The sequence below is a fragment of the Ceratotherium simum genome, chromosome 3 (genome assembly GCF_057802395.1).
Source record: "Ceratotherium simum simum isolate JZ-2026a chromosome 3, ASM5780239v1, whole genome shotgun sequence".
In the NCBI taxonomy this organism is placed as follows: Eukaryota; Metazoa; Chordata; class Mammalia; order Perissodactyla; family Rhinocerotidae; genus Ceratotherium; species Ceratotherium simum.
This window is the reverse complement of record NC_141902.1, coordinates 5625190-5769368: the sequence shown is the minus strand read 5'-3', so window position 1 is coordinate 5769368 and position 144179 is coordinate 5625190. Positions and strand designations below refer to the sequence as shown.

Genomic DNA, 144179 nt, shown 5'->3' with positions numbered 1-144179 from the left:
GAAAATGTGTCTTGGCATGAAGGAACTGCAACCTGGAAGCAGCCTTGATGGCTGAGCCACCATGAGAAGCACAGCTGCCCTACAGACCACCTGACCTGCAGTGGACGCACAGCCCTGTGTGTTGTGGAACACAGCACAGCTGTGTTCCACAGCTATGGAAACTATGGGGCTGTTTGTTAGGCCTATCTTGACTAATACAGATACTGGCAGTTGGAACTGTCATCATTATGGCCGATTGCCACCAAATTGTGCTCCATGAAGTCCCCAGTGGACAAGCCCTACCACGCATGTACAGTCTTTTCGTTTCTCACTTTAAGACATAAATGGACAGCAAAAGATCACCAAAGATTTAAGTAAGTGTTCCTATGTTAAAGAGAGGGACCATGACAAACAAAAAATAGATCTCAGAAACAGAAACAAAGCAGTGAGTGAAGGAAAATTGAAAAAATAATGAATGTCGTTTATAACCTTAGGGGAATGTGAGGAGATATTTTATCCATGAAACAGAAACAGGTTGTTATTAAAAAAGAGACCAAGAAAAACCCTTTGGGAATAAAAATTAAAGTGCAACAACTGAAATTGAAGTTTAATAAAAGGTCTGGAAAAAAAGTTAGGAAAACCTTTCAGGAAGGAATGGAAAATGGGGGGAAAAAAAGGATCAAGTTAGAGAGAAAAGTGAAGGAACAAAGTATGGAAAGTGCTAAATCTTCTCATTGCAAAATAAAGTGTCAATAATAGTATCTAAACTTGCTTAAATAAGAACTATTTTTTTTTCTGAGGAAGATTCACCCTGAGCTAACATGTGTGCCAATCTTCCTCTATTTTGTATGTGGGTCACCGCCACAGCATGGCTGCTGATGAGTGGTGTAGGTCTGCACCAGGGAACGGAACCTGCCACCACTGAAGCAGAGTGTGCCAAACTTAACCACTAGGCCACAGGGCTGGCCCCCCCCCTTTTTTTTTTTGCTGAGGAAGATTCTCCCTGAGCTAACATCTGCTGCCAATCTTCCTCTTTTTGTATGTGAGACGCTGCCACAGCATCGCCACTGACAGAGGAGTGGTGTATGTCCACACCCAGGAACCAAACCCAGGCTGCAGAAGCAGAGCACACCAAATTTAACCACTAGGCCACCAGGCCCAGCCCAGAACTATTGATGTAAGTACACTTTTTAGAAATGAAGGGTAGTGAGATGAAATAATGAAATGTTTCAGAAGGGAAACCCAAGAGAGGAAGAAGCAGTGCAGAGGACTGCGAATTTTCATGAGCAGTTTTATTAGTGCTATTTAACTTTTAAAACCAGGAACACGCATTAATTGGGTAAAAATATTTTTTAAAAATTTCCTATTTCTCTTTCCCTCTTATTTTTCTTTTCCATGGCTTTCTCAGTCATGGCACTATTGACACTCTGGACCAGACAAGTCTTTGTTGTAGATGCTGTCCTGTGCATTGTAGGATGTTGAGCAGCATTGCTGGTCTCTACCTGCAAGATGCCAGTTACATCTCCTCTCTCCTCCCTGCAGTCATGACAACCAAAAACGTCTCCAGACATTGTCAAATATCCCCTGGGAGATGAACTCGACCTCCTATTGAGAACCACTGCTTTAAACCTACACAACACTAACATTAAAAACAAAGCAAAGACAGAGGCGCGTGAGCCCTCCAAATGTCGATCAACAGCATGTCAAAAACATTTAGAGTCCACGTTGAATTGCACAGCTTGTTAAGAGTCCATCGGCTTTGAAATGTAAGTTCTCAGCATCCATGCATTTAAATTTGTGATATGTTGTGTTGTGTGGGTAATGCTGTTTGCCTACAATTAAGATCCTAATACCCACTGTGTACCTTGCCTTTCATTTTAGCCACCGTGAATTGATTAGTAAGTCTAGCATGGGAGGCATTGAGAATCCTCTTGGCTCCCTGCCGGACCATGTGCACATTCTTCTTGTTCAGAAGTTGCTGAATAATAATCCACTGTTCCCGAGGAGAGACTTAACTATGGAGGGGAGGTAACTAGAAATAACAGAGCTGCGGATGCTGGTTATCGCAGTAGCAAGTTTGGCTTTGTGTGCTCGGGCAGTTTGGAGAAAGATCCTGCCGTTTTAACAGAACTCGTTTTGTGTTTGTATTAATCAATGCTCTTGTGGTCAAGCAGAAGTTTGACTGATACTTTCAGGCTGATGGAGTAAGTCTGCCAGCTGAGGATAGAATAATAACACAGAGAAGGGATAATAATAGACAACAGCAGTTCTACCGGCCACAGCCTTCAGTCAAGAGAGCTTGTCAGCCTTGGTTAAGGAGTCAGCAGACTGATTTCTTTTTAATTTGGACACATGACACCTAGGATTTCACTCCTTACTTTGCATGGTGTAATGACCTGGTCGAGGAAGCACGTATCAAGTGGTGTGTTCACATCACATGAAATTGAGTAGAAGGTTTTCTCAGTGTTTGGGGGCATGTTTTCTTGGTCCACTTGCAGAGACTCGCAGTTAAATGATTTTACTGCACAGCAAGGGAGAGAGAGCCCTTAAAAAGAAGTCTTCTTAATGATTAACTTATTGTTTTAGGTTTTTAACATCACACTGATGTAGAATTGCTTTGTGATTGATTTTATTTCCCTTCTCTCTTTCTCACACAGCATCTTTCTGTGTCTGAGCAACTGACCCATCTTTTTCCACGGAAATCCTGACGGATTCTGCCTTTCCCTTAGCAGCTAGATTGGGCTTGATTTGCTCCAGGCATTTAAGTTGAAAAACAGAGACATGTTCTTTCCCTTGCTGTCTTTTACTTTCCTGAGCCCATGGCATCTCTGGGGTGCTGCGCAGCAGATGGAGAAAGGATGCCTGCTGTCTCAGCTCAGGAGCAGCTTACCATAGCGATTCAAACTGGAGATCAAAGAAGTGCACGCGTTTGTAAGACAGACACATCAAGATTCGGCTTTTGAGAGTTGCCTATTTTTCATAAATCTACACAAAAGCATCCTAGCCAAAAGCAATATATGCATCCTTTTTCATTAAAGAAATAACAGAATACAACTTTCAGGGGCATACAGATTGTCCATTTTCATAAGCATAAATTTGTGCTCAGAGGTTGAACTGCAAACTCATTTGAGAGCTTAACAAAGTAAGGGTACACATGGTTAAATGAAAGCAAATAGTCAGAAACAGTATTTTTGAAACATATTATTCTTTCAGTTAACATGAAAGACTAAGGAGCAGAAATGACAATTTTGTCTGAATGTCAAATAAGCAAGCTTCTCAGGACTTTCAGAGTTTAGAAGCCAAGGTGACGAGAAAATTCTTTAGAGGATTTGAGAAATTCACAGACAAACAATTAATTGGTAACTATTCTTGCTGCTAGCTCTTCTGTAAGAAAAGCTGTAGGTAGCATTCTATATTGTCTTGGCTCTTCTGGACTGCCTTGTCATGTGAGAGGTGTAACTGTTGAATGGACTGAAGGAGATCGCCATATTTCTGTATGATCATCCTTGAAATAGAGATAACTAACTTATGAGAGTGGTTGAAAATGATGGAAACTTTGAAGGGAAGCCCACTTTTTGCAGTGGGGGAGTTAGTGGATAGAGCAGATATTCCTAAGCAATCTTGCACCAGTGGAAACGTACTGCTCCATCCTGATGTTCCAGGTTCCTGCATTCAATAGACATTCATGATGTTTCAGGCAGCACGGCTGGCACCAGGACACAAAGACTCAGATACACAGTCGTTGGCCTCAAGGAACTCACATTGTAGCAGAAAGACAAGTAAACGGATGTTTATGATGCTGCGCTAAGTGCTAGGATGGAGCCACACCTAACACAGGTTGGAGGAGGAGTTGAGGGTCAGATAAAAGGTTTAGGAGAAGAAGATGTGTCAGACACACCTTGAAGGACCAGACAGACATAGTCTGCTGAGGAAGAGGAAGCAGGCATTCTAGGAGTTTGGGTCCAGGATTTTCTCTATGTTGTAGGAATTGGAATTTGGATAGGGACTGAAGAAAAGTCATGAGAAAGTTTTTATTGGGTTTATGGGAGAGGGGTCTCATCTTTGAGGGGACTGCTCCAGATAGTTGGAATACATTTAAGTGTGACCTATGCTATTAGTTTACATCCTTCTCAGGACTCTCTCTCTTGAATTAAACACTAAGTTTTTTTGTTTATTTTATTTTATTTTTTTTAATAAAAGACAAAACAATTTCATGTATCATTTGAAGCCTATCGTGGCAGTGAGGCAAAGCTGTGTTGAAAGAATGACATGGGTAATTTATTTGATGAAACAATCAGAAATATTAATGATTATTAGCCACCATATAATCCATGTGTTGACTGCTGCTTGCTTGCCTATATGAAACTAGGATTAAATCATAGATAAAAACTGGATTCAGGCACAGTTTCTAGTTGCTTTTCAATCATAGGGCAGAGATTGAATCCAGGACTTGGGTTAAAATACAAAATACTCTGGGTTTTTTTGGATGGAATATCTTTGTGGGCTGAGCGGATTTCAAACAGTTCATGGAAGAATCACGTTGTAAGTAAACTGCCAGACAGCTCTGTGTAAAATGAACTTTTAGAAGATTTTACTCCTAACCTTTAACAGTCAAAAGAATGCTGAGAATTACATTTTCAAGTGACAGGATCAGAATGCGTTTTGACTAAAGCTAGTGTAAATTTTTAATACCAACATAAGAACATATGCATTATCAGGGTTTTCCCTCCATTATTAGTAGGGATTTACAAAACATCTTTGTCACAAAGCCTGGACAGATTATTTCTAGCAGACCATAACATAAAATGCCATTAGATGTTAAAGGCTTGCCAATTAAGGGTTTATCTTTGCAACAGACGCAGCAGACAAGTGATGAAAATGTGCCATTTCCATCTGCTATAATCTGCAGAACTGGCTAGCAGCAGATCAACCGTATGAACAAAAGTGCACGTCTTTATGTGCAAATTGTTCCCTCCAACCTGGCTTCCTTTGCAGCCACTTTTCGAGGTTTGGTTTTTTGCATGTTTACTAATTACAAGTCTAGAGATGTAGTAGGTCAGTTAGAGAAAGGCTCTTGCCCTCATTAGGAGGGAAAAATGTGTAAAATGGAAGGACTCTGGACAACAAACTCTGGACTTCAGAGTGCTTATTAGCTTAGAGAGAAAAGCTGGACTGAGACTTTAAAATAAAATGATAACTGAGAAACAGTGGCTTAGGTCAAAACCTCTAAGAAGCCTGAGACCAGCTGCACTGTTACTGTTCCACTAGTGTATAGATTTGCGTTCTTCTGGAAGTTGAATACTGCTGTCTACACTCATTCACCTTGACTCCGGCCTATGGGGCCATGGCCAAGGTCTAACAAGTGAGTGTTTCACGGGGAATCCCAGGGCCAGGAAAGGTGCGGTAACTCCTGTGGAAGCAGAAACCACTTTAATGCAGGGCTGTGGCTCCCTGGGGCTGCCTTTGTGTGACTTTTTAAAAGGAGTCCCCTCTGGGCAGGGCAGGGTTTTTGAGAGCAGAGTACAAGCCGGATTTCAGCCCTTACTCCAATCCCTTAGTCCTCTCCTCAACCAGGCGCCACTTGAGTGGCCTGTGTTCTGACGCAGGCTGTGAAGATAGGCCTCGTAGGAGCTGCAGAAAGCACTTGCCCTGGACTCTTAAATTCTAAGTGTAAGGCTCACGTCTGCCTGTTTCTCTATTTTATCCTGTGACTCCTACGAAACCCAGCTCAATAAATATTTGACCTATAACTGAGACTGATTAGCTCACAAATAGGTGAGCCTCTAGGTTAGAAGAATTATTATTTGGCTGTTTCTCCCAAATACATTTAAGGAATGGGGATGCTTCAGTCCTGATAAGGCAACTGGATTCTCTCTGTAGGTCTAGTTCTACAATTTTACTCATTGGCTGTTATGATAAAATATCCCTCATTGACGTGTGTGACTTGCTACCCAACTGCTTCCTTTATCCGAAGAGGCTATATTAAGTGCTTCAACCTGTTCTTAATCATAGTACAGCCAAACCACTATGGAGACATACGAATATTCATCAAAACTTCAAAGAGATGACAAAGTGAGGAAATGCAGAGGTGATGTGAGAAAGAAAGGGAGGCAAGGAGAGGCAGAAGTTGCCTGCAGAGGTGGCGAGCGAAGGTCACCGGCTCAGTAATGACACTTTTCCTTCTTATGTTCTTTGTCTTTCTATCCACAGGGGAATATCTTTTCAGAGCAGGCGTAGAGCTTTCTCCTTCTATTTTCAGCCAAGACATTCCCTGCTAGCTCAGTGCCTGGGTCATCAGAACAGACACTTGTCTGAAGAAACGGGCTCTCCTGTTTGGACAGATTACATTAACTGCAAACATATGCTACCTGTGAAGACTTTCCTAGATGTAGCCTAAAGCATCTTTCTTCTGAACATTTCTTACTTTGAATTCAAACTGGGTTCTGATTCTGTGCCAAAAATATCTCGCAATTCCCTTATTACCAGAAACCAGAGGTAGTGTGCTTAGTTTAGAACCACATGTGTCCTTTCTCCTGCGTCTGGTTATCACTGTACTCAGTGTTTTGACTGCATGGGTGAATCAAATACACAGGGAATTTCACACGCAGCTTCCTCCTCCTCCTCCACCACTGATTCAGAAACTACTCATTTTGCCGTGGAGACAGAGTTGAAACACCAGCAAATTTTTCAATTTCTTTCCTGATCCACCTTTATTTCTAAGAAATTTTTAACTGTTGACTTCTACATTTATGGTCCTCTGGTAGTTATTTTTGTCCATGTGGAAACAGGACAGGAGTTGAAATTTAGTAAATTTCATCATGTGAAATGTTTTTTTGTAAGAGCCTGAGTTGGAATCTTTCAGAATTTTATGTGGTGGGGGGAGAGAGGGGTAAGGTGAGGAAAGGAAGGCCAGAAATGCTTTTAAAGCTGCTTTAGACTTTGTAGGATCTTCATGAAAATGTCATTTATTCAGCTTAATCTAGGAACAGAGAGTATGTACTGCAAACAACAGGTTATGTAGAAAGCTGGTTTATTTTTCTTAGCCAAATATTTTCTCATTCTTGAATGTGACCTTAATCATAGAAGAGTTACAAATTAACGGCTCAGCCTGTCGTCATCTTCATCTCTTGGTGTGGGGCTATAGAGAAGTGATGCTGAGGGTCCTTGCGTGAAAGAAATTGTGCCCAGAAACACTTGAGGGGGTGAGAGGCATATAGGCCAGGAACCCTATTTACTAGACCAGTGAAGGAAGGCTTAAGTCCCATTTTGCTAATCAACAATTTCTTTTCCCAGCAGAGGGAATTCTAACAAATTGTATTTAGTCAAATAAATAAAAATGGCTTGGGGTGAGGCTATTAAGTCCCCAGCTATAACATTTGAGATTTAATAATGACTCTTGGCTCTTTCCTATAGGAAAGTACCGTGCCGACCAGCGTACATCAGCACGGATGCTTACGCTCATTAGCTTCAGGGCTGTCAAAATTGTGACTTGTAAATTTTCACCCTTCACCCTGGTGTGAAAGGCTATGCACTCATGGTTACAGAGAGCATAGGAAAGCGTTTACTTTTCAGAAAGTTTAAGTGATTGGAATATCGGACTCAATATTTTTCTTTTGAACTATATCTGTTTTTCTGAATGTGTGACTAGGTACAGAAAATAAAGTATAGGAGAAGTATGAATGAGCTTTACCTGAGGCAAAAATGGTAAAGCTAAGTATTAGTTAGCTTAGAAAAAGAACAATTAGAAACTGGGGGAAAAAAATTAAAAGCAAGGGCAAAGGAAGACTGGATCATAATTATTTATTTATTTATTTTTGCTGGGAAAGATTCACCTTGAGCTAACATCTGTTGGCAATCTTCTCCTCTCTTTTTCTTTTTCCTCCCCAAAGCTCCAGTACATAGTTGTATATTCTAGTCGTAAGTCCTAGCTCTTCTATGTGAGCCCCTGCCACAGCACAGCTATTCACAGATGAGTGTCGTGGTTCCGTGCCTGGGAATCCAACGCAGGCCGCCAAAGTGGAGCTCGCTGAACTTTAACCAGTAGGCCGACAGGGCTGGCTCTTTCATTATTTTTAATTAAAACATGATTACAAAATTAACTTGGTTCTCATACATTAGAGAGCCACCTACAGTTATGGAAGGTCAGTTTAAAAATATATAAAATATTACTTTTCCTTTACTGTGAGGACTCTCCTTTCAGAGCAGGATGAACAATAAATATCATTAAGATATTTCTGAGACTTTGCCTTAGCTTTGTGTGTATAGTACAAAGATATTAGCAAAATCGTGTTCTTCTTTTGATGCTTTCTCCATCTAGGAGAGGATTTGTAATTATGTCCTCTGCAATTCAATAATTATGTTTGAAGAATTTTTTTCCCTGAAGCAAGAAGTATGACTTTGCATGAAAAATACACCTAAGATAATAATCATAAACTCCTGACAACAAAATAATAGAACACACCAATCCAGGATGCGTTGGGAATAGGACAGGAAAGGGATTACATGTGGGAACACGCCGGGGTGCTGAGCATTACATAAAGCTAATAAAATAATAGCAAATATGAGCCGGCAGTGCATGGTCCAATAACTGCAGGGCTGGAAAGCCGTGTGAAACACAGCCCGATGATGAAAACTTCATTAGGAGACAAGCTTTGTTGATTACAAATTAAATGTTATCCCATTCTGCAAACTTAAGTTTAGGACCTGGGCCAAGACCCACAGCAATTTTCTTTGAACCTTGTTCTCACTCCACTGGGCCAACCTGCTTTCTATGCTGAAAATGTTCCAGAGGGAAGTTAGGTATTGTGGCATTACATGGAAAGGATACTGGGCTGGAAATGTAAAAGCTTGGATTTTGGTTTCAAATGTCTCACTAATTAGGTCTGTCAAACTGGACATATAAAAACTTCATTGGGTATCAGTTTCCTCATCAGTAAAGTGATAGGTGCCCTTCCAGCAATAAAATTCTATAATGATTGCCTACAGTTCCCCAAACTCTTGTGGGAAGGGGAGGGGGCACATCGGAGGCATCTGATGAAAACTTTGCTTCGGGGTCTAGTCCTGTGAACATGTCCCCCGCCTGCCACCTTCTGTATCTGTGATAATGTGAGTGTCAAAGAGGAGATTCCGACTGATATGTTTGGACACTGAAGGAGACACAGAGTAATTTTAGTAATTTTAGGAATGAAATGAAATTGAAGAATATAAATTGTACGAAGTTAAAAGAAGTCAGAGGAAACTTATGGTGAGAGAGATTCTAAGACTTGAACGTGATGAAAATCAGACACGGTGCTATTTCCAGGCTGCCAAGCTGCTGTGTGTTGTTGAAAACAGCTCTGTTTCTCTGGTTGAAACGTGGAGAATATGGGTGCTCTCTGCTAGAGTCCCCTCATTGCTCAGATTTCCGTTGACAGACCCAACCCTTAGGGTTTTACTCAGTGCGACCACTAGGTGGCACTAACGGCGCACTCTCTACGTAAAGCTGCTCTACTTGCAACAGGCAGGTCTTTGCTGTTGCTGAATTTGCTAAGGGGCCGCAGCAGGAGATCCTAGTTCTAGAACCTCCTGGCTATACCGTGAGTAAATGATTTAATACTGAATAGCCAATGTTCTTAGAGCAGATGACTTTTACTTGGAGTCTTCCTAGAGAATGTGACTTAAGATGTATTGAGCTCACCTCCCCTGTAACTGTAAAAATAACAACATAACTTGAAGTCCAGACCGGTGTGTAAGCAGGTTGCTTTTTTGTGTGCTTTCAGATAGATGAGTACTGTGATGTCCCTTCCTTGCCTGTAATATCTCCACAGGAGAAGAGAATTTCTTTTTTTTTTTTTTTGTGAGGAAGATCAGCCCTGAGCTAACATCCGTGCTAATCCTCCTCTTCTTGCTGAGGAAGACCGGCTCTGAGCTAACATCTATTGCCAATCCTCCTCCTTTTTTTCTCTCCCCAAAGCCCCAGTAGATAGTTGTGTGTCATAGTTGCGCATCCTTCTAGTTGCTGTATGTGGGACATGGCCTCAGCATGGCTGGAGAAGCGGTGTGTCGGTGCACGCCCGGGATCCGAACCCAGGCTGCCTGTAGCAGAGCGCGCACACTTAACTGCTAAGCCACGGGGCGGCCTGAGAAGAGAATTTCTCAGGTTAATCCCTCGGGGGAAGGTTTTCTTGATAGACTACTGAGCTTTAATTTTACTTGAGGTATAAGAACTTGATGGAAAGCCTTTTAAAATATTATGGCTTGCATAATATTTGAAATATTCTTCCATGTTTTTTCTCATTGTGTTCATTGTTTCTCTTCTCCTCAGTCAAGCGAGCAGTCACTTTTGGGCTCATTGCGTCGGAGGAGGGATGTAGCACGACAAGAAACAGACATGTGTCATGAATGTCTCTGAACTTTGTGTTTCAAAATCCTAAATCTTCTTGGGAAGAGCATTTACGGGGATAGAACAAGTGCTCGACCAGAAGCTGGGGAGACAGCAAGTCTAGAATGGATCCCAGACTAGAAAGAGCTTTCCTCAGGATAGGAAGAAAAGAAAGGGGCGGAGGGACCAGGGGCCTGCTGGCAGCCAGTGCCATAGGGCAGCTGCAAGACTCTGGAGAGGAAGATGGGAACCCTGCAGCATCATGTAAGATTTCTCTCTGTGTTGTGGAATGGAAATGGCAGGGAGCCATAAAAATGGATGGGGCTATGTCATCAGAGATAATGGATGTTACAGGGACAGCCTGCTTGTGTGGACTGGACCACTCCATATTCGTCACCACACCTGCAATCCCTAGTATCTTGGCACGTCGTATAACTTTGGAAAAGGGTAAGAGTAACTTTATTTTCTGTTAGTCCATAGCGTGAGGGCTGGGGATAAAAAGGTATTGTAGAAAAATAGTGTGTATTTCTTATACATCTTAACATGCGGCCTGGGTTTCATCCCTTCTCTGCTGGAAAGTCTTTTCTCTGTCCACCCATCAGCAGTATCCTGGAATTCTCCTGGTCCTTCCCAGTCTGGCTTAGACACCACAACCTCCCTTAAATGCCTCTGCTCAGTGGGGTTGGAAGTGATCTTCTCTTCGGCATTTTGCTGCATGTAAGTTCCCTCACAGGATGCTTTCCCACCTGGTCTTGAGTTGTGACTATTCGAGATCATGGCATCATAACAGCGATCATGGTGTATGCGTGGCTGAAACTGCTGTGGCATCTAGTATAGTGTGTACTCAGTCAGTATTTGCCAAATACATCAGGGCCTGAGCACAGCAGTAGAGCTGTATTAACAGTAGTTTGAAGTAAAGCAGCAGATTCGCGTGGAGCTACACTGGGCCAAAATCTCACGCATCTAAAGATTCTTCAGTGGATTGTTAGGACCTGGGAGGCTTTCTTTTTCTGTCTTTTCTTGGATGTTATAAACAAATATAAAGACCACTGGAATTCAGGTCAGGGATATTTGCCAGGATGTCACGCTCTGCTATGGTTAAGAAATTATAGCTGCATGGGAATCTGTATGGTACTTGAAAGATACGTGATTTTCTTTTCTTTTAAGAAAATCTTTATCGGCTTTGTAAATAACGTGGGATTATTGGAAAGAATTAATATAGAAAAGTACAGCAAGAAATGTAAAAATCACCTGATATCATATCACAAGGAGATAGCTACTGTTAACATTTATGGATCCTCCCAGATATCTCTCTATTTATATGTTGAATAAATTGGCATAAATAAGACCCTGTCATAAATGGTTTTACCACTCATCAATGTATGGTTTGTTATGTCAATAAATATGAATTTTTCATAGTTTCCAATGGCTGCATAGTCTTCCATCATATATATTTACCCTGATTTATTTCAACTGTGCCCTTTTCATGGGCCACACACTAACTAGATTACATTGGTGGATCCCAACAGTTAGCTGATAAAGCCTTACTGCAAGTGCACACATACAGGCAAACTCAAATAGAGACGTGAGCATATAAGCTTTAGGGATACAGACGAAATATTCCAAAGTCTATTTAAAAATACATATTGATTTATTTACACATAAATTTGAAATACTTATTTTAAAACATTCTTTTTCCTAATTTTATAAAACTATTTTATTCAGGGGGCTGGCCCCATGGCTCAGCGATTAAGTGCGTGTGCTCCACTGCAGCCGCCCGGGGTTCGGATCCCTGGTGTGCACCATGGCACCGCTTGTCAAGCAATGCTGTGGCAGCGTCCCATATAAAGTGGAGGAAGATGGGCAGGATGTTAGCCCAGGGCCAGTCTTCCTCAGCAAAAAGAGGAGGATTGATATGGATGTTAGCTCAGGGCTGATCTTCCTCACCAAAAAAAAAAAACTATTTTATTCAAACTCTTCATGCAACTTTGATATCAGCGCCATTGTTGTTTCTAGAGATCTGTTTTGAGTCATTGATCATAGCTTTCCTGCACACATGATCTTCTTTTCTTTAAACCAAAGTTGTTTAATTTATAACACTTTTTGAATCAATGTACACGGTAGTCACTGGAAATTTTATCCCAACTTAAAGGACCCATTTACTCATTTTGATCTCTACATGCAACCACTCACTGTATTGCTTTTTTTTAAAAAAATTGTATTTTAAATTTGAAATATCTCACACGTGTTGATCAGAGCAGAAGAATGTATTATATTTAGAAAGTAATAATGACAACAATAATAATGACCAAGCAGATACTATATTTTTCTTGGTAGAGAGTATGTACTTTGTAGCCTTTTTTTGGGGAACATAACTCCTTTCAGTGTCTAATGAATGCTACAGACCTAAGCAAAGACTTGATTTGTTTTCCCTAATTGTTTATTATGAAAAATTTCAAAGGCACTGAAAAGTTGAAAGAATAGTACAACAAACCTCCATCTAGCTTCTACGATTGTAGCATTTGCTATATATTTTTGCCTTCCTTCCTTTTTTCCATCTCCCCCCCTCTCTATCTCCCTCTTTTCCTCTCTCCCTCCCTTTCTGTTTACCTCCCTCCCAACCTCGCTCTTTTTCTTCCTTCCTTCCTTCTGTAGGGGAGGAATAATCTGCCTTTTACCCTCCTGGGTTCTGTGGCTGGTCTAAGGATTAAACCGACATAAAACAGATTAACAGGAGAAAAGCACACAAATTTTATCTAATAAAGTTTTACGTGTTCGTGGGAATCCTCACAGGAAAATGAAGACCCCCACAAAGTGGTTAGACCTAAGTGCTTACGTATTAGCTTGAGCAAAGAGTGGCATAGTGGAAAAGTAACTAAAATATATGAGGACACTAAGGAAGATAAGAATTATTTTAGCAAGGTCTGTTTGTATAGATTTCTCTCTCTCCTCCCTGTCTCTGTTGAAAAGAATGTTTCTTTCCTCTTGGTATAAGGTGGGCATCTTTTATATGGGAATTTCATCTCCTGCTTTCAGGAAGAAAAGGGGAGGCCAGATCTCTTCTTGCACCTGCTGTTTTTCGAGTGCTTTTAGCTCAAATAATCAGTATGCCAAAGCTGCATGTTTTGTGCAGGCATGTCCTAACTCCTTCACTTCCTTCCGTCCTCTTTCCTCTCTCTCTCTGTCTTTTTCTCACTACACACGTGCGCGCACACACACACACACACAGACACACAAGAGATAGATAATTTTTTTCTGTACCATCTGAAAGTAAGTTGTAGACCTCATGACACCTTATCCCTACATATTTTAGCATTTATCTCTTGAAAATAGGGTGATTGCTTACATAACCAAATACCATGATCACGTCTAATAAAATTAACAATAATTCAATAATTTCATATAATATCCAGACTATATTGTAAATTTTCTTATTGTCTCAAGAATTTTATTTTATAGGTATTTCCCCCCAAACTGTCTCTCTCATCTCTTATAATCTACTACAATTGTTCTAAAAGTGTAGTCTGTGGACTCTTGGAGCTCTCTCAGAACTTTTTGGAGGTCCGTGAGGTTAAAATTATTTTCATAATTGTACTAAGATGTCATTTTCCTTTGTCACTCTGTTGACATTTTCAGAGATGGTGGTGCATAAATTTGCTGTGCTTAGCTCCCATCAAGGCAGTGGCACCAAACTGTTCCAGTAAGTCACTGTATTTTTCACTACTGGGCACTAGCAGGAAAAAAAAAAAGCCAGTTTTACTTCACTGATGAAACAGTTAATTTTATGAAATATTGACCTTTGTGTACACACATTTAAAAAATTCCACGTGACTAAATAGAAAATACTCAGAAAGAAGTTCTGCATACCAAAGTACAATGGTTGTCTTGAGGAAAACTATTCTGCAATTGTTTGAACTGTGAGCTGAACTAGCCATTTTTTTTTCATTTTACTTGAAAGACAACTGATAGAAACTACGGCTATTTGGGTATATGGCAGACATTTTCTCAAATATGGGCAAAATGAACCTGTGTCTTCAAGGAGAATAACTGACAAGATTTGTTGCCAAGGATAAAATTGAGATCTTAGGAAAAGGTTGTAATTTTGGATAACTTTTATCTGCCACCGTGAGGTTGACGACTTTCCAGTACTCAAAGACTTTTATGATGAGATTGGTGGTGATATTAACAAATGTGAGTTCTTGATATTGTATAATAAAATATATCAACATTTAGAAGATCTGTATAACTCAGTGAATCAGAATTTTAAAAAATTGAGATATAATTGAAATATAACATTGTTATTAGTTTTAGGTGTACAACATAATGATTTGATATATGTATATATTGCAAAATGATTACCACAATAAATTTAGTTAATATTTATCACCACATATATGTACAATTTTTTTTCTTGTGATGAGAACTTTTAAGATTTACTCTCTTAGCAACTTACAGATATACAATACAGTGTTATTAATTGTAGTTGCCATGCTGTACATTACATCCCCATGACTTATTTGTTTTATATCTAGAAGTTTGTACCTTTTGACCCCCTTCACCCATTTTGTCCACACCCTCACCCCCCACCTCTGGCAACCATCAATCTGTTCTCTATATTTATGAGTCTGTTTTTTTTTTTTTTAGATTCCACATACAAATGAGTTCATACAGTATTTGTCTTCTCCATCTGTCTTATTTCACTTAGCATAATTCCCTCAAGGTCCATCCATTTGTTACAAATGGCAGGATTTCCTTTGTTTTTATGACTGAATAATATATGTATATATCACATTTTCTTTATCCATTTTGTCCATTGATCCATCGATGGACACTTAGGTTGTTTTCATGTCTTGGCTATTGTAAATAAGGCTGCAATGAACATGGGGGTGCAGATATCTTTTTGAGATAGTGATTTCATCTCTCTGGGATAAATACCCAGCAGTGGAATTGCTGGATCATATGGTAGTTCTATTTTTAATTTTTTGAGGAACCTCCATACTGTGTTCTATAGTGGCTGCACAAATTTATGTTCGCACCAACAGTGCACTAGGGTTCCCTTTTTTCCACATCTTCACCAACACTTGTTATTTCTTGTCTTTTTGATAATACCATCCTAACAGGTATGAGGTGATATCTTATCGTGGTTTGGATTTGCCTTTCCCTGACGATTAGTGATGTTGAGCACTTTTTCATGTACCTGTTGGCCATCTATATGTCTTCTTTGGAAAAATGTCTATTCAGATAGTCTGCCCATTTTTTAACCAGATTGTTTGTTTTTTTGCTATTGAGTTGTATGAGTCTTTTATATATTTTGAATGTTAATCCTTTATCAGATAGATGGTTTGCAAATATTTTCTCCCATTTGGTAGGTTGCCTTTTCATTTTGTTGATGGTTTCCTTTGCTGTGCAGAAGCTTTTTAGTTTGATGTGTTCCCCTTGTTTATTTTTGCTTTTGTTGCCTTTGCTTTTGGTGTCAAATCCAAAAAAATCATCACTAAGATCAATGTCAAGGAGCTTACTGCCTATGTTTTCTTCTAGGAGTTTTATGGTTTCAGGTCTTATGTTCAAATCTTTAATCCATTTTGAGTTAGTTTTTGTGTATGGTGTAAGATAGTGGTCCAGTTTCATTCTTTTGCATGGGGCTGTCTAGTTTTCCCAGCACCGTTTGTTGAATAGACTGTCCTTTTCCCATTTTATATTCTTGGCTCCTTTGTTATAAATTAATTGACTGTATATGCATGGGTTTATTTCTGGGTTCTCTATTCTGTTCCATTGATCTATGTATCTATTTTTATGCCAATACCATACAGTTTTGATGACTGTAGTTTTGCAATATAGTTTGAAATCAGGAAGTGAACCACTATTTTCTAAATGACCAATGTGTGACTTTACAATATCAAAGTGCAAGATAGACCAATAGATTTTCATGTAACAGAAAAGTTTATTGATATGGTTTCAGATTCCATATTGCAATTAATCTTTAAGAAACTTCCATTTGTTGAGTTTGGTGTGCCTACATATCTGTGTAAGGCTGCGTTTTATTAATTTACTTTAACTAAAAGAACATTTTATATCAGGTTGAATACAGAAGCAAGTATGAGAATCCAGCTTATTTTATTAAGCCAGACATTAAAGAGGTTTTCAAAAACGTAAAACAATGCCATTGCTATGACCTAATTTTTTTTTGTTTTGAAAAATAGAGTTATTTTTCATAAAAAATGTGTTATTATTTTGGACTTGTATGGGTTAATTATTATTTTAAAATGACCCAATAAACAAGTAATTAAAAATATCTCAGTTTTAGTTTCTAAATTACATATTAATAGATATAATCCACATAAACAAAAGCTCTTTGGGGCTCTCAGTAATTACTAAGAGTACAAAAGGATCCCAAGACCAAACAGCTTGAGAAGAGCTGAGACTGAGAGGGATGGAATTTAGCTGGGTGATCAGGAGGACTGTCTGTGGAAGGGATATTTGAGTTGAGAGTTGAATGATGAGAAGAAAGCAGACAAGTAAAGAGTTAGAAGAGCATTCCAAGCCAGCATGGTGGTGGGGAGTGGCCAGTGGAAAAGCTCTGAGACAAGAGAGAGTTTTGAGTCCCCAGGAGGGAGAAGTCAGAGGGAGGTCAGGCCAGAGAGGTGGGTAGAGATCAAGTCATTAGGGTCTCAAAGACTGTGAATTTTATTCTGTATATAATGGGATTCCATTTGGGAGTTATAAGTAAGGTTGTGGTCACTTTTCCTGCTGTATGAAGAATAGACTGTAGAGGCTGAGAGTAGAGGAAAGAATTGAGTGTTAGAAGGCAGTTGCTGTAGGCTAGGAGAGAGATAAAGGGGACATGCACTGTGTTTCAGCAGTGAAGATGCAAAGAAATGGTGTCTTAGTCCGTTTGGGCTGCTATAACAGAATGCCATAGACGGGGTGGTTTCTAACCAACACAAATTTATTTCTTGCACTTCTGGAGGCTGGGAAGTCCAAGATCAAGATGCCAGCAGATTTGATGTCTGGTGAGGGCCTACTTCCTGGCTCATAGACGGCCATCTTCTCTCTGCGTCCTCACACGGTAAAGGGGTGAAGGAGCTCCCTGGGGTCTCTCTCTTTCATCAGGGCACTAATCCCACTCATGAGGGCTCTACCTTCCTGGCTCAATCACTTCCCAAAGGTCCCCTCTCTAAATACCATCACTAAGGGTTTAGGTTTCAACCCATGAATTTTGGGAGGACGCAAACATTCAGTCTATAACAAGTGGCAAGACTTAGATGATAGTTTTTGAAGGTAGAAATGACTGATAAATTAAATGTGGGATGTGAGGGAAAGTGATGAACTAGAGTTTGATTGAGCAGCTGGGTGGGTGGTAGAGACATAGACTGAAGCCTGGAAGACTGGGAGAGGTACAGTTTAGGCGAGCTATGAAAGGGGGACTCGACTTCTGTTTTGTATGAGTAAGTACAAGTCTTATAAGTACTATTTTCCACATTTTAAAAATGAGGATGTACTGGTTCAGAGAGGTTATGAAACTAGTCAGAAGTCACCCGTGTGTGAGTGGTGGAGGCAGGATTTGACCCCAGGCAGTCCAATTCCAGAGCCTGCTGTTTCAGCCACAAAGACGAAGAAAGACACTTGAGTTTTGGGATGGTGAACCACTAGAGTGATCCTTTAAAATATAAATCAGATGGGGCCGCCCTCTCCCATCTCATTTCCCTTTTCCGTGCTTTCCACTGGCACAGAGAAGAAAATCCAGACTCCTGCCTGCCTTTCCAACCTCACGTCACAACCTTCAGCCTCTTGTGACGCTCCACAGGCTGGCCTCCCTTCTGCCCCTGGCACGTGCCACGTCTCTTCCTGTGGGAGGGCCTTGGCGTGTGCCGTTCCCTCTGCCTGAAACACTCCATCCCCTGCAGTGTGCCTGGCTCGTTCTCACCCTGTAGCTCTCAGGTCAAAGTCAGTTCTTCAGAGAGAACTTCCCTGATGACTTCTCAGGGAGCCTCTCTCAGGCACATGCTACCTCAGTATCTTGTTTATTTCCTCAGAGACTTTTGTAACATGAAATTATCTTGTTTACTTATTTCTCTACTTTTATACCGTATGGTTTTCACTACCAGACTCTCCATGAGAGCAGCTTCACTCTTCTTTTTTCCCCTTGCACCTTCAGGCCCAAGATAGTGCCTGGAGCAGAATGCGCATCCAACAAAGTTCGAGTGTTGAATGAGTAAATGAAGTACTTAACAACTGGTGAGTAAATCAACAGAGACATTTATAGGGTATCAAAGAAATAGAAGGAGTGATTAACTCTATTAATCTTGCAGGAGCAGCCCTACTGGAGTGAGGGGTTGCCTAAGAAGTCTTCCAGTCCAATATTTTCTGCCCTACACAAACTGCTTAAAATTCTTTATTTTGATTTGGGACTCTTCCTGAATAATCACAATAAAAAGACTGATTACCTAGTATTAGTAACCATTTGCTCCCCCCCCACACCACCCCCTGACCCCATTTGCTTTTAAAAGGCAAGTGCCTCTGGGAGCGTAAACACAGACCAAACTATTAGTCACGTTGTAGTGGGGTCGGTTCAAACAGCTTCTTTTCTAAAAACATGAGCCCTCAGTAGAACACAGGATGCAGGAGTTAGCTCTGGAGCACAGTCCCTGGACGTCCCGTGGACGGACGGCCCGGGCACCAGGCAGCCAGTGTGAAGGGAAGTGGAGAGGGCAGTGAAGGGCAAAGACAAGGACATGAGAAGACCCAAGGGCGAAGTCCCTCCTTTCTCAGTTTTGGCCAGGACTGAACTTGGTAGTTGAATGACGTTTCAACCGTTTGGATTGGCTCCAACTTAGTTCACGAAACGTCAAAGTCAGGTATTTAAACCACCCCACATGTACTCAACTGTGAGGACATTTTACTCTCAGAGGTTTAACTGATGCAACCTTTGCAGGAGGATCTTATGAATTATTGAAATGGTGGAACGGGGAGCAAGCAGTTACCTAATTTGCCCTTGATGATGAATGGCAGGGATTTAGAGATTAATCTCCTTTTTTGAGACTTAGTTTCTGTTAAATGAAGATGTAGACACTATCATTTGAGTTGGACTAGAGTGGAAAATATCTCTCCAAAGTTTATTAGCTTTCCAGCTGTGAATGTAATAAACAGCTTTTCACAAATTAATGTTTGTTTTCATTCTTATGGTTTTAGCAGTTGTTTTCTAGGCTCGGCGACAGAAGTGAAGGTGTTGATTTGGGAATAAATTACCTCTGTCGTCTGTGGTTTAAGGCATTAATATGTAGACAACGTTTTCTATGAAGTGGCAAAAAAATCATGAATTTTTGGGGGGCAGATTTTACTTATAACAACATTACTTAAACTGTTTTTATGGTTACCTAGGAGGAGAAAACTTTATTCCTAAAATTCAGAGCATTGTTTTTTTGAGTTTCTTCTTTTTCTTGTTCTCTTCTCTTTGAACTTACCGTGCAGTAATACGATATAAAGCATTTTCCTTAGTATGGACTGAAGGTGAATTTTTTCTATCTTCAGAATTTTGAAAAATCTTCATTGGCTTAATGGAATTATTATAAAATCCGAATAGTTGTTTTAAGTTATAATAATGATCTTAAAATTTTAAGGTATAGCTCTAAATTCTGTTTTACTACTGGGTGATCTAAACCCAGATCCTCCTTCCTCTCTTCTTTATTCTGGCATCTCCAGAGCAAGAATAGGTAATAGATGTTCCATGAATATGCGATGACTAGATGTGGCTGAATCAACACTGGTTAGTGATACTTAAGTACAGTTGTCTTGGTCGTATGCACTTTAACAGAATTATCACAGAGAAATCGAAATCAATCCCTTATGTCCTTTTGATTAGCTTCTTTCGCTAATGAGTCTGGAGGATGTTAATTATTAGTGTAATGTCCAAAAATTAAGCAACACAAAGTACCAATGAAGAAATAGAAAGCAAGGGTTAAGTGTTTTTTTTTTTTTTTGTGAGGAGATCAGCCCCATGCTAACATCTGCCAATCCTCTTTTCTTTTTTTTCCCCGCTGAGGAAGACTGGCCCTGGGCTAACATCCGTGCCCATCTTCCTCCACTTTATATGGGACGCCGCCACAGCACGGCTTGCCAAGCAGTGCGTCGGTGCGCGCCCAGGATCCGAACCGGCTACTGGCGAACCCCGGGCCGCAGCAGCAGAGCTCGTGCACTTAACCGCGTGCTCCACTGGGCCGGCCCCAAGGGTTAAGTTTTATCGTTAACAGTAAGCCGTATATTCCTAAAGAACTGCTTATGACGTAATCGTCATGAGTGGTTGGGATTTCCAGCTTTATTGAGGTATAATTGACATATAACATTGTGTAGGTTTAAGGTATACAATGTGTTGATTTGATACACTTATATATTGCAAAATGATTACCATCATAGTATTAGCTAACACCTCTGTTACATCACATAATTACTGTTTCTTTTTTGTGGTGAGAACATTTAAGATCTACTTTATTAGCAATTTTCAAGTATATAATACAGTATTATTAACTATAGTCACCATGCTGTACATTAGATCCCCAGAACTTATTCATCTTATAACTGGAAGTTTGTACTCTTTGACCAATATTTCCTTGTTTCCCCACCCCCCAGCCCTTGATAACCACCATTCTATTCTCTGTTTCTATGAGTTTGGTTTTTTTAGATTCCACATGTAAGTGATAACATGCAGTATTTGTCTTTAATGCCCTCAAGCTCCATGCATATTGTCACAAATGGCAGGATTTCCTTCTTTCTCATGGCTGAGTGGTTTGGATTTTCATTACTAAGATAATAACCAGTATAAAAGCAGTTACTATTCTAGCAGTAGCAGGGTTTGGTGTATCGACAATTTATCATTGCCACATTCTCTACATTTGTATTCCTACCACACAGCCATACACTCGACACCATGTTTCTCCATCTCTTTTTTGATTCTTGAACCAGGAAGCATGAAAGTAGAATGACTATTTCTAAATATAAAAGGAGTATTATGATTTCAACTTTATTATGAGCAAGTGAGCCAATGTGTTGAAACCAGCGGCAGTAAATCAGGACCTTATGAGCTTATGAGCTTAGATCCTGGTCTCCCTTACTAGCCGGAGGGGACTTGGAAATGTTTTATATTGTGCTTTTATAGTATTATTGACAGTGATAGACTCAGTCTATATGCTAAGCCAGTGTATCCCTCTCTTTTGTGGTTGACACCTAGAGATGTTTCTAAAGTCTGTTCCCGAGATATTGCAATATTTTCATTGGAGGTTAGCTGAACAGTAATAAATCATTGAGTCCCTCAAGCCAAATATATTTCTTTGGCTATATTCTATACAAGGGCCGTGGGTAATATTTCATCCTGCTTTGTAGTCCTTTGTGGTTTCTCTATAGTTGTACTTCTAAAAGCCCAAATCATTTGGAGTCTTAGATCTTCAGAGACACATCATGTACCTTAATATTTCCTTTGATTTGGAAGCAGAGAAATTTTTAAATGGAAGTTATTGAACAAGAGGACTATGGGACAGATAGACGTTGTCTTCGAAAAGATAATAACGAACTTTGATCTCGAGAATAATGTACTAAGTGGGATAATAAAGCTTTGAGTTTAGAGCATTGCCTTGTTAAAAGTAGCTTTACTGCATTTTTGTGCTTTTCTTAAAAAATAAAAGATAGCTTATGTAACTAAAATACATAAGCCTGAAATACATAAGGCTGAACATATTCATCATGGCTTAATGTGAGTTATGAGAAAGTGTTCTACATTTTGGCATGATATGGACCTGCGTATAATTTTTTTTCTGCATCTTTTCCCTCTGAGCAGGAAATTCTATGATTTATAATTCTTTGAATCACAAGTCTGGAGATTCTGTTTATGCTTTTGAATATAACAATATTAGAGTGCCAATGTGGTCTAATGATTAAGAAGCAGGTAAGAGAGTGGGGAGAATTGAGCTGCAAGCCTTGAATGTATGGTTTTATTTTCTTTCTTAAAATACTCCCCACTCCCAACTTTTGTCTTCTGATTATAAAATTGATAAGTGCTCAATGAAGAGAACTTGGAAACTGTAGAAAGAAAGAAAAAAGAAAGAAAAAAGAGAAAGACAAAAACAATCACCCCTCAGAGATAACCACTCTTAGTTAACGGTTTGAAATTTCTTTTCAGTTTAAAAGTTCCATATTTTAAAAATATAATTTGTAAATACATTGTGAAAGTATTTTAAATCATTTTCTTCATGTAAGACCCTTAGAAATAGAATTACTGAGTCAGAAGTAATTAACATTGTAGAGATTCTTAATAAATATTTGCATTGTTCTCATAACTTTGGTTTTATTGGATAAGGATCAATTTCGTTCTCTGGTAAATTTTTAATGACATTTTTATCATATTTGGCATCATTGTTACCTTTAAATAATTTAAAATTTACCCCAGGAACTCAATATTCTTGTGCTTAAATATGCAACTTAATTACCTAAGTCAATTTACGTATGGTAAAGGAGAGTCTCCAAGGCATGTGGGCGGATTTCTTTGAAGTCCTGACACCAGGCTGCCTCACCTCCTTGGACATTTGTGGGTGTCTCCATTCTGAAGAGTCAAACTCCTGAAAGTCTTTGAAGGGGTTTGGATATATTAAAGGAATACTGATATGTCTTATGTAGAATTGAATGGCCTCTAAAAACATCATATTTAGAATTTGACCTCATTGCTTTTATTCTACCTCAACATGAACCTCAGAAGTACCCATTTCCTCATTAGGTCAACTTGGGAGAATGTCCTAGAGAGCTTAATAAATCTTGATGAATTTGGTTAAGCAGTTCTTTGTAAAAGATTACATTTCATTAATGTGGTTAAAAGTAGTAAAAAATATAGTAAATTTGAATATAAATGATGTGTGTACAAAATAGTTCTTAAAAAACAACCAAAACCAAACCAAATGAAAACCTTAATAAGCCCAAACCTGGGAGTGAGCATCTGAACTTAAGGCATAACTTGTCAGCATGTGACAGACACTTTCTTTGGGCCATGTATTACTTTGGGTCATCGTTTAAGTGGACATGGTTGTAAATCATTAGTAGAGTAGCAACTCAATTTAGGGCATTGTTTTCTATTTTTTGCTTGTCTCTACATTCAGTTAATTTGGGTAAAACTACATTGTCTATGTTCATTTATATTAGTAATATCAATTTTGAAAGAAAGAGGGATACTGAAGACCTTCATGTTATTTAATTTTCGGAATGCCAGACCCCATTCCCAAAACTAAGAGCTAACTTATTCCAACAAACATCAACCAGGAATGTTTCAATAATTCATTGTGTTCAATGTCAATGACAATAGCTTGACTAAGAGTTAAAATAATCAATTAAAAAGTTACTTTGCAGAGGGCCTTAAAATATTAAAATAAACTTTTTTTTGAAGTAAGAATATTTATTGTGGACCATTTAAAAATACAGATCATAGGAAAAAAGAGTACAATCTCACCTACAACACTATCATGTAGTATAATTCTTATTTATACTTTCAGATATTCAATACTACTCATAAGTGGAGTCATAATATATGTACTATTGTTGAACTTCCCATATATCATCAGATAACCTGTTGACATAGCAAAGCTAAGTTTATTAGAAGTCATTGCAGTAGGAAAGTCACTACCTTGACACGAGACTAGGCAGTGGCTCAAAATGGGGAAATTAGAGAAAGGTGTTTGTAGAGTTTCAGGCCTGGGATGAGTGGTATTATATTTTGTCATTTAGCATTTATAACTGTTAGAATCAGATACTTTGTATTAAGTTTTAATTGATTACATCATGTTCACCACCCAAAGACTAATTCCCATCCATCACCACACACATGTGCCTAATCACCCCTTTTGCCCACCTCCCTGCCCCCTTCCCCTCTGGTAACCACCAATCCAATTTCTGTCTCTATGTGTTTGTTTGTTGTTGTTTTTGTCTTCTATTTATGAGTGAAATCATATAGTATTTGACTTTCTCCCTCTGACTTATTTCTCTTAGCATAGTACCCTCAAGGTCCATCCATATTTTCACAAATGGCAAGATTTCATTCTTTTGTATGGCTGAGTAGTATTCCATTGTGTATATATACCACATCTTCTTTATCCATTTGTCCCTTGATGGGCACCTAGGTAGCTTCCAAGTCTTGGCTATTGTGAATAATGCTGCAGTGAACACAGGGGTGCATATATCTTTATGCATTCATGTTTTCATGTTCTTTGGATAAATGCCCAGAAGTAGAATACCTAGATCATATGCTAGTTCTATTCTTAATTTTTTGAGGAATCTCCATACTATTTTCCATAGTGGCTGCACCAGTTTACGCTCCCACCAGCAGTGTATGAGAGTTCCCTTTGTCCACATCCTCTCCAACACCTGTTATTTCTTGTCTTGTTAATTATAGCCATTCTGACGGGTGTGAGGTGATATCTCATTTTAGTTTTGATTTGCATTTCCCTGATAATTAGTGATGTTGAACATCTTTTCATGTGCCTGTTGCCCGTCTGTATATCTTCTTTTTTTTTTAAATTTTTTGTTTATTGCAGTAACATTGGTTTATAACATTGTAAAAATTTCAGGTGTACATCATTATACTTCTATTTCTGCATAGACTACATCATGTTCACCACCCAAATACTAATTACAACACATCACCACACACATGTACCGAATTATCCCTTTCACCCTCCTCCCTCCCCCCTTCCCCTCTGGTAACCACCAATCCAATCTCTGTCCCTATGTGTTTGTTTATTGTTGTTATTATCTACTACTTAATGAAGGAAATCATATGGTATTTGACCTTCTCCCTCTGACTTATTTCACTTTGCATTATACCCTCAATGTCCATCCATGTTGTCACAAATGGCTGGATTTCATTGTTTCCTATGGCTGAGTAGTATTCCATTGTGTATATATACCACATCTTCTTTATTCATTCGTCCCTTGTTGGGCACTTAGGTTGCTTCCAAGTCTTGGCTATTGTGAATAACGCTGCAATGAACACAGGGGTGCATGTACCTTTACAAGTTCGTGTTTTCAAGTTCTTTGGATAAATACCCAGCAGTGGAATAGCTGGATCATATGGTAGTTCTATCCTTGATTTTTTGAGGAATCTCCATACTGTTTTCCATAGTGGCTGCACCAGTTTGCACTCCCACCAGCAGTGTATGAGAGTTCCCTTCTCTCCACATCCTCTCCAACACGTGTTGTTTCTGGTCTTGTTAATTATAGCCATTCTGATGGGCGTGAGGTGATATCTCATTGTAGTTTTGATTGGCATTTCCCTGATAGTGATTTGAACATCTTTCATGTGTCTGTTGGCCATCTGTATATCTTCTTTGGAGAAATGTCTGTTCAGATCTTTTGCCCATTTTTTAATTGGGTTGTTAGTTTTTTTGTTGTTGAGATGTGTGAGTTCTTTGTATATTTTGGATATTAAGCCCTTATCAGATATCTGGTTTGCAAATATCTTCTCCCAATTGTTAGGTTGTCTTTTCATTTTGTTAATGGTTTATTTTGCAGTGCAGAAGCTTTTTAATTTGATGTAGTCCCATCTGTTTATTTTTTCTATTGTTTCCCTTGCTCAGTCATACATGGTACTTGAAAATATGCTGCTAAGACCAATATTAAGAGTGTACTGCCTATGTTTTTTCTAAAAGTTTCATGGTCTCAGGTCTTACCTTTAAGTATTTAATCCATTTTGAGTTAATTTTTGTGTATGGTATAACATAATGGTCTCCTTTCATTCTTTTGCATGTGGCTGTCCAGTTTTCCCAACACCATTTATTGAGGAGACTTTCCTTTCTCCACTGTATGTTCTTGGTTCCCTTGTCAGAAATTAGCTGTCCATAGATGTGTGGGTTTATTTCTGGGCTCTTGATTCTGTTCCATTGATCTGTGTGTCTGTTTTTGTGCCAGTACCATGCTGTTTTGGTTACTATAGCTTTGTAGTATATTTTGAAGTCAGGGATTGTGATACCTCCAGCTTTGTTCTTTTTTCTCAGTGTTCCTTTGGCTATTCGGGGTCTTTTGTTGTTTCATATAAATTTTAGGATTCTTTGTTCTATTTCTGTGAATAATGTTGTTGGAACTTTGATAGGGGTTGCATTGAATCTGTAGATTGCTTTAGGAAGTCTGGACATTTTAGCTGTGTTAATTCTTCCAATCAAAGAGCACAGAATATCTTTCCATTTCTTTGTGTCTTCTTCAATTTCTTTCGACAGTGTTTTATAGTTTTCAGTGTACAGGTCTTTCACCTCTTTGGTTAAATTTATTCCTAGGTATTTTATTCTTTTTGATGCAGTTGTAAATGGGATTTTATTCTTAATTTCTTTTTCTTCTACTTCATTGTTAGTGTATAGAAATGCAACTGAATTTTGTATGTTGATTTTGTATCCTGCAACTTTGCCATATTCATTCATTATTTCTAAAAGTTGTTTGGTGGATTCTTTAGAGTTTTCTGTATATAAAATCATGTTCATCTGCAAATATGGCTTCTTTCTTTCCATTTTGGATCCCTTTTATTAATTTTTCTTGCCTGATTGCTCTAATATTTTTTAAATTAAACATTTTATTTTGAGATAATTATAGATTCATATGCAATTGTAAGCAATAATACAGAGAGATCCCGTGTACACTTTACTCTGATTTTCCCAATGATAATAGCTTGTAAAACTAAAGTGTGATGGAGGAGAGGAGGATCGAGGTCAATCTTAAAGATTGTACAAAACTGTGCAATTTCACATTGACACACCCACTGATCTTGTTCTCATCTCCCAGCTCTGCTTATATTCGTGTGTATGCGCATGTGTATTTAGTTCTATGCAACTTTACCATAGGTATAGTTTGTGTATCCATCACTACAGATAAGACAGAGAGTGGTTCCATCACCGCAGATCCCTCATTGTCCTTTTACCCCTACACCCATCTCCCCACCCCCAGCCCCCACCCCTTCCATCCTTAACCTCTGGCAATTACTACTCTGTTCTCCATCTCTGTAATTTTGTCATTTCAAAAGTATTATATAAATGAAATCATACAGTATGTAACCTTTGGGATTTCTTTTTTTTTTGTACTCAGCATAATTCTCTAGACATTTATCCAAATTGTTGTGTGAATCAATACTTCATTCCTTTTGACTGCTGAGTAGCACTCCATGGTATGGATGTACCACAGTTTGATTAGCCATTCGATGGGTTAATATTTTACTGTTCTTAGGAAACACGTGCATTTTAATAAGGGCTACCTGAAGACGATGTTTTAACTCAAAGTAGGGGTTTTAATGTTGAGAACATCAGTTGTTGTAGACTAGAAGATCTTTTCAGAAGGCACGGTCTCAAGTTACTCCTTGCTTATACCATGTGAGTATAGGATGTTGGGAAACCTACTTTTCCATTTGATGCTTGATCTCATGGACAGTGTTTCAAATGATGCTGCTAGGGTATTTCCTGTAACTGGATGAGACGCAGTGCTTTGCAGGAGAAAAATCTTTTCCATCCTCTGCATATTGCCTCAAATTTATAAAAAAGGAAGAGAGGTTGCTATGTAAACAAGCATGGTCCATTTTGCCAAAAGAGGAACATTGCTTTTCAGGTCTCTACTGCTGGTGCTCTTACTGCGCTTTTGATTCTAGATGCCCGGGTTGCCTCACTGACATCCCTCTGTCCTACCTATACTGAACTTGAGACCCACGTGCATCTTTAAGACTTGCCTCAATTCTCTTTTTTCTTATTTTTTATGCACTACATCAAAAGCCCATTGATAGGTATGCTCTGGCCAGCCAGGGTTTAAAATGAACATCTGTGAAGTGCTGTGACGTATTTGAGGGAGACATACGCACATTTTCTTTGAATCTATTAGCCTGGGTTACTGTGACAAAGGAAATGAGTAACTCTTAAATTTCTATATTAACTTAGTTAGTACTTCCTGAGCACTTACATTGTGTAAGTCACCATGCCAGGTGTTGTGATGGCCACAAAAATGAGTTGGCCTTCAAAGAACACGTCCTAATAGCAAGGATAAGAGGTTTGTCACTCTAGTGCGAGATGCTGTAGGGCTAATGGAAACCTGAGAGGATAGTGAAGATTGGTTAACCCTATTTTTTTTTCGTAATATTAATTTGATGTCTGTGTCACCCTCTGCAGTTTCTATAATGCATTCACAGCTTTCATAGATATTCTTATTTAATCTTCATGGCTCATGTCTGTAGATTAGGCTGGTGAAGCTCTGACGTGGAGACAGAGTTCAAAGGCAAATGTAGGACTTTGAATGCAGCACTCATGAGGCTTTATCAAGAGGCTTTATGTTCTTATTTTCTGTTGTTTTAGCAAGAAATTTTAGGTTTTTAAACTTTACCCAAGGCTGTATGGACTGCCTTCTGACTGTGTGATATAGAGGTGAAGAATTTAGGAGTCAATTTCAATCATTTCATTTTCCTTTAAAATAATAATCCTCAAAATAAATACTTTTTTTTCTGCTATTAAGGACATGAATTAACTAACTCTCTCTCCATGGATATAATTTTGAATTATGTTGATTGGAGGATAAATCAGGAGAACTGCATATGAGTATATGAATGTTTAAATAATTATCGTTAATTTAAGTGTCCTTAAGAGAGCTTTAGCTGCTCAAGTGAGCATTTGCTTAATTTAAATTGAATTAAAAATGATCTTTGGGAGAAACAGTTTCTAAAGTGCAACTTGAGTTTCATGGAAATGGGAGGAATAAGAGATGTTGTGTTGCAAAGATCTAATATTGCAAGGATGGAATTTTGGACCAAGCTGATGCAGATATGCCTGAATATTAGATTGGTACAAAATTACAATGTTAAATGGTGCTCCAGAGGGGCGGAAAAGTTTCTGCCAAAGGTTTCTTTCCTGCTGCTACAGAGCTCTATAAGAGGTTCATTTATTGCTATCAAATTTGGGAGCATCTAGGAAATTCCCTGAAGGATAATTTTATGTAGAGTATATTAAAATGTTCCAATCTTTGCTTGCCTTCTGGATGGCTGAGCAGAACTTATAGGGAAGGAGATTACAGAAGGGCTTGATAAGTAATATGAAATAGATGTCAAAGCAACCTCTGTTTTAGAAATGTGTTTTTGGAGAGTTGCATAAGTAAACCAATATATATGATATATTCCCTCACGGGAATCGCCTGGGCGTGGTCTGATTCCTAAAATCATCTTGTCTAGTGTGCCACCCCTATTTTAATAGGAAAAGTGCTGCTATAAGTGAGAGAAGAAAGTGGTGAGGGGGATAGCTCTGGGGAAGAGCCAGGGGCAATGAACATGACTGTCACAAATGGGCATAGGGTCTTGTGTACTGCCTCTCTGCCATCATTACACCTTGACTACTTGTGTCAGAAGGAGCTTGGGACTGTCCTGGCTTTGACTACCATGAGGCCAAATCAGCAACTGAAAAATTCAGCTAAAGACTTGAAGAAAAGGCCCTAGGCAGTTTGCAAAATCTGGGAAGGATTAATCTTCCAGAAGACTGGGATTGGGATTGGGAAAGAAGTTCAAGTCAAATTTATCTAGATCTCAGGGACCAGGGCACCTTACAAAAGAGTTAACATAGCTGGCCTGGGACTGCACACTTTTAAAAGTGTGCTTGCAAGGTTAGCCCTTGTCGGCCGTCTGGGTGCTCAGATTCTGAGAATGTTTCCACGATTCCCTGATAAGGGTGCTTTACTGTGCCTAAAATATTTATGCAAACAATATGTCTTACGCTTAACACCTGATTTCATTCTGAGGGTCTGGAATTTTGGTATGTGGTAGGCAGAGGTACCTCCGGGCCAGCCCCTAATAAGAACTCTAATAAGATTCCCAGGTAGACAACATTTCACACATGACACAGTTTGGTGCTGGAGGGAGTGAGTCATCCTATCTGACTATGGAGGGAGAAGACTCCTCAAGCTGGTGCCTGGTTTCCTCCAGACTTCGCCCCATGTGTCTTTTTCCTTTACTGATTTTGCTTCATATCCTTCTACTGTAATAAATCGTAGCTGAGTCCTGTGAGTTCTAGCAAATCACTGAATCTGGGGGTAGATTTGGGGACCCCCAATACAGAACTCTATCTGGAGTAGGTTTATAGATGACGTGAGAGTTGTAAGGTGCAGTATGGTACATTCTAGAACTTAAACCAGGAATAAGTTTAGAATAGCTCTTTACCAGTATTTAAACTCTTGACAACCTTGTCCAGAAATTTGTATAGACTGAGGTTGTTCTAACATGGGGACAATAAAATCAGGTTAAGGCGGGGGGGGCCATGTGTTCTTTCCTCGCTCCCAACATGAACTGAATCTGGTGAATTTAATCTACCAGAGGAGTAATGGACAGCCTCTAAATGGAAAAAGTCTAAATGGACATTTTGGTGGAAACTCCTGTTCTAGCAGTGCAGGCACAGACGAGGGGAGAAGGTCCCATGGCTGCATGGCAAGAATTTTGCAGCCTGACATTAAGCATACGTAGTTAATATAATGCATTCTTCTTAGTTAAATATAAACCAAGTTCCTTTCACCTTTCTTCTTTGTTGAATGTTATTTTTATGTTAAAGATGGTGATTTCATTCATAACAAACTCTGTTAGAAGCCAAAGCAAAATGGCCTTATGTCCAAAGGAAAGCGCCAGCTGAGACTGTAAATATCTGCAATTTAGTGTTAGCAGGTAACCTGGCTTGTACAATCAGTGTCCAAGATGGCAAAGGCCTCTATTTGGAGAAATAAACCTCCTTGCTTAGGAAAAATTACAATAAACAAGTTTCAGTTTTTTAAGAGACTGTCTAAAAAAGTGTTTGACTATTCTTTGACTTGCCCGTTCTCTAAGGTAAAGTAAGAAAATCTCCCTTTGAAACCAATAATGTGCAGTTTAGTTATATGGCTCTTTTTGGTGTTTTGTTACTTAAAGCTTTCTGAAAGCGTGGAGAGGCTGCTACTCTGCAACGTTTAGAACTCTGCAAATGTTAGAGTGAAGATATGGATTCCGTAACTTATACATGAACCAACAAAACTAGGTTTATACTCTGCCTTGTTACCTGTTGTGGGAAACTAAATTAGGGGAGAGAGCCTTGTAATCACGTGGTCCTGGTTCTGCCTCATTCTTATATCAGCTGCTGGTTGGTATCTTCATATACTGGTAGAGTAACTGGCATGTTGCTCAAAACACAAGTGCATTTGGAATTTTCCTATAGTTAATTAACTTGCATATTTTAGGTAATGTGAGTTATTTGGGAGAGAGGTGAGAGTGCGAATTTCACTCTTTATGTGTAGACAGGGTCCTTGAATTAGCATGACTTAACATCAAATAGGATAATTGTATAACTTTTCATTCACCTGGGCACTTTTGAGAGTGAAAGGGGAGCTATTAATAATTACATTGGGACAAGAGGCGTAAACTGGGACTGTTCCTGGGAGAACTGAGACATGTGGTCGGCCCAGCTTTGAACATTTATTTTCTACTCTTTTTCCTTTCATGGGTATTATGGCGTATTATTTCATGGGTATTATTTGTGAAATTGTGAAGTATTTTAGATGTTGTGGGAGAAAATACTCAGCATACCTGTGTTTGTTAATATTAAAGCATGGCCTCAAAATTCTTTGACACGTCTCCCATTGAGAGGTGGGATCTATAACACTACCCCTTGAACGTGGATGGGCTTGTCGCTGCTTTGACCAGTAGAGTGATGGAAGTGACAATGTGATTTCCAAGGCTGGGTCAACTGAGGACCCAGCTTGTTCCCTGGGACACTCCATGTAAGAAATCCAACCACCCTGCGGCCACCATGCTGCGAGGGAGCAAAGCCATATGGAGAGGGCACATGCAGATGTCTGGTCAGCAGTCCTAATCTTCAAGTCAATCCAGCCCAGACGAATGTGAGTGAATGAGCCCTTAGACGACCCCAGCTGGTTGCCTTTGAGTCTTCCCAGCTGAGGCCAGTGTTATCGTAGAGCACAGATGGACTGTTCCTGCTTTGCCCTTTCTAAATTTCTGGCCCACCAAATCCATGGTCATAATAAATGGTTGTCTTAAGTCACTAAATTTTAGGATTATTTGTTAAACAGTAATAGCAGTGGTAGTAGTAGGAATACTGTACTTTCTATTTTTGCATTATCTGTTGCAGGGTATTCCAGGACTCTCTCCAGTACCCTTGGCTTTGTGCTAAGAGTGCAGACATAGAGACATCTCACTGTTCTACAGACACACTGTTCGTCCTCTCTGAGGTGGGTCCCTATGTCTTGAATCACTCTATCCACATATTAGCTATCTTGAGGCACATCTATTTTCTTGAAACCTGTTTTGTGGACTCCAGTACACATTGACTTTCCTGTTCTCTAAATTACAGCATTATACACTGTAATATTAACGTAGGGCTTTAAGTATGTGCTATTTGTTTTGCTCACTGTTGTCTTTTCTCTTCAGATAGGTGGTAATATAAGCTCCTTCAGGGCAGGGGACATGCTGTGTATTTTATCTTGTATAGCATAGTACAGTGATGAACGAAGGCGAGAAAATATCTATTCTGATACTCCCTGGGACCATATTTACGTTTTCATTATTTCCCTTTGATCTTGAAATGTGGTGGGGCCATGATATAGTTGAAAGCCGTTATCAAGGATAACTCTGAATTGTAAAAAAAAGCAGAAGAGACTATTTTAGATGTGCTGTGCAAGATGAGTTAATGAGATGCTGGGTAACAAAAGCACGTAATGAATGGCTTTATTTGGGGGATAAACAAGACTCCCAGAATGTGCCAGTGCAAAATCCTTTATGATTAGGTGGATTTAGATTCTTTTAAAGCTTTTGATCATGTTTTACAGGCTAATAAAGCTTCTTGGGGGAAAAGCAAAGTCTAAAATCTTTCCCATAAATTAGTTGATGCTTTTATTTCCTCTAAATGGATGATTGTGTTCCAATAAGGAAAGCTTTAAGGGAGGCTTCTTAGCAGTGGATGAAAGGAAAGTCTCAAAGAATTATAAAGAAGTTAAGGAGAGGCAGGAGAACATTTTAAGGTTAATTGCCTAGGAGGGTTTTCAGGTTCCGGGACTCTGACGACAGGGCAGTCCGGGTATAAGGTAACACTTCTGCGGTGTCTCGCAGGCTGACAGGGGTGCTATTTTATCCACTCTTCTGGACGTTATTCAATGCTGAAATCTGCAGTAGAAGATTGGGCTGAAAGTTTCCAAGTTCTCCATTTCATCTCCTGAGAGTGGCAGAAAGTAGCAAAGTCAGATTTGGTACTAGATTAGATAACTGAATATGGAGGAAATATGTGCAACTGTAGAGAGACGTTGTCAGAAGTAAAATTTTCAAAGAAACAAACAGGAAAGTCACCATTGCACAAACCTACTTATCTAAGAGTGGCCTCTTGCTTAGTTGTTTTAAGAAAAGGTACAAGTCCCAATTTTAAGTTCTAAGTGGCTGTAGAGTGTTGATCATAACTGATTGCCCTTCAATTTCTGCTTTTTAGGATTTATTCTATCTCAGAAATTGTCTTATTTCAGGTATTCAGATCAACATAATGTCATTGCCATGTAAAAATTTTTCTCATTCAGACCATTTTGAGTGATATCGTACAGGATTAGACAGTTTATAGTAATTAATCACTTTTTTTTAAAGACTTTTAACTTCACCAATTCTGTAGATCCTAATTAACCTTAGCTTTGAGCACTAGGACTGGTGGTTGACCCAGAAAGTTGCTTTTCATCAGTCCCACTGAACAGGGAGATTTTTCAGGATCTATGTGCCCCAACTGTTTTTGGAGTAAGTTCAGAAACTAGTGAGATAAGTTGATGGTCTCAGAATAGTAATTGGGAGATTTATAGGGCATTGCAAAGAAATCAGTCAGTGAACAGCCCTCAGGGCAAAGTGATAATGGGTGCATAGCTTAGTTCTCAAATTTAGGGGTGTGGAAAGAGACAGGTTGGCACAGCATGTCCTCTGGCTCCTCCATCGATGCCTTGGTTGCTCAAAGATAAAGTGAATTGGGTCTATTGACTCTCTCTTTCATCAGACGTGTCTTGGCATATGCAAGAAATAGCAGAGCTACAGCAACTTATCTTTGAGGAACATATACATCTCAGAAGTCCGCAGCTCCAAGTTGTCGGAGAAAGCGTAACACAAATTTATGTTCTAGTTGCTGGGGTCAGTGGTGGCTGCCCTCTGCTTTTTTATTGGCTGGGCGGCTGTGGGACGTAGGACAGGGCAGGTGGCAGCATCTTCCACTTTCTGAAATTTAGATCACTCGTGTGTCGTGTATTCGATTTGAAATGGGAGGTTCACACTGAGAAAAGAGAGAAGAAGGAGAAAAACTTTAGCCTTGGTTTCCTTTGGGTCAGGAAATATTTGTATGAGGGAAGAATAATAGTCAAATTTGCAAATTAGCGTTTTGCTTACTTTTCATAAAAAAGCTACTTTTAATAGGGTTGATTAGGCATTTGGGGATTGGAGTATAAGCAGAAGCACAATTCACAAATTTGTTAATTATTTTTTCTGTTGTGGACCTCGATTAGTTTGATCTTTAATAATAGTAAGGAAACAGAAGAAAATGAACTTCGTTAAAGGGAACTGCTTACCTGTTGTTATCCACTCTGCCCCCCCCACCTCCCCCCCCCGCCCCGGAAACTCTTCTCACTCCGTATTTATAAAAGCAGTATGTGCTCTTCGTAGAAGAATTTTCTAATTTAATTAAGAAAACAAAAATTCTTTATACTGCTATCACCAGAGAGAACTACTATTAGGATTTTTTTTCTATTCCTAACTTTGTACATTATTGAGATAATATTAAATATATAAACTTATCCTGCTTTTAATATAAGCATTTCCCAGTTTTATTGCAAATTCTTCATGAACATGTGTAATGCTTGCATAATATTCTGTTGGCTGTTGGTTTGATGGCCACTACCCCCACCTGGAGTGGAGCTGACCTTTCTGGGTATTAGCAAGCAATAGAGTGAGCAATCTAAACAGCAGGCAGCTGCAGTCGATCCAATCCCAAGCCAATTTACCCAGGCTACCAGGAAAATGAGCTTTGCCTTTTTCCGACTATAAGTTCTCTTCTAATGATGATGCAGACAGGTAGAATGCGTTTTATGAATGCACAAAACCACTTTTGTTTATTTCTACAGATTAACCAAGTTGTTGACCAACTGACTTATACAGTTGACCAAGTCAACTGTAGGAACAAGGGGTCTGCCACACCTGAGACATTCTATAGCACCCAACCTCAGTGAAATCCCTGATATATAAAACCCAAATTCATTTTTTGTATCATTTAGAACCTTTCACCTCACTAATTCAGTGGGCCCCTCCCAGAACTTTCCCTAAAGTGGAGCTAACTAGAATATATTGTTCCACTTCTAATCAGTGATTACTTCATTTACATATGGGTTTTTCTCAAAATATAGGTAGTATATATAAGGAGGAGGGCCCAGTCTTAGGACAACAGAAAGTGCTTGCTCAATTCAGTTTTCTCTGACACCTTAGGCCTACTAGGTTACCTACTCCTACAGAGGTCTTGGGGAACCTCACTTCTATATTTTTAATAATGCAAATTTTCGGCAGTGTCTTTCATCTGATTTTCTACAAGGTTGTACTTGTCAGTGCACTCTACCCTGAATTTACTGACTCACAACTTATTTTGTTTCTGAGAATACTTGGTATCATCCCTCCTCCAATATTGATAGTTCTAATCAATACTCTCCAGTACACTGCCCAATACATTAGAGTGTATGAGAATACCATGATTTCCTGAACATTCTATAATATGGATATTAAACTTTGAATATTAAGCTTTTTTGTGTTTGGGATTAGTTCTTAGAATATATTCCCTGAAATAAAATTGCTAGATCAAAGTTTATGAATATTTTAAGGCTCTTGATATATATACTTTAAAGTGTTTTCCGGTATGCCAGCATATGGTATACATAAGAAATGACTACTGACAGTGGTGCCAGGATTGTGACTATACTTGTTAGGAAGGATCTATCTGATACACGTGCTTTTACGTTCACTTATGATTATCTATCTATGAGAGTTTTTTTTTTTTTTTTTGTGAGGAAGACCAGCCCTGTGCTAACGTCTGCCAATCCTCCTCTTTTTTGCTGAAGAAGACTGGCCCTGGGCTAACATCCGTGCCCATCTTCCTCCACTTTATATGGGATGCCGCCACAGCATGGCCTGCCAAGCGGTGCGTCGGTGTGCGCCCGGGATCAGAACCTGCGAACCCCCGACCGCCGCAGCAGAGCGCGCACACTTAACCACTTGTGCCACGGGGCGGGCCCCTATGAGAGATCTTAAATTTGAAGCTTTAGGTGAAATGATGAAGGCTGACTCCCACCCCAACATACAATTGAGTGATAGTACATTTTCTTTGTAATTAATTTAAGCATACATTAAGTAAAAAACCATGAATTCTGCAAATAGCATTCCAATATCCGTGTCCAGCTGTTCTGCGAGGAACCGGTCAGCAGCCTTTGTTTATTATGCCAAGAGAACAGTCACTCTTCCAGTTTGAGTTCTCCCCAAAATTCGCTTTGTCGAAGCACCGAAATACTTTTTCACATCTTCCATTCTACTTCAGAACTCCCTTTCATTTGGAATTGGTCCTTTTCTTGTTTACGGATTCGTCACTATTTGCAGAAATTTCTTGTTTTTGTCATCTTCGAATACTCAAAAATTTCGTAAAATCCTGGACGTTTATTCACATGTTGGTAAGAAGAGTTGATTTTGCCGTGATGTTTTTGGTTGCATGCTTTACGTATGCCTGGGGAATTGCTTTCTCCTGTTCTCTCTTCTTGCCTCACTCATTCATTCTCTGGGCGCACACTAACTCACCTGCTTACATACTGAATGGTGCCCTCCAACTATGGTTTTAAATATCATTTCTATGTTGATAACTGCCAAATTTCCAACTCCTGCCCAGATTTCTCCCAACTCCAGAATTGTAAATCCAACCACTTATTGACATCTTCACTGAGATGTTAAATAAGCATCTCAAATTTATACGAGCAAAACTGAACTCTTCAAGTCCCTCTCCCTCCTCCCCACCCCAGTGATGCTCAAACATCTACCAGCAGTTTTTCTTAGATTAGTTGATGGCAATTCTGTCCTAGTTGCTCAGGCCAAAAGTTTGGAGTGATTATTGGCTTCTCTCTTCCACATTCTACTTTTTTTTTCTGTGAGGAAGATCAGCCCTGAGTTAACATCCCTGCGGATCTTCCTCCACTTTATATGGGACGCTGCCACAGCATGGCCTGACAAGCGGTGCTGCAGTGTGGGCCCAGGATCCCAACCCGGGCCGCCAGCAGCGGACTGCGCGCACTTAACTGCTACACCACGGGGCCGGCCCCTCCACATTCTACTTTTAATCCATTAGTAAATCCTCTTAGTCTACCTTTAAGATAGAACCAAAATCCAACACTTCTCACCAGCTTTACTGCTAACAAACCAGTTTGAAGCACCATCATCTCTTGCCTTGATTATTGCAAACCCCTCCTAACAGGGTCTCCTTATTTATACCCTTGCCTCACTATACTGGGTTGAATAGTGTCCGCCTAAAATATATGTCTACCTGGAACCTGAGAATGTGACCTCATTTGGAAATATGGTCTTTGCAGATGTAATTAAGTTACGAAGATGTCATACTGGATTAGCATGGGCTCTAATCCAATGACTGGCTTCCTTATAAGAAGAAAAAACAGAGACACACAGACAGATGGGAGAAGGCTGTGTGAGGATGAAGGCAAAGATTGGAGTGCTGCATCTACAAGCCAAGGAATGCCAAAGATTGCCAGTTACCACCATCAACTGGGAGAGTTCAGCAAGGATGCCCCCCTTCAGGTCCCCATAGAGAGCTTGGACCTGCTAACACCTTGATTTTGGGCTTCTAGCCCCAGAACTATGAGAGAATGAGTTTCTGTTGTTTTAAGCCGCCCTGGGAAATTGATGTACTCACTGTGGTTCATTTTCAACAGAGTAGCCAGTTATCCTTCTACAATGTAAGATCAAGTCCCTCTTCTGCTCGAACCCTTCAGTGACTAACCTTTTCACTCCAATTAAACACCCAAGTCCTTTCAGTGGCTACAAAACTCAACGTTATCTGCATCTACGCTCTCACGCCTCAGACCTCATCTCCTTTGCTGCTCTTCACTCACTCTTCGCTATACCTTGACTATACCAAGCACATTCCCACTCTAGAACCTAGACGTCGTCTATTCCTTCCTGCCAGACACTCTTCCCCAGATGTCTGAGGAGCTAACCTCCTCACTTCCTTTGACTCTCTGCACAAGAGTTCCTTCTTAATGAGGCCCACGCTAACCACCTTATTTAAGATTGTAACCTGCTCTCCGCTCTGACCCCACTCCTCATCTTTATCCTCTCCTATTTTTCTTCCATAGCAAAATTGCCTTCTCCTATACCAAATAATTTATTTACTTTTTAATATTTATTATCTATTTCCCTTCATCCCTCGCTATCACAAGGGTAGTAATGTTTTATTTAATAAAACAAAGTCTGGCACGTAGGAGGTCTTTACACACTTTTGACTGGATTCATTCATCCATTCAACAATATTTCAGTGCATGGCACATGTTACACCGTGCTCTGAGCCTATTTCCGTGTGCTGCGTTTTTCTCTTGTGCTAGATATAGTTCATGGAAGGGCATTTTAAACTCTTTTAATAGCTACCTTATAGATTTATTATGAGTATTTTGTGAGTTATTAGATGTAATGTACCTAGAATGGTTCTGGCATGTGTTAAGTGGTCAATAAATGTTATTTTTACTTTGAAAGGAAAAAGGATTGTTTCCTAAATACATTCTAGGCTGGAAATAGATTTCTTCAGCTGTAATGAAACATAAATTCTATTGTTTCTTGGCTTTCCTTGAAACAACAGCTCAGAGGTGTACTTTTTAATAATTTCGTGTACACCATTATATGGGCTATAGTAGCATACGTATTGTATAACTACGCTATTCCAGATGATGAAAAAAGGGCTTTGTGGGAGACTAATGGGAGTGGGTTGGTGGGACGTTAAACACAGCTAGCGGATTTCTTTGATTTTCAAGTAAGCATATTGATTGATTTTGGTACATTTAAAAATTCTTTCTGAAGGACAAGTGTTAGTAGATTCATTCCACAGACTGGATTTACAAATAGAGAATATACTCCTTTAAAAATTAGGGAGCTTTTGAAGTTCATTTGAAAATTCTGTGTGGCCTATACTAACCCAAATAAAATAAAGAATATGATAAGTGGGATTGCATGTACAAATCTTTTCTTAAGTCTCTGCTGTGATATGAATAAACTCTGAGACAGAGTAAAAGCTGATACAAAGACAAATTAAGAATATATACATATGTATGTGTGTATGTATACATGTATATTTCTATATTCTTCTCTATATAAGTGTATATATACATATATACACACACGTCTATGTTCTTTAATCTATATACTATTGCTCAGGTATTTCCTTAGTCCTATGTTCACTCTTGTTCAATGTGTTGTCATTTTTCTTTTCAAAAGCTATCTTTGCTCTCTCCTATAATTTTTTTCTTATCTGGTACATTTTGACTTTATTTTTTTCTCCACTGTCTTTACCCATTTAATTATCACATGAACTGATTTTTAATGTTCAATTATTGTGCTAGTGATCTTTAATAATATTTCTTTTTTTCACCTCCACTAAAGTACAGGTTATTTCATTTTGTCTCACTTTTGCAATGATCTTCTGTTTGAGCAGCATACCCTTTCCCCCTCTCCTCATCCAGCAAACTCTTACTTGCCCTTCATGGTGACTCAGTTTAGGTAGGTGCTGTCTTCTCTGGCAGGTCCTGTCTGAATGTCTCCCCCACCCAAACCAAGGCAGGATGAGGTGGCCCTTCTCTGTAACCCCACACCAACCAGTGCATATGCCTATCAAAACACTTATTTTTTTTCATCTGTTTATCTTTTCTTTGAGCTCCTTGATGGCGGGATCATTTTGCTCCCTTCTGATTTCTTAGAGCCTCACACATCTGGAACAAAATAGATACTTGTGTACCTTTTCTTTTAGAGGTCCTTGATAAAAGTCCTTGTATTTAAAGAACAATTTTTAAGAGTGAAAAATACCTTCTTTTGTAGATACTTAAATTCAAGCTACTGGAAATGTTAAATGTTATAAAATAAACATTTGGCTAAAGTATATTTTTACAGATATCAAAGTAATGACTCCAAGAAATTAATAAACATTTTTTATATGCCAATAAGGCACTGTGTTATGTGGTTTTCCTGAATGTATTGTCATTTTAGTTCTTAAAACAGCCCTGCCAGTATTCTTATCTTAAGTCTACAGAAATAGAAACTGAGTTAAAACTAATATCCTTCTTTACCTCATTGGAACCCAATAACCATCTTCCTTGACTTATCTGCTCCTCTTCAGTGTCTCCATTCTTAGTGAGTGGCTCCTCCATTGACCAGGATGTCCCATCAGGACCAGGGTGCCATTCATGACTGACTGTCTCACCGGCCCCACCTATAGCCGGTCACGAGGTCCTGTTGGTAGAACTTCCTCACAATCTCTGGAATCCTTCCACTTCTTTCTATTAATGCAGCCACTCCCCTAGTCCAGGCTGCCTTCGTCACCCACCTGAGTCCTCCCACAGTTTCCTAATGGGTCTCCCTGCCTCCAGCCTACCTGCAGCTCAATTCATTTCCCACCATCTTTGCAGCAACAGGAGTCTTCTAATACTCAAGTATGATTATGTCACTATCTCTCTAAAAATATTTCCATGACTCCCCTATGCTCCCAGGATAAAATGCAAATTCATTCTTTATCTGGATTCTTCTTTTTTCTCCTTATTTACGAATCACTGCTCTGCAGTTCACTTGATGCTCCAGTCTGATAGGATGTTCTGTTCTCCAGAGCTCTTTTGCTCTCCTCCCATCTCCCCCTCTTTCCAGGACTTTGCATGTGTTCTTCTGTCTCCATGGAACATTCTGTTTTTCTGCCTTCTTGTTGCTACTTCATCTATCTGATACCTGCTCATCCTGGTAGGTCTTAGTCTAGAGATTCCAATTTCTCTAAGAACACTTTTCCAATCAATGCTCATTTTGCCCCCAACAACACCAACTCCATCGAAGTGAGATGTGCCTTTTCTGTGCTTCTATGGCATCTTGCAGTTCACGCCTCATAACATTTACCACAGTAAATTGCTGCTGCCTGTTTATTTCTCTGTGTCTCAAGGGCTGGGCTGATGTCTCTCACATCTCTGTATTCTAATCATTTAATGCTGTGCTTGGTACACCTTAGGAAACATGCAAATAAAGATTTGCCAGATGAATAAACAAGCTTCTTAAAAATTTCCCACCTTAAAGAAAGAGAAATTGCTGTCAACATTTTGTTTGATTATATCTTAGGACAAAATTCAAATCTTAATGTCAAATCTTTTCATAAAATTAACAAAATTAATATGTTTGTTTCTATTTTTGTCTAAAAAGGACTTATTTGTTAGCTGTGGGTTGCTCCAATGGACTTAATCATTGGGCATTTCGGGGACCAGTATTTGAGGGTGATGTATATCAAAGCACGTAGAAAGAATGTTACCCTTAATTATTAGAGTCTAGGTCATTTTCTTTGGTTGAGGTAGAGAGGAAAAATTCCGTGGAATTATAACAAACTGAGAGCTAAAAAGGATATCTGAAACACACATGTTGCACACTGAGTCCAGGCCTCAGATTTGCTTAGACACTTGGGAAGAATAGAATCAGCTATAAAATGGTATAAGTCTGGCAATCGTAAGAAGAACAATGGGAGGGTGGAAGGAAAAGGAGGGATGAGATAGCCTTCGGCTGGAGAAAGGGAGAAAGATTAAGATGTTAGATGTCAGGGTACATGGATTTGAAAGGGTAAAGAAAACACATGTGCTCTTAGCCCCTTCTAAAGAGGGGTCGTTTGGGGCCGGCCCGGTGGAGCAAGTGGTTAAGTGTGCGCCCGCAGCGGCCTGGGGTTCGCGGGTTCGGATCCCGGCTCGCACCGACTCACTGCTTGGCAAGCAATGCTGTGGTGGCGTCCTATATAAAGTGGAGGAAGATGGGCACGGATGTTAGCCCAGGGCCAGTCTTCCTCAGCAAAAAAAGAGGATGATTGGCAGAGGTTAGCATAGAGCTGATCTCCTCACACAAACACACAAAAATGAATGAATAAATAAAGAGGGGTCGTTTTAGTTGTTCCTAGTGACTGGGAGCTAAAACAAATAAAAGGTGAGATCTCAGAGATAAAATTCAACAGACTGACCCAGAGGTGAGATCTCAGAGATAAAATTCAACAGACTGACCCAGAGTTTGCCCAGGACCATGAAACAATTGAGGAAATGCCTTCTGAAAGTTGCAGATAGGGAGTCTATATCAAGAGCTGTTGGGGAGTCTCCCCTGGGTGACTAGTGATTATAGAAAATTTGGACAGGCTTGAGGAAGCTAAGCTGGAAATTTCACTACTGATCACCTTGGACATTATCCCTTGAGTTTCAGGGTGACCACAGTTATTGTAGGTAGGGAAACACACACTTGGTAAGTCCCGTGGGGAACATGGCCAGAAATTTATGAGATTTTGACTCTATGAGACTGTACATTGATTATGAGGCACATTAAAAATGAGTCAAATGGACCAATACAGGCAAATAAAGCCCTGCATTAACAAATTAGACTGATGGAAGGCTATTTCCTGTGTGGAATAACCCTTAACCCTGCCCAGGGAATTGAAGGAGGGCAGAATTCATTTGAACAATAGATGTTTGTAGCAGACTTTAGACTTAATGACTTCATATCTCTCACTGTGGAGGGCTCTATAAGACAAAATCTAGAGTTACAAAACAAATTTGAGGGTGGGGAAGCAGAAACAAAAAAAAGACATATTGAACCAGTAAAGAGCATTATTGTTATTACTTCTTGTATTAGAAAGGGAACAGAAACAACCTAAGGATCATGTTGAAATGACAAAACTCACTTGGTCCTGCTTAAAAGGAATATGGAAACTGTAGTGGGATGTGGAAGGCTGAAGATGTGTTCCGTTGTTATGAGGAACAAGGTGGCAGAAAGAAGAGTTTCTGCTGCTAGTGAATTGGTGCAGGTTATAACAGGTTGAAAAATTCAAAAACTGAAGTAATGAAGGACTTTGGGGACAAAAAAAACATCAGATGACAGGCACAACAAGTGTTATGGGGTCACAACATTCTAAAACATAGAACTCTGAGGTGATTGTCTAGTGTAGACCTAATTGAGGACCAAGGATAAAGTTCTGCTTTGGGTGAAGATTAATATAGTCAAGGCATTCTAGACCAGGAAGTAATAACACCTGCCTCTTTGATATAGAAATCTTTCTAGGGATGCAAGACACAGAGAAGAACAAATGCTTGGGAGTGTGGGAAATGAAGACTATGAAATTTGCTTGGAGGAAAATAGAATATGCCTTGTTCTTAAGAGAGAGTGGTGGCCACTAGTGTACCAGGAAATTTACAACTTAAAAATTAATTTGTCGTTTATGGAGTAGACACTAAAGAATAAAGAGAGCCTTAGGGTAAGGCTAAGAGTGAATCCTAGAAGTGGTACCACTGCAAATTTCTACAAGTTTTTAAATAAAACACAAGTGTTTAGATTTTATTCCTCCAGAAAGAAAGGAAGATGGTGGGAGGATTTCTCCTCTTTGGATGTGGGAAACCATATTTTGTCACAATTACGCTCTTGAGAGGAGACTCCTCCAGGTGAGTTTACTTGTACATGCCATGGGCACTAGACACTGACATGAGTCCACCAGCCTCCTGGCAAAACTGAAATAAGAAAAGATTTTCTTTTTTTTTGCTCAGTTTTCTCTTTCAACACTACAGTAACAACTACTGCCCAATAACACAAGATGTCTGCTATCTTGTCCGGCAAAGCAGTGTGGGTCTCATTGTAATATATGCTTGGTTCCTTTTTTTTATTGTGAAATTTTTGTTGTACATTATTGTTTATCGGTCACCATATAAGTGACCTCCACCCCTTGTGCCCACCCCCCACCCCCCCAGCCCCTGGTAACCACCAAACAGTTCTATCTGTCGTGTGTTGCTTTATCTTCCACATATGAGTGAAATCATTCACTGTTTGTCTTTCTCTTTCTGGCTTATTTCACTTAACATCATACCCTCCAGGTCCATCCATGATGTTGCAAATGGGACGATTTTGTCTTTTTTTATGGCTGAGTAGTATTCCATGGCATATATATATCACATCTTCTTCATCCAATCATCAGTCGAGGGACACTTGGGTTGCTTCCATGTCTTGGATCTAGTGAATAATGCTGCGATGAACATAGGGGTGCATAAGCCTCTTTGGATTGTTGATTTCAGGTTCATTGGGTAGATACCCAGTAGTGGGATAGCTGGATCATAAGGTATTTCTATTTTTAATTTTTTGAGGAATCTCCGTACTGTTTTCCATAGAGGCTGCACTAGTTTGCATTCCCATCAGCAGTGGATTAATGTTCCCATTTCTCTACAGCCTCTCCAGCATTTGTTGATTTTGTCTTGGTGATTATAGCCATTCTAATGGGTGTAAGGTGATATCTTAGTGTGGTTTTGGTTTGCATTTCCCTGATGATTAGTGATGTTGAGCATCTTTTCATGTGCCTATTGGCCATCTGTATATCTTCTTTGGAGAAGTGTCTGTTCATTTCCTCTGCCCATTTTTTGATTGGGTTGTTTTTTTTTCTTTATACATTATGGATATTAATCCCTTGTCAGATATATGGTTTGCAAATATTTTTTCCCAGCTTGTGGGTTCTCTATTCATTTTGATCCTGGTTTCATTTGCCTTGTAGGAGCTCTTTAATCTGATGAAGTCCCACTCATTTATTTTTTCTTTTGTTTCCCTTGTCTGAGGATACATGGAATTCAAAAAATCCCTTTATGGCTGATGGCGAGTAGTGTACTACCTATATTTTCCTCCAGGAGTTTTATAATTTCAGTTCTCACCTTCAGGTCTTTGATCCATTTGGAATTAATTTTTGTGTATGGCGAAAGAAGATGGTCTACTTTCATTCTTTTGGAAGTGGCTGTCCAGTTTTCCTAGCACCATTTATTGAAGAGACTTTCCTTTCTCCACTGTATGTCCTTAGCTCCTTTGTCAAAGATTAACTGCCAATACATATGAGGTTTTATTTCTGGACTTTCAGTTCTGTTCCATTGATCTGTGTGTCTGTTTTTGTACCAGTACCATGCTGTTTTAATTACTATAGCTTTGTACTATGTTTTGAAATCAAGGATTGTGATGCCTCCAGCCTTGTTCTTCTTTTTCAGGATTGCTTTAGCTATACGGGGTCTTTTGTTGCCCATATGTATGTTAGTATTCTTTGTTCTATTTCCGTGAAGAATGTCCTTGGGATTCTGATTGGGATTGCATTGAATCTGTAGATTGCTTTAGGTAGTATGGATATTTTATCTACGTTTATTCTTCCAATCCAAGTGTGTGGAGTATTTTTCCATTTCTTTATGTCATCATTGATTTCACTCAATAATGTCGTATAGTTTTCATTGTATAGCTCTTTCACTTCCTTGGTTAAATTTACTCCTAGATATTTTATTCTTTTTGTTGCAATTGTAAATGGGATTGTCTTCTTGAGTTCTCTTTCTGTTAGTTTGTTGTTTGTATATAGAAATGCAACTGATTTCTGTAAGTTGATTTTGTACCCTGCCACTTGGCTGTAGTTGTTGATTATTTCTAGTAGTTTTCCAATGGATTCTTTAAGGTTTTCTATATATAAGATCATGTCATCTGCAAACAGTAAGAGTTTCACTTCTTATTTGGGCTTTTTCTTGTTTGTTAAGGTGGGCCTGTATCGCTATGAGTTTCCCTCTCAGGACCAATTTTGCTGCATCCCATATGAGTTGGTACGGTGTATTTTCATTTTCATTTGTCTCCAGATATACTTTGGCTTCTCCTTTAATTTCATCAATGATCCATTGGTTGTTTAGTAGCATGTTGTTGAGTTTCCACGTCTTTGTCTGATATAAATATGGCAACACCTGCTTTCTTTTGTTTGCCATTAGCTTGGAGTATTGTCTTCCATCCTTTCACTCTGAGTCTGTGTTTGTCTTTAGAGCTGAGATGTGTTTCCTGGAGGCAGCATATTGTTGGGTCTTGTTTTTTAATCCATCCCACCACTCTGTGTCGTTTGATTGGAGAGTTCAGTCCATTTACATTTAGGGTAATTATTGATATATGGGGGCTTGTTGTTGTTATTTTATCACTCTTTTTCTGGTTCTCTTGCATTTCTTTTATTACTTGTCCTGTGTGTTTTGGACTACCAATTTAGTTTGGTAGTTCTGTATGGGAATTCTCTTAGTTTTCTCTTTCTTTATTGTGTGTGATTCTGTTCTGATTATTTGGTTAGTGGTTACCATGAGGTTTGTATAACAATCTCATGGATGTGATAGTCCATTTTTTGATGGCCTCTTATTCCCTTAGACTAAGTCAATTCGATCCCTTTCCTCTTCCCCTTCTATGTTATTGTTGTCACATCTTATTCCTTCTTGTGTTGTGAGTTCATGCTTAACATGATGAGATTATAAGTGTGGGAACAGCTGGAGCTGGAGCGTGGGAACAGCTGAGACTGGAGTGCAGCTTGGCCAAAGCAGCTGGGGCTCTGGTGCAGGTGGGTTGAAGCAGCTGCAGCTGCAGTGCCGCTAGGCCAAAGAAGCAGGAGCTGGAGCACTGCTGGGCTGAAGAAGCTGGAACTGGAGCGTGCCGGGCCAAAGAAGCTGGAACTGGAGCGCGCTGGGCCAAAGAAGCTGGAACTGGAGCGCGCCGGGCCAAAGAAGCTGGAACTGGAGTGTAGTGGGCCAAGCTGCTGGCGCCAAGTCAGCTGGAGCCTGAGCACAGGCCAAGCCGCAGCAGCTGGAGCCAGGGGGAGGGGGCGTGGGCAAGCTGAAGGAGCTGGGGCCGTGGCACGGTGGAGCTGGGGAAGCTGGGGTTGTGGCTTGGTCCAGCTGGAGCAGCTGGGGCAGTGGCATGGTGGGGCTTGAGCTGCCACTGCCTCCGGTGTGGGGGCGCAGGCTCGCCCTGCTGCTGGTCAGCTTGGGTACCTGGGGGCCGCTGCCTGTGAGGGTGGGGCACAGTCACGCTGCCCCTGCTGGTGGGGCTGGGGTGCCTGGGGGCTGCTGCCTGTGGGGACCGGGCTGAGCTGAAGAGTCGCTGTGCTGAAGCGCCAGTCGGGCGGGCTGGGTCGGGGAGGGGCGCTTACTTTTGCCTCCCCGATCTCAGAGGTTTCTTGCCTCTCTGTCGCTCTCTGCTCTCCTGGGGCGCTAGCTTGCTGAAACTACCCTTGCCTCAGTTCTACTCCCTCTGTAGGGGGCTCCCCTAGGCTGTGTGGGATCTTGGAGAGAGCCAGTTTTCATGCGGTGAGCCACCCGACCCCTCCTCTGAGAGCCAGGTGGTCTCAGTCTCTGGGTCGCAGTCCTTGGGGAAGGAAGGGAGCTCCTCCTACCTCCTTCCACTTACTCTGGGGATTCCAGCACCTCAGTCCTCAGGTGTTCGGCTGCCTGGGTGCCTCAGACGTCCCCTGTGTTGTGTGAATATCTTCTGTTGGAATATGAAAGTCCTTTTTGTTGTGTCTTAGAGGGGCAGAGTTCAACGGGGGAAGCTCACTCCGCCATGATGCTGATGTCCTATGCTTGGTTCTGAGAGTATCATTTTTGCTTGCCATGGGGATGTCAGCAATAAGATATTGATTTTTCTTAAGGTGGGGCTTATGCTATGGAGACAGGCAAGGAAATGCTAGACTAATGAAACTTGTTTCTTGGAGTTTAGGGAAAATTAAAAAATAAAAGAAATTCATAGGAAACATAAGTATAATTCTTTGATCTGGGATTCTAAAGGCAAATTGTTGCTTATGAGGACCTATAGAAGTCATTGTAAGAACACTGGATAATTTTTGGTACAAATCTAAAGGATGGATTTGTCTATCTATCTATCTATCTATCTATCTATCTATCTATAATAGATAAGATATATAAGATACATAAGGTATATATATAAAATAAAATATATATATATAATGAAAGACATATATATAATGGAAGATATGTATATAATGGAAGAGATACATATTAATAATGGAATATGTATATATATATAATGAAAGGAAAGGCTTATGAACAAGGAAAGGTACCAAAGGTTTTTTTCAGGATAACTAAAGCTCAGAATAAAATAAAGTTCACCCTAGTGCTAAAGAAATATTAAACTTCTGAGCTACGTTTTGAAGAGCAAGGAGAGAAGACAATGGTTCTGCAGAGGATCATGTAAGGCTCACAGATGAGTTAGAGACAGAGCAACACAATTCCTATCAAACTTTCATTTCACATCAAGGGGAGAAATCTTAAAACTGGAAAGGGCAGAATATATAGTGTTAAGGAGAAATTGCAGTCTCAGGGTGGTGTGGAGATGGGGAACCTCCATTTTCTTTCAGTAAATTCAGGTCTCCAGGCCCAGATGATGTATATGAGCTGAAAGAATTTGAAGATAACGTCTCACAGCAACTACCAATTCTCTGTTGTTCTTCATATTGTGAGAAATGTAATGGAAATGGACAGAAAACAAATTATGAATAAATGTCATCCTGATTTTCTAAAAGATAAACAGTAGACTCTGGGATCTACAGATTGGTGTGCTGGACATGTATTATTATCATGATAAAATAGATAATTAAATAATCGGGTTGAGCAATTAGAAAGAAATGATCAGTCACAAGTTTCCCAAGAAAAATTTATTTTACAAGTTTGTTCATTTGTTTATTCATTCATTCTTAACAAATGGTTATTGAATATCAGAGGTCCCAGGCATTGGCCTCGATGCTGTTGGAAGAGCAGGGTCCAAGAGAGACAAGAGGGGAGAAACAAAAGCAGGTAAAGTAATGAATCAAAAAGATAATCACAGATTGTGGCAGGTATTAGAAAGAAAATAAGCAGAGTGGAGAGAGTAAGTTCATGTGGTGAGGGCATAAGAGAGGGTGGTTAGGAAAGAGCTTTCTGAGGAGATAAATTAGAATTGAATCTGGGAAAAGGAGAAAGAGCCAGCTATGCAAAGACCAGGGGAAGAGGGAACAGCATTTTCAAAGACTCAAAGAAAGAATGAGTTTGGATGTTTGAGGAGCATGAAGCAGATCAATGTGTCTGAAGTATAGGGAGAGGAATCAGGCAAGCTTGGAGAGGAAAATAGGAATCAAGGCACACAGTGCGTTGTGGGCCAAGATGGGGAATTCAGATTTATTCTAAAAGCAGTGGGAAGCTATGCATGTTTCAAGTAGGAGAGTGATCTGATATGATTTATGTTTTAAGTGAGTTCTTCGTGGAGAATAATTTCCAAGATGGGTAGGGGAAGAATAGAGGCGGGGAAACCAGATAGAAGCTCACTATAGAGGCTCAGGCAAGAAGTGACGGTGGTGTAGACCAAGATCTGGCAGTGGATAGGAAGTGACGGCTTAAACATGTATGTTGGAGATGGAACAAAGAAGTTGAGCTGATTGCTTCATAAGTGAGATAAAGGAAAGGAATCAAGGGAAGCTCTGAGGCTTTTGACCTGAGCAACTGGGTGAATAATGATGCTATTTCCTGTGATGGGGGAAGTATAGGTTTGTTGGAAGTGGGAGGCAGAAGGGATTCAAGACTAGGATAATGTAAAAAGAAAAAAAAGAGTTAGGACAAAGTGGTGACTTCCAAGCTCCTTACTCAAGGAACTGGAAATCAGACTGCCCTTTCACTCTTACAGGATATTTTGGACAATAAGGTATATGGTCACCCCACTTAAAACCATCTAATGGCTCACTGCAAAGAGAATAAAATCCTTCCTTCTTACCATGGCCCGTAAGATCATATACGTCCTCGCCCACCTTTCTGTCCTCTCCTCTTACAGTTGTCTGTCTGCTTCTCTCCTTTCCTTCTATTCTGGGTCCTCTGGGAAGCAGATGCCGAGATGGGATTAGATGTGCAAGAGATTTACTGGAGGAAACATCTGTGAAGAAAAAAAGATGGAGCCAGAGAACACGGGGAGAGTCTTCAGATCAACAGGCATATCTGACCGCTGTGCAGGAGAGAGGAAAAGAAGGAGGGCTGGGGAGGGAGAGGCTCAGATGGCGGCATAGTTCAGAAAGTTTTGGCCAGGCGGATGGGGAGTCCTCAAGCCGAAGTAGCGTGTCAGAGGAATGCCACATTTCACAGGAATGGATTAGCGTCCCTGCGTTAGTGTCCCTGATGTGTTCTGTATTTGACTGGGAGCAGCTCTTGGGAAGCAGGGCCCAGGCATAAACGCCTGGTGGATTCAGAGCCCAGGAGCTGGGGACATCAGTCAATTATGCTTCTCACAGCAGGAGAGCTGAGGGGCACATTTTCATGGCTGCCAGAAACACTGAGGATTATTTTTTAAGGGTGTGCATTTAGATAGTATTAATATGCATGACTATGACATTTTTTGCCCAGCAGATTTCAACTGGCTGAGTCTAGACATGAAGGTATATAGTTGCAGTAACTGATTCAGGGTTGGAGTTTTTTTCAGGAAGTAAATTGGATAGGCGGTAAGGTGAAGGGAAGAAACACAGTAGTCTGAAATATTAACTTATTTGAATCACGTGAAATTGCTAGTATTTTACCATTAAACACAGTAGTCTGAAATATTAACTTATTTGAATCACGTGAAATTGCTAGTATTTTACCATTAAACACAGTAGTCTGAAATATTAACTTATTTGAATCACGTGAAATTGCTAGTATTTTACCGTTTTTGACCAAATAAGAGGCAAATTCACATCGTTCAACCTTATAGATAATACTAGAAATCATCACATTTGGTAAGGCTTAATGTTGTTTTGTAAAACTCTTGTCTCATGCTGGCGTTAAAAAACAAAAAACTCTGGCTCGTGGTTGAAATAGTATGAGAGTCACTGTAGTGCCAGACCACCCACACTGCCTTGCCAAGCTACGCCACTCTGGTCTAGGACAGACGCCTGGGTGCTGGGCGACAGCCGAGGCCACAATGCAAGGCTGGACAGCGATCCAGACTTTGACCTCGTACCTTTCTGCTTTTACTTTCATTCGGCCTGGGATTCTATTGCACATTCTGTTTCCTTTTCTTTATTTTCTTCTCCTTTTTCCTCTTCTCTCTCTCCTGCTCATCTTCTTCTCCCTCCTCTTCCTCTTTCTATCCTTTGTGGCTTTGCTGGTGGACTTAGTTTTAAAGAGATAAAATGATTACCACCTGCCAGGGAGCAATCACTGTTTTTTCCTGATTAGTGAAATTGATAGATGCAACATCACTTCAATTGTTCCATTTTTAGTTGCTCTCATTTATTTTTGTTGTTTCTTATGCTTGGGTACTTTGGGCAATATTTCTGAGGTCATGGTGTGTACTAGTGGTTTGGGAGACTTGGGGAAAGTGGGATGCTACTATATCAGGTGTTAATGCCTTAACTTGTGCTTGGGGAAGGCAGGAAGTGTTTTCATTGGCAGATGGGGAAAGTGAGGTACAAAAAGATGCCATGAATCTGCTTCATCTCTCGAGGCCTGAGAAACGTGGCAGTCTCTTTTGTATTAAACAGATTCCCCCACTACTAATCACGGTGAATAGTATTAAGTGGAATGTGCATTTGACTATTCCTGGAAAGACTTTTAAAGACTACCTCTGTGGACACAGATATCGCAATTCTATCCAACTCTTCTTAGTCCCCTAAGCTTCTTACCTTGATTTTATACCCAAACATCCCCTTCATTTCAAAAAGATACTCTCTCAGTGAACTGCATAGCAGTTTGAGGGTTTTATTTATGTGTTTGTTTATTCGCCGGGAGACGTTTTCTCCATTCGTCAGGCCTGTGCATATCTCCATCATAAGCTCTTTACACTGTGAAATGAAATGCTCAAGCAGATGATTTTAGAGAGCTGCTTGCTGCAGACGATGTGCCTTTAGATCTTTGTAACAGCCTGACATGAACTGCTGTCACTGGGCATTAAGGCAGCGACAATATTGCCTGTCATTAATAGTCTCTGCTGCTTTGCCATCGTAATTGCTGACCGTAGCTTGGCCCTCTGCTATGAATTAGAATTTCTGTTAACAGAGAATATTAATGAGACAAAGTTAAATTCCTCAGCAGTTTGCAACTGGAATTAAAGATAGTCTCCATTTCATTTTTAAAAGAGAATGGCTTTGAATCTATAAACATTGCTATTATGACTTTGAAATAAGAAGCAAGATGCACAAAAATGATTACACTTAGAAGCCTTTCTTTTTGAGAAGGTTGGGATAGGTATTTTGTTCACTTTATAAAGTTTTGGAAGCATTAAAATTTTTATTCCGAAGGACTGATACAAATAAATATAAAGGATATATGTAAGATATGAGCTGAAGAATTACTTAAAGAGAGGTATAAGATGGAGAAGTGCCATGCTTTCATCACCACATGCTTTGCTAATTTTAAATAAAAAACCAGGTCAGGACATTACTTCTTTAGAAACGCACAAACACCAAAGCATACAGCATATTCTACCCTGTTTGTGAATGTGGGTTTTTTATGTTTTACTCAACTTCCAAGAGGTATTGTATGCATATATTGAGTGTTCGTTTATATTTTTATAGTGGAAATGAAATAAAGGTTGAGTGATATGTTCATTGTACATCAGGCCAATCATGGAAATGACGAGCAGGCTGATAGAAATATGACTGGCTTTGGGGACTTGATAGTTGGGATGTGTTAAAAGTGCTCTATAACCCTTTTTAGGGGCATACATAATTTTAGAAGTTAAAACTTAACTTTTACTTTAGATCTTCTGTTATCATACTATAGTAGAAGTATGATATGGGATACCTGATGCTGTGGAATCTGTGAGCATAGTATCTAGAAACTGAAGGAGTTTCTAATCATATCTTCTCAATTATACATTCTAATCACTTCATTTTTCAAAATGAGAACTTTATTTTGAAATTACAGCTAATTTCTAGTAATTTATTTCAGTAAAACTTTCTTTAATTTATTGCTTCAAATAAATGTTTTGCTTTTGAGACTATTTCTTTAGGTCAAATCTCTCTGCTCGTATCTTTCCTAAGTTTGAAGGCTGTTACTGGTTCGCTTATTGGGTAGCAAAGGCTAGTAGCCAGAGGAATTATGCAATTTATCTGGCATTTTGAATTTCATTTAACACCCCAATGTGATTTTCTTACGTCTGAACATTGCTATGGAACTGAATATTCACAGATCCTTCAGAGATGGCATTAGGGCTCACTATATAAAGGTAAATGTAAATGTAAATACAAATGTGTATATATATATTTAAAATTGATTTGGGGCTGGACCCGTGGCTTAGTGGTTAAGTGTGCGCGCTCTACTACTGGTGGCCCGGGGTTCGGATCCTAGGAGTGCACTGATGCACTGCTTGTCCGGCCATGCTGAGGTGGCGTCCCACATACAGCAACTAGAAGAATGTGCAACCATGACATACAACCATCTACTGGGGCTTTGGGGAGAAAAAGGGGAAAAAAAAGGAGGAGGATTGGCAATAGATGTTAACTCAGGGCCGGTCTTCCTCAGCAAAAACAGAGGAGGATTGGCATGGATGTTAGCTCAGGGCTGATCTTCCTCACACACACACACACAAAATTGATTGATGTTACTAGTCCAGTTCGAATGATGGAAAGATGGTAAAACTGAATCTTAGATGCCCTTACAGAATTTGCCCATGATGACCAAGATGATCTCTGTTCCTTGAATATTGTGCCAGTTCTCACCTGGTAGAGATGTCGCCCCAGTGAGTTATAATCTTAAGACATTGTAACAAGCCTGGATCTGGCCAGAGGACCTAAAAACTGCCCTTCTCACTGTATTGCCTACATTCTGTTTTTGCAAAGTGGAAAATTTATTTGCAAGTTGAATAAAATTTTACTTCATGGCTGTGGGATAAAGCAGTGGGCTTGAATGTAAGACCGTGGGGGACAGTGGGCAGTGAAGGGGATTTGACCAGAAGATGTGATTTGACTATCTGCCATCACCCATTCTCTCAGAAGTCTTCTGGGATGAGGTTTCAGAAACAGTCATCTAGGTCAAGACACGCTCAGTCTATTATCTGTGTTTACTTGTCTGGCAAGAAAACTCTCATTCCCAATCCCAGCCAAAGGAATTGTGGTTTCAGAAGAAATACAGCATAAAAATTCACATTACAAGATAAAACATGAGAAGACATGTCAAGCTATGTAATTATCAGGGCAGCTCAAATTTGGCAATCATCTTGTAAACATAGAACTCTTTTCCTCCTCTCAATCTGGCAGCTGTGAGGGGAGCCAAGGAGAAAATTAAAGAAACTTTAGCAAGGTTACTTAAAGTCTGACCTCCTGCTCAGACTCTGTGCAGTTCCCTTAGAAATTGCGTTATCATTTGGCCTTATTTTCTGGGTAGACAGTTGGGGTAGCTGCAGTTCAGTTTGAATGCAAAAAACAAAACAAAACAAAACAAAAACCGAAACAACGACAAAAAAATCCAAAATCAAAGTTTAAACTCTTGTTAAGATGGTAGTAAAGTTGGGAAGGTTAGGTTCCAGTAAAACCTAAAAGGAAAAATGACATTTCGTTTTGATTTCAAAGTATAGGCATTTTTGACATAAACTTTGCTCTGGAAAAAATACACATTAATCAGTAACATGATTATTTCAGGCTTAAAAAGGTTGGAATATTCACACCAGGCCAAAGTTTATATTTTGATTATCTGGGAAAATCAGAATAAACAAAGAAATTAATAATATAAATCAAATTTTGAGGAAATTATTAATGGACACAGTAAAATGACAAGAGTATTTCCAAATATTTTGGCGTATATGTAAATAATGTAAATATGTAAATAATTTGTGGGATTGGAAATCAGTTTCAACTTTTTGTTAGAACACATCCAGTTGTGGTAACATTTAGATTAGTACTGGAAATTAGTAAACTTTCAATTATTTAATGTAAAATAGAAGAGGAATGTCACTAATTTTTATTGTTCTTCCTTTCATTCTGAATTATGAGGTTGTGGCAAGGTATGTGATCACTCGAGATATTTTGCAGATTTTTAGTGAACAAGTAACTTCTTAGTAATACTGTGTTGGTTAGCAGAGAGATAGATAGGGTATATATAGGAATATCCTAGACATAAGTAGAGGAGGAATAATGTGAGCTCAAAGTGTCAAAATGCACGCCAGCTGCCAACAGATCATCCCCATGATGAATGACTACTTTGGGTTACAACACAAAAGACCTTTGATAATTTCAAGTGTATTAAACTACCTTTAGCTAGAATGGCTGTATCAATATGTATAGCTGTTTACTTGCAAATTGCCTTCTGAGTGGGGGAGGCGGTCAGATAATAAGAAGGGCAATAAATCTCTGGAGAAGAAGTGGGGGAGGTGGCAACAGGCGAAGGTAAGGTTGACCAGGGTGGACATCACAGGTGAAGTTCACTTACTTTGCACTTTGACTGAGTGTGTGTGTATTGATTGTGTGGGTAAAGTGAGAGAAGGTGGGGTAAAATTATGCTATTATACCTTTTAAAACTACGCTGTGTTAGATTGTTGCCATGGCAAATATTTTTCCTCTCGGTGACTGCTTAATACTAACTTCAGGTCATGAAGTATTCCCAAAAATATGATAAAGATGCGAAACATCCCCTGCCTTTGGCAGAAAGTTACTGTGGCTCAGGGGCAAACTGGCATCAGATGTAAACCAAGTTGTGCCTTTTGATTCTTACTCTGTCAAAGACCTGCTGCTTGACTTGAACTAAACCCATCCTCTCTGCTTGTAGCTATTGAAAAGGCAGAAGAATTTAGACTCAGCTGATGGACAAAGTCATTATATTTGTGAATGAATTTTGTTATGTAATAAAACTTTTGCACATAGAGAAATTATTTAATGAAATGAAACTTTGACTTAAATAATAACAAGTGAAGTAAAGAATTGAGAAAATCGTCTGCAGCAATTCAGACCTAGAGTAACTTTCATCTCAACTTTGAGATAGAGAAAAATTATTTGGAGTTTTCATTTTGCTTAGATTATTTCATTTGCTTAGATAATCTGTATAATTGCCTTTTCTACTGTGTGTGAATCTGGAAACCACTCATTCATCCATCTTCTATTCTACAAATGTTTGTTGAACCATCACTCTGGCTAAGAACGGGGACTGTGAGGTCAGGTGAACAATACCATCCCTCCAAAAGCTTGCTGTTTGTGGAACTCCTAGCCTTTAAAGATGGGTTTTTATTACTTTGTAAAATATAAACATAACATAAATCTAAGCAGCTTTAAGCCCTACTCCTGAGATATTAGCCATGAAGGATAAAACCAGACCAATGAATATTCTGAAAAACAATTTAAAATACTCATTTAAGTCTTTTAAAGCATCCCGAAGTGAGATTGCAATAATCAGGCCCAGCCACATTTCCCACCCCCAACCATTTCTCAGGAAGTGGACTCGGTTCCCTAAATCTCTGAGTTTCTTCTCTGCAAATGCCCTCAAACTCTCTCCAGCTCTTGATTTCTCCCTCCATAGCTCCATATTCTCTTCCCTACTAAGTCTGCTCCTTAATTCTCCCCTCATTCACTTTCTTGACTTGGTACAACAAAGACCACATCACAGAGGTAGAATACACACACACACACACACACACACACACACATTTTTTATGTGACATAAAATTTACGAAAGACTATTTGAGTTAGATTTTTAAAGATAGCCAAAAATCTCAGAAAAGTATATTCACAGATCTAAAATGTCAATTTGTCTATTGTTTCAGTCACTTAATATCGATATGAGGGTCGGCCCCGTGGCTTAGCGGTGAAGTGCGTGTGCTCCGCTGCTGGCGGCCCGGGTTTGGATCCCGGGCGTGCACCGACACACCGCTTCTCTGGCCATGCTGAGGCCACGTCCCACATACAGCAACTAGAAGGATGTGCAACTATGACATACAACTATCTACTGAGGCTTTGGGAGGAAAATAAATAAATAAATAAATAAAATTATAAAAAAAATACTGATATGAGTTGATTATGATAATTTCATATTTTTTTTTGCCTTAGATCTTCAAAATTTTGGTCGAAAGAAGTATGTGTAGGCTAATCTATTTTGCAGTTGTAGGGCAGCCAAGTAGACTATGATGTATGTGCTGTTTTTTCGTAAGCATATTTAAATAGATATCTTCTTCCCACACTGACACCACAGTCTGGTGTATGTCATTGTCCCTTAGTTTTTTAAAACGAAAATGTTTTTAAAAGCCTCAACTGTTTATATTTGGAAAAACTGCTGCCTTGTGCAGTAGCTTGAGTATATCTCATAAAAATTTTATCTTTAGTGCAAGCTATGCATAGAAGATATTGTGGCGGCATTGAAATCATAATAGTTCTATTGATATCATAATTGCTCTGAAGGACCATTACAATGTAAATATGCAAGTGCTCCTAAAAAGCTACACTGTTAAATGAAGCCACCCCAAACAAGCTAAATGTAACAGTGCAGATGTAACAAACCAGCTAAAGAACTGCTGTTAGAGACAGCTTCTTCTGTCTAAGCTAAGTGGGTAGGGACTAAGGAAGCAATCTATTCGTATTCTAGTTTTAAGAATTAAGGTAGAACCACAAACCTGGAAAAGGCCGAAATAGTCATTTGGCCCATCTCTCTTACTTTTGAGAAGAGAAGAATAGGCAAAGGGAGGTTAATGATTTATTTGAGGTTTTATAGCTAATGGCATAACCAGAGCTAGAGTTGAAGGCCTGACTTCTGTTCAGGATTACTTTCACTACATAGTCCCCACTCAGTGGCAATTCACTGTGGGTGAATATACCTGTTTTAAATACACTTTGTCTGCATTTTGGGGCAGGTGTTGTTCCTTGTCCCATTATGAGATCTTGATCACCATCTGTGGCTGTTCTTAAGATGGGCTGGAATGTTATTGAACTCAAATGAGCAGTAGGACACTATTCACATATAAGTAAGACGATTTTTTGGGGAAAGAGGGAAATATTCTCTGACGCAGGATGGAACATCCCCCTCCCCAGAGGGTAATTTGGTGACTGTCTACAGCATGTTCCCTATGTCCGTTGCAGAGTGGAGAAGATTGCAGCAGAGGATTGGTGGGGCAGCAGTGGCCTACCATCTTGGACACTTGACTAATTGTGAGAATTTGGGGGTAGCCTGTTTAACGGTCCTAGATCAGTTTTGCACTGAAAAGACTAAAGAGTTTGAAATGTTAGATTTCATTTTATAGGGTATTATACATGTAAGTTAAACATTTCATATGGAAACTCTTAGTGTTCTGATTTAGGCTTCATTGGTCACACCTCCTCTCTATCAACTTAAAGATAAGCAACTCCAAGAGAAAGGATGACATCCTAATGTAGTGATTTTAATTAGTGATTTTAATTAGTGATTCTTATGAGATAGGTGCTAGACACCCATTAACAATTATTTTAAAAGTTACAGTTACGCGTACATTGTAGGAGAAGTCTAGCGGGCCTTGAAAGGGTAAAACCCTGGACAATAACTTAGTTGAAGAGCACAGATGGCTTCCTTAACAAAGTGACACTTGAGCTAAACTCAAACCGAAGAAGAAGTAGGAAATCGAGGCATAGAGTAGAAGAGAAATTTTCTAGTGAAGGGCAAAGATTTCAAGGTAGGAAGGAATATGGCATGTTTAAGAAACTGAGAAAAAGTTATTATAGAATGAGAGTGGCCAGAAAAGGGACTCATGAGGAGGGTGTCAGATGGTGCCCAATAATCAGATATTCAATAGAGTATAAATTTATATATATTTGATACAGTTTGATTTTTTAAAGAACGAAGTTAAGTGGGATGACATTTTAAATGAAAAGTTTCACACTTCTGAGTATTTTTACTAGCGAGAGATATTAAGTGAGGGAATAAGTTAGAATATATTAATGTGTGAAGTTAATGACAGTCTCAATAAACTAGTTAATTAGTTGAGATTTTTTATGGTGAGCATATTTCAAATTCAAGAAAGATCAATTATTCTATTTAGAAGTAAATGTACCACACACCTAACTTATAACGGAATACGTTAAATAATGAAATTGATTGATTTTAGTTATCACTATCATTTTTCCAAGCTGAGAGATACTTGCTTTCTTTTCCAATCATTTATTATGATTGAATTAGCTTTGTTTTTTTATTTAGCACTTTCCTTCCTCTTGGTTGACTATATTATGAAAGATTGCAAGTTTTGAGTTTGAAAATAATTAGAAAAGTTATTTAACACTTAATTGATTGATTCACTCCTTGAGCTTCATGCTAGTTTGCCATTGGTGGTAGCTGAGGGAAATATCCTAGCTCTGGTTACTAGAGTAATGACAGGCCATGGGTTCATTTACTTGGAGATGATCATGCAATCATAAGAATAAAACTTGTAACTGAAATTTTTAAACTCAATTCCTTGATGGAAAGTTACCCAGGTTGGCAATTATGAATGCATTTTATTTGCAAACTTAATAATAATAAATAAAAATTTCTGTGCTGCTCAGCCTGAGCCAATGATAAAATGGTTACCTTTAACTGGGTTTGACTGGGAATCTTTTTTCACCAATGATAGTGATGTGGTAAAACGTCCCATGTATCAGTACAGGAATCAAATGGGATATTTGTTGTTTTTTATACCTCCTGTAGTAATTTATTATTCAGGTATACATATGTTTACACCTCTTTCAGAATGGCATCACACCTCACACAGGTGCATAGGTGCAGGTGGACTTCGTATCAAGCAGTGACCACAGGCCAGTCGAGGTGTGGGCGCTAGACAGTCAGGAGCTACCGAGACAGGCAGGATGTTTATGCTCAAGCAACTTCTAGTCTAGGTGGAGAGACGTGTTTCAAACTCGTTATTTAGCATACAGTTATGACAGGCTTATGAGAGCATATAATGAGAGAGTTAGCCTTGTTTTGAGTGGTCCTGAGGAGAAGAGCACCCCCAAGAAAACTGTCTTCTGAGTAAATGACATTTAAGCAGAAAGCTGGAGGTAATTACAAATGAAGGTTGGGCTGAGTGGGAGGAAGACCCCTCAAGGAAAGGCCCTGAGGCATTAATTCAAGGACCTAAAAGATTATTATTATTTATTATCAATAAGTATAATTATTGATAATAATTAATAATAATGATTACTGGGAGAGGCCAGTAAGTGACAGACCTGCCAAAAGTCATATTACCTGCTCTACCACTTCACCTGAAGAGATTCTCTCTGCTGCATTAAATTTGTGGATAAGATTCTTTTCTTTGTGTGAGGAAGAGTAGCCCTGAGCTAACATCTGTTGCCAATCCTCCTATTTTTGTTGCGGAAGATTGGCCCTTGGCTAACATCTATGCTCATGCTCCTTTACTTTATATGGGATGACCCCACACAGGCTGGATAAGCGGTGCGTTGGTCCACGCTTGGGATCCGCTTGGGATCCGCTTGGGATCCGAGCCCGCGAATGAGGGGCCGCCCAAGCTGAGCGCGGGAACTTAACTGCTGTGTCACCGGGCGGGCCCCTGTTGATAAGATTTTTCAATGGGCCTTTTGCTTCCTTAAAGATTGAGAAAAATAACTAAGAAATCATTGTTTTTTATTACCTTTTCTTCTCTTTTGCCAAATGTTGAAGATCACAAGAATTTGCTTGTTTCCAAAGAATTAAGAAGAGCTGGAATTTAAATCAGGTTGTTGCACAAGAATGAAATGTAGAAAGCTTTTCAGGAAAAGGTGAAAATAGAAGTAATTACACACATGGGGGAGTGGGGATTATCTATTTTTTTTAACTGAAGCAAATGAAGATTTATCACAATGTATTAACCAGGATTTTAAAAGCTTGCCACTTTTAGGTGTAGATTCCAATTAGCCCACAGACTTAAGTTGGACAGAAAGAAATTGGCAGGCTACATACTTCAATTCAGTGTTCAGTGGCAGCCCTTTGTCAGCTAGCCGTCCACCAGGGGTCTCTGAATCCTCATGTCGGCTGTCTCCCTGTGCTTTGGTTTCAGCCCAGCTTTAACTAATTGGGTGCAACCATTTACATAAGTATCACCATGGAGTCAATGGAAGTGTGCTGACACAAGCCTTCTCGAGGCAGAAAAGTCCAAGACGACTGCACATGACATGGCAGTGCAGCTGTCCTCAGGAGACACATCGGGTCTGTTTGGGCTGTGGAATGGGCAACAGTGCTGATTGCTGACCACTTTGAGCATAATGGCTGTCCTAATCCCCGCCTCTGATGAAATCTGGTTTCTCATGAGTAGTCCTAAAACTCAGTTATGTCTCACTGATGGCAGTGATGAATAAGTGAACGGCAATAAGAAAAGTATAGATGTTGAGGTATATGAGGAAGCCGTTTGGTTTAAAACGAATTGGGCCTGACCTTGTTTTTCCAGAAAGGCCTGATGTTGCCTGTCAATCATGCATTGTACACCTGCTGTAAACATTTACAAAGCCAAGAATGATGCCTTTAAACTTAGGGATGTACGCCTTCCCCCGTGTCAGCATTTCTTTCAAGATAAGCATTTCTTCCCAGAAACTAAGGGTCAAACTGACCTGCTGTGCTCTGACCTGCTGTGCTAGCAAACATCTTGTGACTGTAGTAAAAAGAGATATTCATATTTGATGTATGTTCCTTGTTCTAAGACGGCGTATAACCAATCTGTACACCTCACTTCTTCCGAATACGTCCTTCCTTGGTGAAGGTTCTCTCCCAGGCTATATAGTCCTCAGACTGGCTCATATAATAAACTCACCTCAATTTTGATTATAGATTGATTATTGATTATTTGCATCTACAACAGGAAAGGAAGGCAAATTCATGCTAGTGACAGCATCTAATGTAGCACTGTCTGATAGAAATGTAATGCGAACAACAAATACAATTTAAAATTTTCTAGCAGCCCCATTATAAAAGTAAAAAGAAACCTAAAAATTAATTTTAATAAGATATTTTATTTAACCCAATTTTTCCAAAATATTATCATTTCAACATGTAATCAATATAAAATTATTAAAATATTATACTTTTTTTAATACTAAGACTTCAAAATTGGATGTCTGTTTTACACTTGTAACACATTTCAGTTCTGACTAGCCACTTTTCAATTTGCTAATAGCCACTTATATTTTAATAATACCCGCATATATTTTTCATGATTGTTTGTGTGTAACTTATTTTCACATGGCTAAAGTTGGCTTTTGTTTTGTTTTGTTCTCTATGTATTATCTATCATCAGTTCTTTTCTTGTTTGTTGAGAATTTTTTAGATGCTCATACACGTCACATAATCTATCGGTTTCTTCTTCTTTCTTCTTGCAGGCCTCCACCCACTAGTCCTCTGTCCGTCTGCTTCCGTCTGAGCTGGTTGTTCCCTAGGTTTTGAGGCACAGCTGAAATTCCAGCGCTTCCCTTTGTCATTCTTTGTTCTGGAACCACTGTTTCCTGTAGGCTGCGTCTTTCTTTTTCTTAGTTCACTCCCTTGTTTTATTGGTGCTTATCCTTCAGTAGCTTCTTCCCAAAAATGGCAAAGGCATGAAAGATAATGTTTGCACATCTAAATTTGAACAATTCATATTTTAAAGAAAAATTGGTGAGTTTATGGGTGAAATTCATATACTTTGTATGTGAAATGGCAGCAATCACTTGCTGAATACGTACTTCCTCTCAGGAGGTTATGAGGCAGCACAGGTCTGGAATGTGTGTATTGTTTATTGCGCCAGCCTCAGAGTAGAGGATAAACTGTGGGGATCTAGAAATTGTAGCAGAGAACAGGCTGTGGCAAAAATTCAAGTGAGAGAGTGCGAGGCACTAGGGTTGAAGGGAGGGGTATGGAGGGAGTTATAAAGGAGGTAGACCCTGAAGGGACCTGTGACAATGGACCCAGTAGTCAGGTGAGGGGCTCTGCCATAACTGAACGCGTGCCCGTGTGTGCGCTCCTGCACTGCAGGGCTGGATGAGAAGGGTTAGAGCAAGGGATTGCCTCAGGCCAGCTTTCTGCCCTGTGCTCACACAGCACAGCCTCCTTTTGGGCGGGACTATATTCGAGTATCTCAGCAAATAAGATTCTATCCTCTTTAAAAAAAAAAATCTTTGAAAAAAATTTCATACTGTATCAACTTCAATTTATTGTCAAGTGTATTCTGATCAGATTTAATTTCTGCTTCGTGCTGCATATACATCTACAAACTGCTTCTTGTAGATCACAGTATCAACATGTTGCATGAACATGTTACCTATGGAGGTAAGACTAAGGTAAATTTTGGGCCAAGTGAAATGGGTTCTGAGAGGAGGCAAAGAGCTAGGGTAGACCGTGCAGTGGATCCCCAGATGGCACTGATCAAGGCAGTTGCTTCCAGGGTCTATTTCTAAAGCCAGATAATTTTCTTTGAAGGCATTATTCTGTAAATCTCCCCCAAACAGATAACCTGAATGATTATGTCTTTTTTTATATGAATAGTATAATAAGCAATGCGATTGATTTTCTGTGGATAACCACTTCAATCTTATATTTCCAATTTTTAAAATTTCATCCTTAAAATACCAATTTTGAGTTAGGCAGTTTTGGCTTCCATTTTTAAGAGCTAATATAATCTACTAAAGTTTCAATCTCCACTTTCTGTCATTTTCTTTCATTATTTTAGCTTGCTTGCAGAGTTGTGGGTGAAGAAGGTCCATGTAGAGAGGTCATCTGCTCTGTCCCCTTGCCCCAGGGGGGACAGCTGTGTCAGCAAGACAGTTGGTCAGAATCTTGTAGAGAGACGCAATGAAAGCTCGACAATCTGTTTGTCAGTCTGTGTTTTGAAGCAAATGGCTAGTTTAGAAATCCTGACAGTACAAGTCAGTGCAAATACTAACCCCTTGTTGCTTTACCTCAGTTCTGATGGCACAGAAATGATTTTAAACACTGGTGACTATTAATTGGTACAAGTAGGAAATGTGTGGTCACTTTTTGTGTACATGCTAAAATGTGTGAACATTATATTACTATTCCTCTGTGAAATATTATAGTTTCTCCTGTTCCTTCCAAGCAAGAAAGGAAAATAGGAATAAACAGATCTATAGATTTTCTCTCTCTACCATATATCATATAGATTTTTGAGACATATGGTTGATTAAAAAATGCTACTGATGGGGCTGGCCTGGTAGCATGGAGGTTAAGTGTGCGCTCTCCACTTCAGTGGCCTGGGGTTCTCTGGTTCAGATCCTGGGCACGCGCCGATGCATTGCTAATCAAACCACACTGTGGCGGCGTCCCATATAAAAGAAAGGAAGCTGGGCATGAATGTTAGCCCAGGGCCAATCTTCCTTGGGATAAAAAAGAGGAAGATTGTCATTGGATGTTGGCTCAGGGCTAACCTTCCTCACCAAAAAAAAAAAAAAAAAAAAATTGCTACTGATCAGATACATATTACTTTGAGGAAAAAATGAAAAATGACTTATATGGCATGTTAATGAAAATTAAGATCTAAAATATCCATTTACCTAGTTTCTATTATATATCTTTCCTGTAGTTTGAACTTGGATAAGATTCACCTTTACAACGTTAAACTGTTTGTTTTTGCATCTCTAAGACAGATTTACCAAACGCACAAGTTAGTAACATTTCTGTTAATTGCCTCTGAACATACTGAAAAACTGCTGTGTGTGTAGAATTGTTACATAAGCAGGATTGAAGGCCTGAACGCAGATTGTGAATTTTGCAATTGCATTTTTAGAGCCGACTCAATCTAGCCTATAACTTTTTTCTTAGCTTGTATTCATATAATGGATAATGGGTGCTTTCTATGAGGTAGCCAGATTGAAATGAATATTGAAGTTTATATTTCTTTGCTTGAGAAAGCTCACTTTTTTAGTTAGGCCCAAACCACAGCAGTCTTTATAGACAAAAATAATCTAACATTCTCAAAAAGTGTATTTCAAGCCTATCCCCATAATAACAATGGAATGGAGGTTGAGAACCCTGAAGTGGGTTCTTAGAGTTTTGATATAAAATTTCTCACGTATAGAAAAGTGGCATAATTACTTTTGCATCTTCTTCCTCTCCTTCTGCTCTATCTTCCTTTCATTACCCTTCCTTCCGTGAAATTCAATAATTGTAAAGAAAAATGTAGAAAATAAACTCTATTTTCCTTACTTTACATTAATTTAATATCTCAGTAACTATATACAGTGTATGAATTCCAGTGTATGTACCCATACACTGTATTGTATTCCATAAAATCTAGTGGTGTTATTTGTATGCATACTTCCAACATATTGATATATTTGAAGTGTTTAGTCATTTATTTTTTTCAAATAGACTTTGTTTTTTAGAGCAGTTTAGGTTCACAGCAAAACTGAGACAAAAGTACAGAGTTCGCGATGCCTCCTGCTCACATACACACACAACCTCCTCCACCATCCACATCCCACACCAGAGTGGTACATTTGTTACAGTTTCATGAGGAAGATCAGCCCCTGAGCTGATATCTGTTGCCAATCTTCCTCTTTTTGCTGAGGAAGATTAGCTCTGAGCTAACATCTGTGCCCGTCTCCCTCTATTTTGTATAAGGGATGCTGCCACAGCATGGCCTGAGGAGCGATGTGTAGGTCCGTCCCCAGGATCCAAACCTGCAAATCCGGGGCCACAGAAGAGGAGTATGCAAACTTTTGAACCAATATTGACAAGTCATTATCACCCAAAGCTGATAGTTTACATTACTCTTGGTGTTGTATGTTCTATGGGCTTGGGCAAATGTTTAATAACATGTATACATCATTGTAGTATCGTGTAGAATAGTTTTACTGCCCTAAACATCCCCTGTGCTCCATCTATTCATCCCTTGTAATGTTTATTTTTAATAACTCCGTAGTTTTGTGTCTGTGTGTTTTAGCCATATCCCTATTCTTGGGCATATGGATCATTTTCAACAGTTTAAATTAAAAATAACACTTATTGGAGAAATTGACTTTTTCTTTGCTTTTGGATCATACCCTTAAAGTACCTTGTGCAAAGAAGAATTGGGTTAGAGTATATTAGAAAGTGTATAACACTTGTTTCTTTCATCCAATAAGCATTTGCTGAATAGCAACTATGCCTCGATACTAGGTTTACAGAGGTGAATAAAATACAATTGCTGCTTTCGGATCTGAGTATGTGGGGTGTGAAGGTGGGGGAGTGGACATGTAAGCTAGAATATAAATATATTATGCAAAATGCTAAATGTCGTAACTGAGATATGAAAAGTGCTTTTTGGTTCCTGACAAGGTGGGATAGCAAGGAAGTACAAGAAAGTGAAAAAAAAAATGTAAGGAAGAGGAAAGGACTTTTCAGGTGGGTCTTGAAGGACGAATATAATTTTCTAGGCAGAGAAGTGGGACAGGGGTTTTCCAGGATGAGGGAATCGTATTTGCAAATCAAAGATCCAATAGCACCTGCTAAATCTGGGGGAGAGTAATCAACAATCGACGTTGGAGTATTGTTTGTATGTGTTGGGGGGACAGTGAAAATTGTGGGAGTTGTGGGGAATGAGACTGGATTCTTAGGCTGGCCTAGATTATGAGGGATCCTGTGTCCCTACAGGTGCATGAGCTTTGTCCTTTGGACAATAGAGGGTTGGCAGAGTTTACCAGAACTTCCTGTGATAATCTAGGGGCAAAACAGGCAGGTGGTGTGAGTGACAACAGCAAATATCATGTAGCCCAGTGGTTCTCAAATGTTCATGTGATTCAGAATCACTGGAGAGCTAGGGAGGACCAGACTTATTGAAGCAGATGGGGCCCAGACCTCTGGATTTTTGTTGAGTTCTCCAGGTGATTCTGATAGAGGCCAAAGTTCAAGAACCACTGATATAACGCGGACACAACAGTCATTGCGTGGCTTACTTTTAGTAACATTCAAAGAAACATCCTTTCACAGGAAAATTATAAGAAGAAGAAAATTTAAATATTTTTTAAAAACGGAGGAAAGTCAGAAGACAATGGAAGATGCCTTTCATTTTTGGCGTTGTTGTTGAGCAGTTAGCATAAAGTCACTTGAAGGTAATCTGTTTCTTTACTGTTGTTGCTTTTAAGACTTTTTCTCCCTCTTTATTTTTCTGTTATTTTAGTATGATACATCTAAGTGTGAATTCTTTTTTTTTTCTGGTTGGGCTCATAGGGATCCTTGCATCTGTGGATTGGTGTATTTCAGCAGTTTTAGAAAATTCTTAGCCATTATCTTTTGAAATATTGATTCTACCGCATTCTCTTTGTCCTTTTCTCATGGTCCTACAATTAATGATAGTGTATATAATAGCTTGTCATGATGTCGTCTCCCTTACCCTCTCTTCTGTATTTTCCATGCTTTTCCTCTGTGCTTCATTATGGATATTCCAGCATATCGTCCAGCTAACAAATTGTCACTTCATCAGTGTCTAATTTGTTTTAAAACCCATCCACAAAGTTCTTAATTTCACTTGTTGTATTCTTCAGTTTTAAAATTTCTATTTGATTTTCTCTCACAGTTATGCCATTTTTATGGTTTCTAATTCTTTGCTTAAAATTTGAATCTAATCTTTTATTTGTTTGATGAGGATCGTTGTGTTAAAATCTACATCTGGTCATTCTAGTATCTGTAGTTTTAGTGGTTCTATTTTTATGGTCTGTTGATTCTATTTATTCTTGTCCACGCTATCTTGATCTTCTCACCTGCCAGTTTATTTTTTATTGTCTGCCAGACATTGTATTAGAGAAATTGTTTGTAAAAAATGTAAGGCCTATGATGATACTTTCCTTCAAAGAAGACTCTGCTTAGTTCTACAAAGTGCCTGGTGGTGGTAGCATTTGGATAGTCAGTAATCATTTTTCTTGGGGCCATGCAAACGACTGAAAGCTGGACTGCAGGCTGTGCAAGGATTATGTTACTTCTGTTTCACTCTGATTCCTTTGGAGTTCCCAAAGAAACTTGTGGGGGCTTTGTTAGAGCTCCAACCCTTCACAGATTCTGGCTTCCAACTTGAGGCTTACAGAAGGACTGCTTAGTGGCTCATCTATCTCTTCTGGAATTGGCAAATGCCCTCAGGGGTCAAGCAACCACCAATGGTGGGCTTACTTGTCTGGACATGTCTGTCATAGATCTTGGCTATGTAGTTCTTCACCATAATATTAGCTCTCCCATGCACCCAAGTAGATAATTTTAATGTATTTTATATTTTGGCAAGCTTTTCTAGTTGGCCTCATTGGGAGTTGCTCTGATTCACTTACCATCACTGGATGTGGAAGTCCAATTTTTCCTTTCCTTCCTTTTGTTTCCATTTTAAAACATTTTTAATAGGAAGACAATTCTTAAAGCAGTGTGTGAGACAGATTAGAGGAGAGGAGGGACATAAAGTTACCACCAAGTTGGTTCCAGAGTGGAGGTGCCCACTGACACTTCCACTAGTACTGGAGACAAAATGGGTGTCTCCACTAGTAGTGGGGAGTTCCAGTTGTTCCTTGAGTGTGTTTCTTTAGCCCTGTTTGCCAGGCAAGGTATTCCTGAAAAGTCTGTCTGTAAAACAGTAGGTTCTATCTTCATTATAGGAGCTGTACCTCTCATGTGCGGGTGGGAGGGGATGTGGCCTGGTGGGATGGGTAAGCAGCTGTTTTTTTGGTCATGGAGGCTCCCTGTTTATTTTAGCAGCTATAAGGATACTGGCCACTTTTCTGGCCCCAATGCCCAATCCAAACATCTTGTTAGAACTCCCTCTTCAGAGTTTATTTAGAACATTATCTTGGTGACAAATGGAATTAGCTGCAAATGTTTTCCTCTTCAATAATTACCTGGTAGAATCCCCATGGCCCTTTCCTTTCCTAAGCCCCACACCCACATATGTCTGATCTTTGCATTATTTCTATGGTCTGCTGGGAAAAATTCCTGTTTGGAAGGCCCTTCCTGTCACTTGTGTGTGATTGTGGGTTTCTAGCAATATTGGATTGCCCCATTAATTTATTCTCATTTGTTACATATTTTCCAGGAATTCTTTATTGCTTTTTCTGGCATTCTTCCTGATTTTTCCAGTGATTTTTTTTTTTCCCCCTGAGGAAGATTTTCCCTGAGCTAACATCTGTTGCCAATCCTCCTCTTTTTTTGCTTGAGGAAGATTAGCCCCGAGCTAATACCTGTGCCAGTCTTCCTCTATTTTGTATGTGGGACACCACCACGGCATGGCTGGTGAGTGGAGTAGGTTCATGCCTGGGATCCGAACCCACAAACCCAGGCTGCCAAAGTGTAGTGTGAAGAACTTTAACCACTAGACCACGGGGCCAGGCCCTTTCCAGTGTTTTTAAAATGAAATATTTGTTAATATTATTTCATTTTGAGGGAGAGAGAAAATTTGTGTACTTAGCCACCTTGATCAGCAATGCCATAAATTTCCAATATTATTATCATTGATGTATTTCAAAATAACTATTTTCATAATGTCTACTATTTATACTGTCACCAAGCAAATAATATATTCCTCCAAGAAGATCTAAAAAGAGTAATTACTTGGATTTACATTTCCAATCCCCTTTCTTTTCTTCATTGTTTTATCTTGATAGTCTGAAATCCATCTGAAACTCAATATTCAAATCTCATGTTAGCAAAGCTGTCATCTAACAAAATAAAATGTTTATCTTTAGCCTTCTTCATTTTCAAGTCTATTTGTGTTTTAAAGATATTTTTCATTTTTTTTAAAAATGTTTATTGAGCACCTTCTTGAAGAATTCTCAGGCCTTTTTTTTTTTTTTTTTTGAGGAAGATCAGCCCTGAGCTAACATCCATGCCAATCCTCTTTTTGCTGAGGAAGACTGGCCCTGAGCTAACATCTATTGCCAATCCTCCTCCTTTTTTTTCCCCCTCATTTTCTCCCCAAAGCCCCAGTAGATAGTTGTATGTCATAGTTGCACATCCTGCTAGTTGCTGTATGTGGGACGCCACCTCAGCATGGCCGGACAAGTGGTGCGTTGGTGCGTGCCCGGGATCTGAACCTGGCGCCACCAGTAGCGGAGCGCGTGCACTTAACCGCTAAGCCACAGGGCTGGCCCCTATTTTTCATCTTCTAATTCCTATGGTTTCTTGTTTTGATCATTATATCTATAACAATTTTGTTGACAAATTGTTCTTGATTTTGAGATATTCTTCTTTTGTTTTGAAGAAAAAAGTGTCTTGCTTTTTACTCTTTTGTGGTATCAACTCTATCCCTTATAAATTTTTTGTCAAGCGTTTTTTAAAATCTATAGTCTTAGGGCAAAGGAAAAAAAATCATTGTGGTTGTCCCTAATTTAAATATTATGTACTATTTTCTGTTTGGTATATTATTAAAGTCTTAGCACTGGCAATCAGGTATTCAGGGTGGGCTAGCAAGGGCTTGGGGATTCACTGAAAGCAGTTGTTTACAGGTATCACATCACACTGCGGATACAGCGGTAAATAAGACAGATGGTACCTGCCTTTATAAAGTGAACTAATAGAGAAGGGAGAAAATCACACAGGTGATAGTAATTAAGTATGATGAGTTTTATGACAAGGCAATTACTGGGATTTATCAGAATATGCAGTAGAGTTCCCTATCTTAATCTGGAGATGAGGTAAAGTCTCCCAGGGACATTGTGATATCTCTACCAGGACTGGGACTTATCAATCGACAATATTGTCTGAATCTAAGACGTTAATTATAGATCAAATCTTCTGTTTGTGTTTTCTATTTTAACAGCTATTTTCCATAATTCTTATTTGTGTATTTTAGTTCTGTGCTTCTTAAACTGATATAACCCCCATAGGGATGCCAGGACACAGGACACACATGCCTTGTTCTCCCAGAGGATTTTGTTGTAGAATACAAAATTTACATGAACTTATTTTAAGAGAAAGAATGTTATTTCAAAGAGAGTTTTTCCTTGCATAGGGCATGGGGAACACATTCACTGTCCTCTGTTGTGATTTCAGAAGAAAAATCTGAGAAGCACCAGTTTGAGTATTCTATGTTATCCCTTACTATCAGTTGTCTTCTTATATATGTATCATTTATTCTATTCCACAACACTTAAATCTAGCCCTTCCTTTAATTTCATATGAATTCTGCCTCTCTCATGTATAAATATTTCAAATTAAATATCGAATTGTAATGACCCCACTCAAGTCAGTAGTTGTGAAATGTAGACGGTGGAGGCTGCAGGCATTAACTTTTCAGTGGTTTTATTGCTCAGTCTAATTCTTGACTCGTTAAGGGTGAAGCATGGAGACTAGGGAAGTGTGGTGAGGATATAGGATCCTGATGACTTATTTTTCTAGTAAGTATATGGTAAATACTGTTCTAATGTTCCATACTTTCAAATCTCATCCTTGAGCTGTGTACTTGGAGGCAAGGCTGGTTTTAGAGTTCCTTCTTTAGTGTTAGGTTCTTCATTTCTGCTTCTATCTCGAGATAGCCTGGGAGTATTGTTCAAGCTTGAGTTTCTGAGTTCATTTGCCTTTCTGAGAGCCATAGGAGGTTTCCATCACAGTAGACCTGGCGCTCCAGATTGGAGGATTAACCCAGGTTTTTATTCTAACTTTTAAATTAAGCTAACCTAGGTTTTTTTTTATTGGAGGGGGAGGGGGAGAGTGGTGGTCAAGTCCTTGAGCACCTTGAGAATTGGAGAGAACTTGTGCACTTGGTGGAACGGTGAGAGAGAAGGAGTTTAGTTCAGATGTTGAGAAGAATAGTTAGTCATGCACACAAGGCTTTAGAAGGAAACTTAGAGATGGTTTGGTTCAACATCTTCTTGTTAGAGGTGAAGATATTTCTAAGCTCAGGAAGTTTGAGAGACTTGCTCAAAGTTGAGGGACTTATTCAAGAAAACTAAGTTGATGACAGACTTAAAAATCAGGCTCCAGATTCTGAGTCTCAGGGTGGTTTTTGTACATTAAAAACTGCACTTCTGCCTGAAGTCTCAGTGGCAAGCATGTCAGAACATTCTGATAACTGGTTTCTTGGCACCACAGTATTTAACCACTAGAATTAGATTCCATTTCTTTTCTACCCACTTGCAGCACTCTTCCCTATGCCCTTCCTTCATGTCCCTTGGAGTTTCTGCAGATAGTTAAGAATAAATTTTGAACTTAAACTGAGAGATGGAGAGACAGACAGACAGAAGGGAGGTGAGCATCCATGAATGCTCAATTCTATTCTTATCGCTAAAAGTTCTTTTACAATGTTGTTAATGGGCAAGGTAAATTTTTATAGTCAAGGTGTTAATATTATTTAGTTTTTTTTTTAGCTGGAATTCTGTTAAAAAATTCTATATATTTCATGATTCATTTCTTTATACTTATACTGTAATTTGGGAATTTACAAATTCTTATTTTTTCATTAATAAATTTTTATTTTTTTATTAAATAAAAAATTTAATAAAATTTTTAAAATAATGAATGGTGACTATGTATGATTTTACAGAAATTATTCTTTTAAATTTCTTCCTAGACTTAAAAGAAAAAAAAACTCAAACAAAAAAACTTCCATGTCACTATGAATCTTTAATCTTTTGGTATGACTTTCTTTGGGAATAATTCCTCATTAACATTATTTCAATACTATAGCAGGATAGTTTTATTTTAGAAGAATTTATTGTCTAGTTGGCAAGTGAGTTATATAGTAATCTGGAAATATACATAATTCTTGTTCTTCTTAAATCCCTACTTGATATTTTCTTCAAAATAATATTAATTTGGATTTTATTAAAAAGTCAACCAATCAAGAGAATTTATATATTGATGAAGAAAATAAAACATAAATTTAATCTAACAAGTTTATATTAAGCACCATTACTTACCACCCTGGAATATGTGGAGGTGTAGAAAAGACATGTACGGCACGTTATTGGTTCTCGGTTTTTAAAAAGTGAAACACACACAAAGAGACACAAACAGAGTAGCATTTTCTGGCTTGCTCATTCGTCAAGTAACCCCAATACCCAAACAATTTCTAGTCATATTGGGTTTCATACAATTGCTTTATTTTTTTATTTTAATTTTTTTTGTTTTTTTTAAATTTTTTCAAAGACTTTATGAAAGATAAGCTTCTTGAATCCGCTGTAGTTTGAAAATTCTTATTTTGTTTCTGGTGAGTATTGTATTAAATTTAAAAATTATTTTCCAAGCAGTATAAACTTCATAATATACATATTTCCATTAATACTAATCAGTTAACATTAATTCCTATTAATCTATAAAAATATACATTTCCAAAAAGGAAAGCTTTTAGTTTTTTTTTAATTTTTTGTTTATTGCGGTAACATTGGTTTATAACATTGCATAAATTTCAGGTGTACATCATTATACCTCTATTTCTGCAGGTTACAAGTTCACCACCCAAATACTAATTACAACCTATCACCACACACATGTACCTAATTATCCCTTGCACCCTCCTCCTGTCCCCCTTCCCCTCTGGTAACCACCAATCCAATCTCTGTCTCTATGTGTTTGTTTATTGTTATTATCTACTACTTAATGAAGGAAATCATACAGTATTTGACCTTCTCCCTCTGACTTATTTCACTTTGCATAATACCCTCAATGTCCATCCATGTTGTCACAAATGGCTGGATTTCATCATTTCTTATGGCTGAGTAGTATTCCATTGTGTATATATACCACATCTGCTTTATCTATTCGTCCCTTGATGGGCACTTAGGTTGCTTCCAAGTCTTGGCTATTGTGAATAGCGCTGCAATGAACACAGGGGTGCATGTATCTTTACAAATTGGTGTTTTCAAGATCTTTGGATAAATACCCAGCAGTGGAATAGCTGGGTCATATGGTAGTTCTATCCTTAAGTTTTTGAGGAATCTCCATACTGTTTTCCATAGTGGCTGCACCAGTTTGCACTCCCACCAGCAGTGTATGAGAGTTCCCTTCTCTCCACATCCTCTCCCACACATGTTGTTTCCTGTCTTGTTAATTATAGCCATTCTGACGGGCGTGAGGTGATATCTCATTGTAGTTTTGATTTGCATTTCCCTGATAGTTAATGATTTTGAACATAATTTCATGTCTGTTGGCCATCTGTATATCTTCTTTGGAGAAATGTCTGTTCAGGTCTTTTGACCATTTTTTAATTGGGTTGTTAGTTTTTTTGTTGTTGAGATGCATCAGTTCTTTGTATATTTTGGATATTAAGCCCTTATCAGATGTATGGTTTGCAAATATCTTCTCCCAATTGTTAGATTGTCTTTTCGTTTTGTTGATGGTTTCCTTTGCTGTGCAGAAGGTTTTTAGTTTGATGTAGTCCCATTTGTGTATTTTTTCTATTGTTTCTCTTGCCCTGTCAGACATGGTGCTTGAAAACATGTTGCTAAGACTGATGTCGAAGAGCGTACTGCCTATGTTTTCTTCTAGAAGTTTCATATTTTCAGGTCTTACATTCAAGTCTTTAATCCATTTTGAGTTAATTTTTGTGTATGGTGTAAGGTAAGGGTCTACTTTCATTTTCTTGCGTGTGGCTGTCCAGTTTTCCCAACACCATGTGTTGAAGAGACTTTCTTTTCTCCATTGTATATTCTTGGCTCCTTTGTCAAAGATTAGCTGTCCATACATGTGTGGGTTTATTTCTGGGCTTTCGATTCTATTCCATTGATCTGTGTGTCTGTTTTTGTGCCAGTACCATGCTGTTTTGGTTACTATAGCTTTGTAGTATATTTTGAAATCAGGGAGTGTGATACCTCCAGCTTTGTTATTTTTTGTCAGGATTCCTTTACTTATGCGGGGTCTTTTGTTGTTCCAAATAAATTTTAGGATTCTTTGTTCTATTTCTGTGAAAAATGTTGTTGGAACTTTGATAGGGATTGCATTGAATCTATAGATGGCTTTAGGAAGTATGGACATCTTAACTATGTTAATTCTTCCAATGCAAGAGCATGGAATATCTTTCCATTTCTTTGTGTCTTCTTCAATTTCTTTCAGCAATGCTTTACAGTTTTCGGTGTACAGATCTTTCACCTCTTTGGTTAAGTTTATTCCTAGGTATTTTATTCTTTTTGTTGCAATTGTAAATGGGATGGTATTCTTAATTTCTCTTTCTGCTACTTCGTTGTTAGTGTATAGAAAAGCAACTGACTTACGTATGTTGATTTTGTATCCTGCAACTTTACCATATTCGTTTATTACTTCTAAAGTTTTCTGGTGGATTCTTTAGGGTTTTCTATATATAAAATCACGTCATCTGCAAATAGTGCGAGTTTCACTTCTTCCTTTCCAATTTGGATCCCTTTTATTTCTTTCTCTTGCCTGATTGCTCTGGCTAAGACTTCCAGTACTATGTTAAATAGGAGTGGTGACAGTGGGCATCCTTGTCTGGTTCCTGTTCTTAGAGGGATAGCTTTCAGTTTTTCACCATTGAGGGTGATATTAGCTGTGGGTCTCTCATATATGGCCTTTATTATGTTGAGGTACTTTCCTTCTATACCCATTTTATTCAGAGTTTTTATCATAAATGGATGCTGTATCTTGTCAAATGCTTTCTCTGCATCTATTGAGATGATCATGTGATTTTTGTTCTTCATTTTATTAATGTGGTGTATCACGTTGATTGATTTGCGAATGTTAAACCATCCCTGCATACCTGGAATAAATTCCACTTGATCATGGTGTATAATCTTTTTAACGTATTGTTGTATGCGATTTACTAGTATTTTGTTGAGGATTTTTGCATCGATGTTCATCAGTGATATTGGCCTGTAGTTTTCTTTTTTGTGTTGTCCTTGTCTGGTTTTGGTATCAGGGTAATGTCGGCTTCATAGAATGAGTTAGGGAGCTTCACCCCTCCTCAATTTTTTGGAAGAGTTTGAGAAGGATAGGTATGAAGTCTTCTTTGAATGTTTGGTAGAATTCACCAGGGAAGCCGTCTGGTCCTGGACATTTATTTTTGGGGAGGTTTTTGATTACTGTTTCGATCTCCTTACTGGTGATTGGTCTAATCAAATTCTCTACTTCTTCTTGATCCAGTTTTGGAAGGTTGTATGATTCTAAGAATTTATCCATTTCTTCCAGATTGTCGAATTGGTTGGCATATAGTTTTTCATAGTATTCTCTTATAATCTTTTGTATTTCTTAGGTGTCTGTTGTAATTTCTCCTCTTTCATTTCTGATTTGACTTATTTGTGCCTTCTCTCTTTTTTTCTTGGTGAGTCTAGCTAAAGGTTTGTCAATTTTGTTTATCTTTTCAAAGAACCAGCTCTTGGTTTTATTAATTTTTTCTATTGTTTTTTAGTCTCTATTTCATTTATTTCTGCTCTGATTTTTATTATTTCCCTTCTATTGATTTTGGGCTTTGTTTGTTCTTCTTTTTCCAGTTCCTTTAGGTGCATTGTTAGATTGTTTATTTGAGATTTTTCTTGTTTGTTGAGATATGCCTGTATTGCTATATACTTCCCTCTTAGAACCGTTTTTGCTGTATCCCATAAATTCTGGCATGTTGTATTTTCATTTTCATTTGTCTCCAGGTATTTTTTGATTTCTTCTTTGATTTCTTTGTTGACCCCGTCGTTGTTCAGTAGCATTTTGTTTAATCTCCATGTATTTGTGGCTTTTCTGATTTTCTTCCTATAGTTGATTTCTAGTTTCATACCGTTGAGGTCAGAAAAGATGCTTGGTATTATTTCAATCTTCTTAAATTTATGGAGACTTGTTTTGTGGCCTAATATGTGATCAATCCTGGAGAATGTTCCATGTGCATTTGAAAAGAATGTGTATTCTTCAGTTTTTGGATGGAATGCTCTGTATATATCTACTAGGTCCATCTGTTCTAGTGCATCATTTAAGGCCAATGTTTCCTTATTGATCTTCTGTTTGGATGATCTATCCGTTGGTATAAGTGGAGTGTTAAAGTCCCCTACTATTATTGTGTTACTGTCTATTTCTGTTTTTATGTCTGTTAATAATTGCTTTATATATTTAGGTGCACCTACATTGGGTGCGTAGATATTTACAAGTGTTATATCCTCTTGTTGGATTGTTCCCTTGATCATTATGTAATGTCCTTCTTGGTCTCTTTTTACAGTTTTTGTTTTAAAGTCTATTTTGTCTGATATGAGTACTGCTACCCCAGCTTTCTTTTCATTGCCATTTGCATGGAGTATCTTTTTCCATCCCTTCACTTTCAGTTTGTGGGTGTCTTTAGTTCTGAAGTGTGTCTCTTGTATGTGGCATATATATGGGTCTTGTTTTTTTATCCAGTCAGCCATCCTATGCCTTTTAATTGGAGCATTTAGTCCATTGACGTTTAAAGTAGCTATTGATAAGTATGCACTTACTGCCATTTTTTAACTTTTTTTTTTCCTCAGTGTTTTAGTAGTCCTTCTCTGTTCCTTCCTTCTTCTATACAGAATTGATGGTCTCTTTAGTTTGACCTCTGTCTGAAAGCTCTACTTTTTAACTCACCTCCTCCCTCATGTTTTTGATATCATATCTAACCTCTTTTTTGTACATTTGTATCCATTACCCTCTTATCATGGAAATAGATAATTTTTCCTATTTGTGGTCCTCTCTTTTCCCCTTAAATCAGTCCCTTTAACATTTCTTGTAGCACTGGTTTCTTGGTGACAAACTCCTTTAATTTTTGCTTGTCTGGGAAATTTTTGATCTCTCCTTCCATTTTGAATGATAACCTTGCTGGGTAGAGTATTCTGGCTGTAGGTTTTTACCTTTTAGCACTTTAAATATATCATGCCATTCTCTTCTAACCTGTAAGCTTTCTGCTGAGAAGTCAGCTGATAGCCTTATGGGGTTTCCTTTGTATGTAATTTGTCTTTCTCTTGTGGCTTTTAGGATTCTCTCTTTATCTTTAATTCTGGACATTTTGATTATGATGTGTCTTGGTGTGGGCCTTTTTGGGTTTACCTTGTTTGGGGCTCTCTGTGATTCCTGTACCTGGATGTCTGTTTCCTTCCTTAGGTTAGGGAAGTTTTCATCTATTATTTCTTGAAATAGATTCTCTGCCCCTTTGTCTCGCTCTTCTCCTTCTGGGACACCTATAACACGGATGTTAGTGTGCTTGATATTGTCCCAGAGGTCCCTTAGACTGTCCTCACTCTTTTTAATTCTTTTCTCTTTTACCTGTTCACCTCGGGTAATTTCTTCTAGTCTTTCATCCAGCTCACAGATCCGTTCTTCTGTATCCTCTACTCTGCTTTTGAGTCCCTGTAGTGAATTTTTCATTTCCAGTATTGTATTCTTCATTTCTGATTGGTCCTTTTTTATATCTTCCATTTCTTTGTTGACATTCTCACTGAGTTCATCTACTCTTCTCCCCACATCAGTGAGCATCCTTAACACTCTTAGTTTGAACTCTGTCAGGTAGATTGCTCATTTCTCTTTCACTTAGTTCCTTTTCTGGGGTTTTGTCCTGTTCCCTTACTTGGAATGTATTCCTTTGCCTCCTCATTTTGCCTCTTTCCCTGTGCTTGTGTCTACGTATTAGGTAGGTCAGCTACGTCTCCTGCTCTTGGATAGGTGACCTTATGTAAGTGATGACTTAGGAGGCTTCCAGTGTGCTTCCCTCAGTTCTCAATGTTCCAGGGGTGACCCTATGTGGGCTACGTGTGTCCTTCTGTTGTGGCCTGTTTGCTCTCCCTATAGGCGCCCAGGGAGGGCGAGTTATGCTCCTGGCCAGCTGTTGTAATGCTCAGCTGCTTGTAGTTGTTGTGGGCCCTTCAGTCTCTTTATCAGGTGTGGGGATCCCCAGCACAGTTGGCTGCAAGTTCTAATAGCACATTTGTGTTGCAGTATTTCTTTTAACTGAGTAGGCCCCCAGCGTGGCAGGTTGTTAGGCTCAGGGCCTTACAATTGCTGTAAGCCTCTAGCCTATTAGGTCTCTTGTCAGCTCTCTGAGGATTGCAGCTGGGTGGGGCTGGCCTCAGGCACAGGAGCACCCAATTGTTTCAGGCTTTGGAAGGTGGGGCAAACCTCCTATGTGGGTCTTTGAGAAGCACAAGTCTTCTGCAGCTGACAAGCCCTGCCGCCCACAGGTTACACACACACAGTCCACACAGTCCTGCCTCATGTGTGCACCCTGACCTCCCGAAGCGGCTCCAGTCTCTCCACGGTGGGAGCCCCACACACTCCACCACTGCCCCACACTCTCCACCCGCTCCTTGCGCACGCCCTGTCCCACCGAAGTTGGCTCAGTTGCCAGGCTGCAGAGAATCCAGTCACCAATCTATGCAGGCCCACAAGTTGCCTGAGGGCTTGTTGTTGGGTGGGACCAGTCTCTAAGGTGGGCTGCCTGCCCTGGCTGAGCTGGATTAAATCGGTGCTCTAGTGGGTGGGGCAGACCCTGGGCTAGCAGGCCCCAGGGAGAACTCTAATGGTGTCTGTGTCAGCACACCCACACCAGGCCACAACAATGGCTGCCACCAATGTCCCAGTCCCTGGAGAGGTATCACCTCTCACTGAGATGCACACGGGGCCTATTAGGTGAGTCTCTTTTCACCACAGCACTGTGCACCTTTCTTTCTGGTGATTTTATGTTGCTTTCTGAAATGGGTGAGTTTGTGTGTGGGCCCTTTAAGAGCCGGTTTTAGTTTCTTTGTGAGCTAGCTTTTCTGGGGGTGCTCCCCAATGTTTTAGTAGCAGCAAAGTCAGATATTCTGCCACTTGCCTCGATTGTGCTGGGTCCACAAAATGCCCACAGTGGGGGTGCTCCCCGGCTCAGGGCCCCGCGCCTCCAGGGAGGGCTGCGTACCTGTGAGCTGCTCCCGGTGGCCGTGAAGCTGGCGGCTTGTGAAGGCGGTGTTTTTCCTCTCCAGAAGGGAGTCTCTGCCTCTTCCACCTCAGTTAGGATTGTCTGTTGTTGCAGGAGTTCCTCTTATCCAGTTTGCAGTTCTGTCTCAGGGGTAATTTTTCCAGGAGTAGTTGTAAATTGGCTGTGTCCACGGGAGGAGGTGAGTTCAGAGTCTGCCCACGCCGCCATCTTGACTTCTCTCCCTACCATCCAATTGCTTTAATATAATATGTTATAATACTGCTCCATGCCTCTCCTCATAACGTTCCCTCTGTCTAGACCGTCGCGCCTCCCCTGCTCTCCTGATCTACCTGCTTGTGTGCTTACTGATCTGCAAACACTCAATGGAAGTGTCACTCCCTCTATGGCAGTCCTCCCTGGCAACTCCTTCCCTTAGTGCACCATTAAAAATAGTCCTTTTCTCTGTGCTCCTTCTGTACTGTGCAGATGTACCTTTTCTTAGAGAACACTTGATTGCTCTAAAAATCAGCAGCCACAACGAAACAAGGACTGTGTATCTGCGATCATTAATGGTCCCCATTATGTGAGTGTTAGATAATTTTCTATATGGAAAAACATCTGCTTGTCAAAATCTTTAGGGAAGAATATAAAAAACTCATTGAAAAACTGCTCCAGAATCAAATTCTTCAAGTTATAATGTTTTCATTGCCCTTAAAAAAAAATGTCAGTCTCCTTTTTCTTGACTGTGAGCTTCTTGAAAGCAGGGACTGTGTCTTGTTCATTTTTGTATTTTCCTACTTAGAAGTGTTTCTTGCATGTAGAGGGACTCAACTGCTGTTTGTTGAATGAATGGATGAGCAGCCAGGGATTGTGGTATATAATGTACATTCTTTCTGCTTGCTCATCGGGTTGCATATTTTCCACTGGCCCCTTCAGATCCATTTTCTGCCCTTACCCACCCTGCTGTCTGTCCCGGGGCCTGATTTTTAAGGCTTACATCAATGGGCTCCTGTGTCCTCTGGCTCTTTGTTGAGTTTAGTCAGTGGGGAGTCTTGGAAGGAGATTGGAGGAAGAAAGGGTTTATTTCCCAGGCTCGATCTTCTTGTGAGGCTGCTTTGGGTTAGTTGTGTTCCTCACTGAAGATCTTTGCTCCTCTCAAGGTGGTTTCTCTACAGGACTCTGTGCTTCTTGGTTTTAGTAACTGTTTCTTTCTCTTATCCTTTAGATGGCTCTTCTAAGTGACTATGCTATCTCTCCTGGTTTCTCTATACCCCATTTATACCTTTGTAATTTGTCTCTTCAAAAATAAATTCTCTTGAATTACCCTAAATTGAATGTATCATTTGTTTCCTGTTGGGACTCTGATAAACCCAGCAACCATTCTTCTGCCTTTTCCTTGGATGAAAATTCCTCTTTCCCTTTCAAGAAAACCCTCCCTCCATGTATAGCTCATGAAGGTGTCCCACCTGTTGCTCCAGGGATTGGCACCTGACTCAGGCTTGGCAAAGTATCCATTCCTCTAGCTTGAGTTACTGGTTCATGGATGGGCTCAGGACCAGAGTCATTTCTCCTCTTGCTGTTTTTTCTAGCACTCCTGGGGAAGAGGCACTGTCTCCTGAAATTATAGTAAGCCTGGAGTATCTGGCAGCCATCTTTGCCGTCATGTGGAGAGTCTTCACAAAAATGAAGGCAACATAAAGGAATTCTGAAAGAGGGAAAAGACTTAGGCAGGTTTGAGCTGAGTCTCTGTCACGTATAAGTGAAAAAAAATTGAGTTAATATATGGTATCATTACCATCCATAAACTATGGCTGTGTGTTAGGAACTGTGCAAAGGAAGAAGACTGTATTTGAGGAGCGTGTTGTGTTAATTTATGACAAAACTGTCTAGAGAACAGAGGTCATTTTGTTTCTGTACGTGTCTACTTACCTGTTAAGTTGTGGTTGTCAAAATTTAAAGCCTAATTATTCTAATTCTACGTGATTCTAAAAAAATTCATCTGCATGATATCAAGAAGCTCGTCTTTTAAAATCTTTTCAAAACCTTGTACAATAGATCTTTTTTACCCTTATTCTTATATATTTGGGTTTCCAGTAAATGTGTTATTTCCCTACCTGAAAAATATATGTAAGCTTAGTCTTTTTATTCCTCCATAGTCCAATGTTTTCCAAATAAATATCGCTGGGTTTAGCTTTAGTTTGAAGGAATCCATCAAACTGATTCCACTTGTGAGCTAAGTTTTATTTTCACTTAAGTCTCCAGAGCAGGAAACCTACCAATTGCATGAACTCTTTTCTTAGTGAGAATTCTGCATGGAGCAGAGAGCAAACTGCCAGAGGCACACAGAACATATTGTCGGAAAATGTCCTGTTTCTTGCTGCATTTTAAAATAATTCAAACATGATAATTTCCTCAAACAGGAGTTTAAAGTAAGTAGTTTATCTAAGAGATGTATTTCCTAAGACTTCAGCCAGTTAGGCTGGATCTTAGAATTCAAAAGTCATGGTTGCATTTTCATTCAAATGAGTGTAAACATTCGAACCACGTTTCTCTTCCCAAAGGAGATGGAAAGGAAAAAAAAGCAATGTGTTCATTTTTTAAGAGTTTGGGATGAGAGGATTGCTTCTTGATCTATTTAAAAGCTAATATTACAAATCTCTATCTGTATCAAATTATTTTTCAGGATAGCTTTGAATTCTTACAAATAACATTGACATTTGAGATTCTTTTCCCTTAAGGGTGATTCTTTGGACCTCAGTTGTCAATTTTTCCAAAAGAAAAATATTGCAGAAACAATATGTTTCAGCCCAGGATAGAGAACTACATACCTTCTGATTTGGTAGTTAAAATTCAGAAGCAGCTGCTAGTGAGTCTAAATCCTGATTGTTCAACTCTTCCTCTGAGTCTCAGAGATGCCCTTGTATCCTCCCTTCAAAACTCCCACCTTCTTATTTAGTGGGTTTTTAACTTTTTTTGTTTGCACTAGCCTGAGTTGATTCTGCTGCTTGCAACCAAAATATCTTAACGATGTACTCGAAGTGGTTGTGTTATCTCTTTATGATAAGAGACAATGGAAGATACCTCCCTCCAGCAAAAGCATAAATTTCATTATTGTACTCCAAAATATTTATTACTCTCTAAAAAAATGTTAAAATAAATTTTAGTAAAAAATTGGGCAACTGCTATCAGTTGGCCCGCTTTCGTATATGTATAATATTTCATTTGAGTCTATATTTGTTTACTAGGGCTGTTTCAACAAATTACCACAAACTACGTAGCTTAAAACAATAAAAATTTATTCTCTCACAGTTCTGGAGGCCAAAATTCCAAAATCAGGGTGTTGGCCATGTTGTTTTCTTCAGAAGCCTCTGAGGGAGAATCTGTTTCATGCCTCTTTCCCAGCTTTTGGTGAATCCTGGCGATTCTGTGCGCTCCTTGGCTAGTATCTGCATCACTCCATTCTCTGCCTTAGTCTTCTTAGGGCCTTCCCCTCTGTGTCTTCCCCATTTCTCTCTCTTATAGGGATACTTGTCATTGGATCTAGGGCCCACCTTCAATCCAGGATGATCTCATCTTGTGGTTCTTAATGATATCTCCAAGATGGTATTTTTAAATAAGGTCACATTCACAGGTACCAGGGGTTAGGACTTGGACATATCTTTTCAGAACCACTATTCAACCTACTAGAGATCTTCAATAGCCTGTAGATGGGTGACAATGTTATCATTCCCATTTCACGCATGAGTAAGTTGAGGCTGAAATCACACAGCCAGCAGAGTGGAAAGCAGGACACCAGCCAAAACCTCATTCTAAGACCAATGCTCTTTCTTCTATGTCACAGCCTCTCTTGACACACTATTTTTGCTTACATAATCATCTCATCTTTTAAACAGAAGACAATACATATTTTAACATTGTTCATAGATTTGACAAAGTTGTATATTTTATCAGTGTCATGTTTAATTTTCTCAATATAAAGTAATTCTTGTTAACTAACTATTACTAACAAGATTCCTCAGCTTTTCAGAAAGAAAGGGAAATTAAGAGAGAAACCAACTATATTTTTCCTCATCATCTTCAGCTCTTTTTTTACTCATAATTCTAATCTTCCATTTATATTGCTGTCCTTCTGCTCACTCACATCCCATTTCCAGATCCCTGGGGTTCAGCCAGTGATGAGCACTCTTGAGGAAGCCCAGCGTAGGCATGCTGGTCTGTCTACAATCCCCTTTTCTTGGCATTCTGTGTAAGCGATCAAGGATGCACCTGCCCCATTACAGACAAGGGAGTAGGGCCATGATGCATGTTTGGGTTTTTGGTTTTTAAGAGCATTTATTTTGTCGACTGGCCATGTTGAGGCCAGACCACAGAGAGCACAAGCTAACGACTGAATGAATTTGCTGCAAGGCATGACACATGGCAGTATTTTGCCTGAGTGACCAAGAAGCCTGTCCATCTTCCCATGCTCCTCTAAGATTTGGAATATTCTACAATCCCACAAAACTCAAAAATCCAATTCACATTGAGTCAGTTTAGAAATTCAGAATATATAGGAAGGATGTAACAGTTGTTTGGTCTTCTATACTAATTCTTGATTTAAAAAAATAGCTTACGTTCCTATATCACTGAGCACTTGCTTTATATTAATCTGATTTCATTGCTCAAAAAGGGTTAAAAAGTAAACAATATGCAGTTGAAAATAAGACTAGTCACTGAAAAAGTCTGAGCATTTTATTTATTTTTTTTCAAATTAAATGCCTGCTCCCATCTACATTCTACCTTCACAAAAAAATTCTTCCTTTGAAGCCATTTCCTCATTTTCCAAGAAGTCCTGAATTCCAGGCTTCTTTGATTTCCTCCTTTCCTCAAATTTGGTTAGTGATTGGTTTGTGCCCTACAATTGAATATTTTATTATTTGGCGTGCACACTATAATTTTGAGTGCTTATCTCATGTCTTATCACCAGACTGTAAGTTCCAGAACCTGGTACTTACCCTGGTACCTGCAAATAACTAGCCAAACATCTCCAAAAATTGAGCTATGACTGATGCAAAGTACAGCCTACATTTATCGTAAGCCCGGAGCTGGCAGCAGGACAGTTCCTGTTACATTATGTAATACTTTATTGAGGGTTGCTGTGTACCAGGCACTGTTCCAAATGCCTTCCATGTATTCACCTCAGTTCATGGAAAGTTAGAAAATTTAATGATTGGTTGGGAAAATCACAGCAGCATTGCTGTTGTCTTGAAGAGTGTAATTTTCTTCAAAGTTTTGGTCGATATCCCTTTCTGGAGAACGTTATTGCTATAATGCAAAGTCAGGACAAAGATGACTTCCATCTTCACATTTCTCCTCCACTCTGTCCCTTTTCAATGTTTTCAAGAATTCACATTTTTTATCAGTGCCCATTCAAATCAGTTTGTGTAGATGAGGCTGTTGATTAATTCTGTCAACAGGTAAAGAAGATTTGAGCAATTTGAGCTCACTTTGAGCAATTATACTCTTACTAAATTTTTGCACTAGCATTCTTGGCAGTTGACTTGAAAGCATTAGAATTGCCAATGTAGGTGGACTTATGAGTGAAAGACATCCCAGGTTGGTTTCTTTAGTTTGGCTTTTCCCTGGTGAGTTTTTGTAGGAGGAGCAGCATGTTTAGGGACAAAGCCTTTATACCATTTGGAACAGTCTTGTTCTTAAGTGACTGTGACAAAAAATTTCCTACTCCTGGGAATCCAGATATCTGCCAGTCTTTTATACTATCTTCCTCACTGGCCAGCTTTCTTAGTGCTGTGGAGAAAGGTTTTGGAGGCTATCCTAAGAAGGAAGCTTAGGAAACTCTTTTGGTTGAGTATTTGCGTGCTTGGCCACGTAGGCCCCATATACCTGCAGTTAAACACTGATTCTGATTTAGTTCTCTCCATATTCAGGAGTCAAATATACAAAGTCTTCAGCCTCAAACTGTTTACATTCTCTCTTTTCTCTCCCCATGCCCCCAGTTTCATTGTCAGGGGGGTTATTTCCATGGAGTCCTTGATTTTTTCCAGCATGGAAAGTACTGCTATAAGAAGAGGAACTCTCACCATATCTGTTATGGACTGAATATTTGTGTTTTTCCAAAATCCATATGTTGAAGCCCTTACCCTCGATGTGATGGTATTTGGAGGTGGGGACTTTAGGAGGTAATTAGGTTTAGATGAGGTCATGAGGATGGGGTCCTCATGATGGAATTAGTGCCTTTATAAGAAAAGACCAGAGAGTTTGCTCTCTCTCTCTGCCATGTGGGGACACAGAAAGAAGACAGCCATCTGGGGCCGGCCCCATGGCTTAGCGGTTAAGTGCATCCGCTCTGCTACTGGCAACCCGGGTTCAGATGGCGGGCATGCACCGACGCACCACTTCTCTGGCCATGCTGAGGCCGCGTCCCACATACAGCAACTAGAAGAATGTGCAACTATGACATACAACTATGTACTGGGGCTTTGGGGCGTAAAAAAAAAAGGAGGAGGATTGGCAATAGATGTTAGCTCAGAGCCGGTCTTCCTCAGCAGAGAGGAGGATTAGCATGGATGTTAGCTCAGGGCTGATCTTCCTCACACACAAAAAAAAGAAGACAGCCATCTGTAAGGCAAGAAGAGAGCTCTCACCAGGAACCTGACCATACTGGCACCTTGATCTTGGACTTCCCAGCCTCCAGAACTGTGAGAAATAAATGTCTGTTGTCTAAGCCAGCCGGGTCATAGTGTTTTGTTATAGCATTCTGAGCAGACTAAGACAGTATCCCTTTTGATGATTTATGTTTTCAATGCCATTTATTCCTTGCATACACCATCCAATTTTTCTTACCTTACAGTGTTACCTCCATTAGGATGCCCAATACCAGGGTCAAAGCCATTTGAAGAATTTTGTTATCTATGATTCACATTGTAACAATTTTCTGTCCATGAAAAGTTTCCATAACGCTTCTCAAAATTCAATGGTGATTTTTTGATGATAGAGAAAAAAAACTAACCTAGGCTAGAGCAAAGTTATGCTGTGTAATTTTAGGTGAAGTCTCTCTGTCTCAGTGAAAAAAGACTTCAACACCTCATGGAAAGTCCAAAATCCAACAGGACTACCCAGAAAGGTGTTAGATTTTTTCTGTGAAATTTTTGTGTTTTCCAGTTTGTTTTTTAAAATTTTGCTTCCTTTGAAATAATGTCCAGGTTTTTTTGAAGATATTTACTGTGTAGTTATTTGACATACAATTATTTCAAGTCAGCTACTTGTACTTCTGTTAAAATTTTTATATGGTTATCTCCAAAATTAGCCAAGTTTCTTGTGTTTAAGATTATAGTGCCTTCTGAAGCCTGTTTCTATATTTTTCCATGTTCTTGAAGAATTGACATATCCTCTCCAGATGAAGTATGTTTTAGGAGCTAAAAAGCAAAAACCAAAAGAAAATTTCACATCTGAAGGAAAGAATACTCTGAATCATCATGGAGACACGTAGCTAGCTCATTGCTACCATGCTCCTGTGAAATAACAACATCTTAAATAAATTTACACTTTCAATTGTTTTCCTTTAGAAAAGTTGTTCCATGAGACATGGAACATCAGAAATTCCCATAACTTTTAATAAAGATAAAAATGTCTATCATGACACTTCAGCAGTATTTAAACAGTAATTTGAAGCTGTTTAATCTACTCAATACATAGGTCAAAAATATCTCTCAGGTCTGGCTGAAGAACACCAACAACAGGGAAGAGGATAAAAATTCAACCAGCTTAAATACTTAAAAATGATAAAGAATACCCAAAAACTTATAGTAATTCCAGCTTGAGTACTTTTTTTTTTTTTTTTGGTGAGGAAGATTGGCCCTGAGCTAAGATCTGTTGTCAATCTTCCTCTTTTTGCTTATAGAGATGATGAATAGTAGAGGGACTTTTGAAGGGGAAATACCAGAGAAAAGATGTCTGTACTCTAGTAATTATTCTGGGTAGAAGAAAGAGATGGTACATTCAGTAAAGGCAATGAGAAACTGAGTGATAGAGGAGAACCAATGTCCCATGTTATGGCAGAGCCTGCCAGTTTCCCACCCAAATCCATGTAAACACTTCATATTTACAGATCCCTGATTTCTATCGTACAGCTAAAATACTATATTTCCCATCCTCGCTGTGTAACAAGGCCTGACTCAGTTCTGGCCAATGAGATCTAAGTAGAAGAAGTTTGATGGAAGTTGTTGACAGAATGAGAAGGAGCCTTAAAAGAGAGCAGACAGCTGGGATGAGTCCTTTTTTTTCTCCCTTTCTTCTTTTCTATCTCCAGGAAATTGGAAATACTATGATGGCTGGAGCTTCAGCAGTCATTTTGGGCTATTAAATGCCCTTGATGATGGACAGTAATTGCTAGGACGATGGGACAAAAATAGGAAGAGTTCTGGGCTTCCTATGTCAGGACTTCTTTTGTAAATTTTCTCTTATTTACCCCACGGCTAATAGGTTTTCTGTTTATGCTGATATAACTGCCATGTAATAATGGCAGCCACCATTTATTGAGCCCTATTATATTTCAGGCATGGTGCTAAGAACTTTATATTATTAGCTCAGTCAGTCCTCACAGTAATACGATGCCATGGCTGCTATTGTTTCCATCGATTTAATACATGACGAAAATGAAACTTAGAAGGGTCACATAAATCGCCCAAGAACACCCAGCTAGTGTGGAGCTTCAAACTTACTTGTTTGATTTTAAAGCTTGGGTATTCTCTACTCCAGCATGCTGTCAGGTGGGGGTAAAACTTAACTGAGGTTCCGAGAGTCCTGTTTAAACTATGTTTCTCTAAACTGGATGCTTTATCATTGACTGACTGTACGTTTCGGGCCTGCCTTCTTCACACATGGTTTTGACAAATCCCCATCTCACCTAAGACCTCATTCCATTGAAGTGATGCTACAGCGCAGCATGATGTTTAAATCCTGCCAGAGTCCGCTTTGTACCCTTCTCTATGGTAGCCGTCCTGAGGCGGGGGAGAGCTCTTCTCTCAGAGGGTAGGGTTTTGTTCTAAATCGAAAGGAGGTAGCAGCTGGCCTACAATTATGACTGGCATCTGGTCTCAGATTCATTATGGTTACGCTGATGCTTTCTCAGATTCACTGAAATGTTTTTCCTCTGAGAACAAAGCTTCTGGAAACTCAAAACACCGGTATCAATTGGTGACCCAAAAGGAGCACTTACCTGCTGACTTCCTGGCTAGTATTCAAGTAGCTTGGCAGAGACTTCCTGCTGTTACTAGGCTGCTATAAAGAATTAATTATTCTGGATAGTGAGGCTTATTTCAACGGAAACTGCCTTATTTTTAAAATCTGTATTTTGAAATTTTCTAATAACTGTTAAGAGCCCATTAGCAAAATTGTAAGGAAAATAAGGTAAGACGAGTTAGAGGCATGATCCCAATCGTCCCCCCTAGAGACACAGCAGCATGCATTAGCTCACGTGGATGTTTTAGTTTCACAATTAATGTAGATTACAGAGATGAAAGAGGTTCAGATCTTTTTATTTATGTGGTTGTTTGGGAGTGGAGTATGAAAGAGTAAGTATGAATGGAAAGGATTATTTAAATATTTTAATCAAAATTGCATTAATACTCACCATTTATTGAATGCCTATTAGGTGCCAGATGCCATATGAGGTACTTTACTTCTCTCATTTAATGCAATCCTTGCACCAGCCCCTACGAGGTAGAGCACAGTTTGTAAACTTGGTGACGTTCAGAGACGTTGAGTTGTCACCGAATCAAGTGGGTTCACCTCCTGGCAAGTTAAATAAGATTCTACATCAGTGGAAGTTGTCTCACAAGGTAACGTATATTTGCAGCAAATAGGCCATGTGGAATCATTTCCAAAGTCATGGCGCCCCCGAACAAAGGGAAGCAGAAACTTTTATTTCGGATGGAGAATGAATATACAAAAGGGAGAGGTGTCTATTCGCTTGTGCAGGCTCACTTGGAAAACACGCTTCCACATACACATCACACATATGGTGATAAGGCCCAAGCCTTAAAAATAAGACAAAGGTCATGGACTCAGCTCTTGTGGTGAGGCGTGGTCTGGTTCAGGGTGGTTGGTGGTTGCATCTCCTTAGCATAACAAAAGGGAAAAAAACACTTTGGAAAAACAGTGAAATTCTTCCAAACCCATCCTTGAGTTCCTCAGGGAAGCTAGTCGGTGACAGAGTGAGTTGCCCAAGGTCACACAGTGGGAATTTATATATAGATTTGTCTGTCTCCAAAGAGAATGCTCTTTCAGTTTTATTATTCTGCCACAAAAAGCGCACAGTGATATGGGGTATTTTACACAGAGGTCTGCTTTACAGAACTTCAGCGATATTGAAAACTCAAGTGCACTTGTAAACAGCTCTGGATCACAGATGATGGTCTGGTTGGAAGTTTTCAGTTCCCACATCCTTCTTTTTCCTGCTGCTACCCTTTGACCATTTTATATACGCTAGAAGAAAGAATACAGTTAATTAATTTTGTTCATTATTAACTGCCTTGGCAAAAGTGTTGATGAAGAAGGAAATGAAAATACGGATTAGAATGAACTTTGTTTATTATTTTCCAATTTCATTTAATGGTACATTACCATTCTTCATTCCCATAATTTCTTGAACTGACTTTAGTTTAAAAAAAAAATCTCTAAATTGCTCTCATTTAGCAAGTGAATACACTATTGTTTTTACAAATAAGAAAACTAAGTTATATTTGCTTATAATGGTTTATAATTACCCTAACCGTCACATAAAGAAATAGAGTAAATCCTTAAAGCAACTAGCTTCGTTTGTTACTTTGAGGAGGGCCAATAGCCACAAAAGAGTAGTCGTGGTTCTGGGAGAGCTTAGTGCGGTAGAGTCTCAATTGAACGGCATGTTGGTTCACCTGATGGCTGAACTGGCTGTGTATACAGTTGATACTTAAAATCCTTAGCGGTAACCACAAGGTTTGATCACAATTAGCAGTAACCAACATCATGCAGTATACTGTAAAGTTTCTGCATAAAGGAAATGGATCATTTGCTAAATTTTACGTGAAGGCAAAGCAACGTTGACTATTTTGGTAGCTATGAAATGCTTACCCTCATCGACTATCATCTATGAAAATTTTAAATCACAAATCAATATAGTTATTTAATTTCTGTTTTGTGTATCTTTCCAGCTAATGAGATCAGAAGCAAATAATAATCAAATTCTTGAGTTTTTCTCTCTTTCCATTTGAATAAGTATTTTTCAGTTTCTCTTATGGGTTGTATATTGACTAAAGGCTATTACTGACTTTCAGGAAATTGTGCAATAAATTGATTGCTCAATGTGAGTGGAATGTTTGTTTTTTGGAAACATATGAAGGAAGGAGAAAATAACTAAGTATCTACAAAGTGTTTAACAAGATTAAATAATCCTAATATCACTACCTTGTTGCGGATAGTATTTGTGGGTGAATGTGTAGGGAAAAGAGAGTTTCTCTACAGACTCAGACTCCTGGGCTTGTCTGCTTTCACACTGTTCAGTGTTTCCTGGAGTTGGGAATAACAAAGAATCATGTACTTCCATTGCAAGTTTATTCAAGGGTATAATTTTGCCTGGATTTTCTTTGTTTGAGGAGGGATTACTTGCCTGGCCTTAGTTATGCGAGTTTAGGGGACATTTGCAGCCCCTGTTCTAGGATTAGGTGGCAGCAGATTTTGGGGGGGACTCATCAAGATGCTTTTCCCTGTAATCTTGGGTTTGAGAAGGATGGTCCCAAGGGAGAAGATGGGTCATCTTGCGTTAGGAGCTTTCCTCATCTCTTCTCCCAGGATTGAAAACTGGAGACTATAAGGGTATCTTCAGTCAAGGTCCAGTGGGAAGGACAGAAAATAGAGCTGAAGAAGTAAAATGGCCTTGAGGAAAGACAGAGTCCTGGTTAGGCAGGCCTAACACAAAGGGCGAAAGGTGTGTGAAAGAGGACTGGTTCTCACACAGCGTGTGTGTGCCCCAAATCACCCTCGCATGGTGGTTCTCAGACATGGACGTGCTCAGAATCTCCTGGAGGGACTGGTGAACACAGGTGTTTTGGGCCCCACATCCAGAGTTTCTGATTCAGTTGGTGTAGCGTGATGGCGGAGAGTTCTCACTTCAATCAGTTCCAGGGTGACGCTGCTGCTGCTTTTTCAGGGACCACGGTTTGACCATCATTTCCCCCAGCACACTGATAAGCTTTATGTAGGGGGTTCTTGTGAACTCAGAGTGCTGGGACTATGATACTGACGAAGGGAGAAGAAGAGTACCCTCTACCCACTCTGGGTCCTCTCTGACTGGGATACAAATTAAATTGACATGAGCCTGAATAGCAGGACAAAATCAAACAAAACTTAATAATATGTATACATGGGAGAAACGAGGGAAACTGAGTTTCTCAACAAATGGTGGAGGTTTTCACCTTAAATAGATTTAGATAAAGACAAAGGAGGATGTTGGGAGTGGGGCAGGAGACAGCTATAAGGAGATTACCAAATAGCACAGCAATCAAGAGTATGTAGATTTAAGTCCTCACCTTCAGCACTAATAAGAGTTTCTACAGATAAGGTCATCCCCCCCCCCCACTTCCCAGTACAGAGAGGGAGACACCTTTACAAATGTAAATGTTTGGTAAACAGAACTTTGATAAGAATGGGCTTAGCAAGGACCTTGCCAGTCTAGCCACACCCAGAGTTAAATTCTTTAGTTAGTTAGTTGGGGAGGTCAAATGTCCATCAGGGAAAATAATCAAGGTAAAGAGACATATTTTGAGGTGGCCAATTTTGATCTCCCACACTGATGTTGGGGAATTATGGGGCTTTGGCAGGAATCCAGCCCAGAAAGGAGCAGTGAACAGCTTCTTTTGGACTGGGCCTGATACGTCTTTCATAGCTGTCCTATGAGGCAGTGGGAGGCGGTGGTGATGGACTTATACCCTTTAATGTCTCTCTGTCTGGAATTTGGAAGCAGGACTGACTAGCCACATTATTGACTCAGTCCTGGAATTTTTGAATATTCTTATTGCCCAGCCTATAATGAACATTTAAATAACGCATGTGCTTTTATTTAAGGCAGTTTAAAAAGGTGAATTTATAGATATATCTGTATATTTACATTAATACTAAAAACTTTTTACTTTATAATTCACCTACACAAAACAATATTTCTATAATATTTCTAAGGCATGGAGTGATTGCAAAATGTATTGAATAGAGGGCCAGCCCCGGCGGTATAGTGGTTAATTTCGGCATATTCTGCTTTTGGGGCACGGGTTCAGTTCCCAACGTGGACCTTCACCACTCATCTATCAATGGCCATGCTGTGGTGGTGGTTCATATACAAAAAGGGGAAGATTGGCAGCAGATGTTAGCTCAGAGTGAATGTTCCTCAGCAGAAAAAAAAAAATGTATTGAATAGAAAACAAAGATGCTCTGAGTTGAAAGTTTTTCCCTCAATCCTTGCTCCATCCTGAAATGTGACTTTATTTGCACTGCATGACTGGGATATGGCAAGAAGTTTACCATTTCAAGTTTCAAAAAAATAATATTAAGTAAGCAGTCAATGGAGAAGGGGAAATGAGGCAGAGTGTCCCCAGACACTGATCTGCTGTTTGTTTTCTTTTCTAACAAAGAAAAAAAAAGTCTTGTGGGTGTAGAGTGAGTGAGAGTGTACATGTCAGAGCTGGAGGGCTAGTGGTGGGACTAGATCACGTAAGCCAACCATTCATTTATGCTTTGATGTCACTGGCTTAGTAAATCATTCGTTGTATGTCATAGCTGGTACCATATTTTTAGACCAAATCAATTTATGCATACTGAAATTCTGTCCTCGGTTTCTACATTTATCTAAATAAAAACATAATGTAATAAGTTTGACCACAAGTTACATTATTTTTATAGACTTTCAACCTTTGTATTTTTCCTTTCTCTCTATTTGCTGAACCATTTTACTTCTCCCATTATTTTCTCTCTTAATTTTACTTCTCTTTATAGTCAGAAGTTCACTCAGTTAACAATGTGGTGTCTTTCTTATATTTTTTTGGTCCCTTTACTATCTACACCTTCGCTAGATAGAGCAGAGATGAGGACTTTTCACTCTAGGAAATGATTGCTTCTCTTTAACTTTCACATAGCTTAATTTTTATCCACCTATTATTAGTCTCAGTAGACTTCATCTCGTGACAGAACAACACTGAAGCGTTTTTGGCATAGTTTTCTTTATTGCTAGGACATAGTATGCTCAGCAGTGTAGACAATATAAAAAAGTGTTGGTTCAGCATTTGGTAGATTGGCTTTGTTTCGGACAACTTATAATTTTAAAAAGTGTTCCACACAACTAGATAATTTTAAAAAATTGTTAGAATTGAAATCTTTGAAAATATTGACCTTACCAAAGTCCTTATGAGATTACAGAAACTTTACAAGGGGTTGACATATAAGGTCTCAAACAAAGATTTGGTCCAAACGTTCTTTTTTTTTTTTTGGTGAGGAGGATCGGCCCTGAGCTAACATCCATGCCCATCTTCCTCCACCTTATATGGGATGCTGCCACAGCATGGCTCAACAAGTGGTGCGTTGGTGAGCGCCCGGGATCTGAACCGGCGAACCCTGGGCCACCGCAGCGGACTGCGCGCACTTAACCGCTTGTGCCACCGGGCCGGCCCCAAACATGTTTCTAAGCACCTTTATAGGCTTCAGATCTGCCCATATTCATATTCTTTGATGGGAACAGAATCAGGCAAGGAGATGTTCCAAAGACTCGTTAGTTAAACCACCACAAAAGTTAGTTTTTCCAATTAATGCATTTTATTTAAGGCCAGAGAGTTTACAAAGAGGGACCATAGGAAAAACAATTGCTTTGAGTCTCTGGGTTAGGCAGAGAAAGTGTTCACACTGGCTGTGGTCTTTGGAAATTTAGAATAAATTAAAGAACTAGTAATGTAATTAATTTACAATTTTAATGAGAGAACATCAAGACACTACTACTTATATTTTTCACTAATTTCTCTGTAACTCAGCAGTTCACACTGAAGTTCAGGGTAGCTACACTGCCCTGCAGAGCCCATCCCTTCCATAATCCTATCCCTCTCTCATACTTGCTTGTCTCTGCCTGGTAGGAAGAGCTTCAAGCTGGACCTCCAGATGGAACACTAAAACAGGGTTTAATTATATAGGTCAACTGCCTTGCTTGGTCATGCAGCTGGAAAATTTAAGATGAAGAATAACTTAAAGGTGACTTAAACGTAGGACAGGTACATTATCATTTCTCATCAATTTGCAACCAAACATGAGATAGAAAATACTCTCTTAGCTCCTTTACATTGCTGAACAAGTTAAAAAAATCATTGAATTGAAGCCCCAAAAAGGCCTTTCTGTAGGAGAAGATGATCAGACACGAGTGGGTAAATTCTACTCTGGTTCGTACTAGCTTATTTTACAGTCTTCAGCTCCCTGTGGGAGAAGTATTCATTCAAAGAACAGAAGCACAGAGGAGAGGGGAGTAACTAGAGCTGGGGGAGAAGGGATAAGGGAGCTTTTGCTGAGGACATGACATGGGAGCTGGGTCTCGAAGAATAAATTCTTCAGGAAAGCAAAAGCTTCAGGCAGAGGACCCAGCTTGCACAAAGGCAGAAATCAGCATGGCAGTGTGGTGACTTGCGTGTGTGTGCACGCGGGTGCGCATAGGGAGCGAGAGATGGAGCTGGAAAGGTACGCAGGGAATGGAATGAGAGAGGTCTTTTATATGTGCAGAGCAACTTACACTTTGATCTAGGCCTGTGGTTGCAGACAGTGCTCCCAGAGCCCTTCTTGGCCCCTGGAGGCGGGAGTGAACGGGCCTTGGGACTCTCTTCACTTCCGCCGGGGTCAGTATACATATTTCATAAACTTTCGGTCTTCCCAGTCTCTCTATTAAACAAAGGATTCTGCAGCTCTCATATTCACTGCAGTGGTTATGTCTTTCTTGCCATTTCTGGCATGATCTTTTCATTTTTGGCATATAGCCTTTAAAACTACATGCCATTGTCTGAGCTAGTCTGTCTTGGACCACCATGTTTCTTTATTTTGGTACTTCACCCTCTTCTCTCCACATGGAGATAATTTGGGATTGAATAATCAGAATTATGTCTTGTGGAGGCTCTAGCCCTTTTGACCTATTTTCCCTTTTAGGATTGCATGCCATAAAATCATGAATTTTTCTCTGAACTTTCAAATTCTTGTCTAACTACAGTCTAGACTTACATTAAGCCATCTAACTCAGTCTTTTCCTTGCTGGCTATTATAAGCCTCCAGGTGACAGGGCCCCCTGAATCCTAAGATTCTCATGACTGTTGCTTCATTATCCAATTCTTTTTGGTCTTAAGTCCCTAGGTGTTTCCTTGACTTTCTCAGTGCCCAAATTGTGAAGAGCTGTCATATGCTTTGTTTGAACTAAATGAGAGACAAGAACTAATTGAGGTCCTTATCATGACTGTGCCTATTTTGCGACCTGTCTCAGTAACCTGTCTTATGTTCTAGAATTTGCTGAGGAATATTACAGTATCATCACAATACTTTTCATTTCTTTCCTCCCACAAATTTCTACCAAAATGTTTATCTTCATTAATTTACTTCCACTGCACTTACCTTCTTCCTACGTAGTGAGTCTTTTTTTTTAATAGGCTAATTCCTCATATTGTTATAGCTGAAATATAGGTTTATCCTAGCAATTATCAATAATACCTCTATGACAATGTATCATCCTGTAATGTGCATTTAAGCTTGATGTTCATTTCAGTTCAATCTTGCCGGTTTTCAGGGCTCTGTACATAGCGACATAGCTACGTTAGCATCAGTAATTGTAAGTAGCATTTCTGATCTTTAAAATTATTTTCTCATGGTGGTTGTTGGACATCTGCTCTCCAGTCAGATTTTCTGACAGGCTGATGGGAGAGACATGTTGGGCAGGATAGAACTTTCAGCATTTCTCCATAACACTCAGAAGTGATTTTCTACTCCATGTGCAGTGGTAATCATTCATGGTGTATAAGTCGAGTCAAGAGACCTCCTTTAAGAAGAGTGGCAGAAAATACGAGGAAGAAAAAGTGGGAAAGTGTGCTAACTTTGCACCCAGTTGGGGATTTGGCAAGCTTTGCACACAATAAAACCTGACTAATTTTTCCCCCTTTAGATCACAGTTTGAGGACACCGTCAGACTGAGACATGCACTTGTCCTCAACCATTGTTAAACAAAAGACCATAATGATTGTATTTGAAGAGAACAAAAAAATAAAAGGAATGAAACGTGGTATTACTTGGTTATTTCTAGATATTAATACACAATTTGCTTTTGTTATTAGATAGGTTCTATTAGAGTGGTTCTGTAGCTATAGATGAGCATTAATTATTATTTAATTTATAGGGAGCATGAAAATCCAATTTATTTAAGCAAGAGAAATGATGTGGATTATTCATGATAAATCATTAGTTCAATATTCTAGTTTATGCATTTGAAGATCATGACAAGTTTACCATTAGAAATAGGTGTTATCTCACTAGGTTTTTTCTTCTCTGTGAATCTGCTTCCCACCTTGTGATGATTCTAGTGTTAGTGCTCACGTGGGCAGAATGTTTGCTTTCATTATTTCAATGTTATTGATTTTGTTTTACACAGTGATTTCAGTCCTTTTGCTCATTGCTGTTTGAGAATATTGGTTCATTCCCAGCGCTCTTAGAGGAAGTGAATGAAGAAGAGGGTTTACAACCCTACAAAGTCTTGTGCCAAAGTATTTAGTGATTAAGTGGATTCCTTGGCCACTGCTATCTGTGCTATAATAATGCTTTTCTTAGTCACACAGTTTTTCCTTGTTAACTATGGTTACAGAGTTGAGCTATTGACTACTTTATTTTGGGGGATAAGAAGATGTTACATTATTGGAGATGGAATTGAAATATAGTTTCTATAGCTGTGGAATTTATAGTGAGCATTTCCGCTGGACTATAGGCAGGTTGAGAGGTTATCTGTTATGAAAACTACTTAGGATTAGAAGTAGTTCTACCCAGAAGTAAGTGTTAATGAATTTTTTTGGTAAGTGTTATATAGAACCCAGAGTTTGGGTACCTGAAGCTTGGAAAAGAGAAGCAAAAATATAGGCAAAAAGAAGACTATTGTGCATACCAGAAATCAAATTTAAATTTAGGTTAGAACAAGCTTACATAATAAAAAGCTGTGTTTTTTTTTTTTTTTTTTTTTTTTTGTGAGGAAGATCAGCTTTGAGCTAACATCCATGCCAATCCTCCTCTTTTTGCTGAGGACGACTGGCCCTGGGCTAACATCTGTGCCCATCTTCCTCCACTTTATATGGGATGCCGCCACAGCATGGCCTGATAAGTGGTGCATCTGTGCTCGCCTGGGATCTGAACCCAGGCTGCCAGCAGTGGAGCGTGCGCACTTAACCGCTGCACCACGGGGCCGGCCTAAAAATCTGTTTTGTAAAAAATAGTTATAAAACAAATGGCATTTTCTCAAATCCCGTGCTTTTGGATATTTCAGTCTAATAAAGCTACATTGGAACTTCTGATAAAGATTCAGTTTGCATGGCCAAGACCGTGAGCACTCTTCAGGCTAGTGTAGGAAAGGGCTTCCATCTGCTTCCCAGGTTTTGCTTGTTTCTTAAATCGTATTCCAGTGACCTTTTGAACACTAGAATTCCTCTAGTTCAGCTGAGCTGTGGTTTCTTATATTTTAACAGTGCCTGCTTCATCCACTAGGGAGAATGGATGGATACGTTCAATAGAAGGTGAGCCCTGTAGTGTTTTTCATCAGGTAAAGCATGACAAAGCCTTCTGACGGGACTAAAGGGAAATGCATGAATGAAAACACCACTCCTGCTCGGGCTTCCCCTGCAGATGGCACTGCTGTTGCTTAGATAAAGAACACATCTGTGCTCGGCAGCTTTTAGTTCACTGTGCACACTGGAAAGGCTCATATGTGTTAGGAAACTAGGTAGACGTCTTGCAGTAAGTAGTCACTTATCTGTGCGTGAATGAACCCCAGCATGGCTCAGCCAGCCCTTTTGGAGGTCTGCTTTTCAATTAATGCATTCACAGGGACAATCAAATCTGATGGAGTACTCTTTTTGACCAGAGAAGAGGCCTACTACCAAAATCACGTTACAAAGCTCCGGGCCTGTTCTCCCAGTTGCATCTGCATGAAAAATCCAGCCTCGTTTGAAAATGCATAAATATTACAGGAGTTTGGAGGGAGGTATCATGATTTTTTTCTTTTTAAAGTCAAAAATGCTAGGAGATTTACTGTGATAATCTTAAAAGTGAATTCAACAAAGACTCATTGAACACTTATTTGAGATAATGTATGGTGCCAGATTGTTATGGAGGGTTCAAAGATTAAAAACAAATATGATCTCCATCTTCTCAGATCTCTCAAGCTAATTTCAAAAATAGATATATGCATAAATATGTGATATACAAATGTCTTAGTCCATTCAGGCTGTTATAACAAAATACCACTGACTGGGTAGCCTATAAACAGCAGAAATTTATTTCTCACAGTTCTGGAGGCTAGAAGTCTGAGATCAGGGTGCCAGTATGGTCAGTTGAGGGCCCTCTTCTAGGTCACCAACTTCTCGTTGTATTCTCCCATGGTGGAAGGGGCTAGGGAGCTCTCTGGGGCCTCTTTCATAAGGGCACTAATCCCATTCGTGAGGGCTCCACTCTCATGAACTAAGCACCTCCCAAGGGCCCACCTCCTGATACCATCATCTTTAGGGGTTAGAGTTTCAACATATGAATTTTGGGGGACATAAACATTCAGACCATAGCATACAAATTGGTTTCATAAGTGACAGAAAAATTACCAGTAAGAAGTTATTGGGGTAAAGGAGGAGTGTTGAGGTGGGTTTGAGATGGAGTGTGAGAGGAGGGCCTGCCTTCAGCTAAATATGAAGTGGGGAAGAGACAAAATAGAATTCCCAATAAGGGAACTGTATGGGCAAAGCAGTGTATGGAGAATGGTGTTCTTTTTGGATTTAATGATTTATTCAGGGCCTGATATATTCTATGCTCTCTGTTAGGTGCTCTGAAACTGACTGTATACCACTTTGTGTTAGTCACTTGAGGCTTCTATGACAAATATACCCTAGACTGTGTGGCTTAAACAACAAATGTTTATCTCTCACAGTTCTTGAGGCTGGGAAGTCCAAGATCAAGGTGTCGGCAGATTCTATGTCTGGTGAGGACCTGCTCCTGGTTTGCAGCTGGCTGTCTTCTCATTGTGTCTTCACATGGTGGAGAGCAGAGAGAGGAAGCAAGCTCTCTCATTTCTATTCTTATAAGGGCACAAATTCTATTCATAAGGGCTCACCCTCATGACCTAATTACCTCCCACAGGCACTACCTCTAAATACCATCACATTGGGGATTAGGCTTCAATTAATGAATTTTGGGGGACACAAATATTCAGTCCATAGCAACTTTTTAATTCTGTGCTCTTGGGTTATTTAACCTCTCTGTGCCTTTGTTTCCCCATCAGGAAAATGGAGATGGTGAGAGTACTTACATCAAAGTGTTTCTGAGGGGATTAAATGAGCTAACATATGTATAGTACTTGGCCATCATAATAAATATTACTGTAATTGTAAAAAAATTAGATGTTATGCATATTTGTATTTTATGCTAATCATTCTATAAGGAGAATTCTAATTCTATCAGGAGCCTAACAATTTTGCGTATAAGAAAATTTAGGCTTAGGAAAATTAATTAACTTGCTAAAGATGATACAGGCTATATTTGTTAAATTGAAGTATAATTGAGAGTTAAAAATTATATGTGTTTAAGGTATATAATTTGACGATTGGATATACATATACATTGCAAAACAATCACTATAATCCAGCTAATTAACATGTCCATCTATACAGTCTACATTTGGACCAAGGCCAAACTTATCCTTTTTCTGCTTCATCATTCACTTTTTTTTTTTTTAATAATTTTATTTATTTATTTTTCCCCCAAAGCCCCAGTAGATAGTTGTATGTCATAGCTGCACATCCTTCCAGTTGCTGTATGTGGGACGCGGCCTCAGCATGGCCGGAGAAGCGGTGCGTCGGTGCGCACCCGGGATCCGAACCCGGGCTGCCAGTAGTGGAGCGCGTGCGCTTAACCGCTAAGCCATGGGGCCGGCCCCATCATTCACTTCTTAATAATTAAGTTGATTGTAATCAGTCTGCGTCTAAGTGGGTGGCAAGGAGCTACAGTAGGATTTAAAGATGATCGAGGCCCAGAGTGGAAGCCTTCTAATGCTTGGCCAGGGGTTTATACTTTGTTATGCAATGGCAAATAATTTATGGGCTATCTTGGACATTGCCTGTCTCCCTTGGCAAAGATTGAAAGATAGTTTGAATCTGCAAAGGTCAATTAATAGGTGGTTGAAGGCTAATTGAAGAAAAAATTATTCAAATATTAAATGTCTTCCAACCATTTCTTCATAGATTGATATCCTGGTTTAGGGGAATGTTCCTAAGGAATCAGACTGGGCTATCTGATAGGCAAGAGATCTGAACATGGGAGAATATTTAACTTGTAGATAGAGGTTGAAGAAAAAGATTAATCCAAGTGGTTAGGGGAGAACCAGGAGATACGCTGAGTGTCATGGATCCAAACAATGGGAAAGTTTCAGGAAAGAACCACGTGCTGACTGCTATAGAGCGGTGAGCAAGGATAGGCTGAGAAGAACTGAGTGAACTTCCTGGCTCGATGGATATCCATGACAACTGAGAGAACAGTTCAGTCCATGTTGGGGTTTCAAACTGTCGGGTGAAGTAAGGAGATTGAGAACAATGAGTGGGGACAGCATAGATTAGTCCAACAAGAACAAAGCTTAGAGATAACAGGAAGATAGTTGTAACTTAAGGGGGAATCATTATCACTGAGGGGTTTCTTTTAGTGTAGAGACAGGAGAGTGGCAGTAGTTGAGGGCACTACAGTAGCAAAGGAGACTGAAGCCAGAACAGCTGAAGGAGAGGGCAAGCGACGGGACATTTTGGTTGGGCGTGGATGTGATGGCCAAGGCAGCATCAGAGGAGTGCTCAGTAACGTCCAATGCAGAGGAGAAATCAAGTGAGATCTCTGTAGAGGAGTGGGAACAGAAGCTGTGTGCAGAAGCTGCTTTTGAGGAGCTTGAAGTGCTTGGTTACGCAGAGAAGGAGAGAAGAGAGGGAGCCCCAGAGGTGGTAGGTTTTTTCTGCTTTGCTTTTCTGTTATTGAGGATGGGAGTGTACTTATCGTCTTTGAGGAAGATACCAGTAAAGCTGAGTCCAGAGGAGTAAGTGATGAAGTAAGAGTGAAGTGAGGCCAGGGAGGTGATGACAGGGAATCTGATCAGGAGCTGAAAGGGGTTAGTCGTCCAGCGCAGCGAAGACTGGGGAGGAGAAGTGTGACGTGGATGTGATTTTGTGGGTTAGGGTGGAGCTCCTTCGTTTTGCTTCGCAGAGAAAACAGAGCGACCAGGGGCTATTAAATACACTCTAAATTCTCATATACAACACATAAAGCCCTTGACTGATTCCCTAGTTTTCATCTCCTGCCCCTCCTCACGAGATTCAGCACCATTTAGAACTCGTACCCGAATTCTGTTCATAAGCTGTGCTTTTGCCTATAGTGCTTCCTCTGTTCTTCCTTCAGATACCTCTGCTGTTCAATAGAGTTTAATGTCTCTCCTGTGTCTTGAGCTCTATAGAGCCCTCCCAAACAGACTTCATTGGGTTGAGAACGCCTTAGGAACAGGGACCACTTCCCAGTTGCCCTTTTATTTCTAGTTCCTAGCACACAGTGGTAACGCAATAAATATTTGTTGAATTTAATTTCTTCATTTCCAAAATAACACTTTTGTGTGGTTTTTAAAGTTTGTATAGCAATTGGAGATTATCCCAATTTACATATTTTTAATTAGTAAAGCTAAATTAGAGGCAGATTTGATTTTAAAAATGGGAGAAATGATGCTTTATTGGCTATATCCCTCTCTAAAGTGCACACTGTCTTTGCTTGTTTGGCTCGGTGTGTGTGTCTGCCATCTGTGTGTGGATTAGGGGTCACTAACTAGTGTCAAGTCTCTCTAGGGCAGGCTGTTTTAATTTCTGAATCTACAATGTAGGATTGCCAGAACCGTACTTGATAGATGCCTAACAAAGAGCTAGTTCATGTTATTAAATAAGTTCTAGACTTATGTACTATTTGTGGGTAGAGTGTCTTTTTGGAGAAGTCACTTTACATCCCTGTGGCTTAGTTAATTCTCTGTGAAGTGACTTCATCTGCTAACTATCTTTCTACAATTATAGTTCAGAATTAATCAGGTTATGTTTGATTAATAATTTTTGCTCATAGGAGAAAAGCACTATATAAATAATTATTCAACTAGAGGAAGAGTTTAGTCATGTGCTGGCCTTTTCAGAGGATGACTATACCTGGGTAATATAATCTGCAACAACCATCTTTGTATGCAAAGTCCAATAACAAATAATAGATGCTTTTGCTCTTATTTAAATGAACATGAATGTATTGCCTCTGCTCCTTAAATGATCAGTTCTTTCTTCTCCTTTTTTTAGATCACTGTGTATTTCCATCTCCCTTCTTCTGTGGTTTGCTATACTTCTCATCTCAGTCCAAGATATTACTCCCTGATCTTTATTTTTTCTTCCTCAGCTCACAGGGTCTCTCCCCACCTAGAGTGCAAACACTGTCAACGTGTATTGATGGCTTTCATATTGTGTGTTGACAGTGCTACTACTCAGGACTGGGAATGTGGTCAGAAAGACTGATATGACCGTCCCTTCTTTCCAGAGAATATTGCTATGATAAGGAACATTCACAGGAGGCTTTTCTGTTTTAGCTCCCAAGGTAACCTTGGTGTGTACATCTTACTTTTTATTTTCCAAAATACACTGTTTCTAAGTTTCTGAAGGCTTTGCTTGGTGTCATATCCTAGGTTTTGTTTCTGTGAGTTTTGCTTCACATGCCTGCAGAGAAATAATGGTGTTGACATTCTTTATCTCATTTAGAATATTCTATCCAGGACCCAACGTACTGTGTAATTTAATTTTAAATAATAAATTGCATACAAATGGAAATAATGTGCTGTCTTTCAAAACACACTTCCTAGAGCCCTTTTTTCGAGATTGCTGTGACTATCAAAGGACACCATTATAGAAACATAACCTTGTGTGCCGCTCCATGTTTGAATGTGCTTCGGGAGGGCAATAACCCAACATAAAAGCAGTCACATTACATTTTAAGTCCTTCAGCAATAAAACAAAATTTCAATGTGTCTGTAATGTGATTTTCTATAAAGACTCATCCTATTATGTTATGTATCATCAATATCTTAATTGATATACGTGTTAATACAATTACTGTTTTATTCAGGCTATAGACATCATAAACAAAGAAAATGGGTTAAACTGAGTAAAAATGAATGAAGTAGGAAAATGGAATATAGAATTAGAGGGAAATAAAGGAGAATCTGTTTATAACCTTTGATTGGAATGGTTATAAGGTCAGACACAAAATGTAGACTATTTATTAGAAGCAATTGATAAATGTGATCATATCAAAGTTTAAAAATTTGTTTAAATTAGACACTTTAATGTTAAGACAAGCAGTGCACTGGAAATGTTTACAAACTCTTTACTCATTCACTTTCTTTTTCATTCTTCCAGTGAACAGTTACGCAGCACACCCGTGTGCCAGGTACTGTTTCAAGCCCGAGGGACCTAGCAGAGAACAAAACAGATAAAACTTCTGCCATCACGGAGCTCACAGTCGATTAGCATTCAGAATATATGAAGAACTCCTCAAGCAAAACAAAACAAAACAAAGGCCCAGTAGGAAAATGAGCAAAGGGGATGAGTAGGTAATTCAAAGGGAAAGTACAAATGGCCAACGAACATCGCACCTCTATCAAAGCATCAGTAAGAAGTGGAAGATACAAATTAAAACAATGCAATAGCAAACTTTCCTCAAAAAATTGGGAACAAGTAAGAAAGATTGACAAATCCAGTGGTTGTGTGGTGTAGGGTAATGGGTAGTTTCAAGCATTTTGGTGCTCAGGTAAGTTGGTACAGTCCTTTCAGGAGACCATCTGGTAGAACCTTCCACCCCGCAACGACCCTCCTAGGTATGTCTGCTGTGGACTGAATGTTTGCGTGTCTCCAAAATTCGCATGTTGAAGCTTTAACTTTTCAATGTGGTGATATTTGGAGATGGGGACTTACAGAAGGAATTAGGGTTAGATGAAGTCGTGAGGGTGGGTCCTTTTAAGAAGACAACAGAGAGCTTACTCTCTCTGTCTCTGTCATGTGATGACATGGAGAGAAGGCGGCTGTCTGCAAGCCAGGCAGAGACAATAAGGAAGAGAGAGCTCTCACCAGAACCTGACCATGCTGGCCCCCTGATCTCAGACTACCAGCTTTCATAATTGTGACAAAATAAATTTCTTTTATTTAAGCCACCAATCTATGGTATTTCGTTATAGCAGTCTGAGCTGACTAATACAATATCTTAGGAAAAAATAGTGCAAGGGCATGTTGAGTTTTTTTTAGTATTTTTTCAATGACAGAAAACAGAGAATGGGTGAGGGAGGGATGAACAGATGGAGCACAAAGGATTTTTATGGCAGTGAGAATACTCTATAGAATACTATCATGGTGGATACATATCATTATATGCTTGTCCAAACCCGTAGAATGTACAACACCAAGAGTGAACTCTAGTGTTAAACTATAGGCTTTGGGTGATACTGATGTGTCGATGTAGGTTCATCAGTTATAACACGCATACCACTCTGGTGGAGGATGTTGATAATGGGGGAGTCTATGCATGTGTGGGGACAGGGTGCATATGGGAAATCTCTGTAACTCCCACTCAATTTTGCTGTGAACCTAAAGCTATTCTAAAAAAATTGTCTTTGAAAAAAATAGGAGAGAATAAAAGGGAGAAAAAATGGAGATAATCCAAATATCCATAATGGGTGGATTGTTAAATAAAACATGACATATTCACACTTGGAATATTATAGTAGATCTCTATTATTGATGTAAAAAGATCTTTAAGAAAATGGGTAGGGAAAAAAGTTAAAACAATATTGGAGTATGATCCTGTTTATGTAAAATAAGCATATAAATACACACAACAAAGCCATATATTTATATATATATATATTCATATATTTTATATGTCTATATGTCAATACATATGAAGAGTTGTGCTAACAGCGATTGCCCTTCTGGGAAGAGAAGGGGGATTGGATAGAAACCCAGGGGAACGTTACCATCACCTAAATTACTTGAAATTCTGTGCAAGAATGAATTAATTTAAAAGTTGTATAATTAAAGTTGTTTTAAATAAAGACAGTTGCAAAATGTTTTTAAAAAAGTCAATGAGCAGAAAAGAAAATTGGCAGCTGAGAGTATTATGGGAACCGAGTTCTCCCAAGTGCAAGAACACAGTGCGCAGTCAGGATTGTCTAAAGTGCAGGTCGTACGTTGAAGGGAGAAAAAAAAATTGAAAAACTGAACTGGAAGTGTTTGTATATGGTTTTTAAGGTTGGACTACATTCTGTGGATAAAGTTTTAAGCAGAAGTGTGAGATTATTGGACCTGTATTTTATGAAGTTTTATCTGTTCTACAGGATGGATTGGAGAGACTAGAGACAAGAAGGTTAAGACTTTTTGTGTGTGACAGTTTCAGGAAGAAACGTGTGTTACTGTATTGCATCTCATAAAACCAACTTACAAATATACTGCTTGTGGTCGGATAGTAGAAATAACTGAGCATACTTATACATTAATGTGTCTATGTAATTTTCCCATCTTAGCTCCTGCTATCTTTTGTATACACTCAAGGAAATTTTAAGATAAAATTATTAGGAGTTGGCAAAAATTTTAATCTGGTTTTCAAGAACACTTATTCTGCTTTTTGCAATTCCCCTGCCTTCAGATTCTTAAGAAACCATGAACCTTATATCAGGCCAAAAAGACAGATGATACCTACTTCAGCATCTATTTCAAGGTATCTTTCTGACTTCTTTAAATAAAATAGATGGATATTGAGAAAGCCATTAGTCACCACTGCCTTTTTCTCTCCCAGTGACAGAGATGGACTCAATCAAGCTGAGCATCTGCTGGGGTCAGCAGACTAGGAGAGACTTTGGACATGAGAATGAGTTTCACGAAATAGCTCTCCCTCCCGAATGCTTACTAATTTTAACCCTGGACTCCTCTTACTGTTTTTAAGAAGGAAGGTTGATGTTCTTATCTCAGGCAAACTGTCTACCTTCTCCTGTGCTGTTTTTCATCACCAAGGCTTTTTAAGGACATTGATTTCATAATTTTAACAGGAAACCACGTTTCCCAATTGCATTCTCACCTCCTAGAACATGATTTTCAAAAGTTAAAAGGGGAAAAATAAATCTATCTTCTTCAGGACACACAACACATTTGCTGCTACATACTTGTCAAGTTTTCAAAAGTGAAATTAAAATGGGGCTGATAAATGAAGGTAATGTTCCCATGTTCCCTTCTCTTTTCAAGTCCACTTAATTCTCCTCTTCCCCTCTATTATCAATCTCCTACCTCCAACAACACCCATGCCTGTTGTCCACAATGTTTAATGGAACAGACATTTGTCCAGTGCTTAGTGAATGCAAGTCCCAGAGCAAGAGAGCAGTCTTGTCTTAATTGTGAATAGGAATCCACGTTAAAAAGAATTAAAAAGGAAATGGAATATAGTGGCCATGAGTTTCTTGAGCAGAGGATTCTTTCATTCAACAATATCAAACACTAAGTACTAGGGACTCAAACATGCTTTAGACGGTAACTCTGTCTTTGAGGGACTCAGGTTCCTAGGGAAGGCCTAGAGGTAAACGTGCTGTTATATGCAGCATCACAAGTGCTATCACAGAAGTATTTAAAGAGACTGCAAGAGTTCAGAACAAAAGTAAAGACTCTGAACTCATGTGGAGTGAGGTCAAGGAAGGCATCATAAAGGGATGACGCCCAGATGACCCAAGGATGAGGGCAGTGAAAAGAAGCGGGTACAGGTCATCCCAGGCAGCATGTGTGTCACGTGTCAAGGTAGAGAAGAAGAATGCATTTATTATTTGAGGAAAGGAAAAGTGTTCAGCGTGGTTAGAGAACAGGGTGAGCAGAGGGAGTTTGGGAAGAACTGGGAGGAGGAAGGGCTGGATGGGGTACCATGCCAGTAGGAATGACTGGTTCCTGTTCTCAGTGTTTTACATGTTCTCTAACATTTACTCCTCACAAAAATCCTCAGTCAAGTATTATTACCCCCCCTTTTGCACAAAAGGAATCTAAACCCCGATAAGGTAAAAACAGAACCAAAAATATCTCAAATTTACATGGGTGGAAAGTGGCAGAGGCAGGATTTGAATTCAGGTCTAACAGGCTTCAAAGCCCGTGTTCTGATTCATAGAAGAGTGAATGGTAAAGGTAAGTGTCCTTGTGAAGAGCCTTCACAAGACAAGAGCAAGCAACGGGAATTTGAGTTTTATATATATGCAGTAGGAATTCAAGGAAGCAGTTTAAGCAACAGGAAAGGAATAGTTCACCCTATAGAAAGAGGAAAGCAATGTTGTTTTCAGAATTTCTTTTGCTAACATTAGTGATGTACAGTCATTATTATTAGTTAAAGATGTGCCTGAAGTCAATAATTGGGCAGGAACAAAATATAATTAAATCGTTCTATGGTACTGGATATAGTCACCTATATAGAATTAAACTAAAATATGATTTAATTTGGGAAGGCATTCTGAAAAGGACAAAAAGCTAACGGTAGCTGACTGTGTGATTTTCAGTACGTTCTCAGCGCATGGACTTTTAAGTGAGTTAAGATCAGAGACCGGCTGAAATACATGTGTAAAAGCACGGCTTTCGCGATTATTTAGGGTTGATGTCAACACAGGATCCAAACAAACCCAGTATGACACAATGACTGTGTTAGCCAGGCTTTTCAGATTTGGTGATAAATTTAAAATCCGTATCAATTTGAAGTGAATCTGTATGAATTTGCCAGCATCGTGTGGAGGTCAGTACATCAGTGCTTTATATGTCCCGATTTTATCTGAAACAAAAGGCATAGTGTAATCTGTTGTTCTACAGGAAATAAAGTATAAATCAAGAAGGGTCCCTATATTTGGGGTCCCTATGATGTCCTTGAACTACGTGTGCAGAAACTCAATTGATGCTAAAAACACAATGGCCTGTTATGTGGCAACTGCCTGAATTTATTTCCTTTCCTTTTTTTTATTTAAATGAGTAAAACCATTAATACGTCAGACAGACTGATGCATTAATCTGCTTATAATATCCTTTATTGCAAGGTATGTGTCCGTTGTAAAGAAAATCTCAATATATAAATTAACTTGCAAAGGGGTTTTTTCAAAATACGGAAGTGAGGAAGTAGTACCTTTCCTCTGAATTCTGTATTTAAAGATGATGCTTATAGGTTGAGTGGACTCATTCAAGCTGAGCCTTCTACTTTGAGTCTTGATTCTTCCCCTTACTAGCTGGATGATCTGAGCAAGTTACTTCACACCTCTGAGCCTCAGTTTCCTCAGCTGGAAAGTGGGAGTGAACCTCCCCACCCTCCAGAGCAGGTATGAAGAATAAATGTGATAATGTGTAGGTACAGGTAGGTGCCTGGTTCTTGGAGGCTCCCCACTGCCTGCTTACAGAAGGTCGAGTAGACATTGTTTTGGTTTCAACATCTGGTTGCTGCCAAAGTAGACAGTCCTGCTGAGAAATATATTTGTCCAAAAATAAATTAAAGATGATTATAAGTGTGAATCTTAGACTTTATCTGAATAGTCTAACACTGTTTTATATTCACATTAGTTATTCATTAGAAAGTTGGAGTTTTGGGGCTGGCCCTGTGGCGTAGTGGTTAAACGCGCGCACTCCGCTGCTGGCGGCCCCGGTTCAGACCCCGGGCGCGCATGGACGCACCGCTTGTCAGGCCATGCTGTGGCGGCGTCCCATATAAAGTGGAGGAAGATGGGCACAGATGTTAGCCCAGGGCCAGTCTTCCTCGGCAAAAGTGAGGAGGATTGGCATGGATGTTAGCTCAGGGCTGATCTTCCTCACACACATACACACACAAAAAAAAGAAAGTTGGAGTTTTGATGCTTCTGCCTTTCTTAAATCAGTTGCAGTTCATCAAAAGAGATTTAAAAGAAATAACAGCAGGACAACATGGCCCGCTCACGGAGAGACCCTTATCTGGTGCATGACTTATGAAGATGCTTTCTTTCCTCCCCAAGTCTAGTTTTAGATTCCTGCTTGTGAGAAGACAGCTTGGTTCTAATTGCCAATCTGCAGGATAAAGCACGGTCTCACTGTCTCCCTTATGACAGAGCTGGTTTTGAAACCAAACCAAAGAGGCTTCAAAGATGCCCAGGATAACTCTGCCAAGAACTAGGGTGAGGGTCTTTTTTTTCTTTTAACTTATTTTTTCTTTACCTTGCAGCTGACTTTGGGATCTATAATTTACAGGTTGGCATGGAAACAAGTCACATGTGTGAGTTCCTATGGCAAAAGTGCCAGCCTGTGAATGGTGAATATTCAAGGTGGCATTGGGCTCGTCTTTGCTGAGAATAGTTTAGTTCTAAAACATCCAAAAATCTTAGTAGTCATAGCCATAGCAAAGAGGGCACTGTTTCAGTGAATTACAAAAGAAAATTGCCTAATACATTTCTCTGCTGACTGGAATGTGCCCGCTTAGAAATAAAGAATAGGTTCTCCAGTGTGGGTGTGTCGTGTTGCATATTTACATTTTGACCAGGACACACTGATTTCTTTTCACAAATAATGAATGCAATATTTAATAAGAACACTGACTTGATATTTTAGTGTTAATTAGTTTTACTCAGTCAAAAGTCACCTTTGGTATTTTTAAAGCAATCTTGAAATATAACTCTTCCTAATACGCTGCTTTAGAAACCAATTCTTGCTTAGTTTAGTTGTTTAGTTTAGTTGAGCTGTCAGCAGAAAACCCCACACTAAAGCAATACATTAAAAACTATTCTCATTGTCCTGTGGGTTGTTTACAAAGAGGAGCTATTTAAGTTTTAGTTTTCAATATATTTTTCTGATCCTTGTTTTGCTCATCCATTTTCCTACCTCTTTCACTTATTAAAATAAATAGCAGACAGTAGAATAGATCAAATAGGTATGGAAATTGCCAAATGGTATGCATTCTGAAGATATACAATTTCAGAGGTCAAGACACCAGAGAAATCACATTTATGTATTAATCAGTATTTTCATCTTGTTTTGGTGTACTTTGCACTTGGATTCCCCGACATGACTAGTAAAATTGATTTATTTTAATGACTAAGAGGTTCTAGTTACAGAAACACAAGAAGAAATTTTCTGTTGTTTTAACTAGCTCAAAAATAAAATTTTAACTTACTATTGTATTGATATGTATGGTTGGAATTCCCATTCCGATGCTGTTATCATAATGCATGTCTCAATTCAACACCTCTTCCAGGGTAGTTATTTTCTACTCTACTGGGACCACTTTGGATAACTATACTTACATGCTTCTCTTTTATATACCATTTTCATAAGTACAACTTCTTTTAATTCACCACCCACCACTAAGTATGTGGTATGTGTGTATGTCTATCAATATATTATCTTTCAAACCTTACATATGAACAAAACTATTTCTTCCTTGTTTCTAGCTGCCTTTATCACAGAAGACCTAGTGATTCCATTTAGAGTTTACAGAATTTGCCTTAAGTAGGTACCAGAGACAAGTGCTAAAATGGAAAAGGTAGAATCACTAACCCTCAAAGATAACACCCCAAATCCTCCATACCAACATGCAAAAAACTCCATTCCCAGCTCCCCCACCACTTAGTACGTGTTGAAAAGATGCCATGAACAATTCACAGGTTTTCATCAGATTCAGTTTGCCGATAGCATGTACATGAAGCCAAAAAGTGACTAGGTAGAATCCCAGCAGAGCAAGATAGGAAAACAAACCATAAAAAAAAGCTGAGAATGGAAAGAGGGGTAAAGGTGAGAACTCAAGAGAAAATGCTAAAATGAAACCAGAGGGAACTGTTGAAAGGGAGAGAAACACTGCAGAGGGAGAAAAGAAGAAAGAGAAAAATGGACAGATTGCAGATGGCATCATTCTAGAACTGAACTATCTGGAGTGTCAGACAATATATCTCTAAAAATGTATTTGGGAGTGCCGTCATTTCTTTTCAATAGGAGGCTCTTCTCAAGAGTTATGAAAAACACGTGCGAGTCACTGTCAGTTCTACTGCTGGCCTTCAGCCTTTCTGTATGGACACGAAAGATACCACAAGGCTGAAAAAGAGGGAGAAAGCAGTTTTTATAGGAGGGGAAAAAAGAAACAATGTCTTGACATTATTGGAAAAAATGTTTTAAGAATACTACTCTTCTAATTGCTTATGTATCTGTGCTGTGAATTGCAGGCAGCTTTGATGGCAATGTTGCCAAACATTGATTTGAAATCAAATGCATTGCACACTTTACGTTTCAATTTTCTATCATATATTTGAAAAAGCTGTCTAATAAAATGGTCTGGCGTATTGTGAAGTGAGTTTTTCTCCATGGGAGTTGTAAAATTCATTTATAGTGGCGACGATAAAGTTTCATAGTTTTTAAACTACTAAAACATTTCTCTAAGCACAAGGTATCAAAACCTTTGAGAACCTCAGTAATTATAAAATGTTGAACAGTGCACGTGAGATTTTGAACTTCTTAGCTATTTTGTTACAGAAATTTCTTTTGGTTCTGGCACCGATGGCTTCTCTCAACTGCACATTGCGTCCTATTAGAATGAAGACAAGAAGAATTCCAGTTCTTTCTGAAAAGGGGTTTTGTAGACAGAGATTGATATAACGTACCTGTTGAGGATTTATTCCCTCTCAAACACATGATCACAGCACAACTGAACTTTATTTGATATTTGTTGGATGGACAGAGATTTAAGTAGACTTCTGAGTGCCTCCCCAACAGTTAGAACAAGTTACTGTTTGGAGGTGTGATAGGGATGAATAAGTTGTAAAAAAAAAAAAAAAATCATCAGGAGACTCCATTGCTGAGTGTGTTTCTATGATTCTTACCTTTCTTTGGATCTGGCACCACTACACTGCCAAAGACAACTAAAAATCTTACAGTAATAAGTATGCAGTAGACTGTACTCAAGGGAACTAAAATGAAGGCCAAGAGTCATCAAATGTATCCAATTTTTACGTTCTTTTCTCTTCTGGATAGGGAAATACATTAATATGAAACTAGCTATCCTCAAAGCATTTCTTTCCAAGTCCATTCCAAGTCTCTAAAATGGCAATATGTCAAAAAAAATATTGAGAATTTCGATTATTGTTACCTGTGACAATAGTGAGAGTTGCTGGGAAATGAATGACTAATTTTCCAACCAGTACTTTTTTTTTTTTTTTATGAGGAAGATCAGCCCTGAGCTAACATCCATGCTAATCCTCCTCTTTTTGCTGAGGAAGACTGGCTCTGAGTTAACACCTATTGCCAATCCTCCTCCTCCTTTTTTTTCCCCCACAGCCCCAGTAGATAGTTGTATGTCATAGTTGCACATCCTTCTAGTTGCTGTGTGTGGGACGCGGCCTCAGCATGGCTGGAGAAGCGGTGCCTCGGTGCGCGCCCTGGATCCGAACCCGGGCCGCCAGTAGCAGAGCACGCACACTTAACCGCTAAGCCATGGGGCTGGCCCCCAACCAGTACTTTTAATTTTACAACAGTTCTTCCTTTCAAAATATGGTTTTTCTAAATGTGATGAAATTTACTTAAAGTAGCAATCATCTCTCAAATATTGTTTTCTAGGAAAATTAATGATGAGCTCATCAGTTTATGAATCAAAATAAAATACATCAAATTTTAGCACCTTTAACTAATTTCGTACATAAACTTAATAAAACTTGTAATAATAGGTTTAGAATATACTTATATTTAGAAAAATCAAGTATTAGTAAACCTTAAAATATTTATATTGTATTATATATTATATTATATTATTATTACATATATATTTATATATAAATATTAGACACACATATACATATATTCAGGCAATCAAGATTTAGTACTAAAATTAAGTGTTTCTCTAAAGTTCAATCTGAAGATTCTGTTTGATGGTTGTACTTCCCTTATCCAAATATCCCAAATATTGTCTCAAAGGGAATATACATTTTACAGTGTGTCCTGAGTTCTCACTGTCCCCTTGCAAAAAACACTCAAAGACCTAACCATATTTTTATTAAAAAAAGGAATCTTTAAAAATTTCTTAACTTTTGGATCAATGAATTTTATTGTTTAGAGAATTAAACTGAAATAAAAGTAGACTTCTATATTAGGAAGGCTCTTTGAGTATTAACTTTGGTTTTTTATCATAACGCTAATTTAAAGAATAAGTATATGGGTTTGACTATTTCCTAGGTAATACTAATCAGACTGCCCTGCCTTTCATTCTGTACTGTAGCCCATTGGATTCTCTGTTGAAAGATCATAGCTTAAGGTTTGTGTCAAGTGATTAATTGAATAACGTACAATGTACTTGAAAGAAATGTCTTAACGTTTATTTTAAAAATACTGTAAACTATAAATCAGTACCTCTCATGAACATAGACAAAAATCCTCAACAAAATATGAGTAAATCAAATCCTTAACAAAATATGAGTAAATCAAATCCTCAACAAAATATGAGTAAGTCAAATCCAATCAAATTCAAAAAGCGTTATATATCATGACCAAGTGAGATTTATTCTAGGTGTGCCAGGCTGGTTCAACATTTGAAAATCAATCAATGTAAACCATCATATAAACTGACACAGCGAAAGCATTTGACAAAATCCAACACCCATTCATGATAAAAACTCTTAGCAAACTAAAAATTGAGGGGAAATGTCTCAACTTATAAAAAACATCTGCAAAAGTTCTATATAAAACACAATTCTTGTTGGTGAGAGACTGGTTGCTTTCTCTTTAAGATCAGGAAGAAGGCAAGGAGGTCTTTCTTCTCTCACCACTCCTATTCAATATCTTACTGGAAATCCTACCCAGTGCAATAAGATAAGAAAAAGGAATAAAGGATATAAAGATAGGAAAATTGGAAAAATAGCCATCTTTATTCACACATGATATGATTTTCTATGTAGAAAACCTCAATCTACCAAAAAACTCCTGGAACTAATTAGTATAGGAAGATAGCAGTATACAACGTTACTATTATTAGTCTGAAAAAATATTTATCTATTAAGACAGTTAAGAGTAAGAAAAAAAAAGATTTTATTTTACCTTCATTTATTCTTTCTGTGATCCTTTCCCTTTTTTATAAATGTAGATCTGAGTTTCTTACTTATGCATTTTTCTTCTTTGAAGAACTTGAAACATTTCTTTTAGGGAAGATCTGCTGGTTATGGATTCCGTGAGTTTTTGTTTGAGAAAGTCTTTATTTCTTCCTCACTTTTGAATTGGGTTCAAATTGCTCTTTTTCCTACCTTTTAGCATGCTTTATAATTTTTGTTGAAAGCTAGACATGCTATATTGGGTAATGGGAACTGAGGTGAATTGGCCATTAGTCTGAGATTTCATCTTAATCTGGCTAATAGTCAGACTGTGTTCAATGCCTGCTGTAGCTGAAGGTGTCAGAGGCTTCAAATTCCTCTAGTGTCCTTGTTTTTGTCTCCTCTCTTGTCTTTGGGTTTCCCTAAGATCTCTTTCCTCAATAGAGTCTGAGTCTCGTGGTTCTTTCAGCTCTAATACACTATTATTATACTGTTGCTGTTGTGGTAAGGAGTGATAGAGGGGAAGCATTCTATAATTTTATCGTCAAATCTTAGTCTTTTAGTGGGCCTGTATCCCTGGGGTGACCTTCACAAATGTTTTTTGTTTTTCTTTTTTTGTGGGGAAGATCATCCCTGAGCTAACATCCAATGCCAATCCTCCTCTTTTTTTGCTGAGGACGATTGGCCCTGGGCTAACATCTGTGCCCATCTTCCTCTACTTTATATGGGATGCTGCCACAGCATGGCTTGACAAGCGATGCATCGGTGTGCCCCCGGGATCTGAACCTGCGAACCCCGGGCCGCCGAAGCAGAGTGTGCGCACTTAACCACTGCGCTGCTGGCCCGGCCCCCACAAGTGTTTTTTACGTAACATTTTCTCTCCCATTTAGGTGAGATAGGAAGGCTAGAAGGGGCTGGAGTTGGGTATTGCCTTTCTGCCTATGTGAGATAGGACTCTAGTAATGATTTTTTCACTGGAGAGTATGCCTTTGTTATGGTGTATTTCAAAATGTATACTTTCCCCTCCCACCATCAAAGAGGTGATTTTTCTTGGCTCCTCACTGTGAGAAACTGATGGCATTCCTGTAGGTAAAATGCATAAAAGTGTGGGGACAGGATACAAGGTTAATATACAAATGTCAATTTCTTTCCTATATACTGGCAATGAACAATTGGAATTTGAAATATAGAAAATACCTTTAAAATATGTACTTAGACTTAATATTGTTAAGATGGCAATTCTTTCAAACTTGATCTATAGATTCAGAGTTAGCATGTATTTTCTCACTCCTTCAGCTGAGAGAGCCTAGAAACAATGACACATAGTAGCAATGAGCACACCTAGCACTCAGATCTTGGTTTCTAATACCATTGTACAATAAAAGAAACCCAGGATTCTTAGAGAAATGGCTGATTTTAGTACTGGGGCAGGAAATATACAAGATGAGCCTGGAGGATCTTAAAATGCTGAAAAATAAGGAAATGCTAAAAAAAAAAAAAAATCCCCTCCAAAACAAAAAACAGCCCCACAGTAATGGGGTGTGTCAAAAGCAGAAACGAATTAACTGAGTGAGCCACGATTGTGCCAAAGCTGGAACAATTGTGGCAACAAGATGAAGTAGTATTGGATTATAACCCAAAGTATAAAATAAATATCCATGAGTTTATACTGATAAATAGAATAAATAAATGGAGAAGAACGGTCAAATCTCCCATGCAAAAAGATTCCAAATAATTTATGTAGATACTTTACCCTCAAAGAAATGAAGTATAAATCCCCACTCTTTAAGTATGGGCTATGGATAGTGACTTCCTTCCAAAGAATACAGTATGGGAAGTGAGAGAAAGATTAATTTCAGAGTGGAGAAATCTGACAACTATTATCCCAGCAAAGTCATCAAGGTTAACCTCAACAATGATAAATCATGTTAATTTTATGTGCCTTTGATATGATTTGACAGCAATGACACTTTACCTCTGTTTTCTTCTTCACAAAACTCATAACCCCAGTTTAATCATGAGAAAAATATCAGACAAATCCCAATTGAGGGTATGTCCATAAAATACTTGACCAGCACTCCTCAAAACTGTCAAGGTTATCAAAAACAAGGAAAGTGTCAAAAACTGTCACAGCCAAGAGCAGGCTAAGGAGATAAAACTAAATGTAATATGGGGATCCTGAATGGGATCTTAGAACAGAAAGAAGACATTAGGTAAAGACTAAGGACATCAGAGTAAGATATGGACTTTAATTAATAATAATGTATCAAGAGAGGACATGTCAGCAAGATGGCAGAATAGGAAGCCCTGGACTCTCCTTCCCCCCACGGACACACTGATTCATCAACAATTCATGTACTAATTCCTCTTGTGAGATATCCAGAAACTAGTTGAGAGACTCCGCACCCCAGCTGAACATGAAACCAACCACATGGAAGCCAGAAGCTGATAGGAAAACTCAAGACCCTCTCACCATAATCTCTACCCCTAGCACAGTGCCATATGGTCAGAGGAAACTCTCAGCTCCAGCTTCTCCCTGGGAATGGAGAATTGCATTATGCTTCCAAGGTTTCAACTTTTCCAGGGATGGCCCAAGGTACTGGCTTCTGTCTTACCTGCCTCAGAGCACTGCAGGACCTAGCATATTCTAGATGCTTGACTGCCAGTGAGAAGAAAGAGGATATTTGAACTAGCACCTGAGCAGTCGCCATAGTCTCTGCCTCTGACTCAGTGCAGAGCAAGTGGGTGAGAAAATCCCAGATCCCAGCTTCTTTCTGGGGAGGGAAAGAATTGTACCTCACGTCCAAAGTTCCAACATTTCTGGGGGCTGCCTGAGGGACTGACTTTTGCCTCTCCTGTCTTGGAGTGCTGAGGGGACCAGGCCTACTTTAGACACCCGGGCACCGCTAAGAACAAAGACAATGGATTGGACTAGTATGAAGGTTTGAGAGTCCCTTAAGAATACTTAAGAATAAACTTAACTAAGGAGGTGAAAGACTTGTATACCGAAATCTACAAAATGTCAATAAAAGAAATTAAAGAGGACACAAATAAATAGGAAGACACCATGTTCATGGATTGAAGAATTAATATTGTTAAATGTCCATACTGCCCATAGTCATCTACAGATTCAATGAAATGTATATCAAAATCCCAATGGCATTTTTTATAAAAATATAGAAACAATATTGAAATTCATATGGAACCACAAAGGACCCCAAATAGCTAAAACAATCTTGAGAAAGAAGAACAAAGCTGGACACATCACACTTCTTGATTTCAAGATATATTACCAAGTTACAGTAATCAAAACAGTATGGTACTGGCATATACATTAAGACAGACATATAGACCAATAGAACAAATAGAGAGCCCAGAAATTAACCCATGCATGTCATCAACTGATCTTTGACAAGGGTGCCAGGAATACACAATGGAGAAAGGATAATCTCTTTATAGATGGTGCTGGGAAAATTGGATATCCACATGCAAAAGATTGAAATTGGTCCCTTATCTTACACCATACATAAAAATCAACTCAAAATGGATTAAAGACTTAAATGTAAGATTTGAAACTATAAAGCTTCTATAAGAAAACAAAGGAAAAGCTACACGACAATGGTCTTGGCAATGACTTTTTGGATTTGACACTAAAAGCAAAGGAACAAAAGCAAAAATAAACAAGTGGAACTAAATCAGACTAAAAGACTTCTGCACAGCAAAGGAAACCATCAACAAAATGAAAAGCCATCTACTGAATGGGAGAAAATATTTGCAAATTACATATCGGATAAGAGGTAGTATCCAATATATATAAAGAACTCATACAACTCAATAGCAAAAAGCAAACAATCTGATTAAAACATGGGCAGAGGAACTGAACAGACATTTTTCCAAAGAAGACATACAAATGGCCAACAGATACAGGAAAATGTTCTCAACATCACTAATCCTCAGGGAAATGCAAATCAAAACCACAATAACATATCACCTCACACCTGTTAGAATGGCTGTTATCAAAAAGACAAGAGATAACAGGTGCTGGTGAGGATGTGGAGAAAGGGGAACCCTTGTGCACTGTTGGTGGGAATGTAAATTGCTGCAGCCACCATGGAAAACAGTATGGAGATTCCTCAAAAAATTTAAAGTGGAACTACCATATGATCCAGCAAATCCACTGCTGCATATATATTTGAAGGAAATGAAATTGCTATTGTCAGGGAAGAGGGAGAATCCCCCCCGCCCTTTCCCTTAAGGTTCTTATGGCTGGCTAAATAATTAAAAGACAGGTTAGCAGGAGAAAATAATACCAAGTTTAATAGCACGTATACATGGGAGAAACCAGGGAAACTGAGTTTCTCAACACAATAGCAGAGATTCTCATCTTAAATACCATCTTCAGCCAAAGACAAAGGAGGATGTTGGGGGTGGGGGAAGTCAGTTATGGGAGATTACCAGTAAAGCACAGTAAACAAGAGTAAGGTTATTATGCAGATTTAAGGCCTCACCTTCCACGTTGATAAGTTTCTAGAAATGAGGTCATCCCCTCTCTTCCCAATACAGAGAGGGAGATACCTTTACAAATGGAGATTTCCCTTATAAAAGTCAATGTTTGTCTGGCAACTCCTAGCAGGGCTACCTAGAGAATGTGGCTGGGAAGAGACAGAATTTTTGATAAGAGGGGCCCATCAGTGCCATTCCTATTGTAACATCTATTTTGCATTATATTACAGCCATCAGATAGTAACTCCTTCTTGGAACAGGTCTTCTATGTTAAATTCTTTAGGCAGTTAGTGGAGGAGGTCAAATGTCCATCAGAGAAAACAATCAAGGTAAAGAGATATATTTCAGGGTGGCCAATTTTGATCTCCCACACTATCTTGAAGAGATATCTGCTCCCCCATGTTCATGCAGCATTATTTACAATAGCCAAGACATGGAAACAACTTAAGTGTCCATTGATGGATGAATAGATAAAGAAAATGTGGTATATATTAAAATGGAATATTATTCAGCCATAAAAAAGGAGGAAATCCCACTATTTGCAACAAGCTGGATGGACCTCAGGGCATTATGCTAAGTGAAATAAGTCAGAGAAAGACAAATACTGTATGTCTTCAGTTATATGTGGAATCTAAAAAACCAGTTTTAACAATATTGTATTGTATATTTAAAAGCTGCTAAGAAAGTAGATTGTAAAAGTTCTCAATACATGAAAAGAAAATTGTAAGTGTATGTGATGATAGATGTTAACTAAACTTATTGCGACCACTTGGATGTATATACCTAACCATTATGTTGTACACCTTAAACTAATACGATGTTATATGTCAACCATATCTCAATAAAACTGAAAAATAAAAAGAATTATATACTTTTTACTATAGTTATCCAAAGTATAATTTTATGTAATGGAGAGATTGATATTGACTTCTACATGGTTAGAGAACTGATAAAGTTTTATCTAGGTGCGACTGAGACAATTATTTCTGTTCTCCCAGGCCTGAATTTCTCTTCCTGTGGACTGCAATTTCCGGTAATCTGAGTGTACATTGAGCTTCTTGGAAAAGATTATTCCTTTTTGAGATAATAATAACAATAATAATAAATATTTATACAGCATTCACCAAAGGACCAGCATTGTTCCAAGTGTTTTACAGATGTTAACTCACTTAATGCTCACAACAACCCTATTGGATGGCTTCTGTTATTAATATTTCTGTTTAACAAACAAGGCAGATTAGTCTCACACTCTATAAGAGGCAGAGCAGGGACTATGAACTTACTAACTATTAGGCTTCTCTGTAAAGATGTGGCTTTAGGGTACTGGAGTCCACACTACTAAACTACTACATTTTTAGTTTGTATATGAAAGTGCTCAATTCATAGGTTTTAGATAACAATTATGTTCAAAAGAAAGCTTTGTTTCCTCCAAAGTACTCGAAAGAATTCTGGCTGTCTGCTTCACATACTATTATGAGGAAGGGCCGAGTTCTGCTTGGTGCCCTTTGCTGTCTCACCTCAGCTTTCAGTGTTCCTCAGCCTTCTGCCCGCTGAGCCTTCTGCCCCAACTGCTGTGGTGGAAAGGAGTTCTAACCTGATTTCTGTAACTAGAGGAATATTTTCCTGATTGAGGTCCAGGAGGAAAACTGATTCTCAGGCCACGCCCAATCCAGGCCAAATGATATCAGTTCTCCTTAGTTGTGTCCCTAACACAGTTTTGAACCGAAAACTTTTGACTTACCTAATGAAAAGTATTTGAACACAGATTTCTAAGCTATCAAATGCTAATAAGAACCATCAAATACCTAATTATGGTTTTCTTTGCTTGATCAAAGATCTCTACAGGAAGGAGATTGCCAATTCAGTAGGTGCCCCTTTCGCCACTGAGCCAGATCTAAAGCAAAACCCTAGGAATTCAACCTGCCCCAGGACCAGGTATCTTTCCACTGAGAAATGGGACAAAGGAAGTATTTATTTATAGTATTAAAACATTTTTTTTGAAGTGCTCAGGTGTGCTGGTTAAAATCCAGTTTGGATAATTACATTCTTTTCACAGAAATTCCACGTACAATTATAACTGCCAACTCCAATTTCACCAACAGTTAGAATTCTAAATAGTCTCTTTTTGACGCAAATTGTTCTTTATTTCCACTTTGCAGTGGCTGGCCAACTGTCCCCGTCTTCCCTATCGCTGCCTAGGATGAAGTAGCACAGGAAAGTATTTTGGGGTGTAATTAAGTGATTTGAAATGAATGGCACTGTATTAAAGTGATGCAGTACTTATTAATACACCATCTGATTATGTAAACTGCCATAGATTTTGGAATTCTTCTGATGATGAATGTTTTGGCTTTTTCCTTGTGATATCCTGCAAACCTAGAACTTAATGTACTATATTCTTTTGCTTTTTAAAAAATACCCATGTTTTATGATTCTTCTTTTAAATATGTGCGTGTGTCACCTGTCTGATGAAAATATATTCATGCTGTTGTTGTTCATTCTATATTGTATGACTTAATCTAGTGGAAAGATAAAGTACTTTATATGGAAAACACAGTAGTTCACTAACACATATATCAAATCTCTTCCAGGAACTGAGAAATATATGAAAGAAAGTTCGTTCTTTTTTCTCAAAGAGCTTATCATTTTAAAATTGAGGGAACCAAAAATAACAGGAATTTAACTTAAACCTAATATTCAGAAGAAGTATGCTATATCTTAATGATACCGGCTCAACACAAGGTTGATGTAAGGGAAACCATATTGTAGAAAAGAAACCATATTGTAACTTTGAATGACCTCTGATTAACTCACCCAGATATGCTCTGTAGCTTTTATGGCCCTCCCAGCTGCTATAAGTTGATAACTTTGTTCTTTTGAGTTCCTTAGGAATGTGGTGACCCCTGGGCAGAAAGTCTATGCTGATAGCCATCATCAATGACAACTGAAAGATCAAGGTGTAGGGTGTTGCTCTGGTCTCTGACGCATGTCTAGTAAAACAAAAGACTAGCAGGGACTAAGAACAGATGTCTGCCCCCACCCAGAGGTCAGATGGATGCCCCCACCTGGAGACCAGCTGCCTCCCCCATCCAGAGAGCAGCCCCCTATGTAACTGGCCTCTAGTCTTTGTTCTGTAAGATGGTTCTTTCGGACATTAGTAGACCGTCTTCCCCTTTGCTCGCAAGCTGTAATAAAAAGTCCTTTCTTGGGCCGGCCCCGTGGCTTGGCGGTTAAGTGCGCGCACTGTGCTGCCGGCGGCCCGGGTTCGGATCCCGGGTGCGCACCGACGCACCGCTCCTCTGGCCATGCTGAGGCTGCGTCCCACATACGGCAACTAGAAGGATGTGCAGCTATGACAGACAACTATCTGCTGGGGCTTTGGGGGAAAAATAAATAAATAAAATCTTTAAAAAAAAAAAAAGTCCTTTCTTTCCTACCACCTCGCCTCTTGACTATTGGCGTGTCTTGCGGTGGGCAGATGACCGCCGTCTTGGGCCGTAACATTAAGGTGAAAGCAGTTTTGAGAATAATCTCGTTACTATCCCTGGATTTCCTCTTTTCTTCCTCCTTTCACGTCACCTTTCTTATCCCCAAATCTCAGAGAAACACATTCTTAGCTTCTATTCTTGCTTCCTACTAGTCCCTTTTGTATTAGTGTTTTATGTCTTTCTTTTCCCTACCTTGCAGCCTCCTCTAAATATTGAATATGTGTAATGACTCTCAACTTTTCACTAATACCTATAATGCATAATAATTACTATTCAGATAAACTAGACTAAGTCTCTTTGAAACACTGAGAACTTTGAAAGGTACAAAGCAGTAGTCACTCAATGAATAATTGTTGTGCACTCATTATAAGACAGACATTTAAAAATATTAGATACACAATGGACTACTACTCAGCCATAAGAAACGATGAAATCCAGCCATTTGTGACAATGTTGATGGACATTGTGGGTATAATGCAAAGTGAAATAAGTCAGAGGGAGAAGGTCAAATACCATATGTTTCCTTCATTAAGTAGTAGATAATAACAACAATAAACAAACACATAGGGACAGAGAGTGGATTGGTGGTTACCAGAGGGGAAGGGGGGAGGGAGGAGGGTGAAAGGGATAATTCGGCACATGTGTGTGGTGATGGGTTGTAATTAGTATTTTGGTGGTGAACATGATGTAATCTATGCAGAAATAGAAGTACGATGATGTACACCTGAAATTTTTACAATGTTATAAACCAATGTTACTGCAATAAACAAAAAATTAAAAAAAAATAAAAAAAATAAAAAATAAATAAAAAACACCAAAAAAAATATTAGATACAATGATTGTTACTGTTATTTTACTAAACCAAAGTCTATGTCAAAGCTCAAGGGCACACAGCACGCCTAGAGTAAAGCTTGAGTTCTGCCTCTGCTCTTCTCATTCCCTACCCTGAGGTTCAGTCCTCTAATACCAACCGCTTCACATGTATCATTGCAATCAGCAACGCAACAGTACGTGAACCTCCTCAGGAGTCTAGTTTCTCTCTCTCAAAACATAAGTCAACCATTTTGCCAGTCTTCAGTTCCAACCTGTATTCTGTTGGAGCAAGAAATTAAAATTAAATCCCTGCCAGTACCCCTTTTAATATAGTTAGGGAGGTGAACAATCATACATTACAAAAACATGTTACTCATCTGGATGATGTAATTCAGAGGCTACTATTAGATTTCCCTACCTTAAAGTGAAGGCAACAGGCAAGAACACAGAGACTGTGAAATTTGAATAAACAATATCCATATTTAAGAAATAGTCAAGCGGTTCTAACTGAAGTTGTCTTAGATCATCAAATGGGACAATCACACGCCTGTCTGAAAAGATATGCCCTCAAGCATCCGAGAGGGCTATTTAATAATTGGAACTGACAAGGAATCCCTCCTTGACCAAACTCGTCAGGCTCCTTTGAGCCCTTTTCTTGACAAGGCCCTGTCCTTGGCTGTCTGAGCCCAGTTTTAGCAGAGAATCCTGTCGAACTCAGTTTCAGCAAGAATCCTACTAAGCAGTTTAGCGAGAATCCCCCAACACTTGATATCCAGTCATGATCCTCTTCCCCACCCTTGACGAGTAATCAAGTTCCTCTTAGTAATTCTCTATCCAATGACTCCCTCTCTGTGCCTGTTGGCTATAAATCCCCAGCTGCCCCTGTTGTATTCAGTTGAGTTCAATGTTTCTCCGCTATCGCAATAGTCTTTCTCTCCTCTTGCAGTAGTCTTGAACAAAGTCTTCCTTGCCTGTTTAATTGCACTTGGTGCAGTTTTTCTTTGACAGAATCAGAGTGAGCTTGATCCAAATATCTTCCATTGTAGCCTACCACAATATGAAGCACCCACCCTTATAGATGGTTTTTAAGAGGAAGACTTACAAAAATGCAAATATATAATGTAGGAGGAGCATATATTAACATCCGTTTGCCTTTAGTAGGTTGTTGAAGGGATGGGATCCATGACAGGTAAATTTTAATCAGGAGGAGGATTCTGGAAAACAATTACAGGATGAGGAGTTTACCTGAGAGTAGGTGTCTATCTAAGACCACAATGGGGGATCCCAGGCAATTTGGCTTTGGGGTAGAAGATAGCTCACACATGAGGTACAAGTGGCCAAATGGGGAGAAAGAAGGAAGGCAAACAAATGGAAAATGTTTGAGCACCTGAAGAGATGGCAAGGATATAATTGAAGTGGATTCTGCTGTTCCTCATGTTTGTATGCTCTCTACAAAATAAGCTCTAGTGAACACCTTAGATGGCACTGGACAGAGTAACTTCACAAAGAGAGTTTCCCCTAATAGCTGACGGTGTTTTATAAATGAGGGAGAACTTCAGTTCTCTCAATTCTGACCTAAGAATCTTAGCTGAAAATGTTGCTTGTCTCTCTTAGGAAATATGGGGGCAGGGTGGAACCAAACTGTATTGTCCAATACTGAAAATTTTAACAAAAAAATAGGCAAATAAGCAAAAGTTAATTTTTAAATAATTTATAAAACATTTAAACTTGATCATTCTTTGCAGACTCTTATCCTCAGTAGGATATGCCATTTAGATTCATTTTCAAGAATCAGCAAGTTATTTGCAGCGAGCCGCATACATTCCTTTCTCTTATCTCTTTTAAGGGTGAGAGCATTGACAACAGTGAACTGGTTTTCTAGGGCAACCTTTGACAAAGAAGAAAAGCAAAGCTAAGTGGCTTATGGAGGCCTTGAACCCAAGACCTTGACCATGTTCTGATCTGTAACAAAACAAAAGCATTGAGAAAGACAGCTATTTCAATCATTCTCATCTTAGACCATAGCTTCGAACGCGTTTTATAGAACCCATACCACTCTCTAAGGATCATAGTATTATCTCTCCAGATTCACACTATGAACAATGAAAATACCGGTCCCAAAAGCCTTAGAAATAACTGTTTCTTTTCCTGCTTAGGGAATGATTATCTCCATTCTAATAAGAGCCTGATGATTTTACTCATTTTATTACAGTAGATGATCCTTGGAAGAGATGTGACTCTTGAATACTGTTGTGTTGACTGATGAAATTTTTTTCAATGTATTTACAAGGACACATTACTATGGTACTTGATTAAAAAAAAATCGTTTCCATAGATCATTTTGTCTATTTAAATGTGGATAACACTAACTTACTCAGAATAGTAGGGGAAGAAACTGACAAAAATAGTGTTAAATCCGTTTATAGAGATGAAAGTGGATAACAATAATAACGAAAAAAGGTGAGCATTATCCCAAGATTCTACAGTAAAATTTGCTTTGGCAGAAACAGAACTGACCTTTATGTGCATTGAATTTGATCTTAGATTCTACAAGTATCTGCATGAGAATCAAAAGCTGCTTTCATGGTTCCTCCCATTGAATTCAAGGGGTATTGTCTAAGTGTATCGAGTTGGTCGGAGGCTGCCGATTCCAACAAAGAATCTGATGAGATTCAGACTACTTGAAGGTAATTAAAACAAACAGTAAACACAAGCTCTTCTACTCCCACAGCAGAATGCTACTTTTCCGAATGTAAAGTGAGTGTAAAGCGCAACTGTGTTGCAGAGGGAAGTATGAATAGTCAGGAAGTCACCACCTACGCTCCTGTCCACCAGGCACGTCAGAGGTCACCCAGTCAGAAATCACTCAGGAAGTCTTTTTAGCTCTGCAGGCGTGTGGTTAATTGTAGAGACTAAGATTGACACTAAAAAGGCTAAAAGGCTCACTGTTTTCATAGCAAATGCGTTTGAGTGAATACAATTATCATGTGAGCCTTTCCACTTTAAAACAAGAATATTTGAGCCCATATGTAATATAGTTAACAACTGTCATACACACACAAATGCAGACTGATTCTCTCGTGGACAAGCTCTCCTTCGTTGCTCCCACAGCTTCGACAGCCCAACCCAAACAGGAGTTTTCTTGGAGGATTGCCATCTTGCTCAAGATGCCAGGCCCATGAGACTGCTTTAACAGATTTTCAAGAAGCCTTTCGATCTGCTCAGATTCGTCTGCTGGAACGTGCATAGCTTCTGTCTCCTCTGCCATCTTTCCTCCAATATGTCTTTGCTTCATTTTCCCTTTCGCAAAAATGTTTGCTGTAAAAAGGACCTTCAATGAATCCATTTCAGCACTTTTCCATCCATCCACAAAAATCCATTTTTCACAGCTCCAAAAATCAGGGTTGAATCTTCATTAAAGAGCCAAACACTTTAAAGCATCGCCGCCTTACCTTTGTTCTCTCATTTATATGTCGTCCTTGTGGTTTGAAAACATTTCTATCTTTTGCTTTATTTTATTTCCTTAAAATTAAAATGTCCTTTGAGAAAATAATACAAAATAATTTGACTCTAACCACCACCTTCTAGTTTCTTCATACTGTCGTCTGTCTCCTGAATGAAGATACTACGATTTCCTATTTGGTCAAGATCATGCCAAATTTAATGCAGTCATCATTGCTTAACGACAGTGATACATTCTGAGAAATGTGTTGTTAGGCGATTTCGTATTTTGTTGTTATGCGAACATCTTTGAGAGCACTTACACAAACCTAGATGGTATGGCCTACTACACACCTAGGCTAGATGGTACTAGTCTTACGGGACCACCTTTGTATATGCAGTCTGTCGGTGATCCAAATGTCATTATTCAGCGCATGACTGTACTTAGAAATGCCACCTAAAACATCACTATAATAATGATGATGGTTTTTATTTTTTTAAGTATAATCCAGTATAAGAATTTGTCTTCCCAATATTTTAATCCAGCATAAGACTTTTGTCTTCCCAATATTCATTTAAACCAAACTCAAAATGAAGCTTCTAAAGTTTTCCTAACTTTTGATATTATGGCATTGTTTTAAAATATGGCTACAGCCACAAAATAAGGAATGCTTTTTGAATGATGTTTTATAATAGTGTGGTATTATTGTGAATGTATATAGTCCATTGACTTGCAACTACAGAAAAGATGTAGATGAGCCATCTCAAACACACACATACACACGAGCACATACATGCATGTGTACATACACCATATGTATTTATTACATATGCGCACATCATTACGTTTCATTTATTATTATAAACAACTAGAAGGCAGTATAAGCTCCACATACATATAATAAGCACACATGCATCCTACCTGTACTGCTCAATTGAAAAGCACTTTCTTGCTCCCCAACTATTGCTTCTAGTTGTCAACTGAAAAAAATGAAATTTAACCTAAATGTCAAACTTCTTTAGAAAAGGAGACCCTTGCGTACTAAGGGGAATGCAAATTGGTGCAGTCACTACGGAAAACAGTATGGAGGTTCCTCAAAAAATTAAAAGTGGAACTACCTATGATCCAGTAACTTCACCGCTGGGTATTTATCCAAAGGAAATGAAATCACTATCTCGAAGAGATATCTGCACCCCATGTTCATTCCAGCATTATTCAAAATAGCCAAAACATAGAAACAACTTGTGTCCATTGACAGATGAATAGATAAAGAATATGTGGTTTATATATATATATATATAAAATGGAGTAATATTCAGGCATAAAAAAGAAGAAAATTCTGCCATTTGTGACAACGTGGATGGACTTTGAGGACATTATGCTAAGTGAAATAAGTTTGACAGAGAAAGACAAATGCTGTATGATTTCACTCATATGTGGAATCTAAAAAAAACCTGCACTCATAGAAACAGAGAACAGATTGGTGGTTGCCAGAGGCAGGGAGTGAGGGGTGGGGAAATGGGTGAAGATGGTCAAAAGGTACAAACTTCCAGTTATAAGATAAATAAGTTCTGGGGATAATGTACAGCATGGTGACTATAGTTAATAATACTGTATTGTATATTTGAAAGTTGCTAAGAGAATAGGTCTTAAAAGTTATCATGGCAAGAAAAAAATTGTAAAAATTTGTGAAAAAAAGGTCAGTTTGATTAGTTCATATCCTGGGACCAATAATTGTTGGGTTGTTGATTGTACAGACTTTTTCTAGTCATCCTGCTTGGCTGGAGAATCTGAGACACTAACAAAATACACACTGTCAATTGACGAAAAAAAACCAAAAACAAACAAAACAAAAACTTCTCTACAATATGTCTAAAATGCCATTCTTTCCTTAAACCTTCCAAGATCAGCTACCACTACCCATCCCAGATGTATTTTCTACTCTGAACTCTCAAAGCAGTGTGAATATCAACCATCTATCTGTCATCTATCCATCTATTTGTCCATCTGTTTTCTTATTCAATCCATAAATATGTTCTACCACATTGCTGGAACTCTATTAGGCACTTAGGAAAACATGCACAATCCTCGCTCTAGAGGAGTTCACAGTCTATCATTGGGGAGGACAGTAATTTCACAAAAATCAAATGCATTTGTAATTACAGAATTTGATATTATTTCCTTTGTTCCTCCGCTAGAATATGAGGACATTAAGAGCAAGTATTGTGCTTTCTTCCTCTCTGTATCCTCTTATAGTGTCTAAAACATTACTTGCATCAAATAGCTATTCAGTTAAAGATTAAAAATTTAAAAGGCTTCACATCTAATTCCAACCTAATTCTGATGACAATTTTTGTTTTAATCATCTTTATTCTTCCAGGCCAATTGCTCTGCTTGAGAATTCTAGTTGTTAGGAAATTCAATTAGGTAGAAACTGCCTTGGTCTAATTTCAGACTAACGTTTGAAAGATTTCTGGTGATGACTATGGAAGTGAGGAAAAACCCCTCAACTGTAGTTAAAGTTTCCAGCAGTTATGTTTCTGTGGAGATTTTTAAAAAATAATTTCGTTTCATTGGAGAATACAAATATATTCAGAAGATTTCTCCAATCAAAACTATACAAATTGATGATGAAATTTCCACAAAGCAAACATCTGGAATGAACACACAGAACAAGAAATTGAACTGTACATATCGACACAAATATAAAATCATAAAATGATTTGATCCCAGTTGGTAAAACTCATTTTATACAATTACTGTCACATTGTCCTGTACAGATACTTAAATATTTTATCAGAATGCTAAATATTTTAATACAATCTGCCTGGATTTCTTTTAGGTAAAGGGACTGTACTTATTTTCATGCTTGTACTATAGAGTAAAGAAAAATGTGCTTCTCATAGCCAATGCTTTTCCAAAAATAGATGTCAGTTGAACACTCACGTCCAGCTGGGGATCCTTTGCTCTCTTGGCCTTCTGCTGCCTCTCCTTTGCCAACTCTCGTGCCTGAATGAGCCTCCTCTGTTTCTGCTCTCAGAGCTTCTGGCTAGTGCTGGATCCACTATAATTTCATGCTAGATGATCACTGGTGCTGAGAAATCCTTTGTTTCATCTCTTGTTGACTTCTACTTTGTTTCTGGAAGTGGCAGTTCCAATTGGTTTGAATTCTGCTTCAGCTCTTAACTCTAACTTTTAATAATTGATTTGGTTTGTATTTACTGAGAAGTGTGAATTTTTCTAATTTTCTAATTTTATTCTCACTTAATTTTTCTTGTCAGTGTTAATGCCCCACCTGGCCTTTTTAGTCCCTAGTTATTCAGCAAAGTTCTTTACTCAATCCTAGTTTGCCTCAACTTTCTGCAGCACTCTATACCGTGATGCCTCTAGAGAACCTGGATATAATTGGGTATAAAAGGAAATGTCCCACTTTCTTCTCTCCCTCTAGTCTTTCTTGCACATTTCTCTTGCCTTGGCTTCTACCACACTTCACATATCCTGGTTTTTCTGCTAAGAATTGTTCTTATATCTTCATAGCTGAGTTTTTTTCTCCCTGCCAAACTAAAATATTTGAAGAAATGGATTTTTAACTCCTCTGACACATAGTTGGTGCTCTGCAAATATTTTTAGCTGAGTAAATCCAATAAAATTCTCTCATTTTTCTCTTTCTCTCAGTCTTCTCTCTTATCACTTCATTTGTTTTTCTCTCTCTCGTCTCTATCTTTGTAACAATTCTCTTCCTCCTGGAAACTTTCCCAAGATGGTAAATAGGCTTAAGTCTCCTTCATTAAACACATAGACACAGAATAAACATGTCTAGTTAAGTTTTTCAGTTGTAAAAAATGGAAACCAATTTTGGTTAATTTAAACATACAAGGTGTTTACTAATGAGTCTCCATATCTTATGGATTGGCATAGCATGATATTTTAAAATCTGATTCCACGAGGCTTATAGTGGGTACTGGGAAATCCTCCAAGACTCTGACATTAAGCTGACTACCAATCCTAATTTGTATGGATGATGTGAATTTCCATTTTTTTGGTTTTCATAGGTGTTTTAGCGAGAATTTAGGAAGGGCTGCATTAGGCACAAATGCCATTTCATACCAGAAGCCTCATTCATTGAAGCACTTGGATTGAATTTCCCAGAGTGTATTTTGAAAACACTAGTTCAAAAAATTACATTAAAAAAAGTGTTTCACAGGCCAAGCCAGGAGATTTGGGCTATGTTGAAATAAAGAAAGTTAAACATGTTCCTTTAAAGGAAGGCTTCCCAAAGCTTTTGATATGTTAATATTAAAGGGAAGTCCTTGGCTAGGGATCTAGTATGTATAATGCATTGCCCAAGTGTATCTGAACACAATTCCCCCACCACTTTTTTTCCATAAATCATTTCTTGAGACTAGTGTTCCATGGAACATATTTTTGGAAAGGGCAGTTTATAGACCGTTTTTATCTTCTGGAAGTCTCCGACTTCTTCCTGGAGTTACTCACTTTGTTGTTGATTATCCTTGAGAGGAGAGAGAGATGGAACCAGAGGGCATGAATTCTCAGCCAGAACTTTCTCTTTTCTTGGGCTTATTACTCCAAAGAGCTTGCCAGTAAGTGGGATAAATATCTAAACAGTTCATGTTCAGCAAAAAGGAATACGTTTTTCCATTTCCAAATAAATTACTCCTCAGGTGTTTGATTGCAAAGAAAGCTCACACACATGTACGTCACTTCATATCACCTCGTTTGCTCCTAATGTGACCTCTATTCTATCTTCCCTGCTGATTTAACTCAGCTGCTTGGTCAGGAAAAAATTGGGGCTTCTGAGGAAAAGAGAGTAAAATATAGAAAGATCAATATCACTGTGTTTTGTTTTCTGACCCCTGACCGTTTTTTTCAGAACTCTAGTGGTTTATAGTTGACTATGACCGGACTGGGTAGGTAGGTCTGTTCTAGGAGATCTAAGTTGGATTTCAGTGTCACTGCCTTTGGAGGCTGTAAATCCTAAGTAACAAGAAAGACTAGTATTTAGAATAGTATTTCTCTACTTAAACTATGCTGTGGGCCGTTAGCCTCACTAACCAAGGGTTGCAAACTTGAGATCATATGTAGTTAGTAACACCTACTGTGAAACAGGCTGTTTTTTCTACGACCAGCCATAATACCTGTCTAGATACGCTGTCTTTTAAAACATTGTGGGGTACAAGAAACTGGCCCCGACTACCCGCTCTCCAGCACCTCCTGCCTGTGCCCATCACCAGGGCCTAAAAAGCACCAGTTGACAACCGCTGATCTGAACAGAAAACAGTGAAATGCCAAGAACAAGGAGAGAGGAGGAACTGGGGAGCCATAGTTATAAGGTATTATAAGTATATAAGGGGGAAGGTTAACATGGTAAAAGTTTGCTTCACCAGCAGCTGGGAACTGCCAGTGTAGAATGTCCAGGGTAGATGCGGACAAGTCCAATTCCAGCTGGATCTTGCTGAATCTATCTGTTATCCTTGGGAACTTTGCCAAGACTAGTAACCATGAGACTACCAAGTATTTACCGCAGGGTAGACCCCATCACTGTAGTGCTAAAAACAGTTTTCCAAGTGCCAGGGGGTTATGTTTGAATTCCATATCTCAGATCAAGCAAGTATCCCTAATGTGTCCAAGATTGTCAAATCTTTCCAGAGCCCTTAACAAGATTATCAACAGCAAATGTTCCATCTGGTGTTTACCCAGTAGTTATAATTAATATGTAAGCTTCTTGATGTAAAGGATTGTATTAGTCAACATTCTTGGTTGCAAGCAAAAATTCAAGGCAGCTTTGTTTCAATGAGGGGATTTATTGGAAAAATACTAGGGTAGATCACAGAGCTGAGGGAAAAGCTGTAAGAACCAAGAAAGTTCTAGTAGGCTACAATTTGAGATTTGATTGCTCCTAGAATTCTCTCTTTTCATCTCTCTTATCTGCTGTTCTCCAGATTTTGACTTTATTCTCCCTTTCAACAGATGAGCTTTTTCAATAGGTGACAATATGGCTCTAGGCCTAGAATATCCTAGCCTAGTAAATCCAGAGGGAAGACTCATCATTTCCCATTTAAATTTAAAGAAATTCTAGGAAAGGACTCTGATTGATGTGGCTTGGTCACATATTTACCTTCAACCAATCATGGTGTCCAGGGAGATGGGGTCCTATGATTGGCCAGACTGAGTCACATTTCATTTCTGTGCCCATGGGGACAGGGCATTATGATAGGCAGTTCCATCAAGCCCACATGACACCAGGGACAAATAGATCTCAAAATGAGTGGGCAGTGTCTACAGGTGTGTGAGTGTGTGTGTGTGTATGTGTGTAAATACATGCATTTATGAAAGAAAGAGAGAGAAAGAGAGATTACTAAAAGAAAATGAAGAAGGGATGCTGAAAAGAAAAAAGGATAGACATCATATCTTATCCAGACCTAACATGGCCCCCCCATAAGTATTAATTCAATTTCCTTATACTTTTCATCTAGGGGAGATGATGTTCTTGAAAAGGCCTCATTGAGGATTGTGTCAAATTCTGGCATTGATTCTAGAGGAATCCTGGAAAGATGCAGGTGGTCTTAGGATGTCAGTGTACTTAGTCGAGTGGGATTTTAGTCTCTGTCAATCTGAAAGCATGGCTTATGTTTAGATGAGATTCATCACTGTCTGACACTGGCACTGAGTAGGATGCTTCTAGTAATAGGGGTTCCTTGTCTCAAAAAAGTGCATTTTCTTCAATAGCTATGTTGTTACATTATTTCCATATATTAAATCATACTATTACCTCTTAGATTTATAGAGACTCTATGTAATCAAACATTGTTATATGATATAGTTCTTCAGTGTTTGAATACTGTTCTTAAGTCCTTTGAAGTTGTCTCTTAAGGTTATTTACCTTCTTTTCTGCCAACCACATCATTTGTGAATGACAGCTCAAAATTGCTCCACACCATTGAGCAATGCACATCAAAACCCTGCTAATATTTTGCCTTATTAATCCTATTTCTAAGAGTTTATCCTAGGGAAATAATTATGTATGTAAAGCTGTAAGACTTAAGATACTTTGTGTGGAAAAAGGAGAGTAATTGAAACAGTTGAAAGTTATAATTGCTTAAATGTCCAATAATAATGAATTGGCTAAGTTTCGAAATGCTCATAGGATGGGATATTATAATGCCATTGAAATATTTCATAAATAATCTATTGACAGGGGACAATGTTCATTCTATAAGGTTGTTTCAATTGTCTCTTGCTGTATAACTAGTCTCCCCAACACTTAGCAGCTTAAAACAAAAAGTATTTTCTTCCAACTGTGGGTTGGAAATCTGGGTGGTTCTGCTTCTCTTGTCTGAGATCACTTATACAGCTCTAGTTATCTGAGGCTTAACTGGGGCTGGAGAGCCCAAGATGGCCTCACTCACCTGAATAGTAGTTTGTGCTGTTGACTGGGGTGCGTTAGTCCTCCAACGCTCCACAGCTTACACAATGTCACTTCTACCAAATTCTTTGGGTCAAAGCAGGTCACAAGACCAGCCCAGATCCAAGAGATGAGGGAACAACCTGGTACATGAGCTTCCCCTTTCTAGAATGTCTTCCCTCTGACTTCCCATCTTTAAATGCCCTCCATCACATAGGCCAGCTGTAGGTCCAGTTCCGCTTGAAAGCCTTCTCAGGTGTTACCAGTCCACACTGATCTCTTATTTTCCTAAGTTTTGATTGCCCTTACTGCCTGCACTCTCCAACCTAGTATTTGATATATTTGGCAATGCCACATAAAGTAAGGACAAATGTCTTCTACTGTATTTTTGCAACAAGTTTAGTACATAGTGCTAGGCACCCACCAATGACTTAGCCAACACTGATTGACTTGACTGTTAACAGTTATTGTTTTTGCTTAGAAGTTTACTTTTCTGAAAATGTTTATCACCTTCTAAGCTCTGGAATATCCCTCCTTTTTGACTGTTTTGCACTGTCCTCTCAACCCTCCTCACCCCATGTCTGCCTTGAATTTGTACTTAAAGTACCTAGAATTTTGCCATAGTCTTTCTTTTGTAAATGTATTTCTTTTTTTAATATCGATAATTGGAGTGGAGTAATCATGTCCAACATGATCCATTTTAAAACTTTGATACTTCAGAATTTGAAAATTAAGTTAGCTTTCTATTTATTAGTCTCAGGATTCAGCAATTTAGTGGAAGCGTTACCAGTGTGTATTTTTAGGTGACTTAAGGCAATATTCTGAGAAGGGCATTATTTAACTTGAAGAAATAGACTATGCTTCCTTCTTTTCTTCCTTCCATCTTTCCTTTGTTCTCCACTGTGAGCAGTAAAACCCTGTACACAGAGGTACTTGACAATAGCACAATAAAAATTGAATGGTCAAAGTGGTCAGAATTTTGAGAGAAAGATTCTTTAAAATAATCTTATGGGGATGAAAGCTTAGCTGGCAATGAACAGAAGAAATTGTTCTACTTATGCTGTTCATCTCCTACTTTTAGCTAGGTCAAAAAGCAAGAACTAAATTATCACAGTCAGGATCTGCAAAGTTTATCACATTTCCCCTTCTGTTCGGAAGGTTGCTTGCGAAACATGTAAATCTGAGCACAAAATAACTTAAACTCCCAACAAATATTATCCACCACAATTTCAAAATTATAGCTGAAGTCTCAAGAACTAATTTAAGCACAGCTGTTATGATAGATTATTCACTAGATCAAAATGTTTTATCAAATACTGTCTGCTGTCTGGGAGTACACAATCCTTTTAGTCTAATCAAAGATGCAAATAAGTTTGCTGCCTTGGACTCTGGCCATTTTCCTTAACACCAAACAAAAACAAAAGGCTTCAACAAGAGAGAGACATAAGAGAATTAGAAAAGTTTATCTTTTGGTAAAATTTTATAAACTAACCAAGTTCTTTCAAAAATTGTCATGTCAGATAAAAAAGTATACTGAAATTCAGAATCATTTTCTTTTCTTTGCTTTCTTTGAAGAAGAGTTGATGCATTAGTAACTGACTTTACAGCTTCTAGCATAAATATTAAACAATGTTTAGAGAAAATAAGAAAGACTGAATTTTAGAAGTCTCTGTTCAACCTTCACTGACAATTGATCCACAACATAGAATTTTCTCCAATGTCATATACAAAAGGCTAAACCTGGGAAAAATAGAATTAATATATCAAAGGAATAACAAGTGGAAACTTTTCTACTTCAATAATAATAAAAAAGGCATTACACTTTTTCCAACTTTGTCTTAAGCAAATTATTCTAGTTTAGGTTAGCTATGAAAAAACACCTTTTCTAATAATTTTTAGAATTACTTTCTATAATGACATTTCCCTATCTCTGGCAAAAGAAGTATTTAGATACCAAAAGACATAAATACTATTTTGGGAATTTATTCTTGCCTATTAACTGTTTTTCTTTGCTAGAACACTTTTTTAATGATTTGTTAAAAAATGAGCTTCCAAGTGTCCCTTCGGGACTTTCTCTGCAGACAAGCTCTGGACCAGCTTTGTCAAATTCTATCAGGTCTCTCCTCATAGCTGATGGAATTAGGTGTTCTAAATAACAGATACTAAAAGTACAATTAGTCTCATTTGCTGGGTGAAACCAATAAAGAAGGAATTGACGTTCCCATCTTTTCCCCCACCATGAGTTCTGTGGGATGACGCTCCCTACTCAGCGTTTTCTCCTTCAGCTGGGTTGGTGTGCCTAATGAAGGATGCTGTGTTAATGGCTCCCCTCGCTTCTTGCTCTGCTTTCTGTGCCATTGGGACCTAGGTAACAGGATTGGTTCTCGGGCTCTCTTCCTCACTGCAGTCCTTGTCTGTGGTCATTCTTCTCATTCATCCCTCTACCTCATGGGAGGTTACACTAGTTAGGACATACTGGGGTAAAGCTGAAGTAATGAATTAAGCCCCTAAGATCAGTGGTTTACTAAAACAAAGATGTTTTTCTCACTCACATTTCATGCCCGATGAAAGTCAGCAGTGATGGTGTGGGGTTCTGCTCCATATAGTTGCTCAGGGACCCACTCTGGCTCAGCCACCATCACCTTTTGATACTTCCATCTCCAAATGTGGTTGATTGCACGATGGTTCCAGCAGAGGAAGAGCAAGCTGGAAGGTTGTGTGTTGGCTTTTGAATGCTTGGACTTAGAAGTGACATGCATCCTTCTGCTCACAGCCCACATGGCCCATCGACCTGCCTAAGTAGCGAACATGGGGCCTTGACATGTGGACACAGGGATATTTGGTGAGCAATAAATATCTCTGACATAACATTCCCATTTGGCCATTAATATTCTCTTCTGTCTTCTTTCATACATAGAATACCTCCTCAAAGGAGACAGAGTTCCATCCAGTTATTGCATAAAGATAAAAATTTAGGATGGCCCACATTAGTCCTACACCTGGTGTAATGTGCTCCTCTTAGCGTAGAGTCCTGTGAGCTGAAAGACGTGCTATCTTTCCCACAAACCTACCTGAAGTGGTCCTACAGGGACAGGACGACTACAATCAGCACTTCCATTAAGGAGAGGAAAGATGGAAGACACGGCAGTTACCGTCTGTGGCGATTCTGAAATCTGCTGGCTGACACTGGGAGGGCCCCCATCCCTACCCTGGGGTGGAGGAGTGTTCCCTGACTGGACTCAGCTCTCCTGGCACAGCCTCTTTGTCCACTGTCCTCACTGCCTTGACTGTGTCCCTGTGAGCGTCTTCTTCCTCCTTGTCTTCTTTGGCCACTTCTGAAGCAGGTATTGAATATTACCTTTTGAAGGGTCTATGGTTTTGGAAGCCTAATTCCTGTCCCTTGAAGTTGGGAGCCTAAATCATTTTATATCTCAAAGAGTCAACAGCTTGCAGTTTCCTTGATAGTCAACTCTCTTGAAAATTTAACAGGCTTTTATTCAAATCCAGCTAGTTATATAACCTAGTAACTAAACCAACATCTATGTTTGAGACTTAGTTCTCAGATCTGCTATAATTCTTTGCCTTTCGTCCCTCCATGCTCATCTCAAACTCTCTTTGTCTTTCTTGACTTAATTATGGATACATTGAATCCATCTAGAACAACAGCTAGAAGGCCACACCCTTAATCTGATATTTCCCCTGAAGCGTTCTAATCCATTGATAGGTTTTATTGGGCACTATCGGCTCAATTTTTAATCTCATCATTTATAGTTTAGATTCTAAAAGCCATTGGTTTGTGCAAACTGTAGGGCCCTGAATTTTTGGATATTTTCTTTTCTCTTTCATTTCTTCTTACAATCAGTAAATTCTTTCTTGAGATTCTCATCTTTTTCTGGTATTTACATGCCAGACTCAACTGAAATTAACCAACACACACGCTAAGTTTCTTTTCTTCCAAAGTCTTCCCCTAGAGCTGCCTGTTCTGTACTCAGTTGCCTTCTTTCCAAGTTACATCATGTAACTATTTACCAAATATTTTGCCATTGCATGACTAAGATGACCATCTTTTTAGCCTCTGATATCAGTTTCCTTACCTCCTGCTATGTGACCACTAAGCCAGTGATATTCCTTAGATTTTTGTTATGGCAGCACCCCACTGCTGGCATGAATTCTGCATTCATGAGACAGGCTAGACTATGCTGTGTTAATAATTTACTCTGAGGTATCAGGGGCTCAACACAACACTGGTTTCTTTCTTGCTCATACTAGATGTCCAACCAACAGAAGGCCCAGTACAGCATAGTTACTAACAAACTCAGGCTGACCTAGGCTCTTTCATCTTATAATGTCACTGTTTCAGCATGTGACCTCATGGTCGCTTCAGAAGGGAAGAGGAACTACCTACTGGCTCTTAAATGTAAGGGAGGCAAGAAATAAGAAGAAGCAGAGAGGTGTTTGCTTAGTAGTCAATATCTCTGCAGAATAAATTCGGAGAGTATTAGCCCAACATAGAAAGACAAAAGATATTTAAAAATTAAAAATATTACTGACAAATACTATATTATCACTGATTTTATGGTGCCAATAATAATATCTTAAAGATCAAACATTTTATTTCTCCATTTCTAAGAGTATATTCTTATATCAGTATTATAGAGAGTCTTCTGTAGGCAGTATGATACTTGCACTTCTCTTTTCATAATCCCCCTAAGATAAAATAATTATAAACAGAATTTCATAAAATATTTTATTTTTATCTTTAAAGATAAAGGTGGTGAGATAAGCAGAGGGAAGTCTACATCCTCTTCTAAGCTGCTTCCTCCTTGGGGTCATGGGAATCATAAACATTTACTTTTTTTTTTTTCTTTGTGAGGAAGATCAGCCCTGAGCTAACATCCATGCCAATCCTCCTCTTTTTGCTGAGGAAGACTGGCTCTGAGCTAACATCCATGCCGATCTTCCTCCACATTATGTGGGATGCCACCACAGCATGGCCTGATGAGTGGTGCGTCGGTGTGCGCCCGAGATCCGAACCCGGGCTGCCAGTAGCGGAGCATGTGCACTTAACCGCTACACCACAGGGCTGGCCCCCATAAGCATTTACTTTTGGAAGCAATTTGAGAGGTACTGGAATTCAAATTCCTCATTTTAAAAGGTGAGGAGGGAGAGACTTAGAGTGACTAAGTGACTTATCAAAAGCGACCCAACTAGTTACTGCCAGGAACTATGAAGTCTAAAATTTTACCCTGCTCGAAGCTAACAGACCTGTGTTCTACCACTTTGTTGGTGTTGGTAGAGTATCTTCATAGTTACTCCCGCATCAGAGACAGAGGACTTTATCACTCACAGCAAAAGCAATAGCCAGAGTTTCATGTTCACTTGGGTTGGTTCCTTGTATCCCCCAAGTTCCAAGCCGGTGTGCCTACACACACAGTGGGTTGCATTACAGGAGAGGCGCACTGAACTGGGACTTGGGGAATTCACTGTGTTTAGTGAGCAGAGGCAGGCATGCTCTTTGTCTGGAGAGAGGCATTCTCTCATTTTTCAAGGCTGCTTGCTGCAAACGTGACCCTGATAAATGGCCCTAACTGTGCCATTAGGGCCTCTCGTTTATGGCATACCCAGCAAGAATGTGGAGAGATGCTCGGGGCCCATGGTGGATTGCTGCATCCAACAGTTGGTAGCAGAGTTAACTAGCTCTCTCAATTCCTGGTTTCCTAAACTGTCCATAGCACTGCCACTGAAGACAAAACCTTTTTCATTTTTTTTAAATTATTTTCATTCTGTTTGAACTGTTCTTTATTAATTATCTTCCTTTTTGGAAAAGGCCCATATTTTCCAGTCCTATTTACATATTTAACATTTTCTTTTGTCAATGATCTGATTGATAGATTAGTATCAGGATCACATAAAATGACTCAATTGTTTCATATATGATAAGACCTAGTCAAGGACCAACAAATTTGTGCCAGCAAATCCTGAATTACAGGAAATTCATCTGTTGAAAATATCATTATTTTACTTTTAATTTGTTTTATACTTTGTTCTCACTAGTCAACCTTTATGGATCTCCTACTTTGTGCCAATCTATACTTGGAGTATAGGTTCTACAACAAGTTACAAGTCTTGCCCTCAGAGTTCTTATAAGACCCATGTATAAGAAAATGAAAACCAGTGAAGAAGCGTATGCTGAGTGGAATGAGCAGCAGAAGATTATTAGGTTCCGGAAGAGTTAGCGATTTCTGGCTAGATGAGGTCAGGCAGGATTCGTGGATGAGATGGAGAAAGGAAGATAGTTCTTAGAGAAGGAGAGAAGAGTGCGTTCTATCACTCTTTACATTCTCTCTGATTTTAAAAGGAACATTAAAAGATACTCTTTAATGGTAACTGTATAGGCGTTTTCTCCGTCTGTTTTATCCACTGTTCAATCTTCAGTTCTTAGAAAAATGCCTTGCCCATGTTAGAAACTCATAAAAACACTCAATGAATGAAGGAGTGGTGGTTGGAGATGTGCATGGAGTGTCTTCGACATTCACCTTGTACACAGCCCGCAAACTCATACAATATACAGTCCACTTATAGACGGTTTCTCATTCACTGAATTGGGTCTTGATATGGCTCTGACGAAATGGAATTTCAAGACACCAGCCGTGATGTAGTCTGCTCCTGGCCCTGGGGAAAAGGACCTGATTTCAACGTGGCAGTACAGGGGGATTTTTTAGCCAGCTCCAAATCTTCCGCAGTTGTACCCAACTCTCTCTTACCCTCTGAAGTGAGGAGCTTTTTGGGACACTAGTGGCTTGGATCTTGTGTTCTCATATAGTGATTTTTTACCAAGCCTAACTTACCTTTTCATGTACTGCTCTCTGTGTTCCACTTCCTCCCACTCACCCCTAACTGCAGGCTCGGAGGTGTGGAGGCCACACTGGCGGAGCATGGTGCAGCACAGCCACTGTGCTGTAGTTGTGGAGACAGCCTCCTGCTATCTTGCTCCCAGTGCATACTGGGCCCTGCTGGCAGAGGTTTAAGGATCAGAGACAGCTTCAACTCCCATATACGATGATTCTAGGCCCATGGGAAAGGGATAAGCTTGGATCATTCCTTTCCCCTGTCATCAATTCCTGACAACCCCACATGCCTGCAAAGATTCTTGTCACCATGTTGCTTGGACCTGAGAAGGGCAGTACCACCCGAGCTATTATTATTATAATAATATAATTATATAATATATAATAATATTCTTATATATTGTGATATATATGCTGAAACATAATATTTCTGATTCTTATGGGGATGAAACCACCTTAAAGCCATGTACACTCAACTTTCCAACATTTGACTTTCAAATATATATTCAGAAAAATAGAAGATATTGCCTATATTTTGTTCTTGGACCATAGATTTTATGTCTACTACTAATGCTCACCACACAATTTTCTAGTGAAAACTTTAACTTGGGTGAAGATAGTCATATCAAAATTAGGAAGAATAGGAAAAACAAAATAAATTAACTTAGTAACTCGGGAATGCCTTTGGAAGTATTTGCCATAAACATTATGGAGTGTTCCATTTAGAAATAAGTTAATTAAAAGGAATTGTTTACTAAAAGTGTTATAGATTGTAGAAACCTTTCCCCAGGTAATGAGTGCTACATTTTCATGTGGTTCTTTAGAAAATTTTAATTTTGCTGATGCCTTATGGATCTAGTGAATCTAATAATGATTAATATGACTTTTACCTTCCTTGGAAGGAAGCTGTTAGATGTTATAACATATATATTCACTTACTTAGGAAGAGAGACTGATTCTGTAGAAATGTCCTTCTGTTTAAAAATCTTGCTACTGCAATGATGTAGATTTCTGAAGGGAACATAAAATGGGCAGCCTGAGAAGGATGCCAGATGGTCCAGCATTGCACAGAGAGAGGTGTGAAGCCAGGGGTAACGCCAGGTGGTGCTTCCTAGGATCATAGTGGAGATGGGAGCGAATAAAGTGTTGCCCTCACTCTGCAGCTTTCACGTCTAGGCTAATTCTAGGGACTCATAAGCTTCGTAGGCCTGTCCAGAAGTTGGGAAGACTGGAACTTGACAATAATTTAGTTTCCCTGTTGGATTTACTCTGGCCCCAGTTTACTTCAAGGCCAGAGAACTTGTAGGTGGAGCTATTGACTTAGTGGAATGTTATGATTAGTCCAAGAGTGATCAGTAAGTATCAACTTTTCCCCTTCCATGTGTCGGCTAAAGCCCTGTAACTCTGGCAAAACTCAGCTCTTGAGGGAATCCCAGATGCTATGGTCTGAATGTTTGTTTCCCCCTCACATTCATATATTGAAATCCTAGCTCCTAAAGATGATGGTGTTAGGAGGTGGGGCCTTTGGGAGCTGCTTAGGTGATGAGGGCAGAGCCCTCATGAATGAGACTAGTGCCTTATAAAAGAGTCTCCAGAGAGATTCTCAGCCCTTCCACCATGTGAGGACACGGTGAGAAGTCACCAGCTAAACCAGGAAGAGGCCCTCCCCAAAATGTGACCCTGCTGGTGTCAAAGGATCTTGGACTTCCCATCCTCTAGAACTGTGAGAAATAAATGTTTATTGTTTATAAAACACCCAGACAGTATTTTGTTACATCAGCCTGAACGAACTAAGACATAAGACAAATTAAAAATATGAACCCAGATATTTGTTAATAGTGCTGAGGGATTAAGAATCATATAATATCCAGAGAATATAGTAAAGTAGCACAAATCATTCATTTATTCAACTATTAATTATTCATTGGTGTTTAGAAGTTTCAGGTATTCTGCTGGCCCTGGAAGAGACAAACAGATTAAAGACATAGTCCTAGTCCTCAAGGACCTTGTGGTTTAAGTGAACAATGATTATTTCCTTGAGAATTTTATGTTCACACAAGAGGGCCAATTATGTGGTACTTGGGACTGCCCAGTTCTTGGCTTTCCCCATGCAGCATGCGTATCCACTCAAGAATACTTTGTTAGCCAATGTACTAAAGTACAAATGCAACCATAGTGAAGTTTGATCAACAACA

At 39.0% G+C, this 144179-nt stretch overlaps 1 pseudogene; it reads right to left on the bottom strand.

Moving 5' to 3' along the window:
• Positions 1-85177: 85177 nt before the first annotated feature.
• Positions 85178-142073, bottom strand: LOC147917402 (vasculin-like; annotated as a pseudogene).
• Between the last annotated feature and the right edge of the window lie 2106 nt (positions 142074-144179).